Source organism: Chroicocephalus ridibundus, chromosome 6 (assembly GCF_963924245.1).
Source record: "Chroicocephalus ridibundus chromosome 6, bChrRid1.1, whole genome shotgun sequence".
Taxonomy (NCBI): Eukaryota; Metazoa; Chordata; class Aves; order Charadriiformes; family Laridae; genus Chroicocephalus; species Chroicocephalus ridibundus.
Genome location: NC_086289.1, coordinates 19246374 through 19390258, shown reverse-complemented (window position 1 = coordinate 19390258; position 143885 = coordinate 19246374). Strand labels below are relative to the sequence as shown.

At 41.5% G+C, this 143885-nt stretch overlaps 3 protein-coding genes and 2 long non-coding RNA genes across 6 annotated transcripts; 3 read left to right on the top strand and 2 right to left on the bottom strand.

The window, feature by feature from the left end:
• Window positions 1-40022: 40022 nt before the first annotated feature.
• HTR7 (5-hydroxytryptamine receptor 7) lies at window positions 40023-77128 on the bottom strand. Of its 2 annotated transcripts, XM_063339613.1 has the most exons (3): window positions 76266-77128; window positions 52337-53083; window positions 40023-43785 (listed from the first exon to the last, which is right to left on the bottom strand). In XM_063339613.1, the coding sequence occupies exons 1-3, from the start codon at window positions 76793-76795 to the stop codon at window positions 43749-43751; spliced, it is 1314 nt and encodes a 437-aa protein (XP_063195683.1). In that variant the 5' UTR covers window positions 76796-77128; the 3' UTR covers window positions 40023-43748. The 2 variants fall into 2 exon arrangements, with proteins under 2 accessions (XP_063195683.1, XP_063195686.1); XM_063339616.1 differs by lacking the exon at window positions 40023-43785 and having other exon boundaries at window positions 51086-53083.
• A 6088-nt stretch (window positions 77129-83216) lies between these two features.
• Window positions 83217-104560, top strand: RPP30 (ribonuclease P/MRP subunit p30). Its single transcript, XM_063337426.1, has 11 exons — window positions 83217-83666; window positions 84643-84698; window positions 85031-85087; window positions 85779-85853; window positions 86412-86483; window positions 92351-92440; window positions 94519-94635; window positions 98213-98242; window positions 98665-98702; window positions 99828-99907; window positions 101909-104560. The coding sequence occupies exons 1-11, from the start codon at window positions 83585-83587 to the stop codon at window positions 102016-102018; spliced, it is 807 nt and encodes a 268-aa protein (XP_063193496.1). The 5' UTR covers window positions 83217-83584; the 3' UTR covers window positions 102019-104560.
• Window positions 104561-104710: 150 nt separating this feature from the next.
• On the bottom strand, window positions 104711-113711 carry ANKRD1 (ankyrin repeat domain 1). Its single transcript, XM_063337424.1, has 9 exons — window positions 113562-113711; window positions 111761-111940; window positions 109799-109936; window positions 109601-109708; window positions 108847-108945; window positions 107410-107508; window positions 107175-107273; window positions 106916-107014; window positions 104711-105651 (listed from the first exon to the last, which is right to left on the bottom strand). Exons 1-9 carry the CDS (start codon window positions 113586-113588, stop codon window positions 105541-105543), a joined length of 960 nt encoding a protein of 319 aa, XP_063193494.1. The 5' UTR covers window positions 113589-113711; the 3' UTR covers window positions 104711-105540.
• Window positions 107019-118894, top strand: LOC134516813 (uncharacterized). The gene is made up of 3 exons (XR_010071452.1): window positions 107019-107152; window positions 116512-116613; window positions 118820-118894. It is a non-coding gene; the product is annotated as an uncharacterized LOC134516813 (long non-coding RNA).
• Window positions 118895-119372: 478 nt separating this feature from the next.
• On the top strand, window positions 119373-136133 carry LOC134516812 (uncharacterized). The gene is made up of 3 exons (XR_010071451.1): window positions 119373-119543; window positions 131424-131616; window positions 135959-136133. It is a non-coding gene; the product is annotated as an uncharacterized LOC134516812 (long non-coding RNA).
• Window positions 136134-143885: the final 7752 nt, after the last annotated feature.

The following is a 143885-nucleotide window of genomic DNA, read 5'->3' as shown; positions in this document are numbered from 1 at the left end:
AAAACAAACTGCTACTTGCTGCCCATAAATTCCTGCTGTCAAAACAAATTTACGGTAGCTGCTCTGTAGTATTCTCTCAGTCTTGCACCTCGGCATCCCTAATACTCAAATTTATTCCTAATAAAGTAATTTTTCCCCACTGAATTTGCTTTCTGCATTAAGATTAGCTGATACTTTTAGCACACACTTGACATAATGATGTGCTTTTAATTCATACCTCTGCTTTCAGTATTTTCAGTATTATAATTAATATTTTAAAAACATACAGAGGCCCTGAATATTGCCTAGAATAGCAAAAATTGTCTAGATCAATAGAAAAAAGCATAAAAAAACCCACAGAAGAACTACTTCTATTGCTACATAACCCAGGAATATTCATCTACAAATATGCTGTGACTGTTTCCATAAAGAAAATGAACTATGCGTGTTATAGGTGTTATTACTCCCAACTTCTACTTTTCTGGCTTCTGGCCAGTTAGGGAACAGCAGAAATGTGGAGGATTCTGGCACAATGGCTATTTTTTCCTACCTCTCCATTTCAGCAGATAAAAAAAAAAAAGCATTACTGAACTGAATGTGCTGCTACAGTGCAAGTGAGGAGGAGAAATAATTGAAATCAGAAATGCAGTAACAAGCCTAGGTTACTATGTAGGGTTTGTGTTGCTGGCCAATAACTGTAAATACCCAGAGCAAAACTGGCAAATGTTATTAAGTGTCTTTTATTTAGTTAGTTCGGTTTTTGATGCTTGATCTTTTCCGGAGCATTTGGCATGTGATTGATGTCTACGCATTGTTCATTAGGTAAGGTTCATAAGATCCAGATACACCAAAGCTCCTTGAATTCTCATTCAAAGATTTAAGAAGAAAGCAGAACTGTCCACAAAGGGGCTTTTTTATTTGCTTTTTTTTTTTTTCACTACAGTAATTTTGAAAACGTTTTCTATTCTACTTTCTTCTTATTATTTATTCCAAAATCTCAGCTCAGGTCCAATCCTCAGCTCAGCAAATAGCAGTCACGGCACTTGGCATTCCCAAAATATCTCCTGTTAAAATGTATGCTCCTAATGTTCTCATTCGGCGAAGGCACCTTTCTGCTGCCGTGATACCTATCGCCATAGCAGAGCAGCCAAGAGGTTCTCAAACGATTGAACCATTTAGCCTCAATTTAATGATGGAAGCTTCAGTACAGCTTTTCTGCATATCCGTAGTTTAATACAGTGTTTCTACAGACATTCATCTTGGCTGTGGTACTAAGTTTTTGCCAGGCAGCGCTCTCAACTTGTTGGAAAAGGTGCAGCCAGAAACAGAGGGCAGAAATATCTGAAATGAGCCAAAGAAACAATTGTTAAAGGTTGTTGAACAGGATGCTCAGCCAATGTAATAGCTGATTTGTGTTTACCGCTATTTTAGAGTCTGCTCAGACTACGTCTCCTCCAATTTTAAGTTGCAAAATGAAGTAAAATTTGAGCAGGAACAGATTTTCAGTTGTGCTGGTACCAGCTGTCATTTGTCAGTTGACTAACTAAATAAGATATAGCTCATAGGTGGGGCATTCTTGTGTCATTCGACTTGAGTTTTAGTTTTTATCTTATTTCACCTTTCCTTGTAACTTTATTTCTTTTTTTTTTTTGCTCTTGGGTTGTAATTCTCCTCTGTGGTATGTGCATAGTTATTTTGTTGCGCCACCTGTATTTGTTGTCCAACTACCAAAGCATAGCTGAAGACTTCAAATAAATAGAATTTTCAGAAAGAGTTTACTTCTCTAATTTTTTTTTTAACTGAGAAATCATAAATAAAAAGAAGTATTTCAAATGTGCTACTGTTAGAGCTATTTACAAAAGATTACACTGCATTCATGTCGTCTTGACACTTGTGTGAACACCAGTCTGATATTTGCTTCTGTGTTACGTTTTTAACTGTGGGTTTAATAGGCCTCGATTTATCTCTTCCCTCCCTCCTTTGGTGTGCCTGGTGTCCAGATAACGCTCTCTACTTGCCATGTTCTCCAACTCAGTTTATTTTCTGACTTTCTAGGTGAAATTACTTTCTTCAGTGATAACCTTGCCACCAGATTTTATTAACTTCTTGGGTTTTCCTCATGCTTACCCAACATTTCCCCACCTGTTAATGTAAAACCTTGCTAGAACTCTTCCCTGGATACTATGTACGTTAAGATGCTAGGAAAAATAAGTACAGCAGCTGGAAAGCGTTGGTATAAGATTAGAAATAGAGATGGAAATTAGCATATTAAACCACAGTTGTGCTGCCTGCACTCTCAGCAATAGTAGGGAATTGCCCTACCTCTAACTTGGGGAAAAAAATAATCATAACTCTCATTCTTTAAGCCAGGGTAACTAATGACACTTTATTAGTCCTCCATCTTTATGCTTGATGGATGCTTTAGACCTTTTCTGCCTCTTTTGCAGCTTTTCAAGTAGTATCAAAGGGATGGGATGCAACAAGGAACTGTTCTTGCTATATGAGGTGCCTGACTGGAATTTAGATAATTTAGATAGATCCACCTTATTCATTTCCCCTTTTCCCCTGCCTCCCTTGCGTCTCTAAAAAATAAGAAATTGAGTTAAAGGATGTGGTTTTAGAAAATTGAGTTGATGGTTCTATCATCTTAAAAATATTTCAGCTTATCTGAATATTTCATTTTGGTATTTTACTGGAATTTTATTTACCTGTATCTTTTCTTTTTTTTTTTCTTTTGGCCTTCAAGTACCTGATACTTCTCTGTTTTTTCTGTGATTTAAAAAAATAATCATGTTAACATTAGTCTTGTAAGTCAATTCCTTTGATATGCTAAATTGCTTCTCAGTTCTTGACTGCTTGCATAATTTGAGGTTTAACATCCCCTTATTTTTATTCTTCTGTTTTCTGTCTTCACTGTTTCATTTATGATACTTTTAAGATATTATACCAAAAGTTTTAATAATTTGGTAATGTTAACATGTTCGTTATCATGGTGTACTTTATCATCAGAGACACGCTTTCCACATCTATTTTTCCATGGCTTTTTTGGGTCTCATTTTGAAGTACTTAATCCCTAGGATTTTGGTGCAGCCTCCTATTGAAGGATTCCCCCTTGCCACCACCACCAAATTTAATACACTGTATGTTCTTGATTGATCACTTCTTCTTTTTCCTACTTCTCTAATTTGCTAGTCATTTAATTCCCATATCCTTTTTGAAGATACATACATTGCTTCTTTTCTTTTTGGAAGAACATTGTTAAGTTTTGAACTATTTTATGTTTTCTGAAGTCTTCTCTCATTCATCTTACGTGTATTTCTTCTGCATCATATTCCATAGTTAATTTTGTCCCTTCTAAAATGTTCCTCTTGTGAAAACACCCAAAACCCAAGCATAAACAAAACCAAAAACACCAACCAAAAAAACCCTCCCAAAACTCCCTCTTTGCTTAATGCTTACATCATCAAATCGACACTTTTGTTCATATTCTAACGCATAGGTATGCTTTGAAGTCATTGCTTTGTGTGAAATAAAACTTTATTCATAGAACCAATGAACAGGAGTTAGTTTTGATTGAGTCTAACTGCCCAGCCCTGTCAAAGATGAAGTATTTCTAGACATGCCCAGGAATAAAGCTTTAGTTATGAGGAAATGAGAATGCTGAAAGTTTAAAAGCCTCTACTGATTTTGATGGAAAATAAAATTGGCATTTTCAGGTTTCAAATGTTGAAGTAGCATGACTTAAATCCATCTTCTGGATAGTAAAACTTCTTGTGGCTTTATATCCTAGCTTTCTGCTTGAAAAGGTGGTAGTTACGCATTTAATCGGCATATGCATTCTTGTTTGTTTCTGTCGTTTTAAGTGACTTCCAATGTACAAAGCAGCTGATATTTCTGGTTAAATGATTTTGTTTTCAGATTCCCTCTTCATTTTGTAAAACCATGGCTATTTCCCTTTCTATGCACAAAAGGATATTAATTTTTTGTCTGCAACTTGCACTCTCCTATGCTTACTTTTTAATCTCCGATGGAAAGAGAGTTGATCCCTTGATTTATTTATTCACTGAAACGCTTAAGTGTTATTGAGGGATTTCAAGATTTTTCTATGGGGAGCTGGGAAACAACTCTTTCAAAGATTACAGTAGTTGCCTCTCATTGAGTTTAAGGGTACGATAACCTGACTTTCAACTTGTAGCCTCCAGGGGTCAAATTGCATGCTTGATGTTAACTTCTTTGACAATAGGCATCTCAGATGGCAGAAATATTTCCTGCTATCAGCTGCTTTATAAGTGTGAGTCCTGGTGGATTTGTAACTTCAGATATTTCCCTTTTCCTAGATAGGCAAGCAAATTATATTCTTTCAGGAATGTCGAAAATGAAGTTCGTGTATACGCTTTCCAGTTGTTGTCTTAGTTGGGTGCGTAAAAGCTCAGTTCCCACGTCTAAGGATTGGCACGATAGGAGCTGCTGAAAAAAGATTTTAGTTAAGTGAACTTGGCCATTCAGATCAGATGTCTGCAAGTACTGGATTGTTTCCTGAAGTTTTACATACCTCACTGGTACTAGGCCTATTCCACTGCATGCTGTATTTCCTTGTTGATATTCAACTAAAACTTTCCTGATGCAAAGTTAATTCCTACCCGAGTGATGCTTCAGATATTTTTGACTCATCCCCAGTTCATGTAATATACTTCATAGAACTATATCTGCATCAATAAATGTAGTCTTATTCTTTTATTTATTTATTTATTTATTTATTTTTAGTGGCAGTATGCATTATAGTGAGAAAAAGCTGTATTTTCATACTGGGAAGCTAGTTGTGTTAATGATCAATTCTTTCTTTTCAGTTCACAGATAAAAAAACACCAAGTAAAACTGAAAAAAAAAACCAACAACAAAATCCACACCCTCACCCACCCCCTCTGTTCCACCCATTTTTTTTCTTAGTGTGGTTGCTGATGACATCTGTCATCATTATTATGTATGTTAATAGCAGGAAAAACAGCTGGTTTCCTTTGGTATCTAAAAATACCACTACCACATTACACAGCACATGTTATACTGAGAGGAAGTTTCTTGCTATCATGATCAATCTTCTCTTTCCTGATTTAATGAAGTCTTTCCAAAGAGCACTTATTCTGCTCTTCTCTTATGGAAATAAAAGTCATCAGAAGGTCTATGGCTAAACTGTTCCACACAGAATTCAGTGGAAATAATCCCATTAAAATTAAGGGTAACAACTGTTTCTCAGCTAGCCTCAAAAATAATGTGTTAACAAAAATGAAAGTTTTTTTTTTTAAGCTATTCTTGGTTCTTAGATGATTTCTGACCTTACAAGATGGCTTGTGCTTGTCCCTCTGAGACCGCTGTATTTTGCAAGAATGCTTATTACAGAAACAGCAAGGTCTCACTTCAGGCATGTCACTGATTTATTGGATTCACCTCCAAGCTCTTTAGAGAAAAGAATCAATTCAGCAGTGGATTTTGAGCAGTGAAAACTGTGGCCTATGTTATGTGGGAGATTGAACAAGATCTGTGTGATCATTCTTCTAGCTTTAAAGTCTTTAGACCTATAGAATGTACTTAAATGCTTGTTAATTAAGCATTTAAATGTTTACAACTGTAATTTATCTCTGCTATGGGTGCCGTGCAGAAAGTCATCGTGTGAGCTTATTTGCTAATGTTGCAGTATATAATAACAGCAAGCATAATAACAGTTTGTTCATTGACGTGGTTCATGCCCTTCAGGCTCGTCGATGTGAGTGTTTTGTTGTGCTGATGCGCAGCAAAAAGAACCATTCTCTGCCAGGTAATACCAGGAGAAAAAGATGCAAAATAACGTCGCAGGTGATCTACATCCTCATTTCACTGGAACGCTTCGGAGTGATAAAATATGAGAAATAATTAGTACAATAAATTTTCAAGTGTCTTGGGGCCAGTGATAGTTACACAGGTCCAAATCCATGTGGTATTTAATTTAGGTAGGTAATTAAGGGACAAAGTAGTATGAAAGCCACAAAGAAAACTAAGCAAAAGTACTAGATATGAGTATAGCAGGCTCCGTGCTGCTAAGATAGAAAGTAATAAGTATTTTAAAAAGATCTTATGATGGGTGAGAGAATTAGCTTCTGACCATCACATTTCATGGACATAACTGAGTAAACTTCTGATTTTTTTGTTGCCTCATTTCCAGCTCTGTTGATTTCTCCCAGCTTCAGTTAAGGTATTGGCATACTTACTTCATAACCAGTGTAGAAAAAATTACCAGAATTATGTTTTCTGCACCTAGAAATACTCATTCTTCAGGTGAAGAATGAGCAGTCATGTAGCAAGTAGCAAGTACATCCTTGATACAGGATGCTGTCCTGAAGTGACTTGGGAACTATGGATTCTAAAATACTTTAAACCAGCTCATAAAATGTCATTAAGACAACAATATGCTCATGTTAATGTGTGGTTTTCTGGGAATCCTGCTCCAATTGTGAATACTTTAAAATACTTTAAGAACCTCTTAACACAAGTGTATGACAATTCTATTAAGTGGAATACTGATTTCTAATTAGTATTTAATTAGAAACTGAGTGCAGATTGGGAAAAGAGTGGCTTCCTTTTACTAATTACAAAACATTTGCTGCTTCTAGTTGGCATGGTGGTTTGTAAACTCTTTACATGTGAAAGCAATGAAACCACAGAATTGTAGGGGTTGGAAAGAACCTTTGGAGATCATCTAGTCTGACACCATCCCCGCCTCTTTCCCCCTGCCCCTACACCTCGTTCCCCCTATCAAAGCAGGGTCACCTAGAGCAGGTTGCACAGGATCGCATCCAGGCAGGTTTTGAATGTCTCCAGAGAAGACTCCACCACCTCTCTGGGCAGCTCTGCCATACTTAAAGAAAAGAAGTTTTTCCTTATGCTGAGATGGAATTTCCTGTGTTCCAGTCTGTGCCCATTGCCCCTTGTCCTGTCCCGGGGCACCACTGAAAAGGGTCTGGCCCCATCCTCTTGATATCTGTCCTTTATAAGCATTGATAAGATCCCTTCTCAGTCTTCTCCAGGCTAAACAGACCCGGGTGTCTTTCCTCCGAAGAGAGACACTCCAGTCCCTTGGTCATCTTTGTAGCCCACCACTGGTCTCTCTCGAGTAGTTCCTTGTCTTTCTTGAACTGGGGAGCCTAGAACTGGACACAGTACTCCAGATGTGGCCTCACCAGGGCAGAGTAGGGGGGGAGGATTACCTCTCTTAACTTGCTGGCCATGCTCTTTTTAACGCACCCCAGGATACCATTGGCCCTCTTGATATCCTGGGAAAATTGCTGGCTCGTGGCCAACTTGTCTACCCAGGACTCCTGGGTCCCTCTCTGCAGAGCTGCTTCCCTGCAGGTCAACCCCTAACCTGTACTGGTGTAGGGGTTATTCCTCCCTAGGCGTAGGACCCTACTTTTGCCCTTGTTGAACTTCTTTAGGTTCCTGTCCACCCAACTCTCCAGCCTGTCCAGGTCCTGCTGAATGGCAGCACAACCTTCTGGTGTATCAGCCACTCCTCCCAGTTTTCTATCACCAGCAAACTTGCTGAGGGTACACTCTGTCTCCTCACCCAGGTCACTGATGATTATGTTGAACGAGACTGGACCCGGTATTGACCCCTGGGGAACACTGCTAGCTACAGGCCTCCAACTGGACTCTGCACCGCTGATCACAACCCTCTGAGCTCTGCCATTCAGCCAGTTTTCAATCCACCTCACTGTCCACTCATCTAACCCACACATGTTAAGCTTACCTGTGGGGATTTTATGGGAGACAGTGTCAAAAGCCTTGCTGAAGTCAAGGTAGACAACATCCACCACTCTCCCCTCATCTATCCAGCCAGTCATGCCATCATAGAAGGCCATCAGTTTGGTCAAGCATGATTTCCCCTTGGTGAGTCCATGTTGACCACTCAATAAAATTGTAGGTATCCCATGGCACATGTTTGGTTTATGCTATGAGTTGTCTACTGTGATCTATGTTTTCGATCATGTCAGTGGTGGTCTTGTATAGTTAAAAATGTACACATGCAAGACTTGAGAGGAAAACAATCAGCAGTTAATGTGTAATATTTATCTGCACTTAGCTTAGGTGAACTGGGCTATTTGCTCTCAGACCTGCAGGATTTTTCCCTGTGTAGGTCCTAGTGCCTGTGTGACGGCTACAGTCCCGCGCGAGCCTGGCCCTTATAGCAACAGCTTTCCTTCAGAAGACACTACAGCACCTGGGAGCAGAAATGTTTGCTCTGGTACAGACGTACAGATCCAGCCTCAGTGAATTTGATGTGCTGAATACATTAAACCTGCCCAGCAAGCACAGGAGAGGGAACTTTGGGGCTGCAGAGTGCTCTGAGGATGCAGAAGAACTGGGTATCTGAGAACTTCGAATGTGTAGAAATTAATCTCTTTATTGGTATGTCTCAGAATTGATAGAACTATTTCACAGAAATGCAGAATGTCTGTTCATTTGGAAGTGGGGGTTTAACCCAGTGACTTAGGGTATGTAAGCAATGAAACGCTGTTTGGATTTCAGCCTGGTGAGTACCTTGTATCAATGAAGCAACCACAAGAATTATTAGAACAGTTAGTTTCCGAACATGAACGAGTAATAAAAACCCCTCTAAATCAGCTGTTGAGAAAGTCTTACATAAATGCCGTAATCCATGAAAACTAGAAAACTTAGAGTACTGTTTCATTTTGTTACACTTGTTAAAACTCCCTGGTTTTAGCATGCCTCCAAGATTTATGTGCAAGAAACCTTTGTGAGTTAGATATTATTTTTTCTTAATATATTGCTCAAAACCAAGCTTTTAAACTTTGTTTATTTAATATCAGACATGTAAAACTTGAAGAAAACAAGATGAAAACTTCACTATGATAAAAGGCAACTAAAGGTCTGAAATTCATCCTTGTAAGCACTGCTCATCTTTGTTACTTTGCATTTGCCAGCTCCTTGGAGGGCTTCTCCAGGAAAAGCTAGAAAAAATATAAACTTGGTGGTCCTTTCATAGAAAGAAATTAACAGACTTTCTAGGAAGATCTTTTTTAAAAAAAAATTGTGTAAAAGGTGAGAATGATTTCTGGACATATTTATTTCACTTAATTGTAGTTAACATACAGTGAATAATAACTGCAAAAAAATGCACTCAGTGTTCCAGATGGTCTTTGAGGTTCTGACCCTTCAGAGAGCTTTGGATGTAAGGACTTGTGGAGCCAAGGGCAGCTGTGAAGAAGGTCATGATCAAGGAGAGGGACAAAGCCTTCATGCGCTTATGGCTGAGATCCTATGCCTCTTCAAGCCCAAACATCCTGCTTGTTCTCACTTCTCAGCTCTAGGCCCCTTTGAGCTTCTGCTGCGGAGAGAGCCCAGGCAGCAATGAAATTATGAATAGCAGTCATTGACTTGTAAAGGAGATCTAGAAAACCTGCTGGCACTTTCTTCTTGCCCTCATCTACCTCAAGAATGTTTCTAAAAGGCAGAAGGTGAAGAAGCAAAACTTCACTGAGGTATAGTCTTCAGATTTACTCAAGGCAGAAATTAAGCCAGAGCAACCCCACACATCCCCTTTCTTCCTAAGGATGCGCATTGCCTTCCAGGTGACGCACTCATTGCACTACTTTTATCTGTTAGAGTAATTAAAAAGAAATATTTTAGCTTGGTTTCCACAAAGTATATGGGCGATTTAGAAGAACATGTTCTTCATAGTGAACCATGCCTTGAAAGCTAAGGGAGTGGATAATTTTCTAGGGACAGTGGATTACTTGCTGCTGTTTTAAGGGGATTTGTGAGGCTTCGTTATTTTCTGAAGAATAGCTGAGAAAATTCTAAAACCTTTTGTGAAGGAAATACGTTAATTATAGTATTAGTATTTGATGCAATTTCTCAGAAGGCATTGACCAAAACCAGGAAATGTCATTAAACAATTCTGCTTATCCTTCACCTGCTAAAAAAAATAAAAAAGCTCAGGTATAATTTCTAACTATGGAGGGCAGAAAAAACCTAAATTTTAAATTTCCCTTTCTTTTTTTCAAAGAAACCATAATTCTGACTAATGCAGAATCAAAGAAGCACTCCTATTTAATTTGTCCCATGGCTTGTACAGTGCAATACCTGTAATCTAAAGGTTATTTTGTTGCCCACAGTACAGTTAAAATTCAATTTTCAAACTCCCTGCTCCTTTAGAGATATTAACTTGCCCTTGTCAGCTTTCCATTAAAGAAATGTCTGTGCCTTAAAATGATTTGTGGTCAACTCATGTCAGGAAATTGTCATGAGGTTTATTAAAAGACTGGTAATCCATAGTATGTTTTTAAATTTTATACCTGAACGCTGAGAACTGGATGTAAATCATGATTAGCCATATTTTTTTTCTATTTTATCCTGGCATAGAAAACGGATAAATATAATATTAAATCTGGTGTATTATTGGTATCCTTTTTGGCTGTTATGGGACTGAATGTAAATCATGTTTTAATAACTAACAGCATTTTTAAAGGTATCAGAACCTTAAATAAATCATTTGAAACTGTAATCCAAATGAAATTGTTCTCTTAGAGTCTTGTGCTGTTACTGCTGAAGTTGGCCTGCTGAAACATCAATGACTAATGCTAGTTGTATCCACTACTGCCATAAACAAAATCATTGCCTACTGGCTTACTTAAATCATAGACAGCTGTATGAATTCATTTTCTCCTATTGATTGGATAGATTAAATGTCATTTCACTGTTCAGGGTCTCTATCATGGAACAGTGAAGGTTAGAACATGAAATTAAGCCGTACCAATAACTATGCTTTCTATTCTTGATTTACTTGATTTATTGTTTACTCTCCAAATCCCCTAAATGCGCTAAACATGTAAGAATCATCGTGGACAGATTTGCAGGCATTGCACAGGTGCAACCTGCCAAGTAGCAGTAAACAAACCCTTAAAGGAAACAAGTTTTAGGGAAGTTAATGGTCTTGCTAGGGTGAGGAAGCTGAGACAACTTTGTGTTATGATCAAAAAAAAAAGCAATGTCAGAAATATGTTGATGCTAAATTTGCTCTTTGAGCAGATGGGGTCCTGACTCCTCTCTCAGTTACTTTGGATCAGCTCAGGAATGACAGTAGCCCCTCTGAAGATTTGAGGGTGAATTTCCCACTGTTGCCCTTCGGTGCTCAGTACTCACGGGCGAGTTGGCCTAAAGGCAATATGGACCGTGACTGACACTAACACCTCTTCCAGCACTGCCAGGCAGTCCTAGACCAGCTCGTATGTGCGTTCAGATGACCACGGGAAGGCTGCTGTGCAGTTCAGGTTGTTGACCCTAACAAGGACTCGTCACTTGGCACGGCAAAACTTGGACAGTGCAGAATAAAAGACATTGTTGCTCTTCCTTTTTTTTGAGGTAATAGGCGATGAGAACAGACTGTCCAAGCTGGGTTAATTCCTACTGTGACAAAAACACGGAAAACATTGAGAAGCTCTCACAAACCCTGATGATGGTGACCACAGAGCTCATACCCATGAGACCCGGATGGTCACTCCAAAGAGCTGGTGAGTGCTTGAGGACTTGACACAAAGCAGTTCTCAGGTCAATCGTGCCAGGGGATCTTGAAGCAGCCTCACTTGGAGGCTCCTGCTTCCAGCCTAGGAATTCTGAGTCTAAAAGTTAGGTGAAACCTCTCGTGTGTTAAATCTTCATCTTACCTGGAATGAGACTTTTCCACAAATGCATTTTGAAAATAAGCTTCTAGGTCACACGTGTGCTATTGAAATTATCCTCTATATTTAGAGTGACAATGTGGATGAAATTTTAATATTGTTTTTTAATAGTCTTATAATTTTTTTAAATACTGTAACACTTAAAAAATATCTGAATTATAGAATTATAGGGTTGCAAGGGACCTCTGGAGATCATCTAGTCCAACCCCCTGCCAGAGCAGGGTCACCCAGAGCAGGTTGCACAGGAAGGCGTCCAGGTGGGTTTGGGATGTCTCCAGAGACAGAGACTCTACCACCTCTCTGGGCAGCCTGTTCCAGTGCTCTGCCACCCTCTAATTCTTAACTATACCACAGATGGGAGACTTGGACAGTTAGAGGTTTTTTTTATGGTGAGATGCAGCAGTGGAAACATGAGTTCAGTTCACGAGTAAAGAAGCCATTTACTCTTCTCTTTGCTTATCAAGAGAGAATTGCATTACTAATGTACTGAGCCGTATGATTTAGTAATAATATACTTACCTCTTTCATACAACAGCTTCATCAGTAAATCACAAATCACTTTACAAAGGAAGTAAAAATAATTACCCTCATTTTATGCCACAAACTCTGTAAAGAAATACAGAAACTCCATGAAGAAATATTGTGCTGCAATGGCATTTAATTATAATAAAATTAATGTTATTATCAACCCTTGTATTCATAAACCATCATAGTAGCTGACAGAGCTAAGAATCTTATAATATTTTTGAATAACCACGGAAGCCAGAATTCAGGTTTAAATTTTTGGATACTTTAATTCTCGTTATTCAAATTATTTCTACACAATTTTTTCAGCTGTATTCTCAAAGCTGGTAGGCAAGGTTCTCATACGATTTTTATTTCAATCTGAGGTTTCTGTGCAGGAGAAGTAGGTGATATTAATAATAAGATGATAAAGCAAAGTAGAATGTAGGATTTCCATCTTACTTTAAATTCTAATACATCAAAATGCCGACATTTCAATTTCAAAATACAACTTTTTTAAATAGAGAAATGCAAGAGTCCTATTATGTACCTAACCGTGTTATCCTCTAGCCTCTAAAAAACACCTGGCAGTTTGGTTAGAGAGGGATGTGTATTGCATTATGAGATGATAAAGCTATCAAATACCATGCTAATAGGATGCTGGTTCATTTTCCTTTTTGAAATCTTTCAAAGTACAGTGTTTTGGGGACGTTCAATAGATGAAATATTCTGCTTCACTTTCAAGAAAACCGAAAGTAATTAGAAGAACTTTCTTGACCAAATTTTTTCCCATCTCTAATTTTTTTGTAGTGCTTCCCTAAGATTCCTTCTATAGATATGCACTATGACGATTTCAGGAACTTGATCTCGCTCATCTGCAAAAAAAAATACTGCTGGAGAGCATATCCCAGCTACTAAAACTGAACTGGAGCAAGCAAAATATTTGCTTATTTGAAAACTTGCTTAGTTTTCCAAGTAAATGAATTCTGAAACTACTTAGTATCTGCTTCATCGAGGGGAAACTTTTCAACAAAGCTTTCTAATTGGCTCAGAGAGAAATCTTAATTTCATTTTGGAATCTAGACATCTTTTCTTAAAATTTTTTAAGCAATGCTTAAATATAGCTTTTCAACTAAACAAGTATTTCTGATAGGAATTGAGAATGTGATATAGAGAAGTTGATGGGAAAATATGGTGAAATAGAAGATGCAGTTATATCTGTAACTGAACAGTGTGCAAATAAAATCACCAATTCTGTTCCTTGAAAAAACCTGGAAGTTTATAATCGGTGCTGAAGGAATAAACCTGAATGACCTGTTGAGATTGTTTAACTCAGTGCGTGCTTCTGAGCTCGAGTGAATACTTTTTTTTTCCCATTTAATTATGCAGTTCCTTGATTTATGTTCTTGAGTTCCCTAAATACCTGACGGAGACAACTACACTGCTATTTAGCAACTTGCACCTGTTTGTAAAACTCAGCTTGTTTGCGGTTTGTTTGGTTTTCCAAATTACCATCTGTAACGGTAAAACTATAGGTTTGGAGATAGAAGTTGTTTGGTTTCTTGGGAGAGAAGGGAACTGATTAACCGAACTTCTGAGGTCAGATTCTTTGTAGTGATCACCACTGCCATACAACTGATCCAAGGAACCAGTAAGAAATGACAACCTTAACGTAACCTGCTGCTTCTATGGCTCTGTGGACAATTAAGCACAGGGATAGCTTGCCTCAGAATGTCAGAGAAATCCTCCTCATCAGAGGATTTTAAGAAGAAGATATACAAAAATCTGCCAGGAACAAGGCTAGTAGAATTCGTGCAATGATTTTCTAGTGCTGTCTGCAGTTCTGTAATTCTGTGTTCAATGACTAATAGAAATAGATCTCTAGGAGTATCTAAAAACCCAGTTGTTCAATGAAAGTAAAGCAATTTTGGCTTTGCATAAAGACAAGCGTATCTTCATTCCTTCTATAAATTACAATGAAGTAAATCGTACTTTCCTACAAGTACTAGTAAATAGTTTGGTTTTTTTTTTTTTTTCTTCTTACAGGAAAGAGTAGTATAGTCTCTTATTTTTTCAAATGCTGATCCCTAAATTTTATGCTCTAATCAAAAGTAATGCAGGCATTTGCAATTTTCTGTGAAGAAAATTTCTGGTTCCTGGTACGCAAAAACCGGTCGGTGAGCTAGAAGCAGTCGTCAACGGTGTCCATCAGTGTATTTCTTATGTGAGAAAGTCAACAGTTCCACTCATTAGTACACTGAACCACATGTTCAAAACAGCTTTTACTGAAAATCTATTTGAGTCATACCATAATATCCTTTAATTAATATATGTAACCAAAGTTATCGTTAGCAACGATAAGAAAATACACAGCTCAGTTGCAATGCAGAAATTGAGAAGAACTGAACCAACGTACAGGGTCTTATTGTAATCCAAAGAGGTGACAGGGAGATATGTACCTCTCTGTTATATATAATATGAACACCATGGAGGAAGGAAGGCAGGAAACAGCTTCTTCTGTCTTTTAAAATACAATATGCAGTAAAATTGGATATTGGGAATGATTGAGTGTGTGTGTGTGAGCCTAATTATGAGCAGATTGACAGCAATATGCACAGTAATTCCCTTCTGATAGATAGCCAGAGTGCTAATATTGGTGGGCATACGTGAAGACATACATGAAGAACAGGCCAAGAAAACCCGCTTTTCCTGGATCTGATCCCTGTAACCAGGCGAGCTTTGTCAGCTACTTCCTATAATTAAAACATTCACTGATGCAAATTTTTCTCCGATGGCTCTGGAATGTTTTCATTTCTTTTAAAATTAATTAATTAGTCTCTTGCAACATCAATTTTGTGATTATTTTTTAGTATATATCTTATCAAATATATCCAGGCGTGAACTTTCAAGGCTCATGAATTGCTGGGCCAGAATTGGCAATGCTGAAATACAGTTCTTTCATTTGGCCACAAAATCTTTATACCCTGGTTGTCACCAGTTTAAAGAGATGATTTAAAAGCAGCCAATTGGCCTTTAAATGCCTTCAGAGATCCCACATAATTACACGGATGCCAAGCTCTACCCACAGGCAATCTGCAAAATTTCCTAGCGCTCATAAATTGCCTTCATCTGGACTAAAAAAGAAACTATTACCCTTGTTAACATATCTGATTTTAAAATGACCTGGATCTCATGATAAATCAGTTTTAACTTCACTTCTTTGTTAATCTTTAAAATAATAAAATTTATGAAATATTTAAGATCTTATCCATTAAGCACTTATCCATTAAGGTAATTTATTAACTCAACTAAGAATGGGAGTCAACATTACGTTATAGGTGTCTCTTTATCAGTTGAGAAGGACTTCTTGGGCAATGAGGAGGGCAGTAAAGACACATTATGCCGAGTGATTTAATTAGCTTTGTACAGAACAGATGGGCTTTTCTATTACGGGAGTATCCGAAGAGAATATTTTGAAACATTTTGTAAGAATGCTTAGTCTAAATTTCCTATTCCTTGTTTTGTGTTGATCCCATCCTACTCACTTGCTTTGTAAGATGCATTAGTCAGATGCTGTCACATTTACTGGTATTTTAGAAGTCTCTTCTCTCTTATCCCCAACCTAAATGAGCAATGGCTGCCCCTAATAGCAAGGAGAGTTTAAAGGATGCAAGTCTATGGCTGGTTAGTAAAGACAGGAGCTTGATCCTCATCCCCAAAACTTGCAGCACTGAAAAAGGGAAAAAGAAGGAGGTATTTGACACAGTGCATGGGAAGCGCAGAAAAGGCTTCTGCACTGGTAAAAATACAGAAGCATAAACATATGCACAGTTGTAAACACTAAGTATTTAATACCATGGCTATGGAAGGGAAGGCTTAATCTAAGACCTTTATAGTCATGTTTTCTATACGTGAATGTACAGTTTTTTTCACAGTCTGGAATCTGGCTTGCTAAGGAACTCTGTGTTGTATATGTTTGAAGTAGCACTAGGACAAATCGTACCACGCCTATTTAATTTCTCATTGTTAAATAAAAGCATTAGAGGACTGCATTTTGACTGCTGTGCTTTGGGTTTTGAGTTTCTTTACACAAATGACATGTTGGTGTTTGTCTGGTTGGGTTTTTTTAAATAAATAAATTAACAAAATGGATCCGAAGGAAATCCCAAAGCAAAAAGCAGGGATAAGTATGCCAATGATCATTGATGAGAAAATGCAGAACGTTTGGCGTCAGGTAGCATGTACACTAGGTCTCCAAGTAGTTTAATGTCTGATTTGGAGAACTAAATTAAAGCTGTGGATATTTACATTGCATCCTACATTAAAATAATCATGTACAACAGGTGTTCGTCTTAACTCAGGAGCCATAAGAATCCCAGTTCCCTGGGTTTATGATGTTACTTTTACCCTGAAAAAGTCAGCGTTGACTTCCTTGTGAAGCCAGACCTGTGTTCTCAACCCCCTCTGAGGTTTCACATAGTCATCGGTTTGTGAGTAAGTGGAAGCTTGCTGCTGCTATATACTGGTTTCAGCTGGGATAGAGCTGATTTTCTTTCTAGTACCTGCTGTGTTTTGGATTTAGTACGAGAAGAATGTCGATAACACACATTGTTTTAGTTGTTGCTAAGTAATGTTTATATTAATTAAGGACTTTTTCAGCTTCCAATAGAAGCTGAGAAGAGGGCGTAGACAGGACAAGCTGGCCAAAGGAGCATTCCATACCATAGATGTCCTGCTCAATAAATAAATGGGGGCTGGCCAGGGGCCAGGAATATTCTATCACTGCTTGGGATGGGCTGGGCAACCAATCCTCAGGTGGTGAGAATGATTTGTGTTGTGTCACAATTTTTTTAAAATATTTTTTTACCATTATCATAGTTATTGTTATTTTCCTTTTCTGTTACTGTTCTATTAAACTGCCTTTATCTCATCCCACAGTTTTGTATTTTTTTTTTTCCTTTCTCCTCCTTTACTCCTCCTTGTCCCTGCCCTACTTGGGGGGAGAGGGTGAGAGAGTGGCTGCATGGTCCTCGTTGCTGCCTGGGCGCATAGTAGCGTGTCATGCCATTATTGAACAATGCAAATATCTGGCTATCGGCCTTGACTATTTCACTAGGACTAGCCATATAGCTAAAGAGTAAAATGAAGAATACACCCTGCCTCATAATGCTCTAAAAGAAAAAAAGCTAATTATCAGTTGAGCCATTTACAGGAAATGAATCATAAACAAATTTTTAAAAGCTATAACCATGCTATTATCTCAAATTGATAGGAACAGGAAGGAAAAATGCTAAAGAACAGTAGCAACTTCATGTGGGAATAAAAGAGGTCTCACAAATAGGAGTTGAAGAGGCCCCATTTATTTATAACAACTTAGGGTATAGATAGAGTACGCTCTATAAATAAGAGAACAGGAAGGAAAAATAGTCACTGTATGTTTGTTCAATTGAGAGCTTCAAGTTCTTGAAAGGAATGATGCAAATATTACACTCTTTCATAAATCTAAATCAGGATAAGATTTTTTCAGCACTTCAGTACTTTTAAAAATCCTCTTATAATAACTTTTAAATTTTCTCTTGTATCCAATTCCTCACTATGGGATTTATTTAGTCAATCTATATTTATATGTAACGTTAAAAGGCCGGAGAATTACATACCCAAGGTAATACACAGCAACCCCTGGTTTATGCATTTTTTTGTTATCTTTTTTTCAAGAGCTGCACTCCCTGTGGATGCAGGGCTTCAAACAGGCAGGCATTCAGATTGCTCAACATGTTCTGGCTGATTCTCAAGAGCTATGTTAAGGCTCTGCCAATTCACAGGCCTTTGAAGGGTTTGCATCCGGGAAAAAACTAGGAGCCGTTCTTTGGGTTTGGAGGGTTTGGGTTTGTTTGGTTGGGTTTTTGTGTCAATGAGTGTGTGCCCGTTCCTTCCTTAAAAGAGGATATAATCTCCAACTCAACCATATGGCATGTCTTGGGGCCACAGCAAGACTTTATTCTGCTGGTTCATCTGAAGTTGCTCGATACTGATCTTTGCATTAGGCTACAGGACTTTTCTCTGGTTCAGTCTTTCATGTGAGAGCAAGATTTCAGCCCGATGATTCACCGTGATTTCAACCATGAGTCAGGGAGACTCAATGCCTTGTCTGTCACCAGCCTGAAAAGCGTATACCTTTTCTTTTTTCTCTTTTCCTTCCAGCTTGTCTACACGAGTCTCTCTCGGCACTTGGGACTGGCAAAACTTGTAGTTTCGGAAGCAATATGAATACTTTCGGTGCAATATTTCTACAATTTGCAGGAAGCAAAGCTTGGGTTTGTAATTTACTCCCCCTGCTCCCTCCCCCCAGCAAAGAATAAAGACAATAAAACATTTTGTGTTTTCTGAAATAATAAGCTTGGCCCCGAGATTTGCCTCCAAAAGTACAGGCAGTCACGACATGCAAACAAACTCCAAATCATTTTCTGAATTGGCATGGACTCCTGAGTTACTGTTATAAAACAGTGAACCTGGAATTCGAAGCAGGCTAAGCTGTCTGCTTCTGGAAGAGCTCCGTTCATTTCCTTGACTGACTTTGGCATAATGGCGTTCCTATTTTCTGATCTTCTGGATGCTAAACTGTGTAGGCTGCCAACAAAAGGCGCAATAGCGAAGATCACCTGTTAACCAGCATTATTCGCTGGAGGTTCTCTGGCAGCCAAAGGGGAGAGTCAGAAAACTGGTAGAACTTTGACGAGTTTGGGCAAATTTGCAATGCAGGCAAAAATGGTAGAAAACGGAGGGAATTATGTGATTTTAGGATTGTTTTGAAAGACTTGGATGTTGATGATGTGTGATATTGTTACAGATAAGCATTTCTGCAGTTGTCTCCCACGTGGAATGATTGCTTGAGCCTATTCTTGCAAATAATTCTTTAAGCTCAGCTTAAAATAACATTTTTGCCATTTCTTACATAAATTTATGGTTTCCTCTTTTGCTCCTGCCCACAAGAACATCTGATTATCGGTGTTCGCTGCAATCTCTGTGGGAATAAAATCACAACTAGTATTGTGCTCTGACTGAGCTCGTTCGCTTGATTACCGTCTTTGACTCCTGATTGCAAATGAGCTTGTAACAATAAAGCCATACAAAAGAAATGAGGAAAATGTCAGGGCCAGATCCGCCAGTCCCTCCTGAGGACTGCAGGATTGACAGAAATACTCAGTACAGCTGATGAAATGAGAAAAATAATTCCTCCACTTAGCAGAGCTCACATTTTAGCAAGGATTGATTGTTAAAGCATCCTGTATCTCTGTGCTGTCTCTCAGATGCAGCTTAATCGCATTTATTTACTTAATAATTTGGAAAGATAAGTTCTGAATGTTAGGGAAAACTGGTGCATTGGCCCTTATTTGACAGTTTAATATATTGCAAAGGACATTGCATTTCATGGAAAGCTGACCTGGAGATGTCAGTGGGAGCCTCTGAGTGCCAATTTAATGCTTCTAAGCTTCTCAGTAAGTGAAACTTTTCCAGCGTAGTGTTTTGATTCATCAACAGCAATTCCAGCCTTGTCTCATGTAACTCTCCATCCCTGCCCTTCCCAAAAGAAATTTTGCTTTGAAGTCATTAACATTTTAACTTGATTTTTGAAATGTTTTAAGTGGACATTGTGGTTCTCAGCTCCTGTAAATCTCTCTGTGCACCATTCTTAGAAAATGCCTTAATGTTCACTGACAGAATTGGGCTTCTCTCAAAATAATATGGCAATAGCTTTTCCCTTCTTGCCTCCTTACTGCAAAATCCATTAATGTGGCAGTTAAAGAACTCAGACATAGGAAAGAGAAATTCAATTCTTTAATAAATCTAAGACATTTAAACTCCCTTCTTCCAGCCTACAAGAAGACTGTGCTAATATACCGGGTGCCATACCATAGTCGCAGAGGGAGCACCTCCCTTCTCCACTTCCATCTGTTTTCTTGTGCAGAAAATGATTCAATGGACTGAAAGCGCAGTTGAGTCAGGTCAGAATGTTAGAGACCAGCAGTTCAGACACTTACCTTGGAGAGAAGAGTCCATGGCTCCAGTTCCTTCTTTGTGTACTTTTTTAGAAATTAAAAGAAACGTTCCTAGAACAAGAAACCACAAACCAGCACTCCTCTTCTAGAAGAGGTCCCTAAATAGTGAGCTTCAGAGCCATGCCATCAATTTCTCGTTCCACACAGACATGCAACAAAACATATCTACATTTCCATAGCTGGAAAACAGCTAAATAGAGTAAGATGAACAAGTTAAAACTCTATTTATATACTGCATGCTATTTTGTATTAAGGCAATTTAAATTCCTCCCAAAAATAGTTATGATGCTTGTCTTCTATGGAGACAAGCTTAAGCTGGAAATACCCTTATGATAAATTACAGTAACAGTAAAGAAAGGTGCTTCTGATATCTGAACACTTTTTTTTTTTCCATAGAAATTGCTCCTATTTTGCTGTACAGGCAAGGTCCCTTTAAAGGCATTTTGAGATGCTGCAATTGTAGATTAGAGTTGTAGAATTGCTAGACCTTCTCTACTAAAGAACTTTAGCTGTTTAATGTTGATCTAAGAAGTGGTCGCACATTTTGAACAGAATATCTGATTTCTTTTTTATTACTTGCATTTAAGCAAATGAAGACATTTTCATCCAAAGAAGCTTCCTTGATAAACTTTTTTGCAACCATTTAAAAATAGGATGTTTTGGTAGGATACATTCCATAGTCTGTGTTTGGAGGCAAAAAGATGATCGTGTCTGCAAAAGTAGGAAGGCAGCTTCTTAAATAGGCTTTTACTTCTTGTCCAGATATTCCTGAAGCTTCTAACTCCCATTTGGTTCCATTAATATTTTATCTTGATAATGTGCGTTTGGCTTATCCTGAAGCTAAAGTTGAAGTACTGTCACCTGGGCAAACCACGCTAGGGATGACTTAGAAATCTTTACAAAATCATACTAATTGCAGAATAATAAATTCATGAAGCTCTTCAACATTTATTCACTTGGAATAATTCCCAGATAATAACATATAGTAAAGTGAATCATTTTGTTAGAATAATTTTCTTTTGCTGAGCATAAAAAAAAAAGGATGTAGCTGCTTACTGATGGAGTATCCCTAACATAATAACATAGGTCATTGTGAATCCTGTAAATCTGAGTAATTTAGAGGCCGCATTCGAAGTCGGTCTTTCTGCAAAGACATGAGTTCTCTAAGATAAAGCAGGCTATAGCATATAAAAGGCACGTTCAAACTAAGCATGGCTCATTGTAGGTGTGTGCAATGCCCATAGCCATATAGTGGATCACATTTTATACACGAGTACTAGTCGTAATAACAAAGCACAAAAGGAAAATAAATTATTCAATTGCATCCTTTTCATATTAACTTGACTGCTATTGTTAACAAATTATTCAGTCCAGTGATAGGTATGCAAATAGAGGTGGGATTTAGAACTGCACACACTCAGAAGGACTGTGCTTGCGGAAGTGTTAGGACTTTATCTGAATTTCCCAAGCATGAGGGAGATCAAGTAGAGTTGAAATGACTTGGCTCCTCTCAGGTTCGTCGTTTCCTGGTTAAACACACAGCAATACAAGAACTGGTAGTAGACTCCCTTTAATGGCCCGGTTTCATACTCCTCTCTGCTATGAAAGCAAAAGAGAAACCAACTGCGGCTTCTTTGTTGTGGGTCTTTATGTGGCATGCAGGGGACCTCCGGTAAGTGGGGACCGATTCCTGCTATTCAAACGTTATCTTTTACTGTATTTTTTTCTGGCTATTTTTCTCTCAGAAAAAGTACTGCTTATTGTATAAGCAAAAGGGTTCTCTGATTCTGTAAGTAAAGTGTGCTGAAGTAGCGTCTCGTAGGAGCTGTATTTTATTTTCCCCGTGTCTCAGGGGTTTTTATGGCCTGTGTAGCTGACAAATGCTTAGATAGGCGTTCCCAGGCATGTCTCGCTTCCCTCATCACACGCGCGTGGAAACATAACCTGCATAAAGACTTGGCACCGCCAGGATATGAGCATAAGGAACCCAGCTACATTTCTCAGGAGATGCCACAGCAACATTCCAACTCCATGGAATCGTGGAGAAGAGGTAGGAGACAGCTCTTATTCCTTCCTCTCAGGCTTAGCACACGTGGTGTGTTCTCCTTGCATTTAGATTATGGAAAGAAGGTGGGGGGATTGGGAGCTTGTTTGTGCTCCTGTGGTTGATAGGTGATGGAGAGGCTGCTGGTTTGCACTAACCTAATCTGGAGCGGTGTTATACAGACATATGTGGTTTGCTGTCTGCCCTCTGTGTTGAGAGGAGCTTGGGGCATCAGAATATTCGATCCTGGTTTCCAAAGGAGCTGCAATGAAAAAGATGTTGTTGAATTTCTTGAATGCTGTAAAGTCTGTGATTGTTTTTCTTTTGGTTTGTGTATATTCTCTACTTTTTCCTCACATGGAGTAAGCAGTAAGTGTAAAGTTAATTACTCTTGCCTTTGTAACTTTCTCCCCTAAATCATTCTCTCTATTTTTGCCTTTCTTTTGCAGGAGTATAATGATTTTGCAACTGTTTTTTTTTTTTTCCCCCTCCCCTAGTTGTATTTCTTTGTATGTTCCATCCTAGCTTTGCGGTGTAGTCCGATATACTAAACAAACGTATGCTCTAAGCGCTGTGTCAAAGCTTGGTGTTGAGCGCCTGACAAACCATCAACATTTTCTTACATCTAAAGGGATGTAAGACAGAGGGACAGCCACGTAATTCCCTGTCACTGGCTTTCCCAACTACTCACAATTTTTATCTCCCGAGCAGGGGGTAGTAAGGTTGGCTGAACAGAGCAGGACAGAACTAGTGTCTGGGATGTCTCAAGTTTCCCAACTGTTTTATCTGTACCAGAAACATTGATGAGTTGGGAACAGAAGTGCTCCTCTGCTTTCAAAGTCAAAGCTGTAGCGTGTTTCATACTTGCAGCCTTAATAGTGTGCCTTCATCAGATGGAAGTCAGCGACGTGTTCTGCACTGAAATACCATGGTTTAACCACTTCAATCACGTTGCGGCAGGGTCAGATTGTATCTCAAAGTGCTTTCCAATCAAAAGAGCCAGGACGATTTTAAATAAAACCTGATATTCTTCTGAAAGCTGTGTCAGCGTCAGAATAGCAACAGTTGGACTCTTCCCATCTGTACTTTTTGTTGCTGGATTAATTTTAGATGTGCTGCATATGGACTATGCATAAAATGTTGTTTTCCTGTTTTCGTTGTTGCTGCAATTAGCTCCGCAGTAAGTAACTCTCCTGGGAATTTCACGGTCCAGCATGCAACCCTGCTCTGAGGGGCTGTGAGCACTGGGAACAGGAAAGACAGACACATACAGAAGCCTAAAAAGTAACTCTACGTGCATTGAAAAAACGATATGCATGATTCTAAAGCAACCTGTGGCAGGGAACCGGAGAGGCAGCCACCAGCACAGGCTCCTCTGCTGTGCTTTGTCCAGAGCTGGGTGGTGTTAGGGATGTGCTAGACATCCCTTCCTTCAGCTGGGGAGCTGGTGAGATTATCACGTTCTGGAACTCAATTAAGATGCAAATAGCAAATCTAGTTTAATTTGTTATACTTAGCCTCTCAAATATTTTGTAGTGACTTTTACAATCATAATAGAAACAGAAACCGATGGTTGCAGGACAAAAATATACCCTCTGGTAACTGTGGCCTAGTTTTTCTATGTAGATTTCTGCTCATTTACAGCTGCTGGTTGTTTAAATAATAATGCTGGGTCTATAACCATTTGCATTAGTCAGTAATTCTGTTATCCCTGAAAATACAGATAATGCAGGGAAATAGGACTTTTGTTTTCTTTTAATTGAAGAAGTTGAAATCTCACCCTAGGAAGAAAAGCACCCTTTGGTGATAATGTTCACAGAAAGCTGTGTAAATGAAGCCAAAGAAAGCAATGCAGCCTTTTTAAACTTGGAACCATTTCTGGCACTGCACCATTCTTGTAAAATATGTACCTGTGAAGAATAAATACTACTGATTTTTTTTAAGACACTTAATTAAACTTTTTTATGTGTGACCCTTTTTATTTTTAAAATGTGCGGTTACCAAATGTAACAGGAAGGAATAGTTTAAAGTGGTTGTTTAATCAGTGGACTAACACTGGTGTTAAAAATCTCTTTGAGTTCAAGCTGAGATTCTTCTCCTAACACTGACAGCGTGCTGTGTCCTTCTCTTAGGCACCAGTTTGGGTTTTGTACTATTCCCGTATTTCTGAACACAAAAATAGAACTAAAGCACACAGAATGGAGTTTGTCCTTGAAAAATTGCAGTATCCTTTGTTCCAACTGATGGAACTCAAACGCAACAGGTTTAGGGTCGAGTTTCTTTTCACCCTTTTTTTACTCCAAGGTGGAAAAAGTGATGGCTTATTTCAGTACTACTTTCTAAAAGATTAGATTATTTTTTTCCTGTGTATGCTGCTGCAAAACAACTGGAATGGGGAGCAGACCCACGAATGAGATAATCAGTGGCTCTTCCTGGTGGCAGAGGGACACAGGTGTTTGACTGTCAGTGCCGGGGTAGGCTATGTGTGATGGAGGTGTGCATCTACGGCGCTTTGGGTGGAGGGTATTTGAGGCATTTCATCAGTGATAATTAACACCTTCTGAAGTTGAGAGAGAGAGCAACCCAGATTAAAAAAACATAAGAACGAATGCCATGTAGAAACGTTTGCTCTAGAGTTGTGTGAGCTGATCCAACCACTCAATCTGTTGGCGGAAGGAAGGCTCTAGACCTTGCTGGATCCTGCACTGAAGCAGTTCAATGACTGAGCCAGTTGTGAGCCGTCGCCTTCCCCTGGAGAACCACACATGGAGGCAGGCTCCTTTTGTGGGCCAGGCCAGCTCTCGGCCACTCTCAGCAAACCCCAGCGAGCGCTGGAGCCGGGGCCATGGTGCAGAATGGGCTCCGGCCAAGAGAGGCAGGAGGGAGGAGGGAAACCTCCCACTCGGGCACTAACAAGTTCTTGGGTCGGCTCAGCCATCTCCTTTCTAAGGTTCATTGAGCCTCTTAATACAGAGAAATTATAAAATTGCTTTTAGACAAGTAATTCCTGTGCAGAGTTCAAGGGGTTGTTGATTCAATGGATGCTGCTGCTATCCCCACGTAGAAGGACCAAATGAAGAGGGAGAATTTGTTATCTGGCTTCATTTTTGCACTAAGCAATGCAAATTTCCCTAATAAGGGAATCTTGCGGGAAAACAAGGAGAAAAAACCACAAAGGCTTGTAAGACAATGTATACATCTTTCCCTTAATTGATAGCCTGTGACTGCAGAACTTTTTCCTTCTCCTCCTTTGAATTAGATGTATATATTTTTGGGTCCTCTTCCAGATCTTTGTGTCCATTCAACATCATATCCATTGAAGGCACACTTTATTTTTCTGCTTATGCTTGTCAGTATCCCGGTGCTGTCAATTAATATTGGCATTTCAGCATAAATTTTGAGTATAGCACAGAATAATCACAAGCAAGAGTTAAGTTTTAGTACACCTGATAAAGTGTTTATTCTGTGCAACTTTGTATATCTAAATTTCTTATTTCAAATCTAAATTCTAATTAAACATTGTAAAAAGAAACTTAAAGCCTGCTTTGCAAGGTAACTGTTCACTGAGCTGAATAACAATTAGAGGAGATAAACATTGAAGTAGTCTTTCTTCATTGTTTCTTACTAAGGAATGCTAATGTGTCTCTTCAGACACTGTAGCATCTACAGTTGCATTTATATGACTTTGGGGGGCAAACAACATGTAAAAGTGATAGTTATATGTTAGGTGGAATAGTAACATACATCTATTATTTGCTTTCTATAGTTGGTTTTTTTTTTTTTTAGAAGAAAATTGAGTTTTATTCTATGAAAATTGTAAAGGCCTGTGTCCTCATGATGAGTCCTCCACTACTGCTTATATACAACACAGATGGCAGCTTTTCCTCTTGTGCTTCCTGGCTGCTTTATTAAGCGCAAGGGCTGTTTTTGTTAAGGCTGTTGCAAATTCAGACCCCCCAGATTTTGGGCTATGCAGGATGAGAAAATTTGTCAATGTATGAACAATGTGGTGCCACTCCTACAAATATTGGGAGTAGCCAAATGTCTGTCTAGAAATCCTCATTACTCATGTTCACAAGATTAGATGTGTGTTTAGTATAGTACCGAATATACTTACTATATTACATTTCAAATGCTATAATTTTATAGATTCCATTCTCCATAACAAGAATCCCATATACCGTGGTTTATGTAATTAACAAATGTTGATAGCAGATTGGTCACATAAGGAATATCAGTGTATTTTAGGGAACATCCACAGTTCCCTGGATATGTCAGATTTTATTAATAGGATGAATCTAGAGTGAGTAACACATTATGCCCAGAAGGTATGGTTTGAGAATGAGTGTTGATTATGTAGGAGAGCATGCCCTCAGCTGTCTACTTAGTATGCTGAAGACTCTGACTTGTGGAAAATAGAAACCAATATCTTATATAATTAGACTCATTCAGGTAGAAAATCAGAAGTACAAATTGATGAAAAGTGAGCTAATGAAGATTAACAGCTTTGTTCTTCCTCCATTTATTTTCTTCTGTCACACTAAAATTGCTTTCCCACCTCCTTGCTGGTGCTCGACTGGCCTTCCTAGGATGCAAGCTGGGCTCTTCTGTGATCCTACGATATTGTTGCTTGGGATGTAAGACAAACTTGCTGCAGCTTAAAGGCCACCAGTTCACCCTCTGCATTGGAGCAGCACGATGAGAGTTTTAGCATGAGACTTCCAACCTCTTCACCGTCAGAGCTATTTTTTCATAAGTGGACATGGAGTCCCTGGGGGAAGAAAATGAGTTACAGTTTTCAACTAGCATTTTTCATGGTTGTGCTCCAAGCTGCTCCTTGCATTCCCACAGGAGATCAATATAACAACCCCCTCTTGTTAAGTAGTAAATGACTGGGTTTCATCTCTGCGATGTCTGTAGGTGAACTAAGCATAAGAGACTGTCAAGGATATTGTTCAGGGAGCTCTTCTCAGGCAGAAAAAATACCAGAAGAAAAATCATAAAGTTACTCCTGTGAGAGAAACCGAGGGGTGGCTAATAAAGATGAAGGACGGTGGCATGGTGATGTCAGAGATTAACATCACGTTAGGAAGAAGTTCTTCACCATGAGGGTGGTGAGACACTGGAACAGGTTACGCAGAGAGGTGGTGGAAGCCCCACCCCTGGAAGTCTTTAAGGCCAGGCTGGATGGGGCTCTGAGCAACCTGATCTAGTGGGAGATGTCCCTGCCCTTGGCAGCGGGGTTGGAACTGGGTGATCTTTAAGGTCCCTTCCAACCAGAACCATTCTATGATTCTATCGCAATAGGATACTCCATTCCTACTTGGATGGATTAAATGATGGAAGGACTTGCTGGGCAGCAAGGCGGCTTGCAGGGCTAAAAGGACAACCAGCACAGAGATTAAATGAAGGAGTGAAGAGGATCTACAAAAATTGTTTCAGTGGCATTGTTTTGAATAGAGAGAAAAAAAAAGTTGCCGGAGTCAAGGTTTAAAAAAGGTAACTTTAAGCACACTATGTTGAGATCTTGCAGATGTGGGTGGAATGACAGAAAAGATGGTGAACTTTTTTGAGATACTTAAGTAAAGAAAACCAGCAAAATCTGGAAAAAGCCTAAAAGTGCAGATCCAGAAGGATGGTTGAATTTGAGTGGAGAGCAATTTAGAAATTCCAGGACTATTATTATAAAATATTTATGACAATAATGAGAATCTTTTCCTCATACGAAATGATGCAGTTGGGTCACAAAATGCCCAGAGTGGATCATTCGTGAAATCTAGTCTCATGATCAGAATTTTGTCTAAATCTGCACTTGTGACATATATAAATTACTTCAAAGATCTAAATCACCTGCTGGTGATTGAACTAATCACCGACTGGTGAAAGCATTAAGACTGCTGTGAGAAGAGCAGACTGTAGCTGTAGTTTGCAAAAATAAAAAAATGTAGTTTATCTGAAATTCTTTATCTGAAGCTATTTAACTTCAGCACAGGCAAGCTTACTTCAAACGTATCTAATTGTGAAATGTTTTCAGGAATGTGACGATAGTAGTGCATCACCTTGACACTTAAGTTAGAAATTATTTCTGTACAGAAAAGCTTTCCTGGGAGAAATGCAAAAATCAGTTTCCCAGTCATAGCTATCTCATCCTGACAGTTAGCACTATCCGTGCAAAGTAATTTATGTCACTCGGTGGTCATTCCTGCCTACATAGCTAAATGATGCGTAGGCCTCTCTGCTTTCATGATTTCCTTTTCATTTTCCTATTTGTACATCTATTATTCTCAAATATCCACAAAATATTTAAGGTTATCACCTTTATTATAATCATGCTGTTAAGATTCATGTATATAATTAAGTTCACTTCTTAAATATAGTATTTTGTTTAAATTAGTTTTAAAAGTAATTTATCTGACAGTTAAACTATGTACAGGAATGTTACCCTGCAAGTCGAATGAAAAACCCGAAGAACTTAACAGTTTAAACCACAGAAGGAAGCTTTTCTAGATTTAACTGATACGTGCAAAAAGACAAAAGAGAAAGAAGGAAAGAATTTCTTAAAATCATAAAAATAAGCCCCCTAAATATGTAAAAATAGATAAAAATCTTTTTTCAAAGTTGCTTCCTGAAAAGCCTATTGGTCGAGAATCAAAGCTCACAGTGTCCCACTACACTGGATGTCACCCTCTCTCCCACCAATACCCCCGTTACAGGCACTCTAGACACCAGAAGGGTTTCCTGGGTCAGAAATAGCTGCAGAGTTGGTTTTTGCTGTGTTAATGCAGAGGAAACCTCGCAGTTATGTTTTTATATTTATTTAAGCCTTTGAAATAAGATGCTCAAAGAAAATATCAAACAAACAGAAGTTGTCTCACATTACAGCCACATTAATTCTCCTTTCTTTCCTCGTTTTTGCCTAATTGGGGCTCTGTTTCATCAGACCACTTGAGCTCCACTCAGTCTTTACTGATTTCAATGAGACTGACACATGATTAAATACGTGTTTATATGCTTTGCTCCCTATGAGGGAATTAAATGAATGCTTAAATAGTTTACTGAAGCAGAACAATGTTCTTTGCCTGCCTTTTAAATATGAGAGAGTGTGTGTGTGTATATATATTCATATCTATATGCACATATATAAATATACACGTGCACAATACCACTCAGATGACTATAGTCAGTAAGTAGAGCAAAAATTTCCCAGATCCAAGTTATGTCAGTATTGGAGTTCTACCTCGCCAGACCTTTGCAGTATGGACCTTTGCACAATGTGAAAGTGCTGCATATCAGTCCCCCTAGAGAGCAGAATTTCGTAAGACTTCCTCTCTCAATCAAGTCTAACAGCAATATTGGATAAAAATCCAATATACAATCAGTTCTGTTGTTGCCTAGATATTGTGGCAGGTGGAAGGGACTATAATAATGGTGCTAAACTTTTACCATTTTTGACGTGGTAATCAGATCTCATCTCATCTTCAGGTAGGTTTATTTGATGCCTGATACCTAAAGGTATTCAATAGCCTTGAGAAATGACAGGAGAGATCCCTGGCAAGCCTGCTGTCTCTGTTTTGGGAAGGGCTGTAATTTTATTTTAGTTCTTCTCTCACCTCTAAATCTCCAGGTTCACGATACTCTGCATCAATCTTCATACCTTTTGCATCATGAATTTGCCACTCTGGTTTCACCGTATGCTCCTATTTTTCAGCCACGTTTGTCTTTTAAGTCTGGTCTCTTTTTAGTTCAGCCTGCATTTGTTTCCTTGTTTCCATCATAAGTTATACTCTTGTGTGTGCATTCTTTAATTTCAAGCCTCGCTTACTTTGTCCCATTGATCAATCATATACGGTACTTAAGGTACAAGCTGCAGCGTACATATAGCCATCTGTAGGGCCCTATAGCATTCCTATTGAAGGATTTATTACGCCTTGTAGTCAGTGCTGTTAACTGAATGAAGTAATGAAGTGAATTTGATACTCAGTTTATGCCACGTTCTCTTCCGTTTTACTCCAGGCGTCACTTATTTTATTAAGAGCCATTCAGAGTTAAGGGATCCAATGGATCTGTTTTGCTCAGGTTGTCTGGGTGACATGGCTCCATGTGCATATAACCCGTGAGCAGCAGCAGAGCTCTGCCCAGCCTGGCTGAGGCGGAGGCTGGACCTGTCTGGGAGAGGCGCGGGCCTGGGCCGTCTGCTGGTGCGGCTTTATCGTGCCACTAGCGTGTGCCTTGCCATGCAGGAATGTCACCTTTGAGTTCTAACCGCTTGGTGTTGTATATCGTGAGCATCTTCGCAATGCAATTCTGGAGTCCTCAGCACGAGAAGGACATGGACCTGTTGGAATGGGTCCAGTGGAGGGCCATGAAGATGCTCCGAGGGCTGGAGCACCTCTCCTGTGAGGACTGGCTGAGAGAGTTGGGGTTGTTCAGCCTGGAGAAGGGAAGGCTCTGGGGAGACCTTATGGCAACCTTCAAGTACCTAAAGGGGGCCTACAGGGAAGTTGGGGAGGGACTTTTTATCAGGGAGTGTAGTGATAGCACGAGGGGTAACTGTTTCAAACTGAAAGAGGGGAGATTTAGATTGGATATTAGGAAGAAAATCTTTCCTGTGAGGGTGGTGAGGCACTGGAAGAGGTTGCCTAGGGAAGTTGTGGATGCTCCATCCCTGGAAGTGTTCAAGGCCAGGCTGGATGAGGCTTTGAGCAGCCTGGTCTGGTGGGAGGTGTCCCTGACAGGTGTTTGGTGTATTTAGTGTTTGCAGCCTCTGTCTTTGCTTGCTTTTCCCATTCTGACTGCTTCTGTCCATCTAGCCAGTCAGAAGGTGTTGCACTTGGGCTGACGGTGAAGTTTCAATCTGAGATCATCAGCACAAAAAGCCCAAGTGTGCGCTAAACTGAAGTACTGAGAGCCAAAGACATGACAATCTCAAAACGAGAGAAGATGAATGAGGATTTTGTTTTGTGATACTCTGCTAGAAAAGCATTTGATGTAATCACAGTTTTGATGACTGTAAGAAAAAAGACCTTAATAATTACACTTGGAGATGCAAGGGGGTTGATAATTAACCTGTAGATGTTAAATTATCTACACTCACTGGAAATTTAAGTACCAGTTATTAATATTACTTCCCGCGTCTTCGGTAACAAATCACAAATAATTACACTTTATTGAAAAATAGTTCCATAATGTAGTATAAACCACAGTGGAGTTAAGAAAACAACAAATGAATGTGTTAGCAAAGTAACCCTTTCAAAAGTTGCTTTTCCAGAATGCCATTCATTCCCAAAGGGAATAATTAAGTAGCTTGTAGAAAATTCAATTTGGTGTCATCCCTCAAAGTAGTTTATGCTATTATTACATACCTACACTGAAGATCCCACTTTATTGCTGACATAAGTTAGAAAGCTTAAGCATAAGGCCACAGCAATTCTTCATTTGTTCCAGGAGTGCAGAAACCTCTGGAACATAGTCTTATCGGTCTATACGGCTCTGCATTTTACTTTTAATAACAGCAGAGAATACCAAGATAGTTTGTGATTTACCTCTGAATTTTCTGAGTTCTACCGATTTATGTACAAAGGCCAGATTTTTCTTGCTACTACAAACGTGGAGGTTTTTTGCTTCCAGCTTTCCCAGGGGATGTTTCATGCAGACGACTGAGTTTAGATTTAACATAGGCCTCATTCACATACTGACGCTTCCTTTGCAATATATAACATGACTCAGTTAAATAGGTAACAACGAGGCGGGGGGATTTTTATGGTAGCCGCATGGCAAAAAAGTAAGGCAATCTGTCAGGCTCAGTAGACTACGAAGAGCTTGTGCTGATGCCGTTATATCCTAAATAATGCTTGAAACACAAGAATGACGATGGAGCAACTCCCTTGCCTGAAACCTATGGTATCAGGTAAGAACATTCCTTTAAAATTAAAGAAACTACAATTTTATCGGTGGCAGCCCGTGGTATATCTTTACTGCCACTTTGTATTACGGAAGGTCAAATTATCGAGTTAATTGAAGCCTCAAACTACAAATCTGGCACCACAGTGCTTTTAACTGCCAGGCCAGCTTTTGGTAAATATGGTCTCAGACAAAATGTCCTGGTTTGAGTTTTCTCAGTTTAATTCACTGCAAAACCAGGGAAGTTTATTTTCCTCTTTGAATCCATGGATAAAGTGTGCAATTGATTGTTACTATGAGTTCTAAAACACTGACGGACAGAGGGACCAGGAAACCATTACTTCAGCTCATTAAATACAGATCCTAGTACCATAGGTTAATAAATCAGTTAGCTTTTGAAGTGCAAAACACTTATAATCTTTTCTCCTTTGTGTTACATAATGAATCAATTATAAAATGGTGTTTTTCTTCAAATTCATTAAATTTCAGTTCCCATTCTAAAACAGTTTGACATGTAACATCAGTTAAAACAGCTTTGATCTGTTAATCTTTAATTAGGAATGTCATTCACCTGTTACAAAACTTAAATTTTAAGATTCTGAATACACGTACATTAAATTGTATAACTTCTTGAATATTGTATCCTTTTGGTCACCAAAGGCAAGTATCAAGTTCAAAGTACAGGCGATATTCATCTGCAAATCAGAACATGTCAATAATTTCTAATTCATGAGACTAAATTATTCCTTTAGAGAAACAGCAAAAAGTACAAACGCAAAGACTAAAACTGATCTATTAAACAAAAATTTTTTGCTTGCTAGATTAAATTATAAATGATTTAAGAATTTTGGTTTAACAGTATTGCACAATCACTAAAGGCTGGTTTAACTGCTAATCTTTAGAATGATTTTAAAAGAAGGTGAACTTCCAAAAGTATAACCTTTTCGTGCTGAATCATCATCATGGCAGATCAAAGGAAATGCAGGAGAAGACCCGTTTCTGTAGTTTGGTCCTTTGTCACCTTTCATAGCCAGCACCAACTAGAATGTACCTAATGGCTGCTAACAGTGTACGGAATGCAGAGAGTTTGCATCCAGATTCAAGTGTGCAACCCATACAATATTTTATCAGTCATTGGCCTATCATCTTGAGACAATTACGTGCTGAAAAAAAAATCCATCTTGAAAAAGACCCCACGTGTTCTGTTATCTCTTCCTATGAGAGCACGGAAATGAATCCTACGTCTTCTAGTAAACAACAACTGGAAGAAGATTGCTTTGTGGGTCCTCTTGCATTCAAATCAGCCAGCAGCAGAGGTGCTGGGATGGCACCAGCAAAAGACAGGGCTGTTTGTTTCTGCTACAGCCTGCAAAGGCTTGATGTGCTCCAGTTTCTTTCAGAACCTTTGCTAGCCAAGAAGTAAGGCTGTGTACTACCAGCTAAAAAGATGGAAATATTTATCAAATGTCAGCTGGAGGACAGAGATACCTGTATGACTTTATATGCCAAGTAATCTCAGGACTGTTTTCTCAAATGAAGGTGTAATCTCTCTCTGTGTTTTATCAGAACTAGTCAGTCTTTTCTACTATGTTCACTAAACCACAGTTTCAACTCTACAGACTGTAACTTGCAGATAAGAGTTTGAAGTCTTAAATGGAAAAAGGTGTGTCTGTGTGAGTTGCAGTTTATGAAACTACAGCAGATAAAGAGAAATAACTTTCTGGAGCTTATTCAGGTTCTTTTTCTTCTGGGTATGCGTTTTGCAACCTGCCACACTGTTTAACCATCAAATTAGGTAGCCCAATTCACGGAAATGGAGAAAACTCAATCTATTTGCAGCCTCTTCTATGTGATAATTTAACAAACTAAACAATGTTCTTTCACACCATCAGTTATCTGGGACAGTTCTAAAGGGAGCATTTTAAAGGCTAGAATGTTCCTTTGTGGCAACAGAATAATTTTGAATAACATTTTAAAACTTGCTTTGATATAAAAGCTCTTATGCTTAACAGTCTGAAAATCTCGCACCCAGAAAAGTCATATTGGAGCAGAAGAATACAACGCTGCACATTGTAAAAGTTGCTGTCAATTGTCAAGTTTTCAATATTATATTTTTGATATTTTTGGAGCTCTTAACCTAAGATTATACTGCCAAATCCAAGCTTATACTATGCAAAATATTAATATATGATATGCAGCAGGCATTTTGTTAGCTTCAGTTATGCTCTGTGAAAATATTTTTGCCAGTGAAACTTTTGCGGCTAGCTAGAAATCAGGGATAAATTCGCTATGACAAATCGAAATAACGGAGCTTGCCCAATTTCTGAGTTCCAAATGCTGTGTTAGGACGCAGAACGTTCTTCATAAGGCACCACTGAAGCAAGTAATATCACATCAGGATTATCGTAACGGCTGAATAAGTGCTTCTGATCTGAAGCCTTCCTGATAAATTGTATTTTTCAGGATGCACTTAATGCATATTCATAGCATCTGCTCAGTGTTTCATTAGTGGGCAAAATATCAGTGCTTTCTTATTAAAGTCTTGTGAAGTTTCAGCCAACGCTTAGATGTGAGGGAACTTCACTTTTGCATTTTGAGAGTGGATTTGTAAATCTGAGAACAGCCCCGTGGCAAGGTTGGAGTGGGTATTTGGGTTGATTTGGAAAAAAGGTGAACTTAGAAGTAAAGCACAGCAGTAAATTTAGATAAAGGGTTTCCAGGAGAGTCCTAAAAGATAGCAGGAGACTTTGATAAGAAACATCAATATTTTATAGGGTTAGAAAATAACTCCGCAAAGCCACATTGAGAAATGTTGTGAATGACCTTTTAAGACATAGTCAATTTTCCAAGTGAAATAAATGCATCCATATAGGATGAAATTTTATGAGGAAAGGTATTTATTATCGTCTGTTGGCATACTCTGAGATGCAGAGTAACGTGTGTAGCAACAAATAGCTGCTGATCTGCTCAGCATGATTTTGAACAAATTGATTTTCTTATTTTTTTAAGTGAATAATTTATAATGGATCAAAATATACATAATGTATCAAAACTTTTGTATCTAGTGGGTACTTTATATGAAGAGCTATTGGACATATAGTATTAAAGCCTTTGAAAAGTAAATATGAACTAGCAATTCAAGCAGCAAGATGAACATAGAATTAAAGGCTTTAGATAAATGAATTAAACAAATATACTGGTTGATTTGGGTTTTCATCTTACAGAAGTTCACTATCTATATGCAAATTATCAGTAGTATTGGGGATTTTTCATATTTACCATAACTCCAAAATGTCTCACAGCAAAGGAATTACTGCTGTTGCTAATAGAAACATGTCCTCAAATACACAGAAATGAAAAGTAGCAAATGAAGGTTTAAGTCACTCTCTGGTAAGCTATATTAATGAATATAATCATTCACTGTAAAATAACACTTTTATTCCTGTGCTAGCTGCACAGTGGCTCTATGAACTTAATAATTTTCATTACATCTTAGTCGATCTTCAGAGAGAACAGTATATATTTTCTTTTAGTTAATTAAAGCTGGTAATACGATATCCATGACTTCATCTGCGTGTTTGTGCCAGCATACTTTGAAAATAATTGTATCAAATCCAACGTAGGGCTTAACTTCTGAGGTGCCTGATGCCCAAAATGAAACGCCATTGCCTATTTTAGGCATATAGGCTTCTTCTGCGGTGTCTGAGAAGGGGCTGGGAGCCTCTGACTGGGATCTGAGAGCAATAAAGCTTCTTTCGACTAGTCAGTATAATACCCTGCGTTATCCTTGAAACTGCTTTCTGGAACTGGGATATGCCCACTGTTTTTTGGGTTCATTCTGAGACAGGCATCTATGTTCTTTTCTTTCAAAGAATCTCGGTGGAGATCTTTATTTTCTTTGAAATGGCAATTGTATTGTGGGCACAGGCATTTTATAGAAAAGAAGCTATTGTTTATAATACTCGCTATGGACAGTGACTCTTACCCTAAGAGAGCTGATCCTCAGCTGTCTCTCAATGAAGCACCAAATTACTACGGTCTTCTGACTTGGTGGTGGAACGGTTTCCCTTTCTGCTATTGATGTAACGCTCTTTTATGGGGAAAAACATTTGAGGTTTGTGGGACAAACAGAATTTCTAGAGGCTTGATTCTGGAGGATGGGGTGATGAAGCTCATAGAAACACAGAATTACAGAATCATAGGGTTGCAAGGTACCTCTGGAGATCATCTAGTCCAACCCCCCTGCCAGAGCAGGGTCACCTAGAGCAGGTTGCACAGGAACGCGTCCAGGTGGGTTTTGAATGTCTCCAGAGCTGGACACTCCACCACCTCTCTGGGCAGCCTGTTCAGTGCTCTGCCACCCTCAAAGTAAAGAAGTTCCTCCTCATGTTTAGGTGGAACTTCCTATGCTCAAGTTTGTGCCCATTACCTCTTGTCCTGTCCCCGGGCACCACTGAAAGGAGCCTGGCCCCATCCTCCTGACACCCACCCTTTAAGTATTTATAAGTGTTGATGAGATCCCCCCTCAGCCATCTATTTTCCAGACTGAAGAGACCCAAATCCCCCAGTCGTTCTTCCTAAGAGAGGTGTTCCAGTCCCCTAATCATCTTGGTAGCTCTCTGCTGCACCCTCTCCAGGAGTTCCCTGTCCCTCTTGAACTGGGGAGCCCACAGCTGGACACAGTACTCCAGGTGTGGCCTCACCAAGGCAGAGTAAAGGGGGAGGATGACCTCCCTCAACCTGCTGGCCACACTCTTCTTGATGCACCCCAGGATGCCATTGGCCTTCTTGGCTACGAGGGCACATTGCTGGCTCATGGTCATCCTGTTGTCTACCAGGACTCCCAGGTCTGTTTCAGCTGAGCTGCTCTCCAGCAGGTCAGCCCCCAACCTGTACTGGTGCATGGGGTTATTCCTCCCCAGGTGCAGCACCCTACACTTGCCCTTATTGAATTTCATAAGGTTCCTCTTTGCGCAGATTTCCAGCCTGTCCGGGTCTCTCTGTATGGCGGCACAGCCTTCCGGTGTGTCAGTCGCCCCCCAGCTTTGTGTCATTGGTGAACTTGCTGAGGGTGCACTCTATCCCCTCATCCAGGTCATTGATGAATATATTGAAGAGGACTGGACCCAGTACTGACCCCTGGGGAACACCACTCATCACTGACCTCCAACTAGACTCTGTGCCCCTAATCACGACCCTCTGAGCTCTGACTTTCAACCAGTTATCTACCCACCTTGCTGTCCATTCATCTAACCCACACTTCCTAAGCTTCCCTATGAGGATGCTGTGGGAGACCGTGTCGAACCATGTCATCTGGGAAACAGTGAACTTGAGTCCTGGTTTCTGGTTCCAGAATTTTATTCACATCTTTGTCTGTACTTTTACAATACATCCACCTCATAAAAACTCCTTAAATGTAAATTAACTTAGAATCATAGAATCATTTAGGTTGGAAAAGACCCTTGGGATCATCAAGTCCAACCATCAACCCCACTCTACAAAGTTCTCCCCTACACCGTATCCCCTAACACCACATCTAAATGACTCTTAAACACATTCAGGGATGGTGACTCCACCACCTCGCTGGGCAGCCTATTCCAGTGTCTGACATCTTAAGTACTAGGCTACGGAGTCATGTCCCCTTCAGTCCCATTTTGGTCCAATTAACATTGAGTTGTTTTCTGCAAAGGGCCTTTGTTTAGAAGGGGCAGACGATGCTCCTGTCACTGTGAATAGCCTACTGGCTGGAGCGCTCTGGGAGTAAGGAGGGTGTGGATTTGATGTGAGCCTTGATGCCAGATTTTCCGTGTAATAAGTGCGTGCTCTGACCATTTTATAACATAGATACTAGCACTGTCGCAACCGTCTCTAAAAGAAGGCGACCATACCTGTGACATGTAGAGCTCTGGTGGGTGCTCAGTCTGCACTCGTTGGGTTGGCAACTTGGGCAGAGGAGCTCCTGTTCGTATGGGCTGGCTCTGGCACTGCATTCCTCTGGCTCAGGAGCAAAACCGCTCCTTTGCAGGATTTTTCAGTCCAACAGAAAAGTGTCTGTTTAGAGACGTCCGTGCTGCAGTGGCAGCTAATTGGGGGTATTTTGGGATCACAATACTAGAAATATTTTATTCAGTCCCACAAAACACATTTCCTTTAGGATAAGTTTTTATTAGATATACTGTATTCTTGTTAAAAAATTACTATTTGGTTAATATGCGTGGCAAAATTAGAGCTTGGTTTCACTTTGTTATCACACTCAAATTTGAAAGCCAGCTATTCCAATGTGGGAGGTCTTAGTGATTTGAAACGGGTGGCAGCTTTTCTACTTTTTTTCTCTTTGCTTTCTTCTTGCCCTTGCTGCCCGATTTCAATAAACCGATCACTCTCCGTATCTTAATCTTCATAATGTTTTAGATGAGAAATAAGCTTGTAGTTGGGCATTTTTATCCAACGATTCATCTATAAATCATGATAATGAATAAAATTATTTTATTTAGTTAATTGCTATCCAGTTGTAAGTTGTTATTAAATTTTAATTTCCTACCAGTAATTACTCTTCAGAAATCATATTTTATTCAGTCTGTAAATCCACTGCACCATTTGTGGTGCTATTATACCTGTGACATTGTAATAGCAAGAGTGAAAATCAAATCAACATTCTGCTGACAGAATAAGAGCAGTAAATGTCAAACTAATGAATATAGAGTGAGCATATGTAAATGGCCTAGGAAAGCAGAGAGATTCTTGGCATTTCTCATTTTAAGCATAGATCAACCTAAGTTTCACCATGTGAAAGAAGCTTACTCAGTTCATCTGCCCTGGCTGTAACTTCATCAGAAATTGTTTAAGGGCTTCATGTTCTTGCTAAAAATTAAGTAACGGTTAACAGATGTCTAGTTTGGCAAGAATAAATTAAGAACTGGGATAGCACAAAGATTCCTTTCCATTCAGTGAAATGACAGCTAGACTCAGAAGAAAGGGAACTGGAAAGGTAAGGCGTTTTTTCTGCTCCATTCCCACCAACTAGCTCCTCAGAGGGAGTTGGATGAGACCTTTCGCAGGGGACACTTCTCTAAGAAGAGAGGGTTAATTGTGACCTGGTGTGCCATGGGAAGATGTTTGGTGACCTGACTTTGGGAGTGTCTAACTTCCCAGACGAACTTCCCGGTCTAACTTCAAGACTAACTTCAGAGGATTTCCTAGACAATATGTTATATAACTCATTTAAATAGAACTAGAAGCAAAACCAAATCCATATTTGGATTGTGTTATTCAATAAATTGGATGAAATACCCTTTCTGGTCTGATCAGTCATCTTCTGGAATGAAAACCTTTGAGTGTTTGCCCTTCCCTTAAAAGGCTTGAATAGATGAAATCAGCTTTTACTGAGGAGAGACCAATCTCGAGCTGATCAGTAGGGCCTGAGCCAGTGTTCTTGTAGCCGTGCTGGTGCTCAACAAACCAAACCACACCACCCTTTCATCAGGAGAGTCGTTAAAATTTCCTGTCTCATTCTTTCAGTTCAGCGTTAACCAACAAGTGTAGGTACCTTTCTTTAACGTCAATTTTGATACAGTAAGGATTTTAAATGAGTCAAGCTAAAAAAAAATGAATCAGGTTTTCTTTGTAGATGAGAATGTCTTCTATGAATCTAAATTAAAATCACTTAAACAAATGGATTCTCTATTTTCTGTAGCATTAGTTCAAAGAAAGCACATGACACAGGGATTAGTATTCAGTAGACTTATTTTATTGTACAAAAGTAATTACCTTTTAAATACTATCCAAATTAACATTTTAATATCCCTCTGGGCTTATACATTTTAAAAGCATAATATAACTCAGTACCTAATACTGGAGAACCCTATTTCCTTTTCTACTAAATTAGTCTGCTAGTTTGCAACGCAAGTGGCAGCAATTCTTTTTTTTTTTTTTTTTTTCTTTTCGGGATAAGACACTCAACACTTTCAGCGTAGGCCACTTACAGTTTGAAGAGCTTAGTTTCCTTGTATTTGTGTTTCTTGGTAAGCTATTTGTGGGCAATAGTCTCTTACGTTAACCATCTTTATATTTTACTGCATCTCAGGGAAAAATATATGACTTAAAACACAGAGTTCCAGCTCAATCCTCTGGTAACTTTTGCATATTAAAAGTCTTGGCAGACTTGAAATAATATATAAAACTCATTTTTATCTATTAAAATTATCAAGAGCATCTGACTTTTCATATTATACATAGAAACGTATTTTCTTGCTTTCACATAACTTTTTCAACAGTGCGTTTTATAATAAGAAGAAAAGCTTTCTTCTTTTATCATTGTGTTTATTTTCTACTCGGGTCTGAAGCAAATTTATCACTTTGTCATCTGAATAAAGCCAGCTAATTTAGCAAGAACTTTAAACTAAAATCAAGGCAGCAGCTAAGAAAAGGCTTTAATTTTGTAAAGCACAGATCAATCTGGACAAAAAACAGGCGACAAGGGAAGGACAGGAGATATAGAATAAGGGGGTAGCAGGCTGATCCACCAAATAACTCAGCTAACTGTTGACCCCAAACACACCTATGGACAACAAGGCAGGCTGGGGCTCATAGTGAAAGATCGAGGGTTTTGCAAAACTTCTGGAAAATTAATTTTATTTATTAAAAATGACAAATGTTGTAATAGCTACCACAAGGCAGCCCTGTGAAAACGCAAAGCGTCGCTGTCACGCCCCAGCACAGGTTTGGTGACTGAGCTAGAAAGGCATCTTCTGTAGATCCAAGCTGTGAATCTGAGCCTTGTTTCTGGCGTTATTCGCTCTGTTGGACTTCTGTCTATAGCCCGGGGACCTGGATTATCTCTGTGTAAGGCAAGTCCCTGTGCTGTTTTTGTACTACTGGCTACAGAAACTATTGAAAGCTCAACTCGTTATCCCAGCAGGCCATCTAATCTCTTGACTTCTTTTGATCAGCCCTACTTTTTTCTAATCCTCTAAAACATTGTATGCGTTATTTGCTAGTCTTGAATACGTACTTAGGCTTGAGTGACTCTTCTAGTTACTGCGTGGGTTTGTGCATTGGTGACAGACCTGACAGTTACAGTAGGAAAAAAAAATGAGCTTCATCGTGCATGACAATGTGTCAGTGTTCTGTTGTTTCCAGCGTTCTTTGTGGTGTTCACATGTCTGAAAACTCCTGGATGAAAAACTGCTGATGAAAATATCAGGCAGAACTGCAACTTTATACGTGTGTGAGCGTGTGCGTGTGTATATATATGTATACACTTATCTATCTAGAATTGTAGATCCCTAACAGCTAAAAGCTCTTTCTGACTCTTTTCCCATCCGTTATATCTCTCCTAAAGCATAAATTTTCACTTAACCTTAAAATGACAGCATTAAAAAAACACATGAATTTTGAAAAACACTTATCACTGGTAGGAGTTTTTTATTTGTTGGGGTTTTTTAATCATTTAAATTATTCATATGATGTGTAATTTTTCCATTTCTCTTGAAGTTAAGGTTTTCACACAACATCATGAACAAGGGAAGTGGCAGTCCAATTCATCTAAGTAAAATTGTTTCATTTCCTTTGTGAAACGGACATGCAAGAGAGACCATACAGCTTAAAAATGAGTTTCAGAGTCTGACCACTGCCCTTTATTTTAAGGTTTGCAGTTTTTTTAAAAGAAGAAAGAGACTGGAGATTTTTACTGTTATATTTAGCATCTCCCTTTCTCACTAGGTCTGGTTATACTATTATTTGCCAGTGTAATTTTGACTCCAGTCAAGATTCTCTGAACGTATTCTCATGTAATTCAATCGGAACTGGTCCTTTGACAATAACTGTCCCATTTCACATTAAATACTTAAGGCTAACCAAGTAAAAAAATAACCCGTGTCATTCTCTTTGGGGAAATAAAGCAAATTATGGGACTCATGTTGTTTTAAATGCAGAGTTTACAGTGATTACTTTTTCCAGTGAAGTACTGAAGAGAGTCTTGCTGACCTCGTACAATGAAGGTGTGCTACTCCGCTGCGCTCCGGTGTAACCACAGGAGCGAGCTTAGGGTGTCAGGATAACGAGCAGCAGATGAGTTAGGCTCTCTCTTCTAGGTTTTATATAGGCTTAGCATGGATTGTTTTGCATTCCTTCTCTACCTCTTGCTGACAAGCGATGAATTGGCTTGTGCTGGTATACCTGGCTCTTTATTTAGGTAACTGTTGTGAACTTGTATGTTAATTTAAATAGCGGAAATCAAAGCTGTAATGGCAAGTGTAGCGGACGATTTACCAGCAGCGTTTTGGTTAAACTGCAAGTAGGGGACTAAATTATCACAAATCACACAGCTATGGAAATAAGGCAAGTGCTCATCGAGATGTACCTTTAAAGAAGATAGCCTTTAGGAATGGCATATCCCACTGCATTGTGGGTTGTGTAACCACACACAGTTTGGAAACTCTGAGGGGAAATGAATACAAGAAGCTCAAAAAAAAAAAATGTTCAGAGGCATACCTAAGGAATGAATCCTTGAATCAATTTTCCCTGGGACAAATGGTCATTAATGCTTGCCTATTTATTTTTTGTCAAGTCAAAGGGGTTTATTTTAATTATAACCAAACATTAGCAGAAACAACCCTTCTTAAATACGTTTTTTAAAAAATAACAAATGTTGTGATACTAGTCTAGTCTGGCTAGACGGTAAGACAAAAACCAAAGTGCTATGGAAATTCTCCAACCTATTATAGTTATTTGAGTTAAAATGAGAGAAAAATGATTTTTATAAATTGTCAGATGATGAAAATTACGTTAAAGCAATCTATTTGTAAATTAACTGTGGTGTAATATGTGCGCGTTATAATTCTATCCCTTACTTTTGTCAGAGTGTAAAGTAGAGGCAACTTTTTTAAAAGGTTAAGGAGAACAAACTGTGTGTATGTTAACAAGTAAACAGCCGCTTACTTAGTACAACAGAACGCTTTTACAAAAATCGGTCTTTTATTGTTGCCTTTCTCCATCCCATTCCAGGTGCATAGCATGTCTTTAACACGAGCCCTGAAAGCACACACAGAGCCACCATTTGCTTGAAAACCTCTTTTTGCAGTACAACAAAATACATCCGGTATCACCGACGATCCCTGAATATTAATACCAACGTTACGATCCACAAGCATGGTAAATGCAAATCAATGCTCTTCTACGTTGTTTGAAGCGGTGGAAATCTGTACAGTGCTTCATCTTTGAGTTTTAGCTGCATTTTTGTTTCCTCACCCCGTGTGCCAAACTCTTATTGCTGAAATGATTTGGCTTTCTCAGGCAGAAAACTCTTTTCATTTGTATATAGCAGCACTTTTCTCCATAACAAACAAGATGTGACTGCTTCCAGTAGAAATGTATTTAATGTAATGTATTGAGCTCATTGAGTATTTTTAGCACATTCCCATCAAAAGAAGATGAAGTACATTTCATAAATCTATCCGGTTCTTCAGAAGCCAACTCTTCATTTTTCTTCTTCCAGTTCTGGCTTGGCTTTTTCTGGCTGCTTTGATGCACATTTGGTCATGACTCTTTTTCCCTGGAGAAATCAGAACTTCTCCTGTTTTTTAAAAAAAGTGGATGAATTAGATGAGAAATGTCCTGGAGCAACTAAAAGCCCTGATCCAGATACCACAGAAATAAATGGAAACATTTCTTAAGAGGCAATTAGATCATGTCTAACGAGATAATTCTCAGAGGACCCGTACAAAGGAGGAAGCTAGGGGAAAGTGGAGGGTTCTGCTGGTTGTCAAGTCCTTTGTGCTCATCTCATTTTGGGTTGCTGTGAGAACTGAGGAAGTTCCCAGTCTGTTTTACACAATTCAGTGGCAGAAACCCAAAATGAATACAGAAAATGTAGCTGGTTTTACCGAGAGCCCCACATCTGGCCCAGCCTTCCAGCCTCCGGTGGCAGCACAAGCCTACGCATGTGTCACTGCTCGTGGGGACCTCACGTGTGCAAGAGAGGGAGAAAGGAGCCAGAGCAATAGTGAAGACTTCTCCCTCAATTTCACAAAATCATCTATAGACAAATAATTACTGCAAAGGCTTTGCACAGAACATACATCTTAGCTGCGACGACATTGTATTTTATCCTACCTATAACACCATCACTCTAATTATAGTTAGGGCAAATTCCTGTCCCTCTTCTCAAGTTTGGTGAAGGGAAGAACCAATCCTCTACAGTAACCAGGCTGCAATGTTCTAAGAGAAACAGCTGTGAGATCACAAGAAAAGGCACCCTAGCTCCAGTTCTGCCTGCCTACAGCATGCAGCGAAGTAACCCTTCGTCTCGTTACAGCCTCCCTATTGAAATCATTGAATTACACCAGTACACACAGCCACTTGCTCCAGCATTCCTTAGTGAAAGTCTCCATTAATTACATATGCAAGGTAAACAGTCTAAAATTGTTGGTAAGTAGGTCTTACTCAGTTTGGAAACACAGACCATTAAGATATTAATTTCTGTATTTCTATGAAGCAGATGTAATATTTTGTCATTGTGGTGTTTAAGATTACAAAAATATCATGATTGGTTTTACTTATTGGGTGTGATTGTTCTGCTTTTGCAACTATTGTTGGGAAGTAAATGTTCATTTAATTTGTGTAATTTTTCCTTGCAACCATCTTCAGGATGGTAGATTTGACGGAAGAATCTCTGAGATTTTATCACAGACCTCCTGAAATCCTGGTTAGGTTGGTCAAAGATGCAAAGTTCTCTGAGACATTAGTGAGTTTATCCAGATGCATTCTGCTATATTTTTCCACGCTTTAAAACATAGATTCTCTAGAAGGGCTGAACCAACCCCATATTACAGTGGCTGTCTTTTTCTTCTCCTGCAGAAAGTAAAAATAAGTATACTGTAAACACAATTTTCTGGAACTAGCAAGACCACACAACTACTGAATTAACGAAATATTGTTGTTTTTGACTAAGTAGATATAAAGCTAAAAGGAAAATATTTATTCAGTCTGGTATGTTGGTTTATAAAAATGCATTGGTCTCTTCTGGAAACTTTGATACATCTGTATGTATTTTTTTGCTGAAGTAACTTGATTAGTTCTACGTGAAAGATCCTAAATGACAGAAATAATAATTTGAATCAGTGAAGTCACAAAGTTACAAATCATTAAAATATCATCCCCTACATTAATCGTATATTAATATATTTAAGAAAATACAATATCTCAGTGGGTTTGGTTTGGTTTTTTGTTGTTTCCTTTTTTGCTTGCAATGGAGAAAAATCAATCTGGGGAATCATAAGCATCTTTCAGTTAGCAGCAAGTAGAAGCCATTCTGCCCTATTGGAAATATTGCTACGTGAGAAGGAGTTTGGCAACGCAGCAGGGCAACTGAAAGGGGTGCCAGAATGGTGAGTGTGAGGAATGGCAGGCCTATTCGGCAAAATGTTTAGAAAACGGGTAGAGAAAACAGTTTTAATTCACTTCAAACTCATGCTGAACCCACTCTTCGGTGGCAATAACTACTTAAGAGATTAAAAGGAATAAAGAGGGGTATAAGTTTGTACATCTTGAAGGTTGCAAAGATTGCTCTTCTAATGCGGCGCTTCTTAGGCTATTTTTTTATTTATTTACTTGAGCTCTCCTCTTAAAAAAAAAAAAAGAAAAATCCAATCCTCATCATTCCTACCTCTGTGAAATAAGGGGTTGAGTGTCTTCTGTTTGGGATAATAATTTTGCACGCTGACTATTCCCCATGTCTCTGAATTTTCTCTTTTCCCTCTCTCTGTGTCTTGCTGACAAATATTGTTTTAAAGGACAAGAACTGGTTTTTAAGCAAACCGTGAACCAGATTTAACGATACATTGACCTTGCATGTTTTCTGAGAATATTATACTTTGAATAGTTTTTCCTGAAAGATAAGAAAAATAATACGGAAATCTAAGTGGATAGCTAGAGGAAAGCAACAGGACAAACGGCATTGTTTCAAAACTCCTTCGAGTTCTGTACCTACAGCATCTTGGTCAGCGATCCCAAAACTTACCTCAGTGATGTTCTTTTAATGATGCTGCGCTGACCCCAGTGTCTGGAGCAGAGGCTGCCTGGAAATCCATTTTTCCTGACATAAAGCTGGGGTGGGGGAGTGAACGGATTCTGTCTGCATTATTTGTAGTATTAATTTGATAAAAATTCCCTTCTCCATGTCGCATTGTAGGAGATTTATTTCACACCATTTGACATATCTTTCTACAGGTGGTGTTAGGTAGTAAATCATCTGAACAGAGCACGAAAAACATTGCTTTTCTTTTAATGAAACTGAAATGTGAAGCAATAGACATATAATAATGAGATACTATCATAAATTCATATGTTTTACTACTCTGCTATTTCTTTCCCAGTGAGACTCTTGCTAAACAGAGGAGTTTGGTACGTGCAAATACTGTGCTCCGGCATTAAACCTACACACTGGTTGACTGCGGGAGCTGGGAGAAAACGTTAGGGATGAGGCTTCTGCCACCGAGGGTCTCCCTCAAGAAAGCAGTACCGAGTGAGCAAGGGGAGTACAGTTTTCCATGATGCATTAATAGTGCAACAAAACCTTCACTTTTATTTGAACGGGGAGGAAAAATACCACGGGGAAATACTGTATGTTGTTACTGCCTGGTTCTACTGCAGGTTAACTGCTACTGCTGCATGGGAGAGTGGTTTACCGTAGGCGAGCAGCACATTTACAACCGCAGCTGTCAGCAGGAATGGCAATGAAGAAATATGGTCAGATGTGACACTTGAGAACCTCTGAGCAACAGTTACTCATTTGACACTGGGTAATTAACTCAATAGAACGAGAGAGAGATGGGAAGGGAGCAGGGTGGGCAGGGAAGGCTGTAAAAACTAACCAAACCAAACTCTTTTCAAAACCATTATCTCAAATTCTGTTCCAAGGGCGTTGCATACAGAGGGGGAGAATTGTTCAGTCGCAGCCTATTCATCTAAAGCATTACTGCAAGCTGCTGTGTGACCCGGTTATTGAGGAAAAACGTCATAAATACAGTGCATCTGAGCAGGACAAGACTAGAAGGATGAAGGGACTTCCTGGTAAAGTGCAACGCGTACATTGGCTGCTGTATCACAGACGTGAGGCGTGCCACGGAAAGACGGTTTCAAGTAAAGGAGGCCCATTCAGGCCTCCCTCGCCTGGGGTCCTTTGAGAGCTAGTGGTGCCTTTAGGGATAAATTACAGACAGGGTATGGCTAATACCATATAATGAGCTGTGTAAGGGTTATCTTTTTTTTATGCCCCTTTCAGAGCTTTGCTCTTAGGCTTTTATTTTGGTCACCGCTGATGTTTATCTTGGGTAAAAATGTGTTTGCTGTCCTGAGAGGTAGGCTCAGGGAAGGATCTCTGGCACAGCTGTGACTAAAACTCTTTTGAGGGAACTGCCTCAGTGGCCGCTCTCGAGGACCGCTTTAGAGGTGAACAAAGAGAGGTACAAAGTAAAGATGGTGTGACTGGCACCTCCCTGTGTTGACGTCTGGATAATTCTGGCAACACCTGAAGATCTCGGGCTGCAGCTGAAGACTGTGACTGAGTGGCTGCTTGTGCTGGATGAAGAGGTGGTCTAGATGCTGGCAGCAGTTGCACAGCTGCTTCCTGACTTCCTCAGCTCCTAGAATAGACTATGGTAATCACTCTGAAATCACTGCCTGAGCGTTTCCTAGAGTTTTTCCCAAGTGTTCCTTTGTTTTTCCCAGTGTTTAGGCATGCTATAGCTGAGTGATCGTTCCCTGAGCCAGAATAGCCAGCTACTTTTCCTCAGAAATGCCAACCGGAAAAGCAAAAAAAGCCCCAACCTAAAAATGCATTTGGTGACTTCAATCCCTGAATAAGGAGAAGTAAATTCCCACTCGAGAGAGAGAGCAAGCCCAAGAGCTAAACAGCCTCGTGAGATCCTGGAAAGCAAACAGAAGTGCAATGTGTGCATGAACTAAGCACAATTGTCAAAAAAACTTGTCGGCCTAGTAAATGGAAGCAAAATTTGGTCCCATTTTTCTGCCACCGTCAGCATCCAGAAATCACATAGTGACTAGAAATCAATTTCGGACGTAGTGGCTGGTAGAAAGATGGTCTAGGACATACAGCAATAAGACTAAGCTTTCTAATCAGAAACGCTGCACGTGGGTACTGTAGCTAATAACAAATGCTGTGTTGAGTTTCCCCAAACAAAAAAATCCAGCTGGGTTAAGGCCAGTTCTGCACTGTAGTTAATGGCAAACCTACTCTCTAGGGTAGCTTTTTACAGGCTTTCTTGTTTTCTGGACTGTGCTGCCCTGTGCACCTACGGACCCGCACCAACCTTTCCTTTCAAACACTCGAATGTTGCACAGAGTGACAGCTACCTTCGTAGAAAGCCTGAGATTGTCCGATATTTCAAGTCTTTCACACTCTGTAGGTAACAAGGGACTTCTCACATCTCAGACTGTGGCTTGAAAGGATAAGAGAGCTGAAACCTTCCAAACCTCCCAGGAGTGGGGTTACGGAGTTAGCTGTCACTGTCGCCCACATCCTTCCATGACTACAGTTCGTGGATTCAGACAGCGGGCGCTGTTTCTTAAAAAGAAAGATTGGCTTAGATTTCATTGCTTTTACCTCGCAACAGATCTTACCTAAATTCAAGGTTTATTTTGTGCTGCTATTAATTTTTTTTTTTTTTTTTTTAAATAGGGGTTTGCTGACGTGCAGAGCCCAGCTCCCCTTTAAGCAATGAGGTAGCAACAGTCTTTTCACTGGGATTGTGCAAGCATGTTTTAGAAAGGTTTGTGTCTTTATCCTCAAAGTCATGGATATTTACCCTTAGATTTTTGCGTGTTTTCCCAAAAAGTAGCTTTCCAATCACAAGTCTGAAACTTAGAACTGTTTCCATGTCTTGCTTCCTATGTGTCACCTTTCTCTGTCTTTATTCAGTTAGTGTTACACTGGCCTCCCGATGCTCTGGCTTGTTCTGAGGTTTTTATATTCCCATTTTCTCACAGACACATCTTTTTGATTCACCTCCCTCACTTTCTCATAGAAACATGGGAAAGGACGCACAGACCAAGGCTGTAAACTCTTTTAGGGTTCAGTACTAGCATGTACCAGGCTGCATGCATGATGGTGTAGACTTCTCTCGCACCCATTGATGTGTTACATCTTTGTCAGATGAGTAGTGAATTATCTGATTTTTAAAAAATACTACTGCTGCGGTTAAGTATTTTTATGTAGTTCTATTTATTAACCTTTTATAAAATCCTGTTCTTAAACCCAAGCAATTATTTCCTTGTGCTTCTTATCTAAGCCTCTTTTAGTTATAATTCTGTCTGAAAGTTTTCTCCTCTTCTCAATGCCGTGCTACCCATGCGCGTGGATAATGGGACATTCTTCTAAGCTTCTTAACTTCTTTATTTTTTCCCTCAAATCCAGCTCTATCTAACAACAGCTTCCATTTGCCACATAGCTGTGTTTTGTTTTGGCTGCATGAAGAGACTTGGTTTTTTCTTTTGTTCTTCTCGTTTCTTTCCAAACGTATCCGGAGATGAAAGGTAGCTGTTTATCTCCAAAAACTTCAAGGATTGATACGCAGCCCATAACAAGTCTTGTTCTTCCCTGGGCTCTCATTACCTGAAACAGATGGCAGAGGGGAGGTGGAGTCCTGCAGGATGCATTCCCTGAGGAAAGCAATTGCCTTTAGTGACAGTTGGGCAAATGTCAATTTCTGACTCATAAGACATATATTTCATTTAAAAAAAAAAAAAAATCTTATTTGGAGGAAAAAACAGCTTCTCAGACTTTCCTGCATAATAAAAATGGCCGAAACTTTTCCAACCAGAATTCTGAAATCAGCTTCAGAGTTTTATAATCCCACTTGGAATCTTCACAGATACTTTTATTTATATGTTCTCCTATATATCCTCTCACAGGGGAAAAAAAATTACAGAAGACCTGTGACCTCCTTATTTACGCTAGGAACTAAAAAAGAAAAAGCAAATGCTACTTTGACAGGTAACAAAGTCAGAAACATCATTAATTTCAGGCAGAATATGGAAAATATGCTTGACTTAACATCAGCTCTACTCTGCGCTACAGAGCTGGTGGATATTCTGGGCCAAAATCTGTTTTTTGTCCTTCTGCACGTAATACTGTCGGAATATTTAAAAGAAATCGGACTGTTCCAAATCAATTTGCAACTTCTTTAGAAAACTTTTTTGAAGCTGGGATATAGCCTGTCTCTTACTATTACAAAACTGTGATCCTTCTCTAAAAATGAGGTCAAAACGTACTTCCTACTCTATGTATCCTAGTGCATAAATCTATCTAAATTGGTTTAAGCTTGTTTTCTGTACACAGCTCAGCACATCGATCCAGGTCTTGGGTATCTATCATTTCCCAGCTCAAGTGTTTGCAATGATGCCTGTATGCTTTGAACAAGGCATCTGGCACAAACTTCTCTCGCCTTAGTCCAAATTGACATTGCTGAATTCATTTAAGTCATTTTGGCTTCATATTTGAGAAAGTGGGGACAGAAGCTAGCCTGAAGTGTGATTTGCCGCTGAGGCAATGTGGTAATGAACATCACGTCTTCTCATTGATGTCCTGACATCTGAAAAAGTAGATGGAGCTCTGAAACAGTCTTCATTCACCAGTGTATCTATCCTCGTGCTTCCTCTGGAACATGGTGTGCAGTGCAAACTCGGTCCAGAAAAAGCATCTTGTTCTTATGAATTGTTCTAAGTTTATTATTATTTTAGGTTATTATAGTAATATATTACATAATCAGTGCATTTTATATTAATACATTAGTACTAACATATTAATATAACTAATGCATTTATTATCATTAGATTTTAAATACAAATATTGTTGTAATACTTGACCCTGCTCCACTGAGGGAAGAGCTTTGTTACCAGAGTCAGGAGAAGTAGAATCACATACTTGGATGAGCTGCGGTGGTGGGGCAAACAACTAGAAACCGTAAATTATCTTGATTCTTACACAAGGCAAAGCTTTAAATCATTTTAAGCAGAAGTGATAACCAAAATCAGTTTGTAAGGATAAAGTCCAGATGTCTATGAACCTCATAAAGTCTTATGTTTATTTTTTCCTTACTGACTTCAGAAAGGAAAGAAATCCCAAGAAGCTAGTAGAGCTTTCAATGTGACAATAAATTAACTACCGAAGTGGAAGAAGGACTAGCCATACATCAACAGAAACTACTTGAGCACAGTCAGAGACTCCATCTAGATTAGAGAAGGGCTCAACTAGTAAAGCCAAGAGAATTAAAGAAAGAAAAGATGGACAAAGACCAGACAGCTCCTGAAATAAACTGTAATCAGACATATTTGTAATGTCAGAAATATAGGACAAGATCTTTACCTGATGTAACTGGCATAGCAGCACGGCAGCTAATTGTGCTGCATGACTGTATGCAGCAGGAGATGTTGGTCCATGGGACTTTACTCGGACTCTTGTATTCGCATTGGAAGTGTAACATACTCTTTCAGTGCCATAGTTGCTGTGCAAAGGCAACATTAAATTTCACAAAGTAGTTTATTTCCAGGCAATCTGGTAAATTAATGTTTAATGGATATATGGTTTTTTATAATAAAGACTATTTCTAAGCAGTAGAAGTTCTTTGATCCAGCTTCGTCTTAAATGATTTATTTTTATAACAACAAAGTAGAAAGCAATGAATTATACTGAACTTTTCACCATTCTCAGGTCTTTATTGCAGAAAAAAATCTCTAGGGTACAAGATGCATCCAACATTCAGACCTACTAAAAGTTGCCTGGGGCCAAGGGCCGAACAAATAGGTTAGGCCAACTTTGCTCTCTCCTCACTAGCAACTCAAACATCCTGCACCACCTTTTACCCTCCCCCTTTTTGTTATTCCTCTTACATCCACATTCTTTAGACGGTCCTCTTGTTTCTCCAGGCTTGCTAGGACTGGTGGGCTGTACGGGAATTAACCTTGCTACCTTCCAGTTTCTTGATGACTGCATTAACAGTGCTCAAGAAGCCTGGTTCTTCCCATAACTCTTCTTCCAAATCTGTGGGGGAAAAAAGCTAATGTGATAAAACAATAAATTATCATAGTAAAGGATGAGTTGACCTTACAGAACAAATTCTGGCTTTTCTGCAAGCTTCAGAGCCTCATGCATCCCTGCAGCTGATAGTTTCCGGTTGATATTCCTATATCTGCATTGCAGGAGATTGCGATAAGTTGTCCTTAGGTCTCGATTGAAGAAGGCATATATAAAAGGGTTAATGAGAGAGTTTGCATAACCCAACCATAGAAATGTTCTCTCCACCCACAGTGGGATACAGCTGCACGCTGTACCGCAGATGAAGGGCCGGGCGGTTGAGAGGAGGAAGAAGGGCAGCCAGCAGACAGTGAAAGCCCCAACAATAATCCCAAGCGTAGTGGCAGCTTTCTGTTCTCTTTTAAAGATGGAAATGTTCTTCTTGTCATGCTTTAGGAGTCGTGAAAAATTAGTACATTCTTCAGATTCTTTGTGCAGTTTTATAACTCCGTTCATAGAAATCCCTTCCATTTCTTCTGGCCGGGGAAAACCAGCAAACTTGTGTTTAGCAGCACTCCTCTTGGCAGCTTTGTAAATCTGATAGTACATGAAAAGCATCACTGACATCGGGATATAAAATGCAACTGCTGTGGAGTATATGGTGTAGCCGAAGTCTTGGCTGATCAAACAAACCTTTTCGTCATTTACGTTTTGGGCCCAACCGAAGAGAGGGGGTATAGTGATAGAGGCAGATAAGAGCCATACACACAGGATCATTTTGGCCATACACTTCCCATTCTGCCTTACAGGGTAGGTAAGAGGTCTTGTTATTCCCAGGTACCTAGAACGATAACGTAGAGTTACTATACAGTGCAGTGGTTCACTGATAAAAGTTATTTTATGTAGCCTGCTCTAAAATAAAACACCTTTGGCTAAGGCTTCCATTTGATATTTTTCATTCCTCTCAGCATGTATTTCATACCTATAAAGTCACGTGTCTTTCACTTGAAAATTTATAGTGCTGATATTCTGTATAAAAGGTCTTTAATTCTAGAAGAAAATCTCCCGTTAACCACAAAGGACTGGGATTTTAATGAATTTGTGCAATCTTCATACAGATAATTATTTTTTTGTTGTGGTTATTAAGGAACTTCTGAAACCTAAATTTCATTTGGGTAGCTTAGGAAATGTTGGATTATAAATGAACACTCGCTTCACAAAGCCTACCATTTTTTGTATTGAGCGCGTGGTTAAGTTAAAACAAGCATGCGTTTGTCTTCCTCTTCATCCTTACATATTCAACACTTATGAAGACCCCTCCCACTAAACTGAGATGATGAGCTGTCTTCCTTACCTTCATGTTTCAGACAGGAATGACAAATGGTAAACTTATGTCAAGAGTAGATTATTTCAATACTACAATAATTCTTTTTAGCATCATTTAATTAGAAAGAAATGACATTTATTCAACATTCAAACTTCTTCTGAACAAAATAACAATCTTATCACAGTATCAGTTCAAGAAGACCTGGTGAAAAAACATAGTTGTACTAGAAGCTGAGTATAAAGTGGTAAATTGTGAACAGACAAGAAAAATATTTATATGTCAAGTTTCCATAGAAAAAAAAAAGAAGTACACCAACAACTTCTATGTTTCCTACGCTGTAACAGCTTAGACCATGTATTTTTGTTCTAAGTAAAAAAAAATAATCACTACTGCCCTATGTAGCTGGACAGCAATACGAAAAGTTTGTGTTTACTCTCAACTACAAAAATTTCTTTTATTTCCTCTCTAACTGTAGGAAGTTTCTCTTAGATGGAATTGGATGCCTTTTGTATATCTAACACTTTTACTTTGAAATTTGGTTTCTGTTCAACAGGAACCTACCTATGAGCTAAGGTTAACTTCTCAAATTGTCCTTTTTTTCCTCCCCGAAAAGAAAGAATTTTGAGAAAAATCAGTGTGACTCACGTTGCTACTCATAACAGAAATGGTTTCAAATTGGGTTTCAGAACAACATTTCAAGAGGTACCAGTCTTTAGTTGCACAGTGAAGGTTTTGGAGGGTTACAAACAAGAAATATAGTAACGTGATTAAAAATATTTTTGAAGCCTTTTTTGTCTCTCTAGTCACCTAGCAAATCAAATATGAGTATTTGCCTGGCTCTGCAGAATGCTGCATTGTTGATTTTACTGCAATGCAGTAAATTACGGCCGCTGCTGCTGCTGTACACAAGAACCCCCAGGTATGCTACAGTTTTGGAAGGATAAAGCATCCTTTCATGATCTGCTCTGACAAGTAACAACAGTCTCTCTCAACAACATCATTGATTTTACAATACTGCTATGGCAAGTGTTACACAAAGGACAGGACTGGTTTATTGTGCCCTATTCTTGACAGCGTGCACAAGTACGTTACAGCAGGCTGGTATTGTGCCAACGAAGCTGTGCCTGGTGGGGCCACGAGCTAAGAACAGTTATTAAAATTGGCTGGGATCAGAGCAGTGTGACACACGGACCGTGCTATTAAAAAAGGCTGTTTCTTGTGCACCTCACCATCAGCATCAGAATATCGACACTTCGCCTGCTCCAGCAGCTGTGGGCATACTGTAGCCTCCACGGAGATTTCTGGTTTACAGCATCACGGCCAAAACTGCGCTCCCAAGGAGCTGAGAGTTTTCCGAGGCACTCCAAGATGTAGAAGAGCAGGGTTAATGCGGTGAAGTTACAGATTTTAACTGCCTAAGGGTTACATTATTCTGCTCTAAGCAATGTAACTGAGAACCACATGATTTAGCTACCAAAGAGTTAAACACATCTTTTGTGCAGAGCTTGCTTGTCACTTACAATGTGCTGTTTTAAAAAAATCTTTAAAAAGTTGGTCCATGCTCCCTACGGATGTATTTTTCTAGCTATTACCCAATTGGTCATTAAAAATAATATGATTATGAGGTGAGCTTTATTATGTAGCTAAAAAGTTAAATTGTATTTTTGTAAAAATCAGATCTGTGGGCTGCACGTTCTGAATGCTGACTGATGCATTCTCATGCATCAGAATATAACAAAAAGAATTCATGAAAGCAGAAGTATACTGAAAAGAATTAAAATTCATTAGGTTTGCCCTGGTACTGCTTTTTTGGAAGTTTTCTGAACTTCAAAAATGCTATTTGAAATTAAAATACATTAATTAACATAAAAATACACCAGCATCCTTTCTGCCTTACCCATTTTGCTAAATGTAGTATGATAGGGAAAAAAAGTCAGCAGGCATAAATGAAGGAACTTTATCTTTTTATCTCTATATATGAAAACCATTACCCTTGAAAACTTACAACTTCAAAATAATGTAAATCACTACTGTTGTCTAATACACTAGAGAGTGTCCAAGACTTAATAGATTCATGAACTTCAAAAGTATTGTGTCAAATTCAGTGCAAAAATGTGCTTTGTAATGCTTAATCTTTAATTACTACCTTCGAAAAAAAAAAAAAAAAAGACTAAATCAGCTGATTTAGCTGAAAAAAGACTAAATCCGGCTGGGTGAGTGGAGAAAAATGAGTAGGGAGAACCCGGCACTAGTATCCAGAGGATACAACAACGAAAAAGAGGATGGGAACTTTTTTCATACTCCATCATTGAAATCTGTAAAACAGCTACTAGCTCGAAGAGCTCAAAATAAGAGCAGGCAACATAGACCAAATGGAGGACAAATGGTGAGGGACAGAGTAAACTTCTTTTTAAACAAATGTGTATAAACACACGAGCACATTCCCATTCTGGGTTGATTTCTTATGATTTCTTCAGTGTCTCCTCTTCCCCGTTGGAGGACCAGAAACCCACCCCCGTGCCGCAGTCCCACTCAGGTGTGAGGCGCACACAAGGTGCCCAGCTCTAGGGAGGAAAAATTATCCCTCGCCATCCTCTTGCTGGAGCTCTGTTCAAATGTAGGTGGGGGGTAAAGAGCTCCGTCCTTCATGGGGTGCCATCATCGGCTATTGTGAATGATCACCTTTTGCCATATTCGCCCACAAAACACCAACAATGGAAAAGGTAAATGAATTAAGTCCCTTTTTTCCCCCTTAATAAAAACCTGGTTCCCTGTGATCCAGTATTCTTTCCCAGTACCTCTAAATTGTTACCATTTAATGGCAGGTAATTGTTACAGACAATTTAATGTAAAACCATTATGGCTGTACAGGACTGCTCCTGAGATCATTCAGATTGTGTTTTTTTTATTCTGGCTTTTTTGACATTGATGCATGACAACCACCACACAGAATAGTTTTGATCCTACAGGGCTAAAAGTCTCCTTTGTCGCTTGAACTTGAACACAGGCATTTCTTATTACAGTGTGCTCGATATATTAAATGTTACAGCAAGTGTTAAGATGTAACATATATGGAAAGTAGAACAGTATACGGCATAGGGAACAGGCATCCACAGACCCTACTGTCTGTTCCTGGCACATCATTTTATCTTTCTGTGACTCTCTATATTCCCTTTTCCCATTTACGTTTAGCCGTGTGCCTGTAATGGCTGACATACATTACTGCTTGCACAGTGGTTATCAAACTCTCAACTGGGCTGCCATCGTCTTCCACTAGATGTTACTATGCTTAAAAGTCTGAAAAGTTCTACAAGGTTTCTCTTCTTGTGAATATATTTATTTCATTCTCTAATTTAGGAGATCGTGAAAAGCAGTTTGCTTTATCTGCGCTACCGTGGAATGAGTTCACGAAGCCAGATCTTTCTCATCAGCTTCATGTGAATAACTCTCCATTTGTGCCTGGATTGATTGGTAATTCTGTAAGTGTAGAAGATGATGCCAATTCTTCCTCCAAAAAGAAAAAAGCGCCAGGCATGGTAGCATTTCAGGTTAACCAGGCATTACCTTTTTTTTTCGTCTTTATGGCACGAACATGATTTTTTTTCAGCAGTAGAAAGGTTCATTTCCTTTTCTTTGTGTTTGTTCCTGTGAAAGCTAACCATATCTGTAATATTTAAGCTGTAGAAACGGTGAATCGTTCATAGATATATTGGAAACTTTGAGATAGGTCTAGTGCTCGTACCTTTTGAAATATCTAGAAAGCAAACTGAGACTTAACAGCGACTGCAGCAATAGAAAGAAAATAGTAATAGGATGGTCCAATTTGGGATCCTGTGTCCAAAATCCCTATTACATCTGTTATATGGCTAAAAGAGAAAGAAAAAAGTGAAGGACTTGCTTCTCACTGTGAGCAAAGTCACAGAGTAATAGAAAACCTAACAGATAAAAGCGTTAAAACTGTTTTGAAGCCTCCTGCCCAACTCAATAATAAATTGAATGCACCATGACTTTGGGATCACTTATACCATGTTTGAAGCACACACATGTAATTCTTTTGCCTCTGGTCTACATGTACTTTATAGGCAGATAGAATTCCATTTTAATTAGTCCAGATTTGTTTCTCAGAATTCACTGACCTGATCTAACAGACAATTATTCCAGAAACAGATTAGTATCTTTCACCGCCTGACTTTGCTTTTATGAAGCAGATTGGATTACTATGGAATAGAACTAGAAACACTGTACTGGAAATAATACCGATGTATATTATAGCTATTTCTACCAGGAATCTTGATATTTTGTTCTGTTATCATTTACCGTTTCACCAGGAGCTGCCTTTAACCTGAGGTTCTTTCAGTTTTTCCTATTTTTGTATTTTAAGAGAGTCATAAAACTCTTTTATTTCAAAGACACAAAAATGCTTCCTTCTTTGCTTTTGTGCTCTTTTTCTAGTACAGCAGCTTTGCAGGTTCAATGCATATCCGCTTGTATTAGTTCCTTTGCCAGCCCACAGCGATAGAATCCTGTCTAATGATTCACCTGCAATAACAACTTATTCGGAAGACCGATGCTGATCTACTGATCTTCCTTCAGTGGCTGTGATTCTCTGATGATCTTTATAATTTTCCTGTTAAATTCAGTGCAACGTTAAGAGATACTTCACAAGAATAGGAGCACAAGAATAATAGCCATTCCTAAAAGCTGTCCAGCGCTCAGAAATATTCTCCCTAGTATAGTGATTGATATAGATATTTTTTTCTTATACTTCGATACATTAAATGGTAAATTAAATGTAAATGTAACAAGTTGAAACAATGAACAAATCTATTATTTCTGTTATGGCTATGTCAAACCACCTAACAGAAGTTGTTCTCTTCTTTTCAAAGATATTGTGTTTACACTAAGGCAGAGATGCTCTGTCCTACAGACCTGCTTTTAAATAGAATAAAGCATACAAACTGATCCGGGAAATACTATTCCCATCACATATTTAAGTAACTCAGACAGAAGTAAAGGGATAGAAGCATACCAAGACTTATGTGCTGAGACATGAGCATTACAGTGCACGACTATGGTATTATAATGTGAAAAGTACCCTTGTTAATTACTGTATAAGAGTATTGATACCTGCCTTTCTGCAGTGCAGGCTGGCCTCATAATCACATCGTGGTAACTGCCAGGTTGGTGTCTGGGAAGAGGAGGATATTTCAGAGGCAGTAAAACACTTTTCTCCTTCCCAGAAGTGAACAAAGTTACTGATTTCATTGCATACATGACAGCTTTCAGAATATGAATTAGATCCCTTTAAAACCTAAATATTGTGCAACGTTGGAGCGAGACAGCAGAACTAACAAAATCAAATCATTACCAATCAAACCATTTTTCTCTACTGGAGAAAAAAAGACTTTGTTCAACTAGTTCTGTGCTCTATCTAGTTAAATGTTGCGTCTTTTTTATGTAGTGAATTAGTACATAGTTATAAAAAGTCTTAGTAGAGCGGCCAGCTTCCATATCTTAATTGTATTTGCTAGAAATGGTTAAAGCTCTACTTCGTCCTTCTCAGTCAATGTTCAATGCAGTAACGTGAAAGATCTTAAATGTTTGGTTTTGTATGTATTGCTTTAGCTGCTTATGCGTCACCTTTCAAAAAATTTCAAAATTATTCTTAATATTGAAACAGTGATATTTTAATTTTGATGCTTGGAAGAATAAGAATGAAATATTTGGGTTTTTTTCAGCAATGTTAACACTTTGCATTATTCCTCTTCTTGCTCTCAATTAAATGTATTTCCTTAAATTCTCTTTGCAAAAGGAAGATGTTTGTGCGCACTGTTAGAGTGGGTACATGTTAAATCCAGCACTATACGTTTATTGCACATAGTAAATTTTCTGACTTGATTTTTCTTTTTCTCAGAATCATTGTAGGGGTTTATTTTTGATGGAACTCAAGAAGTGTAGGCTTTCCTAGCAGTGGGGGAGGATTAAGTCAATCAAACTTAAATATCTGTTCATTCTAAAGGGATGTAATTTGCATAGTAGAAGATTATGTTCTCCTCTCTCACATTTCTTTCAGTTTCTCTGTACTTTCATGGACTTTCTTCCTCCTGCATTGCATAACTTTAGAGCTTCATATTTTTCTTATTTATTTTAGCTTATTTTTCATTGTATTATTTCACTCATTCTATTTTTACTTCACTTTCTTGCCCTGCCTTATTTTTATTTCTCTCTTAGCTCTGTATTTTTCCCTCTTCATTTTTGACTACTGATCTAAGACATCCATCCCATAGATGGGGGGGGGGTGTATCCTGCTCTCATTCTAAGAAATACATAACAACTCTACTGCCAGACAGGGAAGTGCAATGTCTTTCCATTCGATTGCTATTATCTTGGTTGCAATTTCTGAAACCGTATTTCTTTCCTTTCAGACCTTGGCAAATTTCTTTTACCTGTCCTCACCCTTTGCCATTCATTTTCCCTCTGCGTGTCTGTCAAAGCACTTGTCACTTGTAACTGCCTTGTTCTTAGTTTCTGATAAAACAGTTTGGTAGCCTTTGCTTTTCCACTGGACATGATATACTGTTTGGAAGCGAAGGTCCCAACACGTAGTTGCTGATGTTTATCTTGCAACAGCGCCTGAATGATAGATAATACGTATTTTCTAGCCAATATTTTGCAATTACCCAAATAAATATTTTATATTATAGACTAAACACTCTCTTTAACTCTCTTTCAAGAAAACAGTATGTGTATATTTTCCTTTCTTGTATCTTCACCAATGACATAAAGGTAGGAGACATAAGAAGGGAAAAGGGTTTCAGCTATTCTTCCTTCACCAGACTCCTCGAACATAGATGTGTTTGAAAACTAAAAAGGCTTTGGCAAGGAAATATTTAGAATGAAGTTGCATGCTGTAATGGAAGACTTCCTATTTTTAAACTTTTTCAAAATGTCTGAACTCCACCTTTGTGTGGTTTCATTATTGCTGGTCCCCGTACATAAGTGTGGTTTCCTGACAGAGTGCAACGGGATTAATTATATACAGAGCTCAAAAGTGCTTCTCACCTAATTTTTTGATAGATAATCTGTAACACTTCAAAAGCTCTCCAAATCTGGGCAAGTTATACATACGAAGAATCCATTTTTCATTACGGTGTTCAACCATGTGCAATGTTGAGGGAAAAACAGAGGAGTTGGATGTCATCAGGATAACCCAAGCTGGCCAGCTGATAGGCAGAAGCACTCCGTACAGTTGATATTTGCCAATAGGAAAAGGTTTATTTGCTGCTTTGCTCTTGATGTGGGGGAGAGTAACTTTAAGCAAAGATGTGGTTTCTTGAAGCACCAGCTGAGATTAAATCCCTACTTTGTTATACAGAGGCAGTTTCTGAGCAAAAGAAAACAAAGGAGTGGAAAAGAATACTTTTTGCAGATCAGGAACTGGAAAAGATACTAAATTTTCCTTTCAGGTTTCCCCCATTTTATCCCTCTCATCCTTCACACCCAGGGGTACTGTCGAAGCCAATGAAGGTTTCAGGGTTTTTTCTAGTCTGTGGTTCTTCTGGCATATGTCCCCCCCTGCTTATTGCCTTCAGAAATGGTTTTAGTTCTCAAACTCACAACTTATTAACAGAGCTCAGATGTCTCACCCTCCCATATCCTGACGGGTGTTGTCCTGTGGCAAAGACAAGCCCCTGTGACTCCAAGCCAGCCTGCTGGCTTCAGCCAGGCCAGAGGAGACGTGCCAGGAGACAACCACCAGACATGCCTCAGTCTTGGGACCATCTTGTTCTGTGCAAGCATTCAAGTAGGCTGTAGTAAAAATTGCAATGTGTTTTCTCTCAGTTCTGTACTCTGCCAGACACCAGCGCAAACAGGCCTTAGGTGAGCAATGAGGCAGGCTGATAGCCCACAGAATCTCTGTCTGTATTTTGGCCAATGTACCAGTCTACCATCTTGTCCCCCCATGAGTGTGCAGGCACATTCACACAGACCCACCAGATGACCCCTTTGTATCTGGCGGCAAGGTGGGTCCCAGGATGTATGTGCTACAAACAAGTTGAAACCAAAGCAAGCTCCAGGAGGACCTTCAGAGAGGGTACTGAAATGCCTACAGACGCACACGGGAGAGTTCCCGCATGGATGCAGTTGAGGCAGCCTGGAGAGCTTCTCAGGACGAGTGGTGGAGATTCAGATTGGGGATGGGACACTAGGCCTTTAGGTGGTTCTCAGGAGGTGGAGGTTGACAAAACAGCACAGGAACGTCCGATTCAATAACACAAAAATGCATAACTCCCAAGTCCCCGTGCCCTGCTGAGCACTCTGGCTGTTGCCTGGCACCATACCAGCATAAGACCAGGCCTCCTGTGCCCCTTGCTTTTCCCAGGAGAAAGCCTAAACACGCAGGGGGCAGCTCTGCACTGGGTGATCAGGGAAGCTGAATATCGGGGTTTGCCTGAGCATACTAGGCTGTCGCTTCAGATGCAGGTTAAGCGGCCTGCCCAGAACCACAGAATAAGCCTGTAGACCCTGATTGCTGGGTCATCACAAGCCAAGGTTGGTGCTTTAGTTGCATAACCAGGGTTTTTTTGTATTCCTTGAGGTAAGCTAACAGATACCTTCAACTAAATTGTGGGGGGGCTTGATTTTCAGAGCTACGAAAAACTGTCTTTTTAAAAAAGAAAACCCTCGTCAGGCTCCTATAAAGTAGAAATGGCTAAGGTGATTTTCTCCAACTTCACTACATGAGTCATGCTTGGATTGACACTAAACATCAGCTTAAAAGGAATTATTTTGAAAGTTATAATGGTGTTTCAAAATTAAAGCTTCCTACAACTTTAACCAGAAAATCATGACTGATGTCTCTAGTACAACTAAATGAAGCATTTCAGAAACTTCCACAGCATAAGCGATGAATGAAATGAAAAATCACAGCCCATTGAACTGATAATGCCACTATATTAAAACGAAGTATCTTCAGGGAACAGCTATTTAAATGGGCTGATATTTATGTCCCCTCTCTTCCTTCCTTGAATACAAACAATTTAAACATAATATCTCCAGACAAAGCACTTAAGGAACAACCCCTTTTAGAATACTTCTTCCCTCCTCCCCCTTCTTTCTCTTCCTCTTTCTGAAGAGACAGGAAAAATACTGGGAAGGCCTGGTCCAAATTCTCCTCTTTGCTTCTCCATGACAGTAATTTTGCAAGAGCCCTAACGAACACCTATATAGTGATTATGGGTGAATCTCGATACAGAACTAATCTACTTGGACGCCTTTGGCTTTCTCCATAGCTGTATTGACCTCAAGGCAGATTCGAATTTGTCAAAAATCACGCAAAGATTTTGCTATGTTCCATTGGGTCGGGGACGTAAAAATTGTACATGTTCACCTCAAGTTTAACTTTTTTTGCCCAAGCTCAGCAGGAAAAAAACACAGTCTATCAATAAACTGTGTTACATACAGGAAAATGTAAGCCTAAAGCAGGTTTAATTAAAAGTCTTATTTGTAAAAGTTTGGGTGCAAAGCATCTTTATATGGAGTCTGGGTCTATAATATTACCTGTGGAAAAGTCAGCCAGAGGTACCTCCTGTTCCAAGAAGGTGGGCACCATGGGTTTTAATTTCATTCTTTTCCTGAAAAATATTTTTTTAATATTGTCATTGTAATTCAGCGTAAAATACGCTTCTCACCAATGTCATCCTCTGACAAAGGAACTTTCAATGCAAATAGGTCTGAAAGCAAGAAGAAAACCCACTAACAGAATAAAAGTGAGAAATGGCAACTTTGGAGGTGTAACCGAGGTACTGCAGCAGATGAAACATCTGAGTAATTCTGCTTCATAAAAAAGGCCGAGATGAAAAAGGACACTGTATCTCCTCAAACACCACTAAATTCTGGCTGACTAATTTAGATCAGTGATGCTTCACTTGAGAACAGCAGCAAACTGAGCAAAGAATTTTTGTAGGGCTGAGTCAATTTAAAAAAGCCAAAAACAACCAACAAAACGAAGCAAGCAAACTTACCCAAAATATGAGGTAAGGAGTTTGTGATAAATTTCCAGAGTATGAGCAACTAAGTACAACTCCAGTCAAAGCACTGGAAGAATATCTGCTAAAAGTCACGCACTGACAGGTATCTAGCAGTGCTGTGTGAAGAATTAAGAGAGCCGTGCTGTGTTTCAGGAAAACTTTAAAATTGGTCTTCATTCTGAATTTTATGAAGGAAAAATCCAAAGTTTGGGTTTGTTTTTTTTATCCTGAATTGACTGGTTAGAAACACAATGGTGCACTGATCCCTGCTTTTCACATACAAGCAAACGAATTGAACCAGCTTGTTCTGAAATATCAAGAGAGGACATCATCAGAAAGTAACTCTAATTGTGTTACTTTAAAAAAAAAATAAATTCTAGCAAAATCATTTCAATTTCATAAAACATTTTGAGAACAGAATGTCCCATTCTGATCCCCTACAATACCAGTAGACTCTGGATTTGCTTGTCCTCTACAGTAGTACAAGTGTGTCTCACTTCTTAATACGAATATTGTAGGAAGAAATCATAACCTGTTTTGGCAAGGGAAGGAGTGGGCTGGAGAGAGCACAGCAGGAGGGGAAGGTATCAAGGAAGCAAGGCAGCAGCTTAGATCAAATTGTGTATCTGCAATTCAAGAACCTTTTAGAAAACTGCTATTCACACTCCTTTCCAACAGAAACTTCTGGAACGGGGACTTATCAGAAGATAATAAGGTGATTCCTTCCCTGTAACTTATACAAAAAGCTACTTATTTGCCATTTCTTGGTATTTTAGCAGTATATTGTCTGCTCAGGATGTGGTACAGAATGAGGTTATCACGTCTCATCATCTTCCATGTCAGTGAATGTAAGGTCTAGTGTAGCTACCACATCTCTCAACCATATGTCATTTCCTTAACACTCATTTTAACTAACATATTTATTTACAGTACGCTTATACACCAGATCCCAAGTTCTCCCTTCAAATGTAATCTTCCTGCCTGCTGTCATTTTTTCTCAGAAAGTGTCTTATTCAGTGATATTTTGGAATTTAATTTCAATAAATAAATTGGTCAGATGAAGTTCTCTATAAACTGGAAATAGAAAATTTTTAGGAATTTAATATTAGTTTACAAATATTTCTTCCCTATGTAATCAGTCAGGATCCTTAAATACACAGCCCCAGGTGCCCTTTAACCAAAGGAGAAGGTTGAAGGGGAGAATCATCTAGTAAAATTGCAGTGGGTAAAACTGGATGTTCAGCCCTTCACAACCACAGTATTTAATAGTTCATTTATCAAAATATTTATTCATTTTTACCAGTACGTCTGGGAATGAAGAAAGTAATGGCCACATAGACACTACTTCTTTCTAGCTAAGCAGTCCTCTACTCTAATGAACTTTGAACCTCCTGGGTCTTGTTCAGACCTGCCAGGCTGTGGTTCCACGAAGCTGGCTTTTTCCAGCTTGCTGCTTCAGTAAAAATTAGTCCAAATCCCGAAGTTCATAATCCCTATTTCAGACATCACCAGGTACACTTTTGCAAAGGCAGCTTCAAATAAGCTTAAAGATCTCTAGACAGGAAACCTGAAAAAGGGAGATCAGCTGGGATAATGTGTCCTCTCTGTCTTGTTGAAAAAGAAAGGGCCTGCCCACAACAGACTTCCACTACCTTTTCCTTCAGCAACATCTTCCATAGTTTTTCTCCATTTTAAAACCATTGCAAACTCTGCAACACTAAATGTATTTAAAATATAGAACAAATTTCAGCACAACACAAACTGCTACCATCAACTTCATAGTCATGAACTCAGAGTATATTCAATCTACACAATAAACCTTTAGCTTTTGTCTTGCCGAGAAAGGAGTTTCTGGCCCTCTTCCCTTGGGCTCTCTGTATAGTATTACAAAATTTCAGGCGAGATTCAACTATCTGCAAATGACCATTTGTCCAGCTCCGGGGGTGTGTGCATGTCACAATTCTTTTACAATGCCTTTTTGTGTTCCCCAGAATTTCAAGTTATACCTGTATGCTAAAACAGAAATAGATACAGCTGATGACAGACCACCTCCTCCTCCAAAGTCTTTGAAGATAGCGGGATTTGGAGATTATCAAGGATGCCAGACCTCTCTTCTCTGTTCTTATTACAGATGCTACACTACACATGAAAGCAGTGAAATAAGTGGGATCAGCAGAAGGAAGCCCTTCTCGTCTCTCAGTGAGTACATCTTTCCTTTGCTTTCCTCAGCAGCAAGTTGGCAACTCTAAGGTTCTTCTGAGATGCGATAGCATCAACTTTGTATGGATAAAGACTAAAATACCCAAGGTTTATTGCTGTGCCTACAGCTTCCAATAACATCAGTTCTCATTGCCAGGCTGACAACTCCAAACATGCATTTGAATTTAGGAGCAGAACCTTGGCATCAGTGTGGGATGAATCACCACGGCTAGCCTATGGACATCTCAGGGAGCTCACTGCAAACTGAGCTCACTGTTTGGGATATTTCATAAGAAGCTCCCTCCATCTCAACACTTAGGCAGCAGCGCAGAAGCTTCATGTTAAGTAAACAGGCTTTTGAAATGTTAAGCTCCTTCTTGTGTTGTTTAGTTCACAGGCAAACGGTCCACTATGCTATTTTAATTTCAGTTATTTCTGAAACAATGAAGCTCATGTTCTGCTAACGACTGAACTCCTTTAACAAATATAGCTTTTTAATACAGGGCAGTATGCTCTTGAGAGGCTACAGTCAGTATTGTTGCTAAAACTGCTTGTGCTAAGAAGTGGGTCTCTGAATGCCGACTCTTAAAGTAAAAGGGAAACTGCAGTACATAACAATGCAAAAATTAAGTCTTCAGAGCCAAAGCTGTATTATTTTTAGCATCAAAATGTCTTATTAGGCTATTAAAGAAAAGCTTTGCATCTTGTCAGCAGATGTTTTGGGTCACGGGTATAAATATTTCTAAGTAATTTGTGGCCAGACAACACACTCTGACTTTGTTCAGGGATTTAGTATTTCAACTATTTGTTAAATGTCGACTTCTACAGCAAATAAACAAAATCTAACAACCCACATGGAGATCTGCTTACAGAAAATGATTCTGGCAAATGGTACTGTGTATCTGAAATATTTCATGACAATCACAACATGTTTTCGTGGTTTGTATTCACAATGATAGTTATGTTGCAAATTCTACAGTAAGTTTAGATAATAGTATGTACTTCTGTTATCTGTGCTGATGTCTTCCATTTCCACCTTCTAATTTTTCTGCCTATTGTCAATTTCTAAATACCTATTACTAGAGTAAATCTTCTATACCTTTTTGCTCTCTATAACTACCTGAAAGGAGGTTGTAGTGAAGTGGGGGTTGGTCTCTTCTTCCAAGTAACAGGTGATAGGACAGGAGGAAATGGCCTCAAGTTGTGCCAGGGGAGGTTTAGACTGGGTATTAGGAAAAATTGCTTCACCGAAAGGGTTGCCAAGCATTGGAACAGGCTGCCCAGGGAAGTGGTTGAGTCACCATCCCTGGAGCTGTTTAAAAGACTTGTAGATGTAGGGCTGAGGGACATGGTTTAGTGGTAACTTGGCAGTGCTAGGTCAATGATTGGACTTGATGATCTTAAAGGTCTCTTCCAACCAAAATCATTCTGTGATTCTACTCTTCACTTTGATTTAAAAATGCCTACATTTTCTAGTATGGGAACAGTCCTCTAACTAGTAAACAGACACTACGGACAACAGTCTTGGGGTTTTTGCAGTTAACCTTTTGTGTTTTGGAGATTTGCAAATCTTATGTTGAAATACATTGTCCCTAGTCTCTAACACATCTCTCATGAAAAGCAAACAGTTTATAAATAATGTACTTAAAGAAAGCTCTGTATCTGTGGCTCAATTTAACTTGCAGCAGCAATAGGCCGCATTTCTGATTGCAGGTACTTGTATAGCTGATAAGAAATGACAATTCCAATGCCAGCAAGCTTACTGATCAGTATTCTCCAGAGGGAGTGGAGGTGGCACACCTGGCGTGCCAGGTCATTAGGAGGAGACATCATGATGTGTCTGCCTAGATCTCCAATAACAAGCTCTCCCCAGAAAAAAAACGGAGAGTTTTCCACTCAAAAAAGTCAATTTTTATTGAAATGAAAACTAGAAATTTGATCTGTCTAAATACAGAAAACTCATCACACGATGAGTTAGAAGTAAAAAGGTTTGGACACAATTCTCCCACAAAAGCAGTGCCCTTGCAGGCGAGCCTTTGCTTCTAGTTCTGATTTTACCCAACTCAGTGAATGTCTGAGATACAAAAAACTCTGCCCAGTCTCCTTTGGTCCCTGAGCAGATTGTCCATCACCTTTAATATGTGGCAAGCTGCTGCTTGGTCCTCAGCCTGCTACACCTTGCAGGACAAATAGCTCCCAAGGTGAGAAAAGCGTTACCTGTCATACAGCTCTACCTGCACTTCTCACAGTCTCCTTAAAGGAACATAAAAAACCGTAAACAAAAATGGATAACCAGCTTTCCTTGTGGTTATATTTTTAACTTACGTTTCCACAAGCTAAAAAGGTTGGTTTCAAGTTTCTGACAGTACCAAAAACCCACCCATTTCCTTGATATATCTCAGGAAAAAACTTTGCTGCCAGCTTTTTCATCAAGACACAATGTACCTCTAAGAATAGACTTCACCCTGGTTTCTCCTTACTTTAAAAAAAAGTTGTTTTTGTAATGTCCCTCCTTGCTTTTGTGTTTTGGGTTGTTTTTTTTTTTTAAACAATCGTGACTATTTTGCATCGAAATAGCTGTCCACAACAATGTTAACCCCCCTCAGAGGTCTCCTGTGTTAGTTCACGATTTGATAGGAGAGGCCAGGATAAAGACAGAAAGAATATACTCAGTACTGACTTGATTTCCCTGCACATCTCAGTTCTGCATGTTATTAGAACAGCTGGCACTATTAGACATTTCACTCTTTGTACGTTACCAAAAAAACTTGTTTACTGTTAGAGGTGAATCATTATCTGGTTTACATACATGCTAATAGGTACAGAACCATATGTATCAGATAATCTAGGTGTTCTATATAAAGCCTCCTGAGTAAACAAGAAGGTACAAGAAGAAATTGAGAGCTGCTGCACTCTAATTTTGTTATGTTAGTTCAAACAGAATAGAAACAAAATTTCTCTCTGACGTATTTAATTACTGGAGTCTTTTGGAACGGAAAGCTTAACCGTCGTAGTAAGAGTTTGATATAAAAATTTCATCTGTTTTTTCTATCTTCAGTACGCATAGGAATAGATATACTATGAATCAATCCTTTAGATATAGTTGGCAATCTAGTACAACATGAAAAACTAAAACTTGCAAGCTTTCCAGCTGAAATACAATTATTCTCACCTTACAAATAGTAGTGACCATTAGGCCAAAACGGCAGTGGGCATTGCTTTGTGATGCTCCTGCTTTGTACACTCAGATGTCAGAACTTGTCATTTTGCTCCCCGGGCTTCCTTGTATGACAACTGTGCCTTGGCAGAAACAACTGTTTTGCAAGCTCTTTTATGTTCCTGCAAGATCTACAATGGCCAGCTCTTCCTTCAGATTTCCTAGTCCACAGAGGAAGGGCCAGATCTTTGTGTGATATGCTGAGACAAAAAAAAGGAGGTGTTTGTAGCTGAAAGAGAGCGCCATACGTACAATATCAACTGCAGACGAAATGGGATGTTCTTTTTCAAAGGTTGCCACAAGTGTTTCCAATAGAATGTTTCAAACTCAACAACAGTACTAAAAATAATACTGTATTTCTTTTAAAGAAGTAAAATATTCTCCTTATATAATTTACAGGGATTTTTATAAATAAGTTTCAGGGAAAATTATTCCAGAAAAGTCAAAGAACATTCCCTGATTAATTTCTGTTCCTCTAGAAGGTTGTTGAGAACATGTTACCAGTCATTTAGTAATCTTGCTTCAAACATGGTATAATGACTGCAAATGCTTTGATGTTTCATTCTCTGATACTCATTCAGTTCAAGAAAAACTCTAGGAAAATATGGTTTGATACCAGTATACGCAGGTTACACTACACCATCATGCCAGTATGATATGTATTTGCATTTTTTTTATTTATATTAGGAGATAGTTTTTAAAGGGAGCTTTCAGAAATAAGAGGAGTGTTTCTAGAATTGTATTTTTCCTGTGAATCTTGAAGCAAATCCAGCCTCACTTATGGAAACTATTTTTGTGACCTTGACAGGAAAAAAATCGCTTTTTAAATGTCTCCAGAATGCCCTGCTTGGCAAATATGTGAATTAATGTTCCCTTACCTCTGACTATCAGGCTCCTTTGAAATGTCTGGATGAACCCCCAAGAATTAGAGACCCCAAAATCACTTCTGAAAACTCATCCAGTGTTAAACCCTGGTAGGAGCAAACAGGAGAGAGTTTCAAACGTGGGGGCAAAATGCAATATCCAGTTTCAAGAAAAGGCATTCACGTAAACGTGGTGTAATTGCAAATCTCCTGGGACTGGTGGAACTCTAATTCCCCATTCGTGCCTACCTTGGAACATTATGAATTGCAGTCACCTTTTCACTGCCACCTCTAGATTATCTTGCATCTCCACACTTCGTGACTCCCTTTCCATAATACTACTTAAACGCATCCAGTATATAATAGCAATAGAATAAACAATCTACAGATCTTTTTCTGTAACATCCTTTATTTTCCCAAACTTTGTCAGCCTCTACTGTGCAGCCACAGAGACACACCTACCAAACTTCAGATCTTATGCCTGTTCCCGCTGCAGAAGGACAAAACTTCCACTCGTTTTGGTGGTAAAAGAACCCCCTCTACTCCTGAGTTGTTAAGTCTTTACAAAATGGCCTATCTGATAAAATGTCTTTTATTTGCTACCTCCCATCTTACTTATTGCGCGTCCAGCAGTCTAGTCATGAGGCATAGTCGATCTGCAAAGACATAACAGAACAATTCGCACGGCCAAGACCAGGTTACAGTGTTAAGTAACTGCATCTCTTGCAGGCTGCCTACACAACACAGGAAAATATACCTGAGGATGCCACTGAAAGGTACCTAAAGAATTGCGATTGCGTTAGTACAGCAAAAGACCCCGGCTTCATTTACCCTGTTGGAGCTTGCTCGCAGTGAGAGATACACATTGCACTGCATTACACTAAATGCGGCCAACTTCCAATTCAACTTCTTCACCTCAGGATTCAGGAGTGAAAATTTAGATTGTACCTCTTTTTGATGCAAACAATAAAACAAAGATGGCAGAAGTGTTTGGCAAGAAATTCTTTGCAAAAAGAAACTACCACAACTTGAGGGAATATACTTTAAACAGACTGAATTAGAAAAACTACATGGAAAGGAATAAAAACAAATCTGCTTTTTTCCACTTTAGTGCATTGATGCTGCCTGTATCTTTCATAAGCCAGACACGTTATTTAGGGACTCACAAAGAGTACGGTTGTTTATCAGGCTGAACGATGGAAAGAATGCCTCTTGTGACAGTGGTGGTGGTGAGGAATTAGCTGCTATATTGATCCCCAAACTTTATTCGCAATATAGACTTTAATTGCAGTGACTCCATCACATACTTTTCCTATAGTTCCTTTTAGGTTTTTCCTGATTCCTCAGTTATTTCTGTGTAAATACATATACTGAATAAAATCTCATGGGAGGCACTGCTGGTGGATGCCTATTTTTATTCTAGATCCAAAATAGATTACATACAGGATTTTTTCATATCTGTCTCTATATGCATATTCTACATATATTTTCCGAGCAGGGTTGGCAGAACAGACCACAGCCTTCTCCCTCCATGGCCTGAAGGCAGAAGGGTTTCATACAGAATGGGCTTAGGGAATCACTGACAGGGTTTTCAGGTCACATTATCAGTTTTGGACATAGAATTTAGACACCTGGATTCTATTGAAAGTGCTAAGGTCTTTATTTAAATTCAGTCCCAAGTTCTTCCTGTGGGGCACTTGGAGACCTCCTCAGTTCCCAGGCATGCACCAAGGATACTGGAAATGGGTGGGCTTTTAGGGCCTAACGTATTCTAAGGTGAAGCATAAGTACTCATACTTACTTGGAGTATGGCAAAAGACACCAAGCAGCAAGGAAGAAAGAACTGATTCTTGTGTATAAAAATCTCAGGATCAACAAAAAGGCCCACTTTGATATCATTTGCATACAAATTCGAAATCCTCATCATTTTAATGGAAGTCTGGAATACTCGCGAATTGTTGACTAAGATATAGACTGGAAAAGTTCCCCAAAAAGTCTTTCATTACTTGTGTGGGTGTGGGGAAAGTGTTACAATTCGTCAACTGTATCTCAGTAGTTATGTTACTTTATCACCTTCTAAGCCAAAGAGCTATTTTTAAATTGAATTAAAAATTGCTACTTATGCAGTTATCCAGTGGATACTCTCCAAAACAGGATTTCTGCAGCTATCTTGGGTCAGAAGAACATGATGAATCAGCATGCGAACACCACCAGTTTAAATTCAATTAATTCCCTTTATACGCTCATTCACCCACTAAGATGTGGTTTGAATCCGTCCCTCATAATTCATTCCCAATGTTCGCTCACTCTTAATTTTAAATTAATCTAAATGCAATATAATTTATTTAATTCAAAACCAGGAAAATGGAGCCTTAAGAGAAAAAAAACCAAAACACACTAATAAGAAATGCTTAAAGGAGGCTACTGTTCACTGAGGCACAATTATCCTGCCAAAGCCTCTGTAACTCCTACCTTTCTCCAGAGCTACGCCTCATATCATGGATGGCGAGCGTAGCAAAGGTAATATTGATTGTCTGGGTATCAAGCTGTCTTGCCTGTTTAATCCTTATGAGATTTGAAAAGGGAGAAATACTCTTGTCTCTCCATCACATCTGTTTTAGTTCTGACTGTTCTGCCTGTAAGCAGAGAGCCTTCTTCCAAAGAGGGGCCTTAAATAAGACAAAGATACCTCAAATATAACATGCTCATCTCATGTCACCCTGATGAAGACCTGTGGAGGTTTTCATGCTATGAAACAAAAGGAAAGATATAATCTGAAGACAAGCCTAATAGCCCAAATTTTGGTATTGATACGGACATTATCTCATGATCTCCGCAAATTTAGTTCTTTGAAAAGGTCATTTTATTATCCCCAGACTAGCTTCTTCCTTGTGCGCCCTGTACAAAGTTAGAGATCCCCATAATAGCACGGTAACATCTACTTTGCAGCCTGAACATTTATACAACTTAGAGTAGAAGCAACTTAAAAAGTAGGAGCAGTGCTTGATGTGTCTGACTAGGAAAAAAAGACAGGTTTTTTTTTCAACAGAATGAAACCAGCCCGTTTGTAGACTCCATGCTAATCTGCATCTTTCAGAGCTTTCCAACTGATAAATTCAGCTGAAAAATGCATCCACCACTAAGGGCTGTGCAGCAAAACATCTCTGTGTGCAACAGGCCTGACAGCTGCTGGCATTTCAGGGCTCTCCCTGGCATCAGCTGAGTAGCACATATTTGTGCAAGGGAAACAAATCAAAAAGCCTCTTCAATTTACTCATTTTATCCTGTTTGGAAGGGCCTCAAAGCCTCTTTTTTTACTAGCTATATTCGTCTAATAAAAGATATTACCTCTCCTCACAAACCTTGCCTAACAGTTTGTAACAAAGTTTTTTTAAAAAAAAAAAAAGTTGAATTCAATATAATATTCTTTCAGCTATTCACCTTCAACTGATTATCATATCTGCTTCAGGAAGAACCTATATGTTTAACAATGAAAATTTAAAAATATCCAACTTACTAGGTGTCTCTGCACTGCCTGCGACAGCCTCTTTTTTCCCTTCAGGAGAGACTTCACCGGATCACAACAGAAGCTTCCTAAACTGTCCTAAAGAGCCAGGTGGCCGTGCAATTCATAATTATTCTTCAAAAATGCTCTTTTTTTGCCCTATCTTAACCCTTCTCCCTAAACAAATGTCTCCCGCATGACCCCAGGACATTAAATCACGCTACAGAGTTTAAGTGTATCTAAACAGCACTGAGGAGAGCAGCCAAGTTGAAGGACGGTGAATTTCATTCACTCCTTCTCTGCTTCTGGATTTCCTGGTTCGTCTTGTATTTGTACTCTTTGCACTGAGATAATAAGGGCTGTGTCACTGGAGATCTCCTCCTCCTAGATAATACAAAACATGCAAATGTTTCCATCAAACCCATGGAAAAATGCTCCTTGTGAAAATGGTCTGACCCTCTAAGGCACTACATACACTGTGATTTGCGAGCTCCTGTACCACGTACAATACGTTATTTTTCAGAGATAAATCTCCCTCACTGATCATTCGAGGCTTTCCTAACCACATAAGCGTAAGAACAACTGACAGAAAGATAACACCATTAAAATCAATGCTACACTGGCAACATTTCATCATTCACGTTTAATTTTCATCATTTCTCCCTGGTTTGCATGCTTTGTATATATTCACTACTCAAAGATTAGTTAACATCCCAAGCTAATCTTTGGCCTGACTGAGCAGTGTTACAACCGTATAAGATTATTTATTTTTAAATAGGATTACAAACCATGGAGATGTTTTAATTCTTTATTTTCAAGTGGTAGAGACATTTTGCTAATGAATTTGCTGGCTTGTCTCCTTTTATTTATGATAATCACCTATCTTCACTATATAATGGATTTGGGTGACTGAGGTTAACACATCGTGATTCACAGAATTTTGATTTTAAGTAGGGAGTAAACAACAGTACACCGAATTATGAAGAGATCATGTTCAATGAACATTCAGTGATAGAAGTACGAATGCAGACAAGAGGAGAATCATTCTGGTTTAACCAGCTCTTGTTAATGAAAAGCAGCCATTCATAATAGGTTATATTCTGTCCTAAATACATAGCTATATCTCTTGTTCGTATTTTGGGGGGAGAGGGGAGTGGAGAATGGAAAGAAGACAGCAAGAGACACGGTCATCACCCTGACCAGTTCAGTCAAAGCCCCTGTTCAGTATACAGCAGTGACCTCAAACGTTAAGCTAAGAAATGAAAAAGAGTAAAACTAAATTACTCCAGTGCTACAGTGTGAATCAGTCACACATCCTTACCTCGGTAAGAAAGCTTAAGTATGTTAACCTGTCATCAAAAGGTTATTAGAAATGGAGGTGGAGAGCTCGGAAATGGACATCAAGAACAATCAAAGAATGGAAATACTTTATGTGGAGAGAGTGGAAAAATGAAATCACCTGTCTTAAAAATGGGTAGGATAGAAACCAGAGAATAAAACTGGGAAGATAGGTAAGCCTATTCGTGTTCTTTTACAATACTGGAATTAAGTTAAAAGACAGCAAATTTCAAGGCAACAACAAAAAAAACCCTGAAAAATCCCAACCAAACACCACCCTTTAATACTCAGTCAAAGTCTGTACGTGGATCTCACTGCTACAAGATGCTTTGCAGCATTCAGATAAGTGCTAGCCATTGGAGCAGGGGGTGCTTATACAGAAACTAAAGTTTTAAAATTAATGTAAACTCCATGATGCTCCCTGGCATCAAACAACCTCCATGTATTGCGGGAAACTCTTTTGAAAGATTGTCTCTTTGCAGAAACCTAATGCAGAGTTCCTTCCAAAAACTTTCTGAATTAGGCAGTCAAGGCTACTGTTGGATATCGAACTTGATAGACTAATTCTACAGTCTAGTTACGAAGTTCTTTGATTTCTGCTAATTGTGTTGAGTTTTAAGGAAAACAGTCTCCCTCTAGTTGCTAAAATTCTTGGCATAGGATTTAGGCTGTGGAAGAGGGAAGTTACAGATTGCAACTTACTTTAGAATGGGACCCACATGGAATAAAGGAATCTGTTAGCTTTCCTGCAGAGGAGAGCTTAGACATGGGCAAACGTGAGATCTTAGGTATTGCCTTAACATCAGAAATTAATGCCTAAGATCTTTTTTGGCAGTCTGTGTACACCTCCTTATTGCTTCAGTGCCTGTATCTTTTGGAATAAGCTAAATGACAATGAGTACAGCTTGGATTTTAGGAAGGCAGAAGAAATTTTTTAAAAAGCAAATACTCGAAAGCAATTTTTCCTTCAAACAAAACATTATTTGTCAAAAATGGTTCTGTTAGTTGAATTGGAGCTATTCTGGGATTGTCCTAGAATAATGATAAAGCCCTCATCAGCTATAATTCCTGTGCCTTCTCTGATCTGGTAAAACTCCCCTGAACTCAGTGAGGTTACATTGTCCCCAGCTACAGAAGAATCAGCTCAAATCTAGCTGTGGCATACAGCAGTTTACAGACATACATTGCGAATTTTAAAGCGGCTGCAAATGCCCTGTTATTTGCACAGAGCCGCAGTAAACGCACACAGTTCAGCTCCTGACAGTTCCGTCCTGACAGTTTGTCGTGACAGCGGGGAAGTTATCCAGAGGGATAACCCGGCACCTGAGCTGGGACAGCGGGAGGCAGCACGCACCGCTCCGGCGGGCTCCTTCCCACGGGAGAGGCTGGGAGCCTTGCTCCGCGCCCTGAGCTCGTCCACAGCTCACGTCCGAGGGACGCGGAGGAGGCAGAGGAGACCCGCTCCCGGCAGGTCCCCGTGGCGGCGGCGCGGTGCCGGTCCCCGCGGAGGGCAGGGCGGGCGGCGTGTGGCCGGGTGTCTCACCTGTCGATGCTTATCACGCAGAGAGTCATGATGGAGGCCGTGCAGCACATGACGTCCATGGCGATGAAGACGTTGCAGAAGAGGCGCCCGAAGATCCACTCGCCGCCGATGAGGTCGGTCACGCTGACGAAGGGCATGACGGCCAGGGCCACCGAGAGGTCGGCCAGGGCCAGCGAGACGATGAGATAGTTGGAGGGCTGCCGCAGCTTCTTCACGAAGCAGACGGAGATGACCACCAGGCAGTTGCCGGCGATGGTCAGCAGGGTGATGAGGGAGAGGACGGCCCCGATGACAACTTTCTCCACGTTGCCGTAGCTGAGGATCTGCTCCCCGCACTGGGAGTCGTTGGCGGGGAGGGGGCTCGCCGTGGGCAGCGCCGACGGGGGGGGCGACGGGCCGAGCTTCGCCAGGCTGCGCGGGGGCCAGGAGCCGGCGATCATCCTACCGCCGCCGCTCAGCGCCCGCGGGTCCTCCAGGACCAGGGGCCGGAGGTTACCGTAGAGGTGGCTGCCGTTGAGGGCGAGGACCATGTTGGCGTGAGCTGCCCATGAAGCCCCTCCGCCCGCTCGCCGGCTCTCCCTCGCAGTGCCCGGCTCCTCCGCAAGTGCTCGGCCGGTGCTCGGGCTCCTCCTCGGCCACCCGCCGCCGCCCGCCCCCTTGCAGCCGGCGGAGCGGCTCGCCGCCGGGGGCACAGCCCTCAACTTCCCCCGGAGAGGCTGGGCTCGCCCACGGAGCTCCCCGGGTGGCCGGGGGGTGGCCACGGCGCCATCGCCCCCAGCCCGCGGGGAAAGCGAGGGGGGGGATTAGCGGCAGCTTCCCGCCCACCCGCGCCCACCGCCCGCTCCCACTCGCGGCTGCCTTCCTCCGACGGCGGCGGGGGACGGGGTGGGAGCCGCTCCGCCCCCACCCCCCCCAGCTCCCTCCGCCCCCCCGAGCGGCAGGTGGGGGGAGCGCCCCTTCGCCAAAGCCTGGCTGCGCTTCGGCCGCCAGCTTCGCCGCCGCGGTGGCCGTTTCAGGAACTCCCCTATATCATCTATGTCTATAGTTATACATAGGTCGCACCCGGGAGGAGGCGCCCGGAGCAGACGCGGCCGCAGGCTGAGCGGGTCGGGTCGGGTCGGGTCGGGTCGGTGACCGGCGTCGCTGCCGGTGGGCACCGACCTGCCGTTGCCTCCGCCATTGGAGCGGGCGGGATGGAAGATGCGGGTCCGGCAGGACGCCGGCTGCTGCCCAGAGAGTTAATAGCGGCCCCTCTTGTAAGATCTATCCTCAGCAACTTGGTCATCTCTGAAGTATTTCTTTGTGTTGCGAAGCTTACATATTTTCAGTATTAAGATTTCTTTCTCCCTACTAAAGTAATGTGAATCCCACGACTATATTTTCAGGGTTTTTAATATTTATATAGCATTACTTTCAATTTATTCTCTATTCCATCTTGTAACCCTTTCAGTAAAGTTAAAATCACTAACAACAACAAAACCCCATTGCTTTGAAGTACCTGCTTTTACTGCAGAGATTCCTTGAACTCTTGGATACTTGCCCATTTCTGGCACTCACTAGCTTTCTCCATTCTTTAAGGCATATTCTTGCCTCCAACTGGGGTGAAAACTAACTGTTTGAATGGTCAGTTACCCATGGGATGCCAGCAGAAGATTACACCTCTTGGTAAGGTGACGTGCTAGACAGCAAGGATTAAACACAGGAAACACCTGCTCCTGAGTGTTCCCTTATAATTCCAAGAAGAGACAGAAGCCAGATGAACTAGAGAAAGAGAGGAAATGAAAGCAGGACTGTTGACCCCAGCTGGATCAGTAACCATCAACCAATGTCAGTGATAACTGAACAAGGGGAGGTCTTGTAGGTAGCAACACTATGACAAGTTTTACTTAAGTGTGCACCAGGCAGTGTGTGGCCCAGCAGTAAGAGAGGCTGCAGTATGAGCTCATATCATACAGACGTAAAAATGTGCTTTGAAACAAGACCTAACAAGTACCCAGCTATTGGAAAAAGGCTCATCTGACACTCATAGGCACTACTGAAACATAAATCCACAGCAATTGAGGCTGACAGAATTCCTTGTTTTTAATGAAATCTTCTGTTCAGTCAGCATCAGCTGTTGTTGTTGAAAGAAGGCTTTCCATCATAGGTGACCCTACATTGGCTCAGCTCCCCTGGGAGCACGCCTGGGACTGAGGGGCCAGCGTCGGGGCAGCAGCAGAGCCTCCTGGGGTCAGATCACACAGCAGGCAGCGAGCAGGGTTTGGGAGTTCCGCTGCTTGTTTTCCCTTCCATCCCTGCATCTTGATTTGACTAAGATAATAAAATAAGCAAGTTCCACATGGTAAAGATGAGATCTATTTGGGCAGCTCTTTGACCATTATCAAGCTGAAGGTGTTTTTCTATTCAGCCACGTATTTTCCTCTACTTTGTTAGTTGCCTCGCCGTGTCCACTCACAATAAAAGCTTTCTTTCCCTATTTAACCACCCAGGACATGTTCATGAGCCTTGAGGTTGGGGTGACTGACCCCTCCAGGGCAATAAAGCAAGTCCTTTGTCACTCTTCCCCAGGTAAGCAAATATTAGGCTGAAAAAGATCTTTAGAAATGGCAAGGGTACATCAAAATAAGTTAAGGCATTAAGGCAAAACATGGAGAAAGGAGAATATTTCCTCGTTGTGTGAATGCTTTTTTTAAAAATAGTGCCTGAAGTACAGCTAAGCAGATAGGAACTGGGTAAATTTTGTTCAAAATAGATTCATATCGTAAAAGCTGATAACATTGTACAGTTTACTACTCGCTGTAAAAGCAATTTTTCAGTTGCTTAAAATGTTACTAAGGCAGAGCAAATTATAATCCGGTGCTTCCTGCAAATGTGTTGACACAGTTCATTAAATCAGTCATTCTTCTTGACAGCTTTTCAATACATTTCTGGAACGTGACTCTCTAAGTGTACTCAGTGGATTATACGCACAATCATTTGCGTCTTACTCTTTCCCATTCCAAGCTGAAAGGAGGATTTATCTTTTGTTCTGTACCTTAAATTCCCATACAGTTCACTAGAAGTTAATCACCTGATTTCTTTCCTTCTCAAAGGTTGTATGTTACTATTCCTTTATTTACCCTCATAATCTTATATTCAAAGAGACAAACCAATTTAAGTCAATTTACGTACCATTATAGAAAGGGGTTTATGTACTATTGCAGAGAAAATGTGAAACCTTGGCAAGATGAAGCAGCTGATACCTCTCTAAAATCTTTTCCTTGAAAGCTTTTCACTGGAACACACCTAGAATAACATTCCAGTTTCCAGGGCTGGGCTGAATCTGCTGAGGTGCTTTCCTTGAGGGCTTTAGAGGCTTTCACATCCCCAGTGTCTGGGAAAGCAGAGAGCATCCATCACTCCATGCGACTACTTGTATTCCATGTGTTTCAAAGAATGACACATGAAGGTAGGAGTTGATCCTTCCAAGTGTACATCCAACTTTTGTCTTCAGTGACCCTATTTACAAATTCTAACATGCTGTTGCAGACAGCATACAGAAATTAAACAAATGGCTGATTGGGTGTCAAGAATAACAAGTTGACAGTTGTTCTCCCTCTGCCCGCCCCCCCCCCCCCCCCCCCCCCCCCCCCCCCGGATATTACTTTTTGACCTGCTATTAGGCTTCTCTAAATATCATGAAATCAGTTTTCTGGCTGAGCTTGGTAACTTCCTGTTCTTTGAGTCACTTAGGCTCTTTATGTATAAAACCCTCTTCACATTTCTGTACCTCTCTGTGCTAAGGCCCTCATCTCTCATTCTTCATGTACCGATTGAAGTTAAATTATTTTGTTCACACCTGATAATGTACTTTGCAAATCTCATCCTTGATATTTCATTTTTGTTATATAGAAGTGTTCCAGATGTTTTTAAAAAAATAGGGCAAAGGAACCTTTTTCTTTGATTTTTTTTTCCTCTGCAAAAGTAATTAACTACTTTACTTGATTTTTTCCCCTTCTCCAGAAATAGTGTTAATCACACAACATCTTCTGCATTTGTGATTGATATTAAGCGTATAATATAACAGGGGGTATTGGTATCTGCCTCTGTGTTAGTTAGGTCAGGTAAGATAGACATCATCAGAGCTACCTAAGGAAATACAATTTCCACAGCACACGTTGATTTAGTGAGGCCAGACGGTATCTATCAAATTTGATAAAAGTGTTGAAAAAACTTGCACTAAATCCTGGATCCTTCATCCCTCTCTGGAGGACTTAATGCTCGCAGAGTCTGTTGACAGAGCAGGGCTTTGCTAACTTGGAGCGCTCGGACTGAAACGGGTCAAGAAGTGCAGCGCAAGAACTTCACCAGCAGAGGAGAAAGCGCTGACAGCCCGACATGGTAACTCTTTTTCTGGCTTTTTTTCCTTTCTTATCATCTCCTTTTTGTCCTTCCGTGCCTGAGCCAGTCTGTCTTCATAAACTGTTGATTTCATTTGTCTGTTGTAATTTTTTTTCTTTCTTTTTGTTTTCATCTTCTTTTCTTGGAAACCAACATAAGTCTGGTGAGGACCTGCTGTTGGGAACAATAAATAAAGTATAGGTATATGTTCCTTCTGCCTTGGGGAAATGCATTGTCAAAAGTTTTAGTATATTTCATCCGAGACTGGTTAGAATTCCGTGGACAAATATTACTGAAATCTTGATTTTTATTCCCAGCATGTCCTGTTTAGCAAATAACATTCTTGTCCAACTTCTAGCAAAGATGTTGCAGCTGCGGTTTTCTTTTATGCCTTTTCTTGTCTTTGTGAAAATAAATCATCACCACTCTGTGGCAGTAAAACAGAGAGGTAACCGTTCTCATCTTTGGCATTTCTTATCATTGTAAAAATAAATACTTGCATCTGTGCCACTTAAATGTGAATTGACGTCTTTCCTTTTTGGAACCAGCAAATACTAACAACAGCAAGCTGTCACCTGAAAAGAAAACAAACAAACAAAGTGAAATTTATGCTAAAAATTCTGTATCGCTTAGAAAAACAGAGCTCCCATCCCTGAAAATTCAGTCTGCACCTTTACAAAGGAGATTATTGAGGTTATGAGGTAATGATAAAGGTGACCCTGATATTCATGTTGCTGAGCTGATGAGACAGATAGTACCAAATATTATCTTAGCTTCCTAAAAGTGCTAAAGGCGGAAACAAAGCAAAAAAATCTAGCAATTGCTAACATGGGCTGGCCATTGAAAACATATTAGAAGAATTGTTAGTTTTTCTGCATAAAAAATTGCTGAAAGGCCTGCCCTGAAATCTTAAGTGTATTGAGAGAGAAAACACCTGGAGGGAGATCTGACTCCACAAGGAGGACTGCAGGACACCAATGAAACAAAGCACATTAGAAGCTTGTGGCTTAGCAGTGAGGACTACAAAGATGTTTTAAGTACATCACTGGGGCTAGCATAAAAAAAAAAAAAGTAGTAAGATCGGAGTAATTAATGTAGGAAATAGGGTTGTACACTGGTTTGAGTACATGATACCTAATGCTGAAAGTGCTTCATACTCAGATTCTTACATGATTGCAGCAAAGAGGGTTCTGCAAATCTTCTGCACAAAGATCTGTTTACAAGTTCTCCATCGCAAACGCCTGGAGGAAAGGTTTGTTTTGCTTGTATATTGCACAGACACAAAAGCTGCTTAGTCTTGTTTGATGTCTCTGAACACTGCTGCAGTAGAGCCACTCAAAAATAATTGACTTACTTAATGTTTATGGATTGCTTCTTACACTCATTAAGACAAATTAAATCAAGTTCCATCATACTCTCAGTCAACGAAAACCTGAAATAGTACCTCGAGCTCTTCCATTTTCATGGAAAAAGAAAAGCCTGAGAACACCATTCAGGCTATGCTGCTTGTTCGAAACACTGGCAGAGAAGCAGGACTGGCTGACCCAATAGACAAACACCTTATGGACACAGATAGGCCAAAACAGAGCTCCTTTACTGAAATGTCTTGACCTGACATTGTCAAGAACAAAATGCTGCTATCGATGTGGCAAGAATAGAGACGGTTTACCAGCTGGTTTTTATCCCTTTCAGAGCGATGTGTCTTTTCCCTGTCACAGAGATGTGACAGGTTGTCGCCTACTGACCCTCAAAGCTGCCCTGAGCTCCTTGTCCAGCCTTGGCAGCCCACACGTAGCTTCTCTGTTACCACCATCCCAAGTCTTTGTAACTCCTCAGACAGCAAGGCCAGAGATGTGCCAAGCAGGCACTATCGTTTCTCAGTCATCTGTTGTAAACTGTGTGATCTCCTTGGTAGAACCCAGCCACGAGTCCCCAGGCAGAGCTGGTGCCAGCTGCACCCAGGACAGACCCCATCAGCAGGGACGTACCAGGAGCTAGCAGCATCAGCGCCTTGGCCTTGGTTAGAAGCCTTTTTGCCTCATTAATAATTCAGAGCTCTGGATACCCCACAGACTTCCCTTCCTGAGTATTCAGCCCAGTGTAAAGGAGAAAGCCGCGGCCTCCCGCCCGGCCGGCCGGGGCCCTGGAGTTATCCCTGAGGCGGGACGGGAATCGCAGACCTGCCATCTTCAGCGGCTGCTGTAAGTCCAATTACCACCTGTGTTTTGCATATCCCGTGATATTTATCAATGGTAGAAGGATATTTGGGCCTTTTGTTAACAGAGCTACATGGTGAATGCGTATTTGATTACCGGTGTATTACAATTAATCAGTCCTTTTTTGCGTTAGGGGCTATCGCTTGACACGGCAGCTTGGGGCTTTACTTCACTTTTTTTTTTAAGTTAACATAGGAAAGAGAAGACCCTTCAATAACGAGAAAGGAATTATTTTTTTCCACGTATTGGCTGCGTTCAGATGGAGCTCAAGGAGTTTAACTGGCAATACTCGAGCTGAGCGAGGTTACTGCTCCACCTGCTGGGTACCGGGCAGGGCTGTGAGGGGAGCGGCTGCCTCGGCCTGCTCGGCTGCGGCACAGGGCCAGGGCTGACCGCCCCCACAGCCGGGACTGATCTCCCTCACAGCCGGGGCTGAAACCCTTCAGCGCCAGGGCTGATCTCCCCCAGCGCCCCGCCTGAGAGCGGGGCGATTCACCACACACGCTTTCCCCTGCCTCGTCGCAGCCCTTTGCGGACCGCAGCGTGCCCGCCATTATGTGAAACACCCTCCCCGTTCGCCGCTGCGGTTTGGTTCACCAGGCTGGCAGCCCTCCCGCCGGCCGGGGACGGGAGAAGGACTACAAGCCCCAGGCTGCCGCGGGCCGCGGGGGGCGGTGCCGGGTGTCGTGCCCGGCTGCGGCCTGCCCCTCCGCCGCGCACAGCATGGCCGGCTTCGCCGACTTGAACCTCCCGCAGGGGCCGGACAAGAAGTCCCTGCAGAGCCTGCTGGAGGCCGCAGCGCACCGTGAGTCACCGCCCCGGGCACGGCGGGAGCGGGGAGGGCGGCGAGGCCGGCCCGGGCTGCCGTGCGGAGCCGGCGGGCCAGAGCCGGGGAGGGCTGGGCCCGGGCGGGACGGCAGCGGGAGGGCAGCGGTAGCTCCGCCGGGCTGGTGTGAGCACAGCGTGAGCCTCTAGGCTGGGCTTTCCCTCCCTGTCGGCTAAACCGGCCGTCTGCCTCCCTGGCGGGCCGCGGACCCCTCGGTCCCGCTTCAGCGCGGGGGTTCCTGCAAGAGAGGCGACCAGGGCCGGGGTCGTCCCGCTGCGGAGCCGCAAGGAGCGCTTCTGCTGGGCCTTGCAGGCTCCGTTTCTGCCTCTTTATCCCTGCCTGACAGTTGAGGTCTTTTCCCAACTTGGACACGTTTTTCCCCCCAGCAGTTTCTTGTGGGCTAAATCTTTTTTCTGCGGAGCTGTTGTGCAGCCAGGTGCCCCCTGTCCAGTGTTTGGGGGTGATTTGGCTTTGGCCAGCGTGCCACCTTCCCTTGAGCTCAGCTGAAAGATACCTGTTTGTCAATTTTGTCAGCATGGTTTCGAATGCTCACCTTGCCTTCTGCTATGGGTGTACCTCTCCCAGCTCCACGTTGTCTGCAGTTTTAACAACTATCCTGAATGTCCTTAACCATTTTCCCTAAAAAAAGTCATCAGCAGGACCAAACTAGGGCAAAATCTTTGGGGACTCCAACACCAAGTATTCATGTGAATAAAGCTCTGCCATCGAAGAGGGGTTGTCAGGGCTGGGGTATGTTAAAAGGCAAACAGATTTTTTTCATCTTAAGGCACTTTTTGGGTGAATTAATCTTCAGAAAAAAAAATAATGTGAAAGGTAAACATGCACGTGTTTATTTTGAGACTTCTAAGTGATGAGTGTTTAACAGTTTTCTGTTTGTATTTGTTTCCATTACTTTACTGGACAAAATATTCTTACTGTGTATTTACTTTTTCAGTGGGATATTCTGCAGTTGCTCTTAATCATGTCATCGATTTTAAAGAAAAGAAACAGGTAATCTTTCTTGGGGTTATTTCTTCTTAGTGTGCTTTCTTTTGTAAAACTATATGCCTTATTACATGTTCCCAAACAGCTTTATCTGCAGAATACATGTTGAGACACAAGTACAGGTGTCTGCATTTGTGTCAGAACTCCGATTTTATAATTCAGTATAATTGCCCTAGAGTTAACTTTTAATATGATCCATGCATTGTCCCTGGGAAATAGTTTTCCATGAAAATTTCATGGCATGGCAAATTTCTTTTTAGGATTGTAACACAGCTTTTGTTTACATTGTCAACTTAACCTGTGACATTTTGAATAACTTTGTTTTCTTCTCTTTTGAGGAAATCGTCAAGCCAGTATCTCCTTCAGAGTTGTTTCCATCTTTGCCTATTGTACAAGTATGTCTGGTTACGTTCAATCTATGTATTATTATCCTGAGTTACTGTTTTTTACTTTGATGTATATGTGATTTTGTCTATTACGTGTCAGTCAAAAAAGAGAAATTTGTCCATTGTTTGACTGTTAAAACTGCCAGCATTGGAACAATATACTCACATTAGAGTAGGCTCTATTCGTTATTTTAGAAATTATTTAAAAAGTTACTTTGTGTGAATTTTGAGGCTTCTTGTAGTTGAATAATTACAGTGCAATTCTTGAAATTTGAGTTTTGGAAATAACTTCCTGGTTTGATGGAGCAAGATTTGGATATAATGAACCACATTTGTATTTCAAATATTGTATGAAAGTATGTATCACATATTTCAATTCAGGAACTGTGTTTGCTTGCATTTGTGGCCTGCCTGGGGAACCATAGCAGTATGAAAACAAACTCAGTTTTTCTGCATGATTTTACCTTTCTTCCTGACCCTTCCTCAGAGAAACACAATAAGTCATTCTTTGTAAAGGGCAGATATAATACCACATAGATCAATATAAAATAGCGAAGTGTAACCACAGACTTTAGAAAATTAGTGTAGGCAAGAATATGAACAAACCACCATTTTCTTTTTATAGTGGACAGGGTGAAAGTCACCACAAATTTTTGCTTTGGAACTTTTTAAGTCTTTTGTATTATTTCTTTTTTTGTAGGGGACATCTAAAAGAATTAAAGTCTTAACCCGGCTAACACTTGTTGTTTCTGATCCTTCCCACTGTAATCTCTTGGTAAGTGTATTTGGTATATTAATTTTCCAATTTATATTTCCTTTTCTCAATGAATGAATGAAACTTTGGAAATTGTATGGGGGAGAACTTAATGGATTTTATAGGATGCTCGGCAGCTATTTCTCCAATCGCACCTTTAGCAAGTGTGATCATGAAGAGATGCAGACTTAAAAGACTTTATGTGGCTTCTGTTGATCATTTGTCACTATGGAAGAACAGTTCTGTTCCTCGGTTCTTTTCTTTGATTTATGGTCCTCTGTGCATAAACTAGAAGTCCATGAGCAAGCCCTGTATCTGTTTATGTTTTAGCGCTACGTGATCAAAGTAAAAGGTCTAAGTGCCTTACTAGGTGGGTGGGACAAGCCTCAAAATGAGAATGAATGACTTCAGAGTATGGCTCACAGCAGAGACCTGCTATGTAACTGGATGATTACTGGCTTTGTTTTAGTACTTGAAAGTGGAAAACGGATTTTCTTCCCATTATTTTGGTCATAATCCTTGTGCATAGCTTTGGCATCTGCCAGAATTCAAAGTAGTAATTGTTTCCTCCTTTTGTAGAGATCAACATCTGCAAATATAAGGTTATATGACATCATAGCAGTATTTCCAAAGACTGAGAAGCTGTTCCACGTAAGTACAATCATCTGATTGTCAGTGCCTGTTCAGTAACTTCTAATGCCTTGGACTAGTTTGAGTACATGCTTTGTTTTGATTTTGTTTCCCATTTTATACAGGCCTGCATGTCATGGAGCTAATTAGGCAACATAGGCTGCCTGGTAGGTTGGGAGGGATTGCAGGAGGCTGCAAAGCCTTGACGTGACTGGTTAAAGTCTGAAACATCTACCTGGTGAATGGACTTGTATGCCTCTGTGCTGTGATTTCCTTTGTGTGTCTTGCACTCTATTGAGTGCTCCTCTCTGGTGAAGAGAGAAGACATCAATTTTTTTTCTAATATATATACTATCAACATGTAGAAAACTTTGGTCTTGAACTTCAACTTCTGAAACTCTGACAGCTTCCCCAAAACACTTTTAAGTATCTTCCCTGGAAGTGTTGATCCTGATGCCTCTTCCTGGAAGTGTTCAAGGCCAGGCTGGATGGGACTTTGAGCATCCTGGTCTAGTGGGAGGTGTCCTTGCCCATGGCAGAGGGGTTGGAACAAGATGATCTTTAGGGTCCATTCCAACCCAAACCATTCTGTGATTCTTCTGTTAGCACTAATTGTTCCTGGTCTCTGAAATGCCAGGGGAAGTGCGAGGATTTTAAGGCGCAACTAGTGTGGTTCTGAGAGTTACCTTCTTCCTATTAGTCTTAGGTCTACTCTCGGAAGTGTGTCCAAATGAATAGCTGATCTCTTTTTCTTTACTTTTTCCTTTTATTTCTTTATTTTCAATCAAAAGAGGAGCAAGAACTTGTGAGACAGAGCTAGTTCCAGTTGTCAGAGCATCTTATGGACAGATAAAATAAAATTTCCAAAAGTGAACATGCCTGATTAAAACGTAACGACTCTTGCTCCATTGCCAGACTGAGATTTCTGGTTTTGTTTTGAGTGCTTTGGATGCTCAAGTTGAGTGAAGCTTCACTTCTGTGACTTCATGATACATTTGTTATTTTGTCTGACGAGTAGACCACTGAGGCCATACAAAAGTAGAGCAGCCTCAGGGGAAATACTTGAAGGGCAGATGGGCATTTTCTCACTCAGATTTTATCCTGGCTGTTCAGAGCAAACTTGCAACTGAAAACTATCTCCACAAGATTTGTGAGTCTTTGAAACTGTTGCTGTATCAGTGTTACCAAACAGATGCTGGTGTTTGTAGAGAGGTTAGTCCTCCAAGTGTGCTAGTGAGAGAAAATAGTGGGTGTGTATCATTTTCAGAACCTTAGTTAAGACTAATTCGTGACCTTAGCCCAACGCTGTTGTTTCTTGCATTGGTTTATGTTAATAGACATGCAACAAAACCCCCAATACTCTGTCACTTCAATGATTTTAGAAAAACAAGGTGTTGCAAGTGTCTTTGACCATGTACTGGTTTGGTCCATTTCTGGTGTTTGACTGAAGAAGACATTTACTATTTAGAGGTGATACCGAAGTACAGTGATGTGCAGTAATTCTTCAGCCATTACTAACAGCACCAAGCATCATATTGTCTTCCAGCTGCCATATCTTGCATAGACCCTTCCTTCCAGAAAAATTCCTAGTTCTAAAACACCATCCAAGGCAGAATGATCTCAGCTTGTTTTGTTGGGTGGTAGGTATTCATTATCTCCGTCTCTCTCATGTTTTTAATTAAATTGTTCTCAAATACTTGGTAGCAACTAATATGAGTGGTCTGATCGAGTGGAGCATGTGGAAGTAAATCATCCTTTTGTCAGAATGTTTTTCTTACAAAACCCAAAATTCTAACGTCTGACCTGTTGCAAGCTCATAAATAATAACATTAACTCTGAACTGGAAGAGTAGGTGGAAGCGTTCCATCTCTGTTAGCCTTGGCAGGCAGCAAGCAGGCATGTGGTTTAAAACAGTATGAAGGAGGCACAGGGATGCCAAAAGCAAACGTGAATCGCTTTGGAAGAGTGTCATAATTTCCTTTCAAAGAGAGCTTGTCAGTATAAAAGTGAGTCTAGTTTTGTGGTTTTTTGTTTTGTTTTTTTTTTTTAATAAGTTAAAGCTACTTTCTAGTTCTTCTGAGTACCTGTTTTGACACATTAAAATGAAATTCTTGTTTCGTTTTCCTAAATTATTTCCCCTCCTTTTTGAAAACTTGTCCAAATAAAGTACAAAGCAAGAGGCTGTAGTAGAAGGTGAACTTTAAAGAATCATTCAGCAGAAGAATTCAAGCGTTAATTATAACAGTTACAGCTTAATGAAATTAATTTCTGACCGCTTTTACTTTCCTTGCAAGATTTTACACCCCTGGAAGGACTTTCAGGGGTGTAAGAGAGGCGAATACTTTTGAGGGCCACTGTCCACCTCTTTCTTTTGATCTCTGGCAACAATGTAAAAATCTCACTTTTCAAGTGAGCTCTCTCAGTTTAGCCTGTGTTTAAACAAGCATCTGAAGCCAGGTAATCAGGAGGGGCATGCTGTGTTGTTTTGGGGAGAAAGGACTCTCTCACTTAAGGAGAAATATTTTTTATTTTCAGCTATACGTGAGTTCTGCTGCTGTTGGATGTCCAGCTGCAGCAGTGTTTAAGATGGCATAAACAGCCACTCATTTCTGCAGGTCACTGTCCCCTCTGCTGGTGCGGCTGGTTGCTGGCTGCATGGCAGTTTGGTTTGAGGAACATGGTTTGGGCTGAAAAGTAACCGAAGTTTTTGCCAAATTATTTTGCAGGCAGATCTGCTTTCCCACTCTGTTTCAGCATTCTGCCACACGGATAGTTGTGCCGGCACAGAGGATGGCTGTGCTCTGGGCAGGCCAGTGCAGGTAGTGGCTGTTTAAGCTGACACTCTCACAGACGCGTTAGGAAAGAGGCAGGATTGTGGATGAGACCATCTTCATTGATTCCATGCTGGCAGCACTTTGAGCTGGGGAGGGAGCCCAAACGTGTTTCTTGCAAACTGCATGAGGGGAAAGACTTCACCCTTACAGATGAAGTTCTCATTCAGAGCAGATTTGTGTGTTTGCCTTTTGTTTAAAGATTTTAGGTTTTCTCACTGTGTGGAGTGCTGTGCCAGTTTTGTAGAGGTATCAACAGGGAGTCTGGCGCAAGTGACATTACACTTGGAGTTTCAGCATGTACCTCTGGCTCTTAAAATTCAGGGATCTTTCACTGTTAAGGATAATGCCTTCTAGGGTGGGTCTTGCACCACAAATTAACTTTATATTTTAAAATCGGCTGTTGGTAACTCAACATTACCTCGAGAGCATCATCTTTCTCACCAACGATTTGGCACTTTTTTATTATTCTCCAGAGAACAGGATTTTTCATGTTTTTGTAAAAGAAATACACGGCCTTTGGAGGTGTGCTCTAATTTTAGCGTGGCCAAAACTAGTGTGCATCCTCTTGTTACCAGCCAGGGAAGCTTTTCTGTGACTGAGTGTGGCAGTTATACGTCCTGAAGGATGTGCTCAAATTCTCCAAATAATTTATAACCTCAGGGGTATTGAGGAAGCTGTGTTTGCCAGGATAATTGTAGAACATTCTCCTTGTTTAAGTTTCCCAAGAGGATTGTTTTGGGCCGCAACAGGAATGCCCGCCCCATGCCAGTAATAATGTCTGTGCCTGTAACTTTTCCAAAATTTTGCTTTTTAAGAATTCTGACTGTTTTAATCATATTAGTTAGTTCTGCCTGCTGTTTGTAAGCCATTACCAGATCACCAGTACCTAAAAAAACTTGCTTATATAAGCCTGAGGATGTAGTGCAAAGCCAAATTTCAATGAGTTTTGGCAAGCATTTTAGGAATAGCTGTATTCAGGCCATCCAGGCAGTGGTGAATTTATTTATTTCTGGCTGTCTGGAGTTTCCCAGCAGATGGAGCTCTTGCCTGTGGTGCGGCCAGGCAAGCACCCAGCTGTGCAACTGCTGCATATCATTTTCTGTATGAAGTTTTTGCACTTCAGATCCTTTCAGCAGACAGGGTAACCTTAACTTGCCTGCGTGTGTGACTTGTCCAGAAGCCAAAGCTAGGCTGAACGTTGGAGTGTTTGGAGAAATCTCCTCTCCAACTTTCCATGCAGTGCAGGAATTCCTCCTTATGGGGAAGTATGGCTCTTAAATTTGTTTTTCCTTGGTGGTGTTTTCTGAAATGTTCTTGTCACTGGAATCCTGTAGATATCCTGGCATTCGGGTCACTCCCTTTCCCACTGTGCTTAATTTGCAAAATGGAAAAGAGTTTTCCAGTGTTTCTGGAGCTGATTAGGAAGGCTTGTTTTCTCATCACATAAGGCAACTTGCATGTTTCTGATGTGTATTTTTGCTTTCCTTCATTTTCAGCTTTCTCTCTTCCTCAATTTCCTGTGACCTCACTGATATCTTTTCTAGAACACGATTCAGAGCTGTTTGCTCTGTGCAAGTTCCCATCGATCACCTCTGTCTAGATGATAGTTTGTACTCTACGTAAGAAAAGGGTGAAAACTGGCTGTGTAGGGTTAAGCTTCCACATGCAAGTCTAATTTGATGCAATGGATTCCAGCCGTGTCGTGCCTAACAGAGTTGGTACAGGTAGGGCATGAAGATAAAGTTTAGTCTGGACAGCCTGGTAAAGACATTTTAACATCAAACCCCTTGTGGTTTGCTGGATCTGTAAATTGCCTGCGTGTGTGCTGTGGCTCTCTTGTCTAGGAGGGAGTGCTATCAACAGCTAAGAAACATTCCTAGGGCTCGGCCTCTGCTCTCATCTCCATCCAAATTTCATGTGAACAAACTGGTGGAAGACTAGTTTGCAGAGCAATAGCCTGCCCTGCATTAGAGCAGAGTGCAGGTCTCCTGCAGCCCAGCCCTGGGACTCCCTGCCACCCCCACTGCTTTTGTGCCGGTGGGAGGAGGGATGAGTGGTTGGCGCCTGGCCCAGGTGTATTTGGAGCAGTCTCTGGCAGGTTTCTGAAAGCAGAGAGTCCCCCTACATGTGGAAAATTCCGTTTCAACATCTTCAATGCATTTTATCTTCTTTGTTACGACTCTGCTTTCCGACATTAATCTGGCCCCGTGTCATCATCTGTACAGGCTAGACATATATAATTCCTGCATGTCTTGCGTGCATGAGATTATATGCAAATCAAGGGCATCTTTTTACATGTACTTAATTTTCTATGCATGTCAGTGTGAAGATTCTCGACCTTTTGTTCATTCCTTCCCTCTTTTAATACAGGCTGTAAATTGTGGTGTGAGTTCAAAGCTAATCTTTTAAACTGTGACCTCCAGTGCCATCTTGAGACTTCTCCAGAGACGTGGCTTTCAGGTGCAGAGAAGTGCGCATTCCCCACCCAGCCAGGAAAGTGAGGCCCTGTGGATCGCCTTCCAGTAGTGGGCATGGGGCACCACCAGTCTCTGTCTAACATTCTGCTTCCATTTCAGTCTTTTGGCTGCTTCTGGTAAAAATACTTAATCTGTAAAACAAACGGTTGCTGCACTGGAATTGGAGAGTGATGGACTAAGGGGCAGTTCTGGGCTGTTGCCTTTGTAAACAGGGGTTGTCCTTCATTAGCTGTGAGTTCTTTTGCCAAAAGCCATCATCGCTTCTGCATGTCCTATGTTGGATAAGAACAAAGCAGTAAGTCTTGCCTTTGGGTTGCTCGCTATTTTATTGGGAAAGTAGTTCTGTAAGTGAGGGGAAGGCTTGGGTTTTTAAGCCCAAAATGCTCAAGCTGTGTACCTGTAGCCCTGCTGTTTTATTGGCATACCTGCAAGGCATGATGCCTCTTCATTTTAAAACTGAATTCACGCTGGAGAGACATTTCTGGCATTAAGAAATGAAGGAGAACATCAGTGCCCGTAAAGTTGGTTACACATTTTTTGGCTTATCTAATAATCCTTTCCTGTTTCTTTGCTGTAGATTGCTTGCACAACTCTAGATGTGGATCTGGTATGCATAAATGTAACAGAAAAGCTGCCATTCTACTTCCGAAGGCCCCCTGTGAATATGGTAAATTTACATCTAAATTGTTTTCTTGCTGTTAAATTCTGTATTTAATGTCAGTCTGAGTTGAATTCCCAACCATTTCCCTCCCACCATTCCCATCCAAGTGGTTCTTTTACTTTCTTGCATAGTGTATAGTGTTGTTTCAAATGTCCTTCACTTCAAGGCCTCCACTGCAGCATTTAATACACAGTGATGTATGTTCTTTCTGTTTCTCCTTCCTGTCTCCCACTTAAGAACGCAGAAGTGGTGTTCTTAAGGATTGGTAACAGAGCCTTAAGGCCACCGCTATGCGAAGCAGTGAGATGTGCTATGATTGCTGACTAAGCTCCCTCCCAAACCAGTAGTGGTACAGTTGTGTCAGAATACATGAACAGCCCTGTGATGTGAATGACAGTGTTAATTTGGGAGAAGGATGTCGTACCAGTTATCTGGAGGACAACCGTATTGAATCCATATTTAGACAAAGCAATGTCTTGGCAAATGATCCAAATGTGGAATTGCTAAATATCTGCTGTGGGACACAAGATGGTTATCAGCATGGATTAAATATTTTCTTAATACAATTCTGCCTGCTGTTGGTAGTTTGCCAGAAAGCTTAATCTGAACATGCTCTTAGGTGAACTAGTTTTTTCCTCTGAGTATATGTCAAGGTTCATTCCACACGGGCATTCTTGGCTGATGTAGTCCTTAGTGCTTAAAGATTTAAATTTGGAATTGGCTAGAAATCCTACTTCCTCTTCTACAGAAAGTTTGACCTAGAATAAAAATTAAAAATTAAGTAGAACTAATCCTGAAACAGAACAAGAGTAATACTTGGAATTTACTACAGACTGGGAATTTCAGCATTCCATTTGTTTGAAAGTACCCTTGCTGCCCAAAACTCCAGCACCTGAGCCCAGTGAGGAGCTGGGTGGTTCTTGGAGCCCTGTGTTTGCAGACATTTTCCTTACAAGCTACTTCTCAGCTTCCACACTCCCAGCTTCAAGGCAGTCTGTCTGTCAGACTGGTTTTGTGCATCCTTAGGCAGTCAGTTTTGGTTGTTGTGGTGCCAGACAGACAGATTGGCAGGCAGCTGAAGTGGTGGAGACGAGGTTAAAAATCTGCTTGGCTGGAGATTGGTGCATTGCCATCACCTGTTCTGGTTTTGATAAATTCAGGCTTCTCTTGTTTTACACAGAGCTGGCCTGACATTTGCAAACATTTGATGTGTACATAGCTTCTGTTATGCTTGCATGCAGAGGTCATGCATGCATGGGAGCTGGATTAATTCCATCTGTATTCAGTTACTGGCCTCTCTTACAGTATTAACGTTGCAGCATTTTTTAATAATATGAGTATAAAGCATAGAGCAGGCAAATGTAGTATAGGCCAGGGGACAAAGAACTCCTAGCTTCTAATTGTGTCTTTATCTCTAACTCACTGTGTCCTGTAGCAAGTTCCTTAACCTTTCTCTGTGTGTTTGCAAAAACAATACTAGGCTTTTGGTGAGGTGTTTTGACAGATAGCAAAGGATTTTCAAGCCGTTTAAAATACAGTGAGCGTTACTATTTGGAACCTCCCCTGTGTCTCACTGTTACTTAACATTATCACAAATGCCAGAGTATGCTGTGAGACAGGAGAAAAGGGACCTCATTGCTGCTTTTATGCAAGGACAAATTCTTCATCTGTAAAATGTGGGTATTGTGGGAAGCGGTGGTCTTCCTCGCAGCAGGTTGTGGGGCTAGAGGAGGAGGGTCCTCAAAACGTCAAGACTTGTTTCTGACCAGCAGTGGTTTCCTGTCTCTTCAACTTTGGGATAGTGGAAAGCTAATTACAACTAATAAGTGGCTGGTATTTGTTTATTAAACCTCGTTTATCTCTCATCCCAAGAATCAAGTACACATACCATACCTGGTGTACAGTGAAACCTCCCCCCCCACCCCTTTCATGCTATGCTATGTTCTCGCTGGAACAATTCCGCCTTAATTTTTTCATATATAACACAGTTAAACTGAGAATAAGCTACATCAATAATAGACAGCAGTTGTTAGATTGTTATGCTTCTCTCCTTTTGATTTTTGATCACTCTCTTTCATGTGAAGGCAATAGATCGAGGCATTTACTTTGAACTTCTTTACACGCCTGCCATCAAAGACTCCACAATAAGAAGATACACAATTTCAAATGCGATCAGCCTGATGCAGATCTGCAAAGGAAAGGTAAGCTCTCAAAGTGAAAGCGAGCTAATTAATTCAGTTCAAATTCTTCTGGAGTTGTACAGACTGAGCCATTTTAAATGAGTTTGATGCTGGGGTTTCTGAAGCTGTGACTGAATCTTTGCCTACTAATACAAGGACACAATTATTCTAGCTCCAGATACTTCCAGCCATGCACCACTGCATGCTTTCTTCTTAAGCTGTCAAACTGTTAGATTCTTTATTCAGAACAATCTATCTGTTATAATTGTATGCAATACCCAGAATAAAAGGCGGGGGGAGCACCAGAGATCTAAGGTTTGCACTAGATCTGAAATCCAAGCATCTCTTTAAAAACTCCAGTTCATATTTCTGATTGACCAAAAGCTCTTTTTTGATAGCATACCTTGAATATGGAGGGTAGAAAACCATAAGAAAAAAGTAGAAATCTTGTTTTGTTAAATAGTTAGTAAATTCCAAGTGCACAAAACAGACCAACAGCTAGCTGGCTGCCAGCCAGGGCTTTGCTGCAGTCAGATCAACTGCATTCTTCCTTGCTACTGAAACCCAAGGAAGAAGTAACACTTGCAGCTGAGACGCCTGTAATCCATTGCTTTCATACCTTACCACCTCTCAGGCTACCAGGCTGAGCTGCCTGTCATGCTGGGTCCTCTCAGGCCATGGTTGGTTGGTTTTTTGTTTTTTTTTAACCAGGAAGCATGTCATATATATATCCAAGTTAAAAGAGATTGTAGCTCCTGCCACCTTTATTGGAAATGGCCTTTGCCACACTTAGCTAGTCCGGAGAAGCCAAAATTGGCATTACCCTGCAGATCTAGTCTGAAGTGGGATATTCAGCTTGGAGGGCCAATTAAAAGCAGATCTGTCGTTACCTCAGTTCCCCTCAGGCATGGCAGCCTATTTTATAGGACAGCAGAGTGGGTCAAACAGATTAATTCCCTTAGAAGAACAGAAGAAAGTGAGTATTTGCACAGCCTTTCCTGAGAAGCCCAGCTCTGGAAGTTAATTGCACAAAAGAGTGACTTGGAGGTGAGGTACATACACACAAACTCACTTCCTTTGGGATTCCTTTTTGCCAGTGCTCCTCTTTCCTCTGTGCAGTTAAAGATGTGTTTCTCCTGTGGTTGTTGACTTGGAGAGCATCAGTTGAGTTGGCGTCACAAACAGAGCAAGTGGGACATTCGAGCACTTGGCCTGTGCATAGCGCCCTTTCTGTCTATACCTGTCAATCTAGTGTGTCATCTGTGCCTGGAAGGTAAATCAGCGGGAGCTGAGCATGACAAGTTGTTGTCAGGCACTGGAAGAGCTGGGAGAGGACTACTAGCTTGTCTTTATTATTTACCTTTATGTTTTGCCTCCAGACTCAGTACCTGGTGAGCCAGCAGAGATGGTTATTAGCCCTCACTGGCAGTTTGTCGCCATCAGTTATGTAAAGGCCTTTTTTTAACGAGATGTAGGATGGCTGCTCCATAGGCCGCTTGCATTGGCACCTGGCTTGCTGTTCTTGCCTTCTGTAACCTATAGTTGCTGAACTTGTAGTGGCTTTTGGATCTTTTTGTTCCTCTTCTGTTGTAGGAGGGCAGAGAAACTTCCAGAAATTTACTGGTGTCCTCAGAGTTGGTGTTAAGCAGAGTCTTTAGAATGTGTTAAAATGTGCAGAGAATGAGGGAGGGACTCGCCTGCCTTGCCAGACAGAAGGTGTGCATAGCCACAGTCCCTCACCTCTCATGTTTTGGTATCTGAGAGTGGGTACTGTGCCTGAAGCAGTGTACTGAACAGCTGCTGTCTCCTTTACCTGGGGAGATAATGTTTTGCCTTTGAGTTCTTCCCTTTAGCCCTTCCCTTGGATTTGCCTTTGCCTGCCTCTCCTTCACTTGCTAGCAGTGTTTTTCTTGTCAGCTCTTGTCTCCTTCTCCCGCCTTACCCATCCCCTAACTGGAAGCCAGTTGCCTTTGAACCAGGCGGAGCATATCTCCAATGCACAGCAGTGAACCACAATCTTGCACTGGTTCAAGATGGCTCACACAGCTGCTCTGGGACCTTCTCCGAGCCTGGGAGCCAGCCGTTGGTTGCTACAGCTCAGAGCAGGAGACTTGAATTTTCCCAGCAAACTCATGCAGTCAGCACCACTGAAGCTCAAAAGCACCCTTGGGATCCATAGTGCAGTCATTTTAAAGGTGAACTACGCAGAAGTAAATGTCCTAGGCTCCATCATGATGTATGCTGTTAAGTTACTTTGATGTATGTATTGCTTCTGCTTCTGGCTTTTTTTTTTTATGCGAAGTTGTCTGTCCCTTCCTTTCCTCCTCAGCACACGAGGAAACCTTGGGCGCATTGTGAATGTGCAGTTGTTTCCATGCAAATAGCTCTTTTACCTGTGGAGTTCCAGCTGCGCACAGAGCATTTTCTTCCAGCGTCTGCCCTCCTCTTTGCGCTGGGGAGGTGGCAGGACAAGCAAAGCAGTGTGGTGAAGGGATCAAAAACCCCCATCTTGTAACCGGAGGTGGTGTGATGTGTTGGTGGTACGACGTCAGAGAGGGAAAGTCTTTCACTGCCTCAGTACAATTCTCATTCCCACCCACTCAAGCAGGAATTCCCAAAGCATTTTATTCAGTATAATAAAAGGTGCAAGGAATTCTTTGCTGCTGCACTTTCCACCTGTGCAAAACAGTCTCCCCCTGGGTGAGCGTCCTTGGGGGTTTGACATCAGAAGAGTGCTGGCAGCTGAGCTGTGATGTCTGCCAGCCCCTGAGCAGTCACGTACCTGTTCTGTAGAAACCCTTTGGGAGAGAAAGGAGAAGCGTGTCTCACTGCCTGGTGGTTTTTGTGGGGGTGCCGGTGTTGAGGGAAGTGAGTGTATAGCATGAATTGGCAGCCACTGCCTAGCTGCAGATAGGTTTCCTCAACCAGTGTGAGTTTGATTAAGGCCAACGTGAACGCTGGGGTTGGGATTGAGGTATGCCACAACACAGACAGCAGGCTGAATATTCGGGAGCACCGAACTGTCTAAAAGCACCATCTGTAAGCTGCTTCTGGGGGATCTGGACTCCTAAGTCGATTTCTGTTACAACTCAGGCCAAGTTGTCATTTCTGTGGGACCTCTTTTAGGTAGTGTGATTAAAGGGCGCACTACTTAACATGGTGTGTGCAACTCCACATGTATTCTTTTACCCTTAAGGTCCCTGTAAAGTCTACTATGAGAGAAACAGGCTGATAGGTGCTCGCTTGATGCCATCACCCTGACATCTATACTGCTCAGCCTGTTCCTCTGAAAAGTGCGGCGCTTATTCAGCTCACATCTGTCTGTGAGAGGTTTGTAGCTGCAGGGGAGGGCTTGAACCTGTGCCCCTCTCTCTGTAGGGGACAGGGAGATAACCCAAGTTTATTCATGTCCCCAAATTAAGATCCACACCCTGCTTGAGTTCCCTTCATCTAAGGGCATCAGGTACTCTGATGGTTAATTGGGCTCTGAGCCTGAACTTAGCTGATGCTCATAAAGTCTTTGCTGCTTGCTGATATTTTTTTTTTCGTTTGTTAATGTTGTCTGACAGATGAACGTGTGTTCTCTTTTGTTTTCCAGAACATTGTTATATCTAGTGCAGCTGAAAGGGTAAGTCCCAGATTTTTGTTGAAGTCAGAACAATTTGAGGATTTATCTGTGGCTGAAAATACATCTATAATTATATATTAAACATACAAAAATTGTAATTTTAAATATGATCGCCATCTTGGGGGCTTTTTTAGTCAATGTGTTGTGAGGGTTGGGTTTTTGGTTGGGTTTTTTTGTGTTTGTTTGGTTGCGTGGGGCTGGGTTTTTTTGCTGCTCTGGTATTTTCCATGACAAGTTTTCTCACAGATGGGGACTATGTTTTCCATAATAGTAGCATTTGCTTGATTTCTTAGTGCACCTTCAGCAGCTTGCTATTATGTGGCATTTAATTTTGCCTTCCTGATAGCCCTGTCCTGCCTGCCGACACTGTCAGCCTCCAAGAGAGCGCATGCACATATCCAACCTTTTTTGTTTTGTTTTAGCCTCTAGAGCTACGAGGTCCTTACGACGTGGCTAATCTGTATCCTTTTTCTAAGTCAAAGACAGTAGTTAATAGCAACATGTGCAAGTTCAAAGTGGTTTTGAAATAATTCCATCCTTTATACTCCTTGAACTTTACACAGTGGTGCTTGCTGGTGACCAGTTCAATGAATCAGGGCTCTGAGTGGGTGTGGAAGGAGCAACAGATGTTGGTCATGGGGTGGCATGAGCAGTCACTATAAATAGTAATGCCTATGTTCAGCTACAGGTATGTTTTGTTGTGATATGTATTGATATTGTGTAAGTGGAGAAATTGATAAAAACCATAAAAATCTATGGACACTATGAACCAAACCAGGAATTACTACTTATGATCTCCAAAGTGCCACATCTTTGGTAGAAGAAGATATAAAATCATATTTGTATTAAGAAAGAAAAACTTCCTATTTGAGCGTTGGTTACTTCTGGTTTGAATTTTCCAGTCCTTAGTTACGTATGTGCTGTTAAATAAGTTGTGCTCTAGAAACCAAGGAAGGGTGTCTTTTCTCCTCTTCTTTTAGGAATTCAGATGCACTTTTTCTACTGCCCCTTCCCCACCCAACAAGCACGTATCTGGACTGTACCTCGAAGGGAGGAGCATGCTCTGAGTCATGAGAACTGTGTGGGAGGGTGTGCGGCCTGGAAGGATTTTTGTGCAATGTTTCCTTCCCTCTTAAAAAAAGCAGTCAGGCTCAACCCAAATTAACATACCTAATCTGGTGTCATCCTTGCTCAAGGTGGCTGGGAACTTCTCAGCGTGATGCTTTTGTATCAGAGAGTGCCCTTTCCCTGACACTGAAATTTTCAATGGGTCATTTTTTTTACTTGATTATGCAAATAAAAGTATTCCTGTGTTGACAGACTTTTATTTTCAAAAGTACAGCTTCTTGTCTGGAAAAAAGCAACGTTGCCAGGAGCTTTCCAGGAGGGCTGCTGGGGAACTGGAGCCAGGAGAATTGGGTGCCTCAGTTCCCTGCCTCTGGGTAACCTTATGCAAAATGTCACTTTGAGTTACAGCTTTGCTAATTCCCAGTTATTTGTAGAGTAAGCAAACCTGTCATGCAGGCAGACTTCCCTATTCTGTTTGTTCCTTTCTGTGTGTTTTGATCCTGAACAAAGGTGACAGAGGTTTGCTGTTCGGCCTGTCAGAAAGCGAAGCCAAGGCAGCCGTGTCTACCAACTGTAGAGCCACCATGCTTCATGGAGGTAAGTGAAAAGCACATGCAAACTCATCTAAGTAACACTTGCATTTGTTCAGCTAAGTTCATGTTAATGCCTATTTTCCAAAACGAGTAAGTCAGCTTGGGGCTTTAGCTCCCTTATCCGATGCATGAAAAGGAGCTTGTGCGGCAAGGCTGTTTTATTTTTCCCCTGTTGCCGTGTTAGCAAATCAGTGTCTGAATTGATGGTGCTGTCTGTACTGGAGTATGCGCTTAACCACATTAACGAGTCATAAACTGTTTAGCCAAAACACAGATCTGCCTGTTGTGCTTTGAAGTGAAACTATCCCTTGTTGCAGAAAGGGTTCATCAGCAGAAAGTATGTCATTGGCTTCAAGAAAACTGGGATGCATGTGCGTTGCATTTCCCCTCTTGCAGCACAAATGCAGAAGCAATGTTTGCCATGTCCCTTTCCAATGCTTCATTATATGGTCTATTTCTGACTCTTTCCTCAGTGCAGACCATTTCAAACTTGATGCAAAATCAAAGACCCTGCGTGCTTGCTGCTTAGAAAAAAAATGTTTCATATAGTGTACGATAGCTTGAAGTGTTTTGGTGAAACAAAACTTGCTTCCTTATGCTCTCAGCAGAGGCAGCTCACGTTAGCTCTCTTCTGCTTGCCCATTTTTAATATTAAGAAAGTGGAAATCTAGCTTGTATACCCCTGCACTGGAAATCAAAAGGTTTCCAGTTGTATTTTGTGTCCTGGCATCAGTGCAGCAAAGACATGCCACAGTTTGCGTTCCAGCAATCAAGTTAGACCCCTTGCTTTACCCTGTAGCACCAATTTCTCCATCTCTACCCTCCCTTTCACATGCTTATTTATTGGTTCTTAGTATTTCCTGATTTTCGTTGTTTATTCTGATGGCGGTTTAACTTTGTGACTCAGTAGTCGCATCTGGTTCTTCATTTCTGCCTCGTCAAGGTCTGTTGGGTAGGTATGATTTCTAGTCACCTTCCCAACAACTTGAGTTGCTCTATGTTTCAAACACACTGTATGATTTGGTTTGCATCTCTTGTTTCAGCAGAGGTGGGGCTTGAACCTGCTGTAATTCACGGCAGGTAGCTTTGATCCCTTGGAAAGGGCATTTCTGTGAACAGGGTCCTCCTCCAGCCTGCTGCTTATCTGCATGAAGACAGTGTGTTGGAAGAATTTTTGTCAAGTTTATATGGAATTTCCCAAGACCATCACCTATCTTAGCTGTGAAATTAAACAGCAGATGTCATTTCCCTGTCCCCCAAAGAATACTAACCCAGAATAAGTCGATATATTTTGGCAAGGTTCTTGCAGAGCCTCTTTGCTAACAGAGTATTTGTAGGGACTCTCTTCTACCTCATATTTTGCAGAGAAGCCTCCCACCAGTAATTCTGAAATTGGTTTGGGCTCACTAGGTTTTTTGGCAAACTTATGAGGAGTTTGAGAACATCACACAGTACTGTTTTATGGTAATGCTGAGGGTTCTGTAAATAAAATATTCTTGAATACCATAAAGCCACTTACTTGATGTGTATAGGGGAGCCTCTGCCAATATAACTGTGCCAGCATAGTCTATTTAAGAATCCTGGGGTATGTGAATACATTTTTCATATTTTTTTTTTTTTTTTTTAAGAACAGTATGTTTTGCTCAGAAATCCAGAAATGCTTTTGACAGTGCTTCAAGAATGTGTCCTTCTATGACTATTGAACTCATGAAGCCTGGTTTCCTATGGTTTCGTGTATCTGCAGCCCCTCAGCCCCTGGAGAACTCAGTTTTTCCTTACGTTTCCTGTAATTCTACACCCAGTATTGTATTTCCCCTTTAGTTTCTCCACTCCATAAGGCAGCATATCCCCAGCTCCTGCCCATGCAGGTGGCTTACCTGCTTGCTGGCTGCCTGTTAAACATGTTGAACTGTACTTTTGGGGCATGACACCTGAAATGAGCGTGCATTAAATGCATTAGTGTCATTTTATTTGAGGTACTACAGCTTCTGCTTGTATATTCCAGAAACTCGGAAGAGTGCCTGTGGGGTAGTGTACACAGTGAAGAAGCCTCGCAAGGCTGAGGAGGAAGAAACAACACTGCCAGCCTGCAAAAAAGTTAAGACTCAAGCTTGAGGACTGAACCAATTGTCAACAGGAGCCTCCATCCCATCTCTACCCCATGCTGAGTCTTTCCAAATCCTCCAGTCAACCCAGTTCCTCCCGTACTACTCTATTTAGCCTGGAGACGAATTACTCTGATGCTCAAGTGAGGAAAGCTGTGGGAACGAGTCTGCTGAATAGTAGTTCATGTGTGAAAGGTCATGCTGGACTTCTGGTCAAGGTCAGATGGCCATCTCTCCACCCTGTCTTAGGTCTTCTGGAGTTAGTGCGAACTCAACACAACGTTTGTAACATACGGAAACTTTCAGTTGTACAAGTGCATTCCTTTTTTATTAAAAATGTTTCTAAGAATGCAAAGTCTAGCTCTTACGGTTTCTCAAGTTTTAAACACAGCTCTGTACTAAACCTTACAGCCACAAGCCAGTAGATGAAGCTTACCTTCAGTGGTCTGTGAAGAGTAATGGTGCAGTAAAAAAAGAAATTATGCTTCCCATTCTGTTTCGTGTTCAATGGCCGTAAAGAAGATCCCAGCATCTGTCACCTGCTAGGAGATATCTTGGATTTGTGTTACAGGAGGACTGACCGACCTCACCTGCTAGACAGACATCCCAAAGGCCATCCCTGTCCTGCAGCTCTTAAAACCAAACAGGAACATGAGATGGTTACCACAGAGGTGAAGGAAGAGCCCAAGGTTACAGTGAATGTGTGCTCAGTGTGGTGTGTTGCAGTCGTGGCGTAACAGCTGTCTCACCTTGGCCTGAGCAGTCTCCACGTCACATCATTTTTACTGCATCGTTTCACTCTTTATGTCCTGATCTGGCCGTGTTGCCTATGAGTGTTCATTTTGCTGCCTCCTGCCTTTCCGTTTTCCTTCCTGTTAATGCCTCAGTAAACCTAATCTGGTTGCCAAAAAAGCAATCATAACAGATTTATAATCAGCAGAGCATTTTCAGAGCTCTTCCAAATGTTGACTGAATTTTTTCTTTTGATTAAACCAATATAAAAATTATGTAAGTTACTGTACTCAAGGTACTCTTGAGCCAGCTTCACTGTGAATATTCCAGTTCTCTATTTGCATTGACAACAAGTTGAGAAGTGGAAGTTATAGCACCTAAAATATTGCAGAAATCTTGCGGTCGGTCATCTCTGAGCTCTTAGTAACTGGACTGAGCAGGATGGATGAAGTTCTCAGTAGACTAACAGTTCTATATAATGCTGGTGTAAGTCACAACAGCTTTTGCTTCATTCAACAAATAATGAAGTATTTTTCCTTTATGTCATTATTCTACTCGTTGACTTTATGATTTAAGTCTCTTTTATTATAGGTATTGGGATGTAAAATATATATATATGCACAGTAGTTTGTCATTTATGGACTTACCTCCAAAATGGTGCTTTACCCAGAGAAGAAGTGCAATTTTTTGAATGACACGTTCTTTTTCGTTGGCCACAGAATAACCTGCCTTGAGCATGAGAGAAGTTGTTTGGTAACTAGCATATGGAAAGAGGTCTTTGAATGCTAGAAATCCTACTTGTTACTTGTTTGACATGATTTTTAAAGATGTACAATCTGCATCTTTGTCCTTTAAGTAGATATGGAGCTTCAGGAACTGATAAAAAAGTTTTTTTCTCCCTCAGCTTCCTGAAGCACGTTGTTTCTGGCCACTTTGGTGCCTGAACAATTGAAGTGCTTCTCGGTTAGGATGATAAATGAACTGAGTTAGCCAGCACTGATGTCATTTCTATTTCCTGCAAGGCATGCTCCCAGTGTCCGGGTAATTGTGCAGAAACAAGTAGTGAAGTAGTGGCTTGCAGAGAAGGGCAGCGAGTGGAGTTGTGCCATAATTTTTATGGAGAGGAGTGTGTTCACAAATAAAGCCTACGGCTGGCAAGGTGACACTCGTGAGTTACGGTGCTTCTGTGAGAAAAGCCTCATCTGTCTAAAGCTGTTGGCCTCAGTCTAGGGTAGTTGGCTGCAGACAGAATAGGCGTTTCTTCTGCTTGCTTCTCTGTGGAGTTTCTGTAAATTCACTTAGTTTCCAAAACTGGCACTCCGCTAACAACTATTCATGGCTGCCCACCCCTGACCCCACCTCATTGCCCAGGACATTGCTTTGGCCGGGCTGTAAAGCCTGCTGGCTAGAAGCCAGTTGCAAGGGGTTGGTTTGTGGGAGCCTGTGGCATATTTCGCTGGAAGACCATGCCGTAGGGTGTTAAGATTTTAACTGAATGCAGCCTGTAATGTCCCAAGGAAATTAGACATCGATGCCTCCGCTGGCAGTACTGTTAAGATTGTTCTGCTTCTGCTAAAGCCAAGGCAGAGGAACCTTTCCTAGCAGGACTCAGCATCTCCCGTGGCTTGGAGAACTGACGCTGTCTCCTGTGCTCCCCACAGTTAAGTACTGACTTGCTGAGAAACAGATATTAAATCAATCTCAGCAATAAAACTGTAGCTTTGATTTACTAGCTACTCAAGTACTGTCTTTCTGCTTTTGTGTATGTTTTTCCATTTAACAAAATTAGTAAGATGGCATTTATCTAACAGTGGCAGGAAGGTAGCTCAAGGGCTGGCTGCTCGAGCCAGCTGAGACTTTTTTTTTTTTGAGTTTCTAAGAATTTTGCAGAGGCCAAGATGTGAATCTTCTTTAAAGAGAGAAAGAATTACCCTGTGTGTGCTGACCACTTCATAATCCACTCCAGCAAATAAAAAGAACCACTCTGTTTATTTAATCCGAAATAGACCAGTACAAAATGTACAGAAAGAGCAGTACAAATTTACAAATATACATAATCTGTTTTTGCATTCTTCAATCATCCGACTTCATCGTAGTCTAGCTTAAAAAAAAAAATTCACATTCCTGATTCTGTCTCCTGTCACCTTCATAATGTTGCACCTGAATCCCACAGTCCGGACGGTTACGTGGTGGTTGGAGCTCTGTCCTCTAGCTCTCTATCAACCACAATTGCCAAACGCCGCGTAAACCTCATTACTCAACTGCTTCTTTAAATCCACTTGGCACCTCGGTACACCTTCTTCCATTGCTTTTCCACGTATCATCACTCATTTAACATATTATTTTAATAGTGAGAATTTGGCAGAGACAAGGCAACAGTTGCAAGTATTCACTATTTAGAGCTGTTGGAAAGCTTGAGGGAAGTTGCTAATGTAGTTGGGAGTACTGCCGTCTAAGACAAAAGGATTTATCTTGTTGGCAAAGACTGCATTAGGGCGTAAAGCTCTATTTTTAAAAAAAAAGCTACAATAATATTGAAAATAATTTAAAATTACCTTTTAAATAAATAAATAATAAATAGTAATAAATAAAGCCATTTGAAAAGCAGTGGAATTTTAACACTCAACCTGCCTTTAAAAATGATTTGTCTGCGCGTTTGCTGTGTGGTTTTCAGTGCAGGTACTTCAAATAATCCAGTAATAAATATTTTCAATAAAAATACTATATTCAGGGCTATTTTTCTCCAGGTTCATAAGAAGCATTTAAAAGCAGCAAAAAGAGGGCAGTCATGTTTCTCTCTTCAGAACTTGCCTAGATGGACGCTCTTGTAGGAATTGTTTTTCAGGCTGTTGAATAACTCTTTGGTGCCATTCTGCCACTGAAGAACAAGATCCATAGGGGTTTTCCCTTGCTGGTGGAAAAAGCGGAGGAATAAGATTTAATTTCAGCCAGTGAATACCGAGTCCTTCATCCTTCCCTAAATATTTGTTCAGCGCATGTGTCTGATGTGAGACCCTCCTGCACCTACAGGTCAGACTTACTCTCGCCTCCCCGAGACCAGAGTCCTTCTGCTCTACAGACCTAGTCCCAGTCCTGGTCAGACCCATGGTGAACTCTCCCCGGGTTTCAGCGGGTCTAAGCCGTATTAGCAAATACCATGACTGGCAGAGCATGCAGGTGTTTCTTCTGATCTCGTTTAAACTGATTAGAAATACATTTAGATGAAACCTCAATAAGCCACTCTTCTACTTAATTGAGAATTCAGATAAGAGTTTGTGCTGGTTTAATTAGGTTATGAACCACATCTAAATTAAACAGGAGCAACTTTTGTGTGCAGACAAAGCCTGAGAGAGCAGGTCTTTGGCCTTTGGGGCTGTACCTTTCATCATTTCCATACCCTGATGAGGGATAATGCTGGGGTAGTGGCCCTGCTTTGGAGAGCGTGGGCAGAGCAGGGAATGCAAAGTGCTGCAGTGATTAGTTTCTTCCTTGTCCCCTTAATTTTTGATTGATTGCCTATCAAAAATGTGGACTGGCACTGGTAAAACTCACTGTCTGTCCTACTGCTGCTTGGTTTGCGTTTTGGGGAAAGGGGGCTGTGATACGCTGTGTTTTAACAACTGGTCACAGAGCTCCAGCAACATATCTGCTGCTGGTGGCGTGGCTGTGAGCAAGAAGTCAGGCGTGGGGCTTCTGAAATCAAAGCTCTGTTGAGCTGCGGGGATTTGTTGCCCAATGGTCAGGGTAGCAGCCAGTCATCCAGGTGTAGCGCTTGGGCTCGCCATTGGCTGTGGGTTTAACAGAAAGGAAGTTTCTCTGACAAACCAAGATCTTCTTTCTTGTCTCAGCGGTGGTTGAAGCCCAGGAGTTGTGCTGAGAGCAAGTGTCTGTTTAGATCTTTTCAATATATGACACGTGTAATTAACTCCATAGAAAGATGTGCTGTTTTAAGCTGGAGCTGTTAGGTTTTGGTTTTAGAAGTACTGTTTTTTCCTCTTCTCCCTGACCTCCCCCAAGTTATACTATCCCTGTGTCAGCTCTGCTTTAATTAACTCTGAAATGATCTAATTAAATCTGTCTCTCCTGGCCTTGAAACCTATGAAACCGCTCTCAAGGCAAACTTATTCTGAAGCGTTTTGAATTACTGCATTTATGGTTTTTTTGCTATTACTTACGCAGTTCTTTATAGTCAGATCTGCTCCGTACAGAATCAGAAGCCTGATCATCTTGTAGCGGTTCAGCCTCACGGCATCATGCATCGGCGTGTCTCCTTCCTAGGGGCAAGAGACATGGACCACAGCGTCAGTCCCACCGGTCCAGCGCCGCGGACCAACCGCGTCAGCGGGGATTTGTTACCGACAAGCGGGACTGTCAAGGCGGGCAGCGGCTTGATGCTACCTGCTAGCTGACGGGTAAGGAGTCGTTGGTACTCACTCTGTCTCTGGCGTTGAGATCTGCTTCACAGGCGATGAGGTGCTCCCCGCAGTCGTACTGGCCCGTCCGCACAGCCACGTGCAAAGGGGTGCTGAGCAGCTGGGCGGGGGGAGGAGGAACCAGTCAGTGGCACGGAACAGGTAAAGGCCGCTTCAAGAACGGCCGCCAAAAATTATCCACCTGGAGTAAGGGTCGGCTTTTCACCTGCAATTTAGGAAGCCCCAGAAGCACATACCTTGTCTCTTGCGTTTCTGTTTATCCCTTTGTCCAGTAAGAATTTCAGAACATCCAGGTTCCCCCCCCGGCACGCCCAGTGCAGGGCTGTAGATTCAAGCTGCAGCAGGAATAACAAATGGAAAGCAATTTAATTTGTCGTTATATTTTTTTTAAAAAAATTAAGCCATTTTGATCAAATTTCTAAATTGATTCAAAATCATTTTCGGGCAATTTAACCTAAAGCACTTCACTCTGATCGCTGAGTTGTTTCTAGTAACAGCTTTTCTTATTTTTGCCCTAATTTCTTTAGTACTGTGAGTTTCTCACTCTTCACGCTTGCTGCGTGTTGCTCTTAAAGACGGAGATCTTGGCAACGCTGCTGTGAGAGGGTGTGTTTTGTCTGTTCTGTGAATTTAGAAGTTATCTTTAGCCAGGTGTATGGGGCTGCTATGTGCTAGTTATTATTTTTTTTTATGCCTTTTGGGTTCTAAAATGCACAGAAAATTATGCGCAAGGGAACGAACAGCTCTTTTTTTTTTTTTTTTTTTTTTTTTAAACCACAAAGTTATGCAGATCCATGAAGTGTATTAGAACCCTTTCCTTCTACGAGATTCAGTTTCTCTGCCCTCAGCTCTGCTGGGAGGGTGGAATGTCCCTTGAAGGTCTCGCTCTGCCTGTCCTTCCTCCCGTTTCTTACACTCCCTTCCTCCTGCTTCTTACGCTGCTGGGTTGAGCGAGGGGGAGTGGGACTGGCTGCTTCTGACTGTTTAACAAAGGGATGAAGAGCTGGGAGTGGAGAAGCAAAAAAAAACCAAAAAAAACAGCTGCAGAAGCTGCTGATACTCAACTACCCTCGTGGCCGGCTTTCCTGGAGGAGCAGGGGTGTCTCCCGAGCGCAGCCTTGAAATCCCAGCGGAGAATGTAATGCGTTGTGCTGAGCCCTGGGCACAGGCGTGGGACAGCAGCGTCTCCACCACCTGCTGTTGGGCTGAAGCAGTGGCCTGACCCCAGCTCTCGCCCTACGTGAGGCTTTGCTGCTTGTGGCATTTTGCTGGCCAGCCTCTTCCTCCGCTTCCTGTGTTTTCCAGCACTTTGGCAAAGGGAGGCAGACACCCCCTCCTGAAACCTCTCCTCAACAGTGTGATTTTAAGGATAAAGTTACATGATGCTGTAAGGCCTTTTAATGCTCCTCTTAGAATCATAGAATTGCCTAGGTTGGAAGGGACCTTTCAGATCACCTAGTCCAACCATCAACCTAACTCTGACAAAAACCGTCACTAAACCATATCTCTAAGCACTATGTCTACCCGTCTTTTAAATACCTCCAGGGATGGTGCCTCAACCACTTCCCTGGGCAGCCTGTTCCAATGCTTCATAACCCTTCTGTGACTGCTTCTCTGGGCACTTATAAAACAATGGGCAGTTTTCTGAAAGAAGTGTGAGTTGCTGCGCGTACCATGTCTTTCTGTTCAAGGCGGGCTCCAGCTTCCACCAATTTTTTCACCACCTCGAGATGTCCTTCAGAGCATGCCCTGTGCAATGCAGTGCGTTTGTACTGCAATTAAAACAGTGCAAAGTCAGATATTATATATGGCACAAAAAGATATCTTTAAATCTTTTCTGCCCGACTCCCTCGGATGATGGCAAATACGTACTTTCTGCTGATTCATTTTCAAGAGCTAATACTTTTGAGACCTGAAATCTGCTAAATTTTAATAGCATCCTGGTAGCTGCCTACCCAGCATTTTAAAGGATGTGAGAAATATCTGCAATATGGCATTCAAATTTAAAATGATGCCTGTCGAGTTCCCCCATCCAACATGCAACACTGCGTTTTGCAAATGCAGCTTATGATAATGTATGAGGGCGGGCAGCATCGCTTTCTTTGTCATTCTGCACACAAATTTCTTGTCTGTTCATCTGTAGGGCTGGAAGACCACCTGTTACAGAAAATCAGGGTCTCCTGGGCACCAAGAGCTTGCTTTTAAACGTAAAGGTTCTTTTGAGATAATGTTACTTTGAAGGGTTGCAGTGGCCCCTTCATCACTAGAAAACTTGCTATACCAAACTACCAGTGTTTACTTATGTTCCCCCCACCCTTTTTTCTCCTCAAAAGCGTGGAAGCTACAAAACCTAGCGGTAAAAGTCATTACTGCTCTGTAATAACCTCTTTTCTGTAGCGGGCTTTGCAGTAAGAGGGAAGATTGTACCTCATCGCAGACATTTGGATCCCCTTTGTCTGACAGGTATTTTTCAATTACTGGCAGCTTATTCTCCAGTGCAGCTCTGAAGAATGTGGGTATATCCACTGGTCCGGTCTGATGGAAAGAAATGTACAGGGTGTAAACGCATGTGGCACAAAACCCCATCAATGCTTCCCCAGAAGGAGGTACTTGGAAATAACTTACAATAACTTCTGGTTCAGGTTCCTTTGTAACGGGCGCTTTCACTTTCTTGCATTTCTTCTTCTTCTTCAACTGAATAATTTTTTCAAGATCCTCTAAGTTTTCAAGTTTTGACCTCTCCTCTAATTTCTTCTTCTTCAGCTGAAAGAAATCAGGGAAGCCCACAGGTTGAGCTGAGTGTGACCACTGCTCCCTTCGGAGTGGCAGGACAGGGCGTGCTACTATCCACCTGAATTCAGTTAAGACTGGATGAACTTTGAAATAAGTTGTCCTTTTTTTACAGCTAGGGCTAACTGACCATTAGAATAAGTTACTAAGTGTGTGAGAAATTCTACATCAACTCCAGGTTTTCATACACCGTTGGACCTCTTCCTAGAGGCCACTTCAGCCATGTGCTGTGGGATATATAGCATGAATTTTTGGTCTGTACTAGGCCAGGGGTCAGAGCAGCCCTGCAATCCCTTCTGGCCCGACAATTTAAGAAATCTCATGTGCAGCTTCTGAGAGCTGGGAAGCCCCTGCAGTTCCACCAAGCATTTTTACTTCAATCGCTTTTGTGATGCAGCCCCTGATTTATTGTAACTTAATCCTCTTTGATGAAAAATATACCCTTAAGCGAAGAGGAAGGTTTATGCCAATCTTAGCATTTCAGTCAGCAAGTGTTACATTTTGGTAAACCACAAAGAGTGTCCCCAGGATCCTCGGAGGGACAGTTCAATAAATGTTTAAGGCTTCATCATGCCTGCTTGTAAAAAGCATCCCTGCATGAAGTCAGCGTGGGACACTGCTAACGTCAAGGGCAAATGTGTTGCCTGAACTGAGGGCCAAGATCCCAGGTACCAGGAGGTGTCCTTGACTTCAGAAGGGGGATTCGCAAACAAGGGGTAGCTCAGGGTGAATACAGATGACAGATTCTGTCCCCTGGTATCATTAAGCGTAAATACGTTGGTGAGACCCTGTCATATGATACATATTTTTCTCAACTGAGTTCTTATTCAAGTTACTTCCACCTCTTCTTTTTATTGTTCCCTGCATTTAGGGTTTGATCTGTAGATCATTGACTTCATGGAAAATAATTATATTGGCTGAGTGGGCTGTGGATCAACTAGAAAACCAAAAGGCTCTGAGGACCCTGTTCTGGAGGAACTCAAGAAACCTCTGTAGCAAGTAATGATCTCTCTGTTGAAGGTGAAGGTCAATAGTGTTTGTTTTAATATTTCTAAGGCTCACTTTTCCGCCCTTCTTTTTTCAGAGCAAAGTCTTATGCCCCCTGCTAGTTAAACTTTTTCATTCCCAAATCACTTTAAATTTTTAAGCCAGTTGGTTGCTTATTCACCAACGAATTTAAGATATTACAGTTACTGTATTTTGGGGGGAAAACCCATCAGTTCTTAGGGATATAGGGAGAATTGTCATGCTCGAGGAATACAAAATGGTGCTTTTCTGTAGACCGGTATCACTTTCATTTGTAATTGTTTTTCCCAAATGTGCTAGTAAGCATAATGCAGTGTTTTCATAAAAAGAACATTTTCATGGTAGGTGGGGCTTCTGGCATCAGAAATGCACTCTTACATCTTTCTTGGGTTAGTTATTTTTGGTGGCAGTCATCAGGTGTGAAGCTGAAGGTGTCTTACTGGCTACGATTGCTGCCCCCCCCTTACTGAGAGCTGGCAGCAGGCGACTGTGGGCAGGAGGGGGCCCCCAGGGTTTCGGTCAGACGTTACAGGGGGAGTTTGGGGTTCTGCTTCACAGCGTTACTGCCTGCATCCATAGGCTACAGGAGTCAGCAAATCTCCATGGCCTTCAATGGACTTTAGACCAGCCTCCTTTGGTGGTGATCTCCCAAGGGTTTATCTAGCTCACCACGCATGTATTTCTGACTTAGAAAGAGGCAGAACTTCAAGGGCTGCAGCAGAAAGTGCGCACGGGACAATAAAAAGCCAAGCACAAAACCCAAGAGCCTACCTCTGCTTCTAGTTTTTTCTCCTTCTCATAAGCCAGATCACCTCGGGTCAGTGAGTGTTCAGAGACTGTCTTTAGGTCCTCCTGCTTCTCTAATCTTACAGCAGCTTCATACTCTCCATTTTTGAAGTCCTCGGGGAGGAAGCTGCCAGTCTCTTTATCGTCAGCTTTCTTCCCAGTCACCTGTAAAAGCAAACATGATCTAATATAAGCAACAGTTTCATGACTGCAGTAGCCACCCCCTGGGAACACAGATTACCTAGAGGCTAATTACATGTCATTCCTGTCCTGCTCTAGGCGTGTGTGACAGACAGAGTGCAGACCTCGTTCAGCCTGTGCCTGGATTAACTGTATGCGGATGGCTGGAGCAATCTCGCTTGCAGGCAGATCTCCCGCATCCACACAGCAACACCCCCTCGGCATCTGCAGGGCTTGGGGCAAGTCCCATGGGGCCACCTCACAGTCTAACTCCCTGCTTGGCTGGGGCCAAGGTGCTGCTGTACTGACAATAGCCAGTGACTTGGGAAGAGCATCTGTTTTGTTCAGGGTTTTCTTGTTTGTTCCCGCGCCGGCACGTGTCGGAGTCTTCAGAAGGCTGTGAAAGGCTGTGGTGGAATGAGCCACCCTGACCAGCCACCAGCGCCCTGCGAGTGTCGAGGAGGGGAACTGAGCAGGTAGAGTGGGAGAAGAGGCTTTCTCCCTTGGGACCTTACAGTTTTGTCGAAACACATCCAACGCAGTTAAATGGGGTGGCTGAGTGATTTCAAGGCTGGTTTTACCCATTACTGTCAGTACCAAAGTCCCCGTTTCTAGCACCCAGCAAAGCAGCAGAAGGTGGTTCCTGCGCAGGAGCTCTGTGACGCTGTGCCGCAGCACAGCTTTCAGTAGCTTTGGAAATATTTCTGATGCTTGATTAAGTGTGTACAGAGAGACAACTTGTTAAACTTAGTAGAGGCTGTTGTGCATTTTGAGAGTGGTTCAGTAAATCCATGTGTCCCAGACTGCCTTTCCATTCAATCACCTTGTAAAATTGTCTTTGTTAGAGTTTAACGCTAGAGAAACTGTCAGGGCCTTGCCAAAGAGTTTAAGACAGCATTAACTATTAGGCTGTACGGCAGTTGCATCTTACCACAGCCATCAGGGGAAAAAAGGGGTTTCTGTGTGATGTTCCAGTGTTTTACTGGATCGTTCCTGTTTTCCCAGTTTATTGATCAAAACAGGCATTCTTAGTCTGAACTCTGCAGTGGAATGTCCCGATACTTGTGGTCTGGTTTAGACATTAGTTTTCAAAGACTTGTTATGCCGTGAACAGCAGTGGGTGTAGGAACTGTTAGTTTATTATTAGAAAAGAACACTTATTACTAAACTGTTAGTTTAGATTTGGAAAATACTTTGGTTTCTCTGCATTGATACCTCCTCCCAGTCCCTTACAGGATTGGAATTACTGAGTGTGATGATCAACTTATTAGCTTCTAAAAAAAATTAAAAGGAAAATCAAAGTCAAAGGGAAATATAGAGCTAAATTTTGGTCAGTCTCTTCGTCCTGGTGAACTATGTTCTGATGCAAAATCCAAACAGCTATGTATTGGTATCAGTGGTGAGCCCCCTTCCCAAGGAGAAGTTAAAGTGAGAATATAGTAGGATAACCTACAGTATATAAACGGGTTTTGCACCCAGCGCACAGCAGGGCTGGTAACCTGCCGCATCCCCTTGATGATCCACAAAGGTGGTCTCTCTCTGCCTGGTATAATGACAGTCTAGAAAGAAAAGTAATTGCGAGTAAATGAAAGAAGGTTGTACCTACCAGCTCCTCTACTTTCATCATCATCATATTTGCCAGCGTTTGAAGGCTGTACTCCGGTATGGCTGAAACTCCCAAGTGCTCAAGCCAGCTCTGCAGGGCCCACCACGCTAGCTTTGCTTATATATCTTTGGGAGAACCGCGCTTGAATGAGATAATCTTCCAACCTGGGAATCCAAGTATGCCCCTTGGGCTTGCCAGCTGAGAGGTAGGCTCGCGCTCATTCCAGACATGTTAACGAGCCAGATCTGGTGTCGAGGCAGGGAGGGGGGCGTCAGTTGGGCGAGGAAGGGTGAGCCTCACAGTCTGACCACACCGAGAATGTGAATCGGAATGAAATGTGACCTCATCATTCCTGTGGCAATGACTGCACGGCTCAGCAATGCGAGTCATTCCCTGTTCCCGGTGCCCACTAGGACAGCTGTCTGTTGATATAGCATTATATCTTCATCTTCTTTTTTTTTTTTTAAAGTTTTTTTTTTTTTAACTGATATTCAGATGACAGTAAGACACTGCAAAGGGTAAGTAGCTTATGTACAATACTTGTAGTAGTATCTTCTGATAAATGGATGATGACCCCTTAAGTCTTGGAAAGCAGGTCTTTTCAATGCTATTTATTCTTGGATGATAAACAGTTTTAGGGGAAAGGATTTTTCTCATCATGATGGCAGTCTTCTATATTTGTTGGAAGGAATTCTCTGAAGGGATTACTAAGCCAGAATGATGTCTCTGGTGCAAAAAGGGTCTATGACATGATAAGTTACAATCAGTGTGAGACCTCAAAACAGCAAGCTTTGCATTTTTCTGGGACTTTGTCAGTGATCATAAGCAGAATAATAAATTTTGTCCCGTTATGCAAAAAAGGAAAAGTAAAACTAATACTGTTTTCTCAGGCAATATTTTCCTTTTGGATATGAGAGAATAGGGGCACAAGTGATTTGTTCATTTTTGGAGATAAGATGGGATGCAGACAAATATATACAGATGATGTGTGTGTTTTGGGGAAAAGCCGTTACTGAGTCCTTTGGAAAAGCTTTTCTTGTACAATGAATCAGAGTAGCCTGGCAGCAGGAGAATGAACACCAGCAGAAGGCTATTTTATAAAAGGAAGGTGCATTAGTCTTTGCATGTAAAGAGTGTGGATAAATGCCAAGAAAAATCAGTTCTGCCATTCTGCGATGCTAGGAGCTTCTGCCTGGGGAGATACAAGCCTGGCTGTAGGCATCCAGGTCACCTGGCTGAAATGAATACAGCTGCTCAGGTGCTTCAAGTACGACGTGTACATAACTGCTTCACCAGATCAAGATCTAGCTATCTTGGGTGTTGTTTATATCATTAGCATCATTAGCATGCTGCGTTCCTGACGCTGACCTTTCAAGGTGTCTCTCCTCTGAACGATCTCCCAGTAATCTGAGTACCTCCAAACTTGTTTTCTAGTGCCCATCATACCTACGCCCTCCCTTTCCCTGAAATGAAGCTGGACATCAGGTGGTTCCTTTACTACTCAGAATATATATGACATTAGAGGATGAGCCCCAGAACTAAAATAGAGTATGTGGCAGCAAGAGAACCTTTCAGAACATTTTTTTCCAAACCTAAGTACAGCCAGGATATCATTGCCCCGGAGTGGTATGTCCTGAATCACACTGCCGGGCTTTTTTTCCACAGCAGTTTCGTGCTCCTGCTATATGTCTCTATGATAAAAGGCAGCTCGGTTTGGCTTTTTCTTGTTTACAAATGTGCTGTAACAGCTTATCTCAGTCTGTTTTGTTCTGTGACGCTTATTTGGGTGATTGTCTTGGAATCCGCAGCTCTCACAGGACGGCTGCAAAAAGACTGCCGCTGCTTTAGCGGAAGCAGATCACAGCGGAGACCTGATGCGGGAAGAGAAATGTAGGGGTTTGCTTTAAGAACAAAAACTGTTTAAGAAGCTGTGAACTGCCTCTGGCCCCATTGTATCTGAAGCTTACTTTGAAGCTTTTTTTTTTTGCTTTCCCCCCTTTTTTTTTAACAGCCTGGTATTTCAAACTGACTCTGAAAAACCTGAACTGGAAGGTTTAAGTAGATAGATCTTCCTCTGCAAATGGTACTTAAATCCAGAGCCAGAGTGGCTTTACAGTAAACCTCAGTGCTCTGAGGGGAAGCACAAACCCACTTCTCACACCGTAAGTGCTACCAAAAAACCCCGGTTTATTTAGAGATAATTCAGTAATTGTCTTTAAAACATCCCATCCCTGATGACTAAAAGAATACTAAAGAATAGAAAAGAATCTTCCTTGATTGTCCTTAGTTTCTGTGTGAAAAGGGTGGCACACAGAAATCCATTTTAACGGAAGCTGGAATCTAAAGTTACCTAATGGTAAATGCTTGTAAGCTAAATGTCATGTAAACCAAGGTAGCCCTATGGAAATAGCAGAAATGCACTGACTCATATCAGCTAAGGCTCTCGGCCGGATGCTTATCGCTATTGCTTAATATTGGAGGGGGAAGTAGTATAATGAGCTTGCAACCTTGTGCTGGACTGTAACCACTTAATCACCTTTCAACAAGTGATTTCTCGTTAAGGTGGTAATAGCAGATGGTCAGTGGGAGATGTGTAACGGGAATCTGAAAAACTCTTGCCACTCCGCTAAAGGCTAAGGGCAGAGCGATGATCTGCAAGGTGTGAGGCAATTGGATATTGGCATACAAAAACTTCACAGAGAAAAACGCAAAAGGGCAGGAGGCTCAGTGTGTGAGAGAGAAAACTGTATGGCACACCCCCTTCCCTGCTGTCAAAAGAGAAGTTGTCTAAATACTATAAAGGATTTTTATAATTAATTTTTTAAAGAGGTTAATGGTAGAGTGAAAGCATTCGGTGTGATACAGATGATATTGCCACCTCCTGTCAAGTGTAGTACCGTCGTGTTTTCAATGCCGTCACTGCTGTACTCGGCTGTCTTACATTTTCCAGCACTCTGCCCTTGGCTCTGTCCTTGCATCTGAAGATGCTGCCCCTTGGAATGCCGTTGTGCCTGGCTGTCTCTGTCCATCTCCTGCTGCTAAATAAGTAAAGGTATGACAAAATCAGTCGGTGGGGAGTGCTTATGCACCTAAGAGGGTATTAATCCAGCAAACTATGTTCCGTGCGTGTGCAGTCAAGGATAAATTCATGCCCAAGGTGCGCATAAGAAGCAGTAACCCGTAGCCTGCTCCTGGCTGAGCGATCTGCCGGTGTGTAACGGCTTGTTTATTTCTCAGTATGTGTGAGCATCCGGCATGCCTTACGTATATCCACATACAGCGGAGCAGGAAATAATAGTATACTGGGATAACCGTGTTTGTGGCCTCCTCTTTTTTAGCTGTTTGTTTTCCATAAAAAGCAGGAAACACTTCTACTTGCCTAACCCATACTTTTTGCTATTTATTGTCAAAAAGCAGTTTGGGTATGAGTTAACTACAATATGCAAATTATACCACTCATGCTCTAACTTTTTCAACATAGTGATATATATGTCTGTCTGCTTTTTCTAAAGTGATCAGGGAATGGCTACATCATCAGTTTAAAACAACTTGTAGGCTTCTTATCAATGTGTATTTTTTGTGTATTAAACTGCTAAAGAGAAACACATTGTCTCCTTAGGGGAAAAAAAAAACCCAAGCTATTTCACCTAGGAATACAACATTAGTTTTAAGTACAAAATTAGAATATGAGACATTGTTAAAGGATGAGGCTGTAATTCCATTTCTTCAGTTGTTATCAAAGGAACAAAGAAGTCATAGTCTGGCGGGTCGCTGGTGTGGCCAGCACAGTCCGCTGGTGTCAAAACCCAAACCAGCAATGAGTCAACAGTTGCAGCACTTACTGTAGGGCTTAAAAAAAAAAACCCTCCTCAAGTGACATTAGGGTTGGGGATTTCACATAATAGGAAAAAAAAAATACTGTGATTTCTATTTAAAAACAAGGTATTTGAATTTACCTGAAGCCTTGAGCTTTATCATGATGGCATTTGTAAGACATCAATCTGGGTAACTCACATTAACGGGTCTCAGTTAACAAGCAAGTGCAGCGAAACACACCAGAAGGGTCATAATCTGTGGTCAAATGGGTTTATCTACTACACATTTTTGTGTGGTCAAGGAAGTACAAAAAGGCTTTTCTGTGTCAATGTGGAGGTGTCTAAAGGGTTTCTGCCATTCATAAATACTCCAGAAAAACTCCAAGTCAGTCAGGAAAGGAAAAGTGCTTCAAGTAGAGAACTGCAGAAGAAGTTGTTATCATTAGAGTGAGAACATGCCTGCAAATCCTGGTCACTTGAGTCATGATCCCACAGGCACATACACTGGCCAAGTGCTCCACAGTAAAGCATAGCCAGTGCTTTTGACTGGCAGCAAGGGAGAATTCAGCTTCATTCCAGAGAAGCTGGGACATAATTTTATTTTTATTTTGAATTTTACATTGTCTAACTCAAAGCCTCCAGTTATTGAATCTTGCTATACCTTTGCCTGAAAGCTCCTAAGCGCTCCCTCTCATACCAGTAGAGCAATGCCTTTTTGCTGTGTAAATGTAAGAGGGTGCTATAGTTTTGGGTGATATGAACAACCCTCTGAAATGCTGCATAGCGTGCGCAGGGCTGTTCCTTGTTTAAGCAGAAAAAAATCCAAGTCCGCGCTGCTCTTCTGTCCACTGACACAGCAAAAGTAGCAGCTCAGGAGACACAGGAGATCTCCACTGGGCAGCAGGGCCAGACTTCGTGGGCTGTGGTGGTCACTTGGCAACTGGCTGCTTCAGTTTTGGGAATTCCACCCTGCAAAGATGGCAAGTTTTGTGCGGGGCTGCCTACCAGCAGTGGCCAAATAACATCCAAGCGTTGGTTTTCCCTGTAGCGTTACGTTACAGCACATGTTGAAGGAGTTATCTAATGGGATTCCCAAATTGGCCTCCAGGCAGGACCGACCAAATTACAGTCATAACGTGCAATAACAGGAAGGACCTTGAGAGGTCATCTAGTCCAAGTTTCTGCTCAAAACAAGGTCAAAATTGAATTCAGGGAAGGTTGCTGAGGGCTTCGTCCAGTCAGATCTTGAAAACCTCCATGGACAGAGATTTCATAACCTCCCTGGCCATCCTGATCCAATGTCTGAGTATCCTCATAGTGATTTTTTTTCCTTATATACAATTGAAAGTTTCCCCGTTTCAATTTATGATCATGGTCTCTCACTCTCTTCCCATAAAAATCCCTAAAAATCCTGGATCTGCTTTCTTTGTAACCTCCTCATAGGCTGCTCTGAGTTTCTGTGAAACCTGGTCTTCTCCAGGCTGAACAAGTCCAGTTCACCCAGCCGTTTCTTACACAGTAAGTGCTCCAGCCCCCAACCATCTCGGGACTGATTTTACATCATTGTTTGGACACGTGATGAAAATACTAAACGATGTTGTACCAGGAACTGATCCTTGTGGGAATTTGCTGGAAATAGTTCCACTCGTTACTCTCACCACTTTGCGATCTGTCAGTAAGCCAGCTTTTAGCTCTTCCAAAGTGCATCCTTTTAATTCCATATAATGCATGCTTTTTAATTCATACCAACGTACGCCATGAAATGAAATGCTTTGGCAAGACCCAAGTAAACTGCATTAACGTGAATGCTACTGTCAACTAGACCTTTCATCCTGTGGAAAGAGACCTGTTTAAAAAGATCTGCTTTGCATCCAGCCACATGGATTGGCATTCGTTGCGTGTAACATGTCCAATTCTTTCTTCATAAAGCTTTGATTAACCCTTCCCCCTGTTTTCCTGGAACCGAGTCAGGTCAGACTGCCTGTTGATTCTCTTTCATCATTTTCAGCCAGTCAAAATGTCTTGGGAGATAAGGAAAAACAAAAAGCTTCTCTGCTTTCCTGGCGCGGAGGCTGGCCTGTGAGATCTTTGGATGCAACCCCAGCAGATGCTCTACCTCAAGGATGTTCCTGCATCTTGTGAATAAAAGGGAGCTCAGGGAATCAAGGTGAGAAAGAATTGGATGGAACGTGCTTAAAAATATGAGAATGTTTTCATAGAACATTGATTTTGTAATCAGTTAGGAAAACAATTATATGTCACAACACGGGCATAATACACGCATTCAGACACAGCAGCCTCTCTCCCTCTTTCTCGTTTATTGAAACCGTATCCTCTATAATGTTAGAAACAGGTTGAGGAGATCTTGAAAACCACTATTACCTGGAAAAAACAACCCTTTTATGGTGATTTTTTTTTTTGCTTTTAGTATATTGCAATCAAAATGTAAATGCATAAATCTGCTTCACATTAAATTTGCTGAAAAACTTCCCCCCCCGCCTCCTTTCATGAGATGAGGTTTCATTGGCAGTGAGATACTATTGGATTTGTATCCAAGCTATTTTTAACAAATATATCCTTTGATTGCCGTAATACCAGTGAGGGTGGAAAAGCATCGATGCAACTTTGGAATTGCGTTACCTCATATTATGTTGGTCATCCTCTTGGGGCTAGAGGGTAAGTATTTCTGCGACTGCAAACACAGATGGACAAATCAATTTTCTCTTTTTTTATCGGTTTGTTACAGGTACAGTGCATATACTAAAAATGCAAATTGAGTTTCATTTTAAAGAAGAGAGTAATTAAAAAACAACCAACCAAACAAACAAAAAAAACCCAAAAAGACCCTCCAAACCCACCTTTTCCTCTGAAGTATCATAATCAGATGCAAATTTATGTCAGATGATGAACTTGGAAAAAACCTTGTACCCTTCTGTAACATACATAAGTTTTACCGAAGTCCATTACAACACTTTGGCATGGGATTTCTGCATTCTGTTTTACTTCAGGAGAAAATGTAGGGAATGCATCAAAAAGGAGGAAAGACAAGTGAATGATCTAAATTGGTTTCTCTGGGCCTGCAAACTGCAACATATTCATCTGCAGGCACTATTTTTAGTAAGTTGTTATTTCACAAGAGAAAATACCAAAAATTTTCCCCATAGCTATTTTCTCTCAGCAAAGGCATCTTCACACCAGAGCCAGTTGGATAAGGAGACCATGGGTAGGCCTTTTCCCCCCAAAATCTGTTGTTATCCAAATTAAGGAGCTAGAAAGGTCACTAAGCTGTGACTAGCCAGTTCTTGCCTCCCGTATCTAACTCAGATACCCTGTAAGAAATTTTCTATGAGCTTTGCTTTTTTTTTTTTACCCATGTCTTGTTAGACCACCCATGGGTGAAAGCCAGCGCAGGGGCAGGCTGTCCTCACTATATCATGGTAGAAACACCTGGGAGAGCCTTCTTTTTCCTCCCCTCATGGCGTCAAGGGGGGAGATACAGGACAGCATTAATCCAAACACTTAATTTAGTGGTGAAGAAATGTAAAAACAGTCACATATTTTCCTTTTAATAATGGATACAAGAAAAAAAGTCAAGAAACTGAGAGCATGGAAGCACTGAAAGGCATTCTTATGTATCTAGGCCCATCTTTTCAGATGGCCAAGGGTTCTCGCTATGCGACCGCAGAAGTGAATACATTCAGTGGTGTTCCCGTCCGAATGGAAAGAAGAGGCCACCACCTTCTCTGGCACTACTTCAGACCGCTGTGTTGTCTTCCTTTCAAGTGAGCGGCCATTCAGTTCTCTTGAAACCTCATGCTTTTATATCACGTTGCACGATGAGAAGGGGAAAGGGCATTGCTTTCCTGCTTAGCAACACGAGTGGGAGAACTGGTCTGGAGGAAATAAGAAATCACCTGGAACTTTGCCAAGAAACTGCAACTTGTGAAACATACCACAGTTTTGGCTAGTTTGTTTTTTTTTTTTCCTTCATGAAGTCTCTCTGCAATTCTTAGTTTTGGCAGAAAGTAGAGGAGAAATAGTGAAGCATTGCAAGTCCGTTTAAATTCTACTGGGCTCCCAGCTTTCCTGAAGAGAGGAAGTATAGGACATCTCAGACTGACAACCAACTTTGATTTCTAGCTCAAATAGGTCTAGAAAAACTTTTTCCTTTCCTTTTCAATGTTCTTGAGCTTTATTTGTCAGAAGTCTAAGTCATGGTCGCAGTAAAACTCTTAGGTTTGCACATGCTTGCTCGGCATGCCAGACTGATGAGTTTGTAGCCAGGTACAGATCAATTTGTAGTTCTCCTTGCAAATTCTTATTATCTTTCCTCTTTTAGTTTGTGATCATAGAAATCAGGAGAAATTTTTTTCCCTCTCTTTTGAGGGAAAAAAAGATTCACTGGAGAGATATATAACGTTTGTCACCTCCTACAGAAATCCCCTACCCAGAGACCTGCACAGATGGAAGATACGAGAATTGTTGCTTTGATAAAAAGTCAGTCAATCAATAAATCAGCAACTAGAGAAAAAAAATATACTGAGAGGAGTCAAAATACAGCACTGCCGTGTGCTTTGAACATCTACCCAGCAATAAGAACACCGTTGTTGTATGCTATGTCCTACAATGGTAATTTAATTTTTGAGGGCTACTGCCATGTGCAGCCTCTGTGCCAGAAGCACAAACACAGAGACTTCAAATGCTGAATTTGTGGTGCCACCTCAGTAAAACTTGAAAAAGTGAATCCCAAGAGTGTGTATCCATGCTTCCCTCACCTTAATGCCTCAGATTTCATGGAAAATTGTATAGCTTAGTGCTGATGAGGTTGGAAATGATGCTACTTTCACTAGGGATTTTTAAGGGAGGAAGGAAGTGCACTGCATTCTGTATCAACCATAAATCATTGATGAGAGGACGAAAGCATCTTCTCATCGGGAATGAATGTTTGGTAGAATGAGCTCTCCAGGCATTACAGTGTCACTCACAGGAACACATATAGCTATGAAGCAGACCTCCAGCCTGTTGAACCACGTGGAATAATTCCAAGCAAAATATTAGAACTGTCAGTGCCAGTTGACTGAGAAATTCAAGTCAGCTACTAAATGCACCTTGCAAGTGCAGAGGACTTTCTAATTATGACTTGCACAACCAGGAACTAGTGGGAGAAAATGGTAGATTTTAACCTTCAGGTGAAAAATGTGTGGATGAGCAGTTCCTGGATATGAAATCATAAAGCCGTAATGCCAGCTTTTACTTCTACTGTCTGAACAAATTTTTCAGAAACGTGGAGTAGTCACGTGAAGGTGATTTCTCCAAAGACAGAATTTCTAGACAACTGCAGCATTCAAATGCTCAGATTTGGAGAAGCCTGTGCTTCTCCTTTCTGCTCTGAAGCAGCATCAAGCACCTGCAAATACTTCTGCGGTCCCAGAGCCACTGAAGAACGTGTGCTGGGCTGCCCGCTTTCCTGACGCTGGAAGGGAACAGTCAGAAGGCATCTTCCCACGCTAACTGTAAGTTAACAAAAAAAAGAAGCAACCTTCATGTTTCGTATAAGATGATGGAAGGATATTCACATTTGTAGTAACTTATGACTTTACTGCTTAATTTTCCGCTGACCTTTCAAAGAACTACTTTGATTACTGAGCTGCATACGCAGTAGTGTGCACGTGTTCATTATGTTCTAGGGCAAGCAGTGGCTCTAGAAAATAGATGAAAGCAAATAAAATTTTGTTTTTCTCTTCTTTATTACAGGTTGGTAAATACATAACGTGTAACTCAAGGAAAGCAACAGACTTGCTGCCTGATTATCTCTTTGCCATTTTGCTGCAGCAGGTCACCTAGTCTTTCTAAAATTGACACCACGCCCCTGCCAGCCCCATGTCCCGTATCAGAACTCCTGGTGCGTGCATAAAAATAATGATTGTCTGTTTATTTGGTGGCTGGTTGTAACAAAATGAAGACATGGGAAAAGCTGTCTTTATCCCTGGGTGCCAGAGTTCACTTGTAAGTAAAACTAGAAAAAAAACCATAATACCTTGAGTAAGGGGTTAAAATGTAATTTTATTTTTTTTAATTACAACTGTACATTTGAGAATGGTGCTTGTTAATCTCTTATCAAAGCATTCTATTTTTCTTTGATCTAACTATAATTTATTGAGAGCAGTTGCCACAGGCATCTGTAATCCTGCTTTAAATCCCTCTATGCATTCCACTGTTCCAGGCTGGCCTTTTTCCATCCAGCGTGGTGAATGTATTCTCCCTTCTGTTTGTATGTGCATCTCACATTTGTCTCCACTGGAGTTACAGGCACTCACGTACATGCAAATAGTCCCTTCAAGTGTACGCTTGCTTTGTATCTTGTTTCACACACTCATTAATTAATACAATTATTTGCTACCCAGGAAGATCTCAGTTGTCTATATTAATGGAGCTTTCAGAATGGGGGGGAAAGATAAACATTTTCTTGCTTGTTACTGTCTAAGAATAATGTCAGGGACATGTGGTAGCAGGTTTCACAGGTAGTGTTTCATTGATACGTATACGGTATTTTTATTTAAAAAAAAAAGATCAAAAGGGAAAGTTTTGAACCTCAGACTAAGAGCTGGAAAATGGTGTAACCTCTGCCACCTGTAAATGCCAATGCAAGTGAGCTAGGCAATTTTGATGCAATCCCATAGTTGTTCTGTACTTGCAGTGAAGTGCCGGTTTTCCTTGCACACATAAGGAGTTTTGTGATGATGGACCGTCCCAAAGCCATTGACTTGGCACAGAAGTACTCCAGTGAAACGTGCACTTCCGAAAGCAATATGTAATACATTCAGAGACTAGCCTACCCATTTCTTACTGAAAATAAAACCAAGCACAGTGGATTGTAGAAATTGCTTAGCCATCAGAAATTGCGAGGGACTTAGGTGTCAACTTGGAAACAGAATCAAGTAACCTGCGTGCTCTTGGCCTGAGTGCACCTCCATGTTCGTAACTAAGTTACAGTTGGGTGGAATCAGTCCATGTGGTGTCTACATTTGTGGTTTTTTTAAAGCATAAACCTACAAATATGTAACTGAACAGATGAATATTCAAGCAGTTCTATGACTGAGCTGAATTACTGCATGCCCTTAACCTAGTCATGACGGGCATAGCTATTGGTAGGACATCAGTGTTAGGCAGACCGACGTGTCGTTTTGGACTGTGACCTCTCCTCCTTCTCAGGTCCCCACAGTGAATCACCCTACAAAGATGTGCACGTTGGCTTAGCTTGAGGAAGCATGGCTATGCAGGAGTTTTTCTTAGTTCACCCTTTCCCCGGTAACAGATTCTTTCCAAAGGTACAACATACAGGTGACTGACAAAGTGTACACAGTAGATTTTGAAATCCAGTGAAGTCTCCTCGCTATCCTAGTGACAAGGGTCACAAGGGTAAACACTGACCCTTAAGAATTACTTAAAACTGTTACCACATCATTGCAGGTGAACCAATAAAAACTGCAAAAAATAGGTGGTGGTGTCCAGATATTGTAAAAAAAAAAAAAAAAAGTAGCATTTGAACTTCTGCTTCATCCTTGGCACTTTGGTCTCACATGATTGTTCCTGTTTCTCATCAGTGCTAAAGAGTGGAGGCTTAGTTAAGACTGGAACTTGTGACAACGGGTGACTCGCCTTGTTCACCTGCTTCTCACTTGGGTGGCTTCTCCATGGAAGGCACTTACATGTGGCTTCAGATCACGTTATCAGTTTAAGAGGCAGAGGTGTACTTCAGGTCTCGCAGAAAGATCACTTCTCGTTTGCTTTGTGTCAGAGGCTGCCTTTTCAGATTTAAAGGCCAAGTGCCGCTGCACATGCTCTGGATTTTCAACCTCATCCAGTTCTTTCAGCACAGGCGCTTGTTTGAGGACGCGAGCATGACCAGTTGACTTTTCCATACACATGAAAGCAGGCAAGATGGGACATGGCTGACAAGAAAATAGAGCTTGAGAAAATAGAGTGAGGTAGTGGATGGAAGATCTGACTTCATCAGAAATAATCTTTTATTAAAAAAAAAAACAAACAACATTGAATAGTTTAATGAGTACTTTCTCTTAGGCCTGCATTTTCTTTAAATCAGTTACATCCATGATCACAGCATTTCTTGACACCAGACTGGGGACTAATACAAGCTTAAACTATGTTCTGTTGGCTTTTCATGTGAAAACATGCACTATTCATCATTAAATGATCATATGTCTACTTCCAGGCTGAACTCAAAGCTGGACTCACGTTCTTCCCCAAATTGCTAAGGAATAAAATCTGGTTTGGAAGATGACTGGTTTTTTAACAATTCCTGCTATACGTTTGCTGTTCTGTCAGGTGCCAGTTCCTAATTCTTTTGTAGGCTTCCTTTACAAGCACACGTCCAGCCAGACCACCACATGCCTCTCTTAGGGTGTGTTTACATGAGTTATTTATGGTGCAGGAGGGGTTCTGTTTGGTAAATTTCCCCTGCATCTATACTTGAAGTCCTGCCATCCCTCCCTTGGTGGGATGAGAGTCAAGTCGCACACCGGGGTGCCCTGGAGACAAGCTGACGGCCCGTGTGGGTGCAGGCTCCTCCAGCAGCACCACGCCAGCCATGCGCGCCGTGAGCTTAAGACAGGGAACCTCATTACTGGTAAAGGCATGATGTGGTCATGCAGCCCCAGAGCCAGAACGTGTTGCAGCATATTCTACCCCAGCCCTTCCCCAGGCTTGCTGCACCAGCAGGAATGTAACTCTACCCAGAGAAGACGAAAGGACGAGATATACAGACTTGCCACTAGCTGAGGGAAGTAGGGAGACCAAACCCCTCTCTGCACATAGGAATTGCTTTGTTTCTATGGTTATCGTGAGTTTCGTGTTGCAAATTGCAAGTCGTGTCCTTGTGCAAGAGCCAGCACCAGGGGCAGACCGGTTCCTTTATGAGCTGATGGTTTTGACCACCTGCTGACAGACATTTGAAATCCAGAACGCTAATCACAGCATAAGGATCTGCCAATTTCGTCTTGACAGAAGACGAATTCCAAGCACAAGCACAAATTACATAAATTCAATCTATGTATAGAGTCTATAAAATGTGAGTGAATTAATGGGATATAGGTTATTGAATCATAACAAGATCTAATGAACAATTTACCACAGAAAAAAGTGTTATTGCAGGCATAACCTGTGTTTTATTTTGCATTATTATGCTATAGATACTGAACGTTTAATGGCTTTAGACCTGTTAGAAGGAGTTATAATTCTGTACTTGACAGAGTAGTCAAAATAATCTTGTTTAAAAGTTACTTCAAACCCAGAATTTACAAACTTTTTTGATTGGGCTTTTCAACCCATTTCAAATTGTCGTACTTCCAGCATTTCATTCAAGCAAATAATTCAAAGTTTTTGGAATGAGCTAGTAAGTTTTACCCATGGATTACCTACATTTCAGGGTATTCTCTCTATTTCTCTTTCCAGGTAGTAAGATCTTCAGTTCATAACTTATACGAGTTGAAGGCTATGGCCTAAAAAGCCACAGTCTCCTGAGATGCCATAGATGAGTTCAAAGCTTCCCCCATAATCAGCTCGCACCTCAAACTGTCTAAAAACCAGCTGGCTGAAGCTAATATGTCCAAAACAGAGATGACGCTAACAGAAGAAGCCCTTGAGCTGTTCTTTTGCTACATAAGAACACCATCAGTTAAAAGCAGAAATCCCTAAATCATAAATTGGTCTACAATGCCTTTTGAAAAGCCACCAATCATAAAATAGATGCTACCTTCATCATCTTCACAGAAGGTTGTGCTAGAGGTATACTGGACTTAGCGCTCGTCGCCCCGGTTCGCTTAAGATCATAAACCACCCTTTTACCCTCTCTTTGGCCAGCACACAGCAAATCTCTCTCACTTACGTTCTGCTGGCTGGGCGCTGTCAGCCAGTGAGACGGCTCGTGAAGAACTGTCACACGAATCAGAGCATCCGTACGGAAGGCATTACTAGATCCAATAAAATGACCACAAACATCACCCTGGTGAAGTGCACAGCTTGTCTCTGTGTCAAGGCTTTTCACATCTCTTTCAGGACAGCATTTGTCCAAAGTTAACTGAACACGAAAACTCAACCAGAAGACTTCCCAGCTGACAGGAACAAGTTACTATACCCGTTCTGCTCACAGGAGAGAAACAGAAACGGCTTCTCTGAAAAATCGTCAAGTGCTGCTTGTTCTAAGCATGGATGAGTTTCCACAATCATCTTTTCCCAGCTTGCGAGGACAGTTATCTGCAAGATTATTGCTAGGCTGAACTAGTGTAGTGAACTCTTCGAGCTTTGCGTACTTCCTACCTCGCTAAGATGGCTTGAGCACGAGAGGAAAGGGAATAGCTGCTAACAGTATCTTTTAAGAAGTGACACGAGGTATTTATTAGTCATAGCAGTCCCAAGTGAGAAAGAGGAGTCAAGTAACTGTTAGAAGCATCAGTCAGAAGTGGACAAACTCAGCTACTCCGAGGAGCTGAGCATGGAGCTGGGAACACACTTCCCTGTCCGAGCAAGTGCCACACCACCTCCGCAGCCTCGGCAGCTGCACGTTCATGGAGCCACTAAGTCCAGGGAAGACATGGGGTCAGAAGCTTGCAGAGTTTTGGCTGAGGACTAATAACCTCCGCAGCTGCTGACTCTCCCTTCTACTCTCTCTATACAGAGAATTCAAGCCCTTCACACTAGAAACTATTCCCCGCTGCAGCTGCTGGGTATTCATAACAAACGGCTAATGGCTAAAACTGTGGGCTGTGGACAGTGTCATCTTTCATGTCACACGGGGACAACTGTGTATTCCCCACTGCGGTTGGGATACTGAGCTGTCATCCTAACATCATCTGGAGCCGTACTGCTAGACCAGGGACTGCTGTTCTGACCCCTGCTGATGCCTGCTTTGTATCAGGTTACTGTTTTCTAACGTTACAGGTACACCAGAACCAGGTACCTGCCACTGGTGTCTCACTGCAAGAGAGGAAGTGTAGCTGTAATAGCCCCGTCTACGACCTGCACTTAAATCGGGTTTGATTCCAGGTTACAGCAGGGCAAGGGACAGACACCAGCCATTCCAGAGTCCCTGCAAGTCTGTGCTTCCTAAGGCAGCATGCCTTTTGTGCTGGTGTTTGGGATGATCCGGAGAAAACACGAGGAGTATTTACTCTGTTGATGAATGAAGGGAGCCGAGGTGCTGCTGACCAGAGCGAAGTTTCTGCTGGATTGCTCTGAAATGCCTTTCTTCAAGTAATCCTGAATCAGTCTTCTGGGAAGAACACGCCTTTCTGCTGATTAACACTGTAGAACTGATCTGAAAAGTACTTCCATGAATCAACCAATTTTCCAAACACCAAAATTTGGAAGTCTTACAAAAATCTGACTTTTGTTAGAAATAGTTTTGTCAAGATACAGTGGGATGCCACAAACAGCCTGATGAGCTGTAAAGAACACGGAGAAACTACTGGAGTGTGTAGGGATGCCAGGGCAGACCAGAGACCAGAAAGTGCAGTGTGTCCCACGCGTCGGCCCTCTTGGACTCACACTGCTCCAACGAAGGCATCCTTCTACGCCACGTGGGGCCCAGAGCCTTCAGGTCACTTCAGTCCAAACACAAGTGGGTGGCACAGTTGACCTGATCATGTATCATCTTCAGACACATCCTGGATATGCTGGACTTCGCGAAAATATTTGGAACAACTCCGTTGTGTGCACAGCAACAACTCGGCTGGGATTTCCTGAGGTTCAGCAGCCCAATAATTGGGAGGTTTCCTCTTGAAGCGGTCGGTTGCATATTGCCATCCAAAATCAGTAGAACCGGCGCATCTTGTAATCATATATGATTGATTGGCTTTCTCCAGCTCTATATCTAGATTTGATGGTCAGAGTTTTGAGCTCGGGGACAAAGGCTTATACAAAAGAAATAAATGTCACTTGTTTTCTCTGTTTTGTAACAGAAAAAAAAATACTAGAGCCCAGTTCTGCTCCTGTGAAAGGACAAAACATGTTAAATTATAAACTATCAACCTTTAAAAGCTTCTGGGATTATTTTTAAAATGACAAGAACAACCACATGATTTCTTTCTTGTTTACAGGACAAATGTTCTCACAAAATAAATCCAGGCACAGAGGGGAGTGGCGGGGAAAGCTGAATCGCATTTGGTTTCACCAACAGTCTAGAGAGATGAAAATATCCTTCCTATATCTGTATCTCAGGGCGTGTTGCCGGTCCGGTGAAGCCAAGTTGCATAATGCTCAGCCAAGAGCACCCCAATTTTGGTCTGATGTGTCGAAGATGAGATGTACCATAGCGTGTTTGTGTGTATGTGTAAACTGTTTGTTTAACTGTTTGTATGTTGTTAAACAAGTTCGTATGTGTAAACTCGTTATCAGGCAGGGAAGTGGCCTCATCCTGAAAGGCGCTGAGATCAGCTGCCCGGTGCTGAGCCACGAGACTCCGGTGGGAGTTAGTCAGAGCTGGGCACTTTTGGTACCTTGGGGTGCACCCTAAGGAGGGTGATGTACAGGATCCTGCTTCTCAAACGCCGACAAACCCCCCTTCTTCCTTGCAGTTTAATTCTAGAAATTGTCACTGGCGGGTATATTTTGTGTCCCCCACCATCACACACATAAATTAAGGCACAGCTGTTATCGAGAGATGAGAGCTAAAAGCCGTTTTTGAGTGATTTTGCCATAGTTGAATGAGCTTTTTCTGACGCAAAGCAGAAAAAGCTGCTTGGCTTTTTCTGCCTGTCCCAAGGGAAGACTAAAAGTTAGCACAACTTTGAGTCAGTAACACCTCTTCCCCTCTCTCTGCTGCTCTTCTTAGATGTGCATCTTCTCTTCAGGTACTAATTTAATCTTTCATTTCGTAAAGCAGCAGTCCCTGCAAAGGGTAAGGTTTCTTCGCATTTGCAAGAATGTTGTCTCTGAGTTTGGCCTGGGTCTTGGTTTGGGTTTTGGTTTGGGTTTCTGTTGTTGAAGAATTGATCTTAGAAAACTATTGAAGCCAATCTATAACTTAATTGATTTGGATTTCTAAATTCACTTACATGTTTTACAGAAGAGTATTAAATATTTTTATGGAGTGTCTTAGTTCAAACTGATTGTCTGAATTGGATGCCAACAAACAAGCAGTTGACATGAAATGATGCATCTGGGAAGGAAGAAATAACCCTAAAGGCTTAGCAAATTCAAGAACTTGTTCAGAGTTTAAATTTATAGACGATCTGAGGTTTTGGCTTTCAGGTACATGAGAAGAATCCTTCACAGTCCCTCTGACGGTGGCATTGTGTCTGCATTTATGAATGCCGTAAACAGATCATACCAAATCCATTCACAATTGCATTTCTTAAATTTACACTCAGGACATGATTCATCATGAATACCATTATACTAAAAATAAAAGGAATGGTGACTAATTATAATAAATGCAAACGTATACATTGCTCTCTGCTATTCCTCTGCTATTCCTTTGCTGTTTCTTTTACACCCTTTCTAACAAGGCAGTGAGAGTGAATCTCTAATGCACAACCTCTAATCTATACCATATTCTAGCATACTAAGATGTTCCTGAAATAAAACCCTTTAGTATCTTATGTCATTTGTATTCTCCAACTCCTATCCACTTATTTGGAAGCTTTTGAGGCATAGTATGTGTGCTCATACCACAACACAAAAGACATCTATCGACAGGGCTGCAGAATTGTGTGGTATTAATTTATGTAAGGCAGCTACTTATAAATCACAAGGTATTTCTCTATGACAGCATGATTTAATGTAATTTATCCACATTCATACCGTATCTTCTTAAAGCAATTGGAAACACTGCTATTTGCATATTTATTGTATTTTCATAAAATGCTATAAGAGTTTATTAGAATACTAGGATGGTATTGATCAAGTCTGAACGCAGCTGATTTTAACCAGAAAGACAACACAAAAATGCCCATTACAGCTCACGGGTAGTTAGAATTACAACAAACTTTATGAAGAATCGCTAACTGTATTCCTTTGTTTTAAATCCCAGCCATCCCTGCACTCTGCCAACAGGCTGTGCTGAACTAGCAGGTGTCTCCACTAAGGACCACTGGCCGGTGACCTCCTGGCAGGGAGATTATAAGAGAGGAGAGGAGACCAGCCCAGCCCCACGTGGGAGCGCAAGCGGGAGTGGAGCAGAGCAGCTTTGGGCACCAGCAGTCTCCTTTCTACCCTGAACTGAAGTAAGCGCTACTTTATTTTGGGTTAGGCTTGGGGGACATCTGCTTGCTTTGTTTACAGCAATAAGCTGTAGCCTGTTTACTGTGTTTGTGTTTAATTGTCATACGTAATGGTGCCTCAGAGGAGTTGTGCTTTGAGATTATTGCCTCTGTGATCTGCGATCTTGCGTAGACGTTCAGATTTTGTTTGGGTGTTTGGATTCTGTTCTTCAACTAGCTGCCTTTCCTCAGGGTGACTGACAACAACAACAAAAAAAGGTCAGGTAAAGACTTTACTAACTTCTGCGAATCTGTAACTCTAAGCTACTTGCTCTGCTTTTATGAGTTCCCGAATATCTAGGAAAAAAAAACAATTAAGAAGAGAGGATGGGCATGACACCTGTGTTTCTTGCAGAGCAGTGAGAAAGGGGATAAGATGTGAATACAACCCTTCAGTTTGTGTGATGGACCGCTTGTCAATCTGCTGCAGGAGCAGTTCTTTCAGTGAAGGGGGAAAAAAAAAAATAATCCCATATTTGCTTTTTTGGTGAATCTGCCTTTCTCTGCTATAGCCTTCCAGCTCCTCATTTGAAAAGAAAAAAAAAAACCAAACAACCAAAAAATTCAGAAAACCCCACAAAACCCAACCAAACAAAAAACCTAAAAAAATCATCAGCTACCCTCAGATGGCCACTTATTTGTCCAAAAAACCATCACTCCTCTTAAACCTACTGTAAATCTGAGTGCCTTATGCTCCTTGTTCCCTCCCGGATCCCAATTCCTCCCTGGGCTGCGGCAGGGATGTAGGACGCTGAACTGGAAAACCACCAAGGCATGGGAGCTGCCCTGGGACATGCTACTTACTGCAATGCATCTATGAAAAGCACTGTGAAGTGTTCCAGAGCAAGGGGAAACAAACGCGTGTGGCGTGTTCTTGCCTGCTCTAGGAGCTGAAATGTTCACACGAAGTCCCACAGACGGAGAGATGGCTGTGTCTGGCTGGTGTGGCGGGTGGAGGAGCTCTTCAGCTGGCTGTACATGGCCTCTCCTGTAAGGGCTTCATCTCCGCTGGTGGTTAAGGGTCGTTGAATCCTGGAGGCCGCAGGTTCCTCTGTCTGTGTTGTGAGAGGGCAGAGGTTGTTACTGAAAAGTGCCTGCTGGCATCAAGCTGCATGGCATGCTCCAATATCCACCCTAGTACTTACCCGTCGGTCTCAAGGAGTGTGAAAACTGTGTTTGGAAGAGTTGCCAAACATGGCAGATGCAAACGCACTTGATGTTCTTGTAAGTGTGTTTCCCTTTTGGCCTTGCTGCGTCACCAGCTGGCTGGCTCTCCGGGCAGCTCTGCAGCCTCTGGCTCTCTCCAACAACATTTCCTTGACAAAGGCTTAATTTTATCATTGACCTTTCTGAGTGGCTACAGGTCTACAGACAGGACAGGGTACTGCCTGCCTTGTATCCACGATGGTGGATGGTGACTCACTTTTTTCCCCCTCAAGTGTTTAAAAGTGCTGTGAATGATGCTTTTTGCCTCCCGTGCCTGAATCCTGTCCCTCCTGTGGCTCCCGGAGCAGGCGAGCAGGTCAACGACTGCACCCTGCTTGGCTGCAGCTCCCAGCCAGAGCCTTCCCGTGGCTATTGAGCATTGCTGACAGGCTGCTCACGCTCCCCAGAGCTCCCTGTTACCGGTGCTCTCGTTACAGACACTAATTGTCCCTTCCCCCTGCCCCCCAGCAGCGGCGAGGCTGCGGAGGAATAATGCACAGCAAATAGTTTGACTCATGCACACCTTTAGCCTCTGTACTCGGCAAGAAGACCTGCATTTGCACATCGGCTTACGGAGGAATGATTTCCATAGCAACGGCAAGGATCTGTGGGATAGTATGAGTCCTGCCTCGGAGAGCATATAAAGCACCTTCTTAAGAAATAACTGGCTGCACAGGCTCTGAAAAAAACACTCACAATTGACTATGTGGAGGAAGTGTTGTATAATGTTTTTTTTTTGGGGGGGGGAGCGGGGGGAAAGATTATAGTCATGCTTTGGTTTAGACAATGCAACTTTTTTTTTTTAAATTCCTGGGTATAGAGAATGGGGGACTTCTGCTTTATGTAAACTGTTAGGGAGCGCAGACAGGATGGAAAGATGTGCGGCGATTCTTTCAGCAGTACTGCGAATTAATTACCTCAGTGAAGATCTATAGGGGAGTTACCTGAGGCAAGCATCAAGGGGGAGGGAAGAATGACAGCTCAGTTGATTGGGGGGGGGAAGAGAAGGAGGATCAGCTGGTAGTCTCTGTAAATAACAGGTTTTATGGTTGTTACTGGGGGGCAGGCTTTTCGCTATCAGAAGACAGGGAGGCAACGCTCTAGTACTTGGGGATGCAGGGAAACAAGTCAGGAATCATGCATGAGGGAATGAAAAACACTTAATTCTTGGTTACACGGGTATGTCTCTCTGCCCCTTGTTGTTGTTGTCGTCCTCCTGCTTCTCTTTCTGTTTTGTTGTGGTGTTCTGCTTTACGTAGCTCCACGCACACACAAAGCGGTCCCGTACCTGGACACCCTCACCAGGCTTCTCTGGGGAAAACGGGCAAACAAGCGCCTTGGGTCCTGGAGGTTCAGGAGGGTTGGCCCCTTCTTTCTCGGTCCTTTCGTGAGCTCCCGGGGGATGTGTCCCTGGGCACAGATCTGCAGCGAGCTCTGCGGTGCCAGCAGTGGTTACCTGGATACACACGGCTGCGTCTTTCTGAATGGCATGAGAGTGGGAGGAATTGCTTCAACTCATTATAGGTGCCGGGAAGAAAAGTAACAATGCCGATTTCATCACTTGCTTAGTAAGGTGATATCTGATCAACCCTGTGTGCTGCACTGCAGCACAAGTGTCTCAGAAATCAGCAGTTTTGGAAGGGGAAAATGTCTTCATTTTTTGGATCTTTGATCTGTTAAACTTGTTAATGTTCAGACAGCTAAAATCTTGAATCCCATGCTTGAGCTGGGTGCTGCAAAAGAGATCTCTCCATGGGTTATGGAATTCCTGCACCTTCCACACACACAGAAATAAAATATGGATAAGTTTGCCCATATCCTTAAACCTTTTTTTATGCATTTGATAAATGATTACTCTTCCTGACCAGATATATTTTCTGACCTGTACAGCTATCCAATTTTTAGTTCCCCTCCCACGAGCCTGAAAGTTGCATCCCGTTGTTTTCATGTGTGCATGCGAAGCTGGCAGCAACAGTGAGAGATTTAGGAACATCCGTCATGGGAGGTAGAAGATGACATGCTCGTTTTTGTCTATTTGGTGCTTTAATAGTGAGAAGGCCAGCGCGGGGACAGTGACAACTGGCTCTTGGCTCTGTGCAGAGGTTTGCCTGGAAAGCATCAGCTGGAGGGCTGGCTGGGCCCTCCCATCTGCGAATCCCCTTTGGAAATACATGTGCTCCAGCTCCGGCACTTGTGCTGAGCGGGGATCCTAGCCCTGTGTCTCCAGGTGGGAGCAAAGAGCAGGGCTGTGGGATTTCCCCAGGCAGTGAAACCGGGGATGGCAAGCCCTGCCTGCAGAGATCAATAGTGGCGGGTTGTCCCACAGCGTCTGCTGCTGTGGGGTTTTGAACAAAGCAAGCTATTTTCTTCTAGCGAGTATCATGTACTCCCAGCTTATGCTTTAATAGGATTAAACAGTCTCAGCATGGCCTTGGCAGGGCCGGACGTACCCCGGGGCAGGAGAGCCGAGACTCCCTGCCTGCCCCAGGCATCCTCACCCCTTGATGCTGGCGTGTGAGGAGCGTGGCTCCAAGGGCACCTTGGCAGGTGTGGTGAGGCTGGATCCAGCCCTAACACAGGCTGCCTTAGTCTGGGATCAGGTTATTGTCCTCTAAGCACGTATTTACCTGCTAACCTGAATTAAAAAAGGCAAAAGATGAGTTGGAATACTGCATGCACTGATGTAAGCATTGTACTGGGGGATGCATTTCTCTCTGAAGAGAACTGGGCAGGAACCATCAGGAGTTCGATGCCACCTTCCTCTGCAGGAATCTTTCCCTCCTCCCTCTTTTGCCATCTTGCGTCCTCTCTTCTGTAGATGACTTGGTCATATAGAGACATGTAATGTCCAACACAGAATCACCATCTGAGGGTGTCCTTGTTCAAAGGGTTGCTTATTCCAGGCTGATCTGTTGCAAAGCAAAGGAGGTTGAGAGTCTGAACCAGGGTGGGATGAGAGCCAGGGATAGACTGGTGTAAGCAGCAAGTTTCACACTGGGAGCAGAAGTCTCATGAAGCGAAACATGAGTGTCTTCTCCTCACTCTTCCTTCTCTGCAAAGAAAGTACAACTCCTTCTCTCTTACTCTGATGTCTCACCAGCTATGTCTGCTTTGCTCATACGCCAACTCTCCCGGCGGGCCTGAGATACAGAAGTTGTGGACCCACACTTCAGTGCCTGCCTAGCAAACACTGTGAAGGAAGAGTGTGTGCAGTTCCGGGATGGAGATCTCCTCTCATGGGTGCATCTGAAGGCAGCTCTGTGGAAAAGAGTTCCAATTAAAATCGATGACTTTAGAAGACCAGTGCTGGAAGCTGTTTTGTTTCATCCCACGCATCCGTTTCCTTCATGGAAATGCAATGTGTTTGTGTCAAGGCTATAAAATAAAATACCTCTTTTCCAGAAATGAATAAATTAATTGTGAATTCATCAGATGGCATTGCCACATATGCTGAACAGAGAACAAAAAGGCAAGGCAACAGCAGCTTGTAATAAAATGCCTTTTATTGAAGCAGTAAAGATCCACGTGATCTTCCACCTACCCTTTAAGATAGTAATAAAAGTGACTCAGCTTGGCAGCGCTGGTAACAAGTGGTAGATGGCTTCTGAGTTGTTTTGTTAGAGGAAAAACACACATTACATACAGCCTTGGATTGATCAGGTATTAGCTCCTGAAATAAGCGTGAGGAGGAGGATCTGCTGTTACTGCTCCAAGGCTCATGCTAAACATGCACCGTGGAGAGAAAGCATCCTCTGCTGCTAGCACTACCTCCCCCTGCCACCTTCCTGGGGAGCCATGTGTAAAGTGGAGCTGAACAAGCAAACAAGAAGTTCAGAGTCATGCCAGAGGCTGCAGCAGGAAGGGGAAGATGAGGCTCCCTGTTACCTTAACTAAGTGCTCACCTCTCACAGTTGTTTCTAAGTCAAAATCACTGCTTTGAGGTCTTGCAATGGAAAGCTCTGCAGCAGAGGGGGATGTTGAATTCTGTTATAATAAATGATGTCAGGAAATAGACTCCCTCATCCCATTTTCATTCAGTTACTTCTCTATCACCTTCTCCAAACATTGCATGTCTGTAGGAGCTCCACAAGAATGATCTGGTGATGTGCTTACCTAAAACGAGCGGGCAAAAACCTGCTACAAGGCACTGGAGCAGATGGAACAAAATGAGCAGGGGATCAAACTGGAAGCGCTTATGGGTTAAGGCAAGCAAGTCCAGTGCTTCCATGATGGTGAGAGTGCAAGGGGGAGAGATGGTGGGGGAGAAATGAATGTGACAAGCTGCAGAAATAAGAATGTAACTGGTCTAGGCAGGGGTCCCTGAGAATGACGAGAGGTAACAAATCTCTGCAGCGGTGTGCTTCCCCTGCAGAGGACAACAAAGGCTGCTCTGAGGGTTCATTTCTTGTGCAGGCTGGCAGAAGTTCATGCCTAGATGCTCTGGAGTAGGCAGCATATATTGGTGCAACTGGTTGTACATCTTGGAGGCTTGTGGAGAGCATATTGGTGATTTCACTTCTGAAAAGGGGCAGCTGAGGGGTCATGGGACTGATTCTTGGTGGTCAGAGCCTTGTGTGAGTACTCACCTATTGAGTGTGCCTACTGGGCAGACTCATTTCACAGCTACGTGGTGGTGGTTGCATTTGTCTTTTTGTTTCTCTGCCAGAAACTGAATTTTTACCTTTTAACCAGCTTATGAATCCATCCCTAGCTTTGACCACTGCGTGTATAAACCTCTGCTTTCATCCTTGACAGGGCCTACACAGCTTTGACTTGGGCCAGGAAATCCTGCAGGTCCATACTCAAACCCATACAGTATTGCTTGCTAGTTTAATTATCTGCCGCTGTAGGTTGTGCCTGCAGTTATCTGGAGTTCAGATTCAGTCATCTGCAGGAAGATGCCCTAAAGGGTATCTTAGAAAGCAGAGTTGAGCTGTTGCCCTGTGCTGCTGCTGTGGGAAGTAGGAAGATGTCACAGATGGCTTTGGGAAAGGGGAACCAGTTTGGTTTAACTTGAAAACACGTTGGCAAGTGAAAACTTTGTTATTAGCTCAATGTTAAAAAAGGAAAAAATGCTGAAAGCTGAGGAGGAAAGAGGATTTTAGCTGTTGTGCTGAAAATGCTCTTTTTTGTTTTTTTCCTCAGCATTGGGGAGCGGGCAAGGTCTTCTGGTGTTAGCTTCCCAGGGCAGGAAAATTGAAGTTCTGCCCCTGCTGGGCTCTGCAGAACTTCTCAGGAGAGGAGAGCACAGGCAGGAGGGCCCTGCATCCCAACCAGCACTGAAAGAGGGAGAGAAACTTCTGTTAATAGCCTGCTGGAGAAAACGGCTCAGGTTTTTCCAGAGCAGCACTAAACTGTAACAGAGCTCGGTTAGCAACCTCTGGGGATGAGAAGTTATTCAACCTCGTCATCTGGTACAGCAACACCCTATTAAATGGACCCCTCGTTGTGAACGAAATATCTCGGTGCACTGTGAGTCTGACGGCAAGTGAGACCTCTCCAACACCAGCTCTCTGAGGGTGGGAGCGATCCTCTTGCTGCACCCACACGTTACACGGTGATGCTTCTGTAAGCTTCTGTGACCTCCATTTTTAACATGCGAAACTCCTAGTACTTCTTCCTCTGAGAGTTTCAGCAATGGAATGGGGGTCATGTTTTGTGATGGGAACAGGTGTGGATACTGTTATTTTGTTCTCAAAGGATATGACTGTTCCAGGCCACGGAGCGCACAGCGAAACACCCCCACGCACACCCTCAGCTGTCCCTGACTGTGCTCTGGACTTCGCGTGGGGCAGCTCTGTGCAGCATGGCCGTTCCCCTGGACTCCAGAAGCAGCGGAGCCGTTAGGAGGGCTGTGAGCAGCACACCGGCTGAGTCGGGCACTGCCCTGCATGGATGGCGCTTCTGCGCATCCACGCGGTCCCACGGCACTGGAGGCCCCTGCACAGCTGGCACTGAGGTAGCTCCTCCGTCTTGCCACAGAGCAGCTGGGCCCGCAGCACCCTTAGCAGTAATAGCACTGAACAGGAATTTTTTGTCTTAGTCTTTCAGTTAACCTATTGCCCACTCCTCAGTGAGTCGTCAGCCAAGTCTCCAGGTCTCTCGTGGTCAGGAAGTGCACTTTCACGTGCAAGTTTGTAAAGGAGATGAATCTTTCCTGGGACAGTCTCCAAGACAGTGAAATGTGTTCTTCTGCAAGCTAGAGATCACTGCAGCTTTCAACAAAACAAATCCTGAGAACAAGGCAGGCATCCTCCAACTTATAACGCAAACATATAGCAGTATGCATGTTCTCAGGGAAAAAAAAAAAACCTTACCAAAACAAGGCACTCATCTTCCTCCCCCCGGCATGTGTAGTAGGGAACAAACAGCATGTGACAGACCTTAGCTGGGTTTTGTAATGCCAGGCTGGAAGGCGCTCAGCTGATAAGCTGGATGTAAGAACCTAGACAGAACAGAGTTGAAGAGATTTCCATGGATCAACGTGCTTTGCTTACCAGGGCATTAAGCAGTCTGCTTCAGTCTTCTTAGAAATTCAAGGAAAAAAGACCATAACAGTTGATCCCACTCTGAAATTGTTCTCGAAAGTTAAGTGAGATTTCTCAGGGGTGTCTTGAGCTCCTTGGATGGACGTGGAGAGGATCAAGGGTGTCAGCTGCACAAAGCACGCCTCCAAGCATTACCTCAGGATGAGCAATGTGGTGTGCTATGTGGTGGTGTTTCCTGAAAGAAGGCACTCGCCCATGCTTCTCTAGATTAGGTTTGTGTGTGGTAAAAAAGGAAAAAGCAAAGAGGAGAAAACTCACCTGTGAAGACTATGGTGAGCAGGTACCTAAGATGGGTGGGAAGAAGAGAGGGGGCACACTAGTTATCAGGGAAGTCAGCTTGCTACTCATGGTGCAAAAATTGTTTTCTGGGTTCCCTCCAACCTGTTTGTAAGACCTCCTGACTCATCTTATTAAGGCTGAGTTATTTGAAACAGTGGACAACTGGCTGTTAAAAGATTAAAAAAATCTGAAAACGTTTACCGTCGAGTCTTCATCATGGATTTGACCCGTCCCTGCTTCCTTAGTCAGAACAACCCATCGTCTTGTTCCTTCCAGTCTTTAATCTCGTATTACAGGGGTTTTGATAACGTGGCATTGACTAGATGTGGCAGGTAGGAGAAGTGGGACAGCACAGAGGCACTATCTGTGGGTGATAGAGATGTGGTAAGAAAGGATTGAACTTGTGCAAGCTGCCTCACAAAGGCTCAGTGGGGAACATCTTGAAACCAATTTTTAAAAAACTATAAGCAACTGCCTGGGCTGAAACTTTCCATGCTGATATCTGTCTTGGGACAAACCTTCATGGGAATTCTCACTTTCAAGAGACAGACTTCAGATCTTAGAGGATACAGGGACTTGCAATGTGGAAAACATTCTGCTAACTTATTCTAGAATACGTTTTGAAATTGTCTTATATCAGAGATGTTCCACAGCAAAACAAATCTATGCATTTATACTTGCCACATAATGAACACAGGAGAAGTTGAGAGTTATGATGGAAAATACAAGTGTAATGCACAAGTGTAAGTGTAATTCAGTGTGCTCTGGGAGCTCAGATTATCACCGTGTGATCTTGCTCGTGGCATTGCATCGCTCCAGGTGCCTACAGTCTTTCTGCAGCCAGCTGAGAAGCCAGGAACGGTTCGTTTATGTATGTCCCATGATTCCAGGTTATGTTTTCTCAGCCTGATAGTCGATGTCCACCTGGACAAATCTCGCTGCTTTAGCTTCAGCTCAGGCTTTTTCAGGAGGCTGTACTCATGTGATGGCTCCTTCAATTCAGTGAAGTTTAATTGTTGCTGGCTATATAGCAGCCAACATCGCGCTTTAAATGTGCGCTACTGGGTGGATTATGGACCCCCTTCTTTGACTCCAACAGTAATTGTTGGTGATCTTGCAATAATGCTCCCTTGCTATTATCAAGTGAATAAGCTGTGGTATTAAAATTGTGACACTTATCAAAGTGATAATAAAAACTTTTAGACACTTGTCCCAGGTTTTTGGTGCCCGAGTAACATGGGATAAAACTTCTTGCTGCCAGCCTTTATGAGACACTTCAAGACCAATCCCAGTATTTCCTATTGCAGCAAAAGCCAGCCCTGTTTGTTTTCCAGGTCAGGTGAAAAGTAATTTTTATGGTAATGACATGAAGCTATCGAAATGCCCAGCTCAAGACAGGCAGGAACAGGGGAACCGAAGCAAAGAGTGAGAGGTCATGTCAGGTCTTAAGATCTTCACAGAAAATGGTCTGCAGGCTTGTTCTGGTTTGATCTTTTTTTCTTTAAGATAACTTTATCATTAATATAAATATTTAAGTATTACTCCTTGGCTTTTTCCCACTCCTTGCTTTTCTTGTTTATTTCTTTAATAGAGAAGGTGCTAGAGTTTCTCTCCTGCTATTCAAAATAATTTCTCATTTTCTTCTGCTCTCATTCTGAAATCCTGAGGCTAAGCCTTCCCTGAAGACTCCAGTTTTCCAATTTCCAATAACTCCAGGTTCACCCAACATAAGCTTATTCTCCTCCTTGTGCCTCTCTTGCTTGTACTGCTACTGCACATGTGGCAATTTCCCTTTGATTGCTTTCCCTTTTCCCCTCTGCCTACAGTAAATTTCGTACAGCGCCCACCCAGCTATTCATCCATTTTTTGATCTTTGCTCTGCTACAGTTCAGAATCTTAATGCTGTCTCCTCTCCACCCCTGTTTCTCTCAAACCTAAAGCCAAATCACAGAATCTCCGGTAACCTGGGGCTATTACCCACAAATATAGATCTAGATATTTTCTTTCCTGCAGTCCCTCAGATCTTAGATATCCACTAGGATGGATTCTTATTACCTAGCTTGTTCTCATGCTGCTTTTCTGTTTTGATCTTTCTGAGGAGTTCTTCTTTGGGCTTGCTCCTGCCACCGTCTCTAAGCTGGACACCAAAGACACTTGGCCACCTTCTCACAGGGGCTTTCTGCAAAGCAGAGACCTCCTCCTGCGGGAGGGGGCTGCACGGCCAGCCATGGGCTGCTGCGGGACACCTGGAAAGCAGAGCCTCCCTCTGCACACCCTGGCTCCAGGGTCCCTTAGGGTCATTGGGAGTAGAACTGATAAGGATTATTTTTTTTTTTCTTGATACATTGGCCTTCCTTACAAAAATATTGATTCACTAAAATAGATCAATCTCATCTTTTCCTGGAAACTTGCTCTTCCTTAAATTCTCGCTGCTACCAGAGTACAAAAGCAGAGCAGCAAATAGCTACTGCTCAGGACATTTTCCCTGGCCAAAGAGAAACAGGCTCAAAGCTCTTGTCAGAACAGGAGGTGGTAAGGTTGTGAACTCGGGCATGTGCTGTCAGGTGGGTTCTTGAGTCACTGAATTATTCCAGGATAGAAATTTTATGCCCACTTATCAAGCAGTTTCCTCTGTTCCTTCACTCTTCAGGGATTTACATAACAAAACAGAGGAATCTTTTCCATAAAACTCTATTAACCTTATACTGAGTTTCTATTTTTGAATTGTGTATTTGATTTGTCATGTGTGGAAGTTTGCTTAGGGAGCTCTTGGTTGGCACTTGTTAAATTTGTTTGCAGATTGCTAAATCCTATTTTATAAGAGCACATTCATGTAGCCAGGGGCCATATAAATACCTAGATAAATGCTCATGTGGACAAACTGCTTCTAATAGCTTTGTCTTTCTATGCAAACAACAGTTGCTTTCCCGCCAAGGAAGACTACTGCAATAAACATAAAATACAAAGTTATGAACAATCGGAAGTACTTCTATCAATTAAATATACTTCTAAAGAGACAAGACAAGAAATGCAAAGCATTTACTGTTATTCACATGTGATGTTTGGCATTCATTCTTTGTTTAGATATTGATATGAGATTCCAGCAAGTGGAGATAACTGAGGAAGGTAGCTCATTCCACTGATGCATGCTTGGCTGTCTGCTGAGGCGGTGCACACCAAAGCGATCTCTAATCCCTTCTTAGAGAAGGAACTGAGATGTTCCCAGCTGGGGGTATTACTTCCATAAACTAAGAGGACTCTTTACTGTTTTGAGCCCTGCTCCCATCAGAACCCTACATAAATGAGTAGAAGGATGAGTGATAAGCAGATATTCTGCTTAGGGTACTGTATAAACTTGCAGAGATGAGCAGGCAAGAACAAAGATGATTACTGGGGAAAACGAAAAGCAAATGGAGACAACTAAAAATGAAGAGTTTGACATGGTCCTGAAAATTAAATATTTTTCTACATATTCTCCTGCCACAACTGCAATATGCATCTACCTCATTCTTTATTATACATTTTAGTGGAAAAAAGGTAACATAAACTGAGAAACCACCTAAAATGCACGCTTTGCCAAAGTAATTAAATCTCATTTGACTGCTGTGATGACTCCCCGGAGTCATTTCCTTCCCTGTAAAGACCTTTTTCCCGTGTGATCTCAGGATCCTCTGCTGCACCAATCCATTAACGCGTCCATAGCCACGTAAAGTCCCAGACTGTTGAATTTGCTCCCACTTGAATCTGTGGCATGTAGTAACCATGCCTGCCTTCACTAAGGAAGAACACTTAGCTGACAGCTGGGTAAGTCCCTCAAACGAAGCCTTGGGCACTGCAACAGGAATTCTTGGCTGAAGCTTTCAGGTACTAAAGTAATGCAAAGAAATAACTACATTTTTATCATGGTGATCTGTGTATTGTTTTAGCACTCAACCCTTCCAGTAAGTTAAGTTGTCAACAAGTAAAGCATAAAATTATAGATATAAACTTGTTCTACTTGATTTGTGCTGATAATCTCCATTGCTTACTGTTCTTATGTAGCTGTTTGGCAACGTGCAAAAGGATGAGAGGAAAGGGCTTACCCTTCAGTAAGGGAAGTAATTGTCTTCCAGCACACAAAGGACAGTCATTGCAACAGCCTCAAAATAATAATGCAGCTACCTACAGGCAACACTGGCCTCCAAGCAACCAACAGGGTTG

Excerpts from the sequence above, each read along its gene's own strand:
- HTR7 (XM_063339613.1), bottom strand. The coding sequence starts at position 76,795 with ATGGTCCTCGCCCTCAACGGCAGCCACCTCTACGGTAACCTCCGGCCC. Across the intron at positions 53,084-76,265 it reads TGCGTGATAAGCATCGACAG|GTACCTGGGAATAACAAGAC; the intron begins GTGAGACACCCG and ends TTATCGTTCTAG. Across the intron at positions 43,786-52,336 it reads GAAAAGCCAGAATTTGTTCT|GAGAAGTTCTGATTTCTCCA; the intron begins GTAAGGTCAACT and ends TTTAAAAAACAG.
- RPP30 (XM_063337426.1), top strand. The coding sequence starts at position 83,585 with ATGGCCGGCTTCGCCGACTTGAACCTCCCGCAGGGGCCGGACAAGAAG. Across the intron at positions 85,088-85,778 it reads CATCTTTGCCTATTGTACAA|GGGACATCTAAAAGAATTAA; the intron begins GTATGTCTGGTT and ends CTTTTTTTGTAG. Across the intron at positions 99,908-101,908 it reads AGCCACCATGCTTCATGGAG|AAACTCGGAAGAGTGCCTGT; the intron begins GTAAGTGAAAAG and ends TGTATATTCCAG.
- ANKRD1 (XM_063337424.1), bottom strand. The coding sequence starts at position 113,588 with ATGATGATGATGAAAGTAGAGGAGCTG. Across the intron at positions 111,941-113,561 it reads TGATGAAAGTAGAGGAGCTG|GTGACTGGGAAGAAAGCTGA; the intron begins GTAGGTACAACC and ends TTGCTTTTACAG. Across the intron at positions 107,015-107,174 it reads ATCTCAACGCCAGAGACAGA|GAAGGAGACACGCCGATGCA; the intron begins GTGAGTACCAAC and ends TCTTGCCCCTAG.